The sequence below is a fragment of the Podarcis bocagei genome, assembly GCF_964188305.1.
Source record: "Podarcis bocagei genome assembly, chromosome: 7".
Lineage (NCBI taxonomy): Eukaryota > Metazoa > Chordata > Lepidosauria > Squamata > Lacertidae > Podarcis > Podarcis bocagei.
The window spans coordinates 26,803,159-26,942,794 of record NC_138132.1 but is presented as its reverse complement, the minus strand read 5'-3'; the positions used below and the strand labels follow the sequence as shown (position 1 = coordinate 26,942,794).

At 44.9% G+C, this 139,636-nt stretch overlaps 3 protein-coding genes and 1 long non-coding RNA gene across 10 annotated transcripts; 1 reads left to right on the top strand and 3 right to left on the bottom strand.

The window, feature by feature from the left end:
* Window positions 1–24,478: 24,478 nt before the first annotated feature.
* On the bottom strand, window positions 24,479–34,181 carry LOC308591821 (trophoblast glycoprotein-like). Of its 3 annotated transcripts, none has more exons than XM_081202783.1 (3): window positions 33,497–34,181; window positions 29,836–30,146; window positions 24,479–26,997 (listed from the first exon to the last, which is right to left on the bottom strand). In XM_081202783.1, the coding sequence occupies exons 2-3, from the start codon at window positions 30,111–30,113 to the stop codon at window positions 26,160–26,162; spliced, it is 1,116 nt and encodes a 371-aa protein (XP_081058909.1). In that variant the 5' UTR covers window positions 30,114–30,146; window positions 33,497–34,181; the 3' UTR covers window positions 24,479–26,159. The 3 variants fall into 3 exon arrangements, with proteins under 3 accessions (XP_081058909.1, XP_081058910.1, XP_081058911.1); XM_081202784.1 differs by having other exon boundaries at window positions 29,836–30,142; XM_081202785.1 differs by lacking the exon at window positions 33,497–34,181 and having other exon boundaries at window positions 29,836–30,167.
* Window positions 34,182–54,233: 20,052 nt separating this feature from the next.
* Window positions 54,234–64,667, bottom strand: TMEM222 (transmembrane protein 222). Its single transcript, XM_081202796.1, has 6 exons — window positions 64,411–64,667; window positions 60,924–61,008; window positions 59,951–59,982; window positions 58,995–59,091; window positions 58,479–58,609; window positions 54,234–57,611 (listed from the first exon to the last, which is right to left on the bottom strand). The coding sequence occupies exons 1-6, from the start codon at window positions 64,560–64,562 to the stop codon at window positions 57,524–57,526; spliced, it is 585 nt and encodes a 194-aa protein (XP_081058922.1). The 5' UTR covers window positions 64,563–64,667; the 3' UTR covers window positions 54,234–57,523.
* Window positions 64,668–64,682: 15 nt separating this feature from the next.
* On the top strand, window positions 64,683–80,282 carry LOC308591835. 3 transcript variants are annotated; one of them, XR_014010282.1, is made up of 7 exons: window positions 64,683–65,836; window positions 67,031–67,142; window positions 68,826–70,145; window positions 70,315–70,419; window positions 70,727–70,830; window positions 71,158–71,220; window positions 80,131–80,282. It is a non-coding gene; the product is annotated as an uncharacterized lncRNA (long non-coding RNA). The 3 variants fall into 3 exon arrangements; XR_014010283.1 differs by lacking the exon at window positions 80,131–80,282 and having other exon boundaries at window positions 68,826–68,888; window positions 69,995–70,145; window positions 71,158–71,397; XR_014010284.1 differs by lacking the exon at window positions 80,131–80,282 and having other exon boundaries at window positions 71,158–71,397.
* Window positions 73,273–137,515, bottom strand: PHACTR4 (phosphatase and actin regulator 4). Of its 3 annotated transcripts, none has more exons than XM_081202748.1 (13): window positions 137,469–137,515; window positions 98,135–98,311; window positions 97,345–97,425; window positions 91,834–91,998; window positions 89,030–89,407; window positions 84,114–84,684; window positions 81,934–82,151; window positions 80,945–81,104; window positions 80,291–80,346; window positions 78,970–79,031; window positions 77,880–78,017; window positions 76,175–76,251; window positions 73,273–75,701 (listed from the first exon to the last, which is right to left on the bottom strand). In XM_081202748.1, the coding sequence occupies exons 1-13, from the start codon at window positions 137,494–137,496 to the stop codon at window positions 75,686–75,688; spliced, it is 2,127 nt and encodes a 708-aa protein (XP_081058874.1). In that variant the 5' UTR covers window positions 137,497–137,515; the 3' UTR covers window positions 73,273–75,685. The 3 variants fall into 3 exon arrangements, with proteins under 3 accessions (XP_081058874.1, XP_081058876.1, XP_081058875.1); XM_081202750.1 differs by lacking the exon at window positions 137,469–137,515 and adding an exon at window positions 114,619–114,985; XM_081202749.1 differs by lacking the exon at window positions 97,345–97,425.
* Window positions 137,516–139,636: the final 2,121 nt, after the last annotated feature.

Genomic DNA, 139,636 nt, shown 5'->3' with positions numbered 1-139,636 from the left:
TTTTGAAAGATCTCAAACCTCTAAAGATTTGCTCTTACCACAGACCCCTCACCATTCTCTAGAACTGACCACGATTTGCTCATGGGCAGGAGCGGAATAAGACTTAACAGCCTCCTGACCAAGTGCCTGATGCATAACATGGATGGTGCTTGAAGGAACGGAATCACCATCTCACCACTAGAGATCCTTCTCTTATCCCGCACTGGGGCTTTGGAGAGGATGGGCCCCAGGTAGACAATGGCAGGCATGCTGAGGAGATCTTGACCATTCTCTTTACAGTGACCTCAGTTATCATGCTGGATTTTTGTTGTTGTTCTGCCCGCCGCTTCCCCCCCAGCTGTAGGGCATCTGAGGCCCCACTGCGCACCCTGTCCCTAGGAGCACTTCACCCTGCCCCATGTCACATCACCCAAGGGGCCCAAGAGGTTTCCTCCGCCACTGTCTCCAAGGTCTTCCACAGAGCTCTCCCAAGAGCACCTTTGGGCAAAGGATGTGCTCGGCTCGGAAGCTATGGCCTCAGGATGGGAAGCTTTACTTTAGCACAGTTAAAACAATCCTCTTTCTGGTCTGGTCTTTTTCGTTGGGCCCTTTCATTGTCTTCTTCGTTGAATTAATTTTACTGTTGAGGGAACCATTCAGATCCCCAAATCCAGAGGTATTGGAGGATCTCACTGTCTTGTGGGGAGGAGGGTAGAACAGATTCTTGGTTTGGGAAACACAGGTTTGGAAGGTTTGCGCTGAACAACCTGATTAGATTGCCCCCTCCATCCTTTCCTCTGGGAGTCACTAGATCGGATTCCAGAAGCAGAGCTATCCCTCGCAGGCTGAGCTGTTGATGCAATCCAGGCAAAAATACCAGTCAAAAACACACATAACTGGAGGCAAGAAACTAAGCTCAGCCATCGCACCACCAGAGATTCTCCTCTATCCCGCAGTGGGGTTTGGATAGGAGGCGCCCTGGGTAGACAATTGCAGACATACTGAGGAGATCTTTGCCATTCTCTTTACAGTGATCTCAGTTATCATGTCTGATTTCTGTTTTCGTTAATTCCTCTTTCTCCTGGTCTGGTTCAGATTGATATGGTCCATGTAATCAACACCAATCTGTTGGTCATAAACAATTTCACATCCTAAAGGCAGTTCATCACCAATACAGTCAGGAAATGTCAGTGGCTTTGTAATCCTGTCCCGGGGGTCGATCCACAACGTCTGCCAGGTGTTGTGGTTGATGTAGAAGATGCACCTGTCGTAGTCCCTCTCTTCCTTCCAGCCAGCGGGCAAAGGCAGCTCTGAGCTCATGCAGCCCGATGACGCCTCCCGCCGCCGGCTGCCCCATGGGTGCCCGACCCATCCCTTGCCCCCTAGCGGCCGGAGCCTGTTGCGGTGGCTGTTGCTGCTGGCGGCGATGGCACCCTCCGCTCAGCCACAGCATCTCTGGTGGTGAGAAGGCCATCCTTAGTTTCTTGCTTCCAGTTATGTGCATTTTTGACAGCTATTTTCATCTGGGTTGTGAACTGGAGAGTGGCGTGTAGAAAACGTCAAGGGAATCTGCTCTGGAAATGTCTGGATTGGAATCTGGACTGTCAGTTTTTGGAAAGACCCAAATGACGGCACCTCTTTTAGCATTGTGAAGAGCTCCATGAGCAATATCTACCTACCAAACTAATTGCAAAATCTACCTACCAAACTAATTGAACGCGTGACAAAGTCACAATTGTCTGTAAAGAAGTAGTCTGGAAAATCTTCTCACCCACAAATAGAATATAGGAATTAGAGGAGGGTTAAAGTAGCTACTGCTATTTTTAAATGACTCATTTTACAATTTGCTGTGGAAAAAATTCAAACATTTGGAGGATTTGTCTTGCTGTGAATGTTGACTCCATCTAATAATGTTATTTCTAAAAAATAAATAAATGAGATCGGTGGCTGGGCAGCTGAGGGATCTCAGCAAATCAACCTGCAGAATCCAGGGGTCCTACACAAAAGAGAGGGTCTTTTCAAAGATCTCAAACCTCTAAAGATTTGCTCTTACCACAGACCCCTCACCATTCTCTAGAACTGACCACGGTTTGCTCATGGGCAGGAGCGGAGTAACACTTAACAGCCTCATTACCAAGCGCCAGAACCTCCCCTTGGGCTGATCTGCCAAGGCCCGATGCACAACGTGGATGGTGCTTGAAGGAACGGAATCACAATCTCACTACCAGAGATCCTTCTCTATCCCGCAGTGGGGCTTTGGAGAGGAAGGGCCCCAGGTAGACAATGGCAGGCATACTGAGGAGATCTTTACCATTCAGATGCAACCATTCAGATCCCCAAATCCAGAGGTATTGGAGATCCTTACTGTCTTGGGGGGGGAGGGTAGAACAGATTCTTGGTTTGGGAAGTGCAGATTTGGAAGGTTTGCGTTGAACAACTGACTAGATTGCCCCCTCCATCCTTTCCTCTGGGAGTCACTTACTAGATCGGATTCCAGAAGCAGAGCTGTCCCTCACAGGCTGAGCTGTTGATGCAATCCAGGCAAAACTACCAGTCCAAAACACACATAACTGGAGGCAGGAAACTAAGCACAGCCATCTCACCACCAGAGATCCTTCTCTTATCCCGCAGTGGGGCTTTGGAGAGGATAGGCCCCAGGTAGACAATTGCAGGCATACTGAGGAGATCTTGACCATTCTCTTTACAGTGACCTCAGTTATCATGCCGGATTTCTGTTGTTCTGCCTGCTGCCACCCCCCCAGCTGTAGGGCGGCTGAGGCCCCACTGCGCATGTTGAATAGTGGGTAGACATGGCAGATGACACAGCGATTTCTCCACGACACAGTGATTTCTCCAAAGCAGCTCTTTATTTTGTAAGCTGGAACAGAACTGAACAGCAAACAGCTCAGCCGGCCTGCTTTTATAGGCAGCCGGCTGTCAACATTGTAGCAACAACAACCCAGGGTTTCCCGCCTAAAATAACTGACGTGGACCTGAGTGAAAACTATCTACAGTATCCCCCTGCTGGCCCAGGGTGAGAACTTCAGTACATAACAGCGCACCCTGTCCCTACGGGCGTCGTGCACCCCATCCCTAGGGGCGCTTCACCCTGCCCCTGGGCACGTCACCCAAGGGGCCCAAGAGGTTTCCTCCGCCACTGTCTCCAAGGTCTTCCACAGAGCTCTCCCAAGAGCACCGTTGGGCAAAGGATGTGCTCGGCTCGGAAGTTATGGCCTCAGGGTGGGAAGGTTGACTTTAGCACAGTTCAAAAAATCCCCTTTCTAAGTTGATGCAACAACCAGCTTGTTGCTGACTCGTCTGAGTTCTACTAATCAAGATGCCTCCGTGGTTCAAAATCCCTTGGAATCCCTCTTAAAGAATACATACACAAATCTGATTCATGTTCATCTAAAACTTTTACTCTCGGGTTCCTTCAGGTTTACAGAACTGTACCTGAAGGCAGGCTTAGGTTACATAACAAGCAAAGAAACTATACCAGAGGGAAGTTGGTCCTGAGGTGACTGCAACTGAGCAGTCGTCTTTCAAAACTACCAGCAACCGCTTAGAACATGGAGGCTGTTAGTCCTCTGCCAGAATGTTGCACTTGACTGCACCTTTACATCCCACACTCAGATGTTCCTCAACTGAGCAACAAGCTGGAGCAAGCAGTGGACTGGTGCATTCCAAATCCCTGACCCTTCCACTTGGGAAGGTTAATAAAATAATAATTAAAAAAAACACCAACAAGGTTTCTTTGCAATTTGAATCTAGATTTCCAAATGGAACCTGGTTCGACTGCGGCTCCAAGCACTATGCTAAGGGAATCTGCCTGAGTTTCATGCTCTGGACCATGGTCTGAGAAGTTGGACCCCCTCTGCTCTCTGGACAGGGACAGATGCATTTGTCAGCATTGGTTTCTCTATTTTTCAAAGTTTTCTGGTCTTTTTCGTTGGGCCCTTTCTTTGTCTTCTTTGTTGAATTAATTTTACTGTTGAGGGAACCATTCATATCCCCAAATCCAGAAATATTGGAGGATCTCACTGTCTTGCGGGGGGGGGGGGGAGGGTAGAACAGATTCTTGGTTTGGCCCTCCCTAAAAGGAGGTGTTTGAACAGGGAACAGAGGATGCAGTTATTATTTTAATAACCATTTATTGAAACGGAGGGACGCCGAAACGCCATCTTTACCGCAAGACGCTCTGCGGAAAAGCGGAAAAGCGGAAGTGAAGCGCCAGCGGCGCCATTTGTAAGACCAGAATACACAGAGCACATGTAATAACATTTTACAATCTAACAATACGGATGTATCTGTTCTATGGATATACCTGATCTTAGAACTTTGTGGATGTGCTCCTATCCGTCTACTCGACAACTGAAGACGATTGAGCGACAGCCTCCTGCTTCAGACTGCCGGACTATCCGATTTGCTGGTGCGACGTGTTTTACTTTCAGAGCCCGGCAGCAGCAGAGAGAGCCATCTAGTGGTCAGAGCGTTTATTGTGATTAGAACTTTCTATTTTGACGCCAATTGTTATATCTGTTTTCTCTGCCCTTACGGCCCCTCGCCCCCCCCCCCCGGTTCCCTTCGGCTTCTCCCTCTCCTTCGCCCTACTCCCTTCCCCCCCCCCCAAATTATCTCTCCTCTCTATGGACTCTCGCAGGTAAAAGGTATAGGGGCTTTTGACGGGAGAATTTCTTTTCTTAATCTGTTAATCTTCTTTTGCTAATTGCAAAATCGATCCCCCCGACAAAATTTTTAAGAATCTACTGTGGAGACCGGAGAACATACACATCAACTCATCTCATCTCATTGTAAATATAAGATTTCTAACTTCTTGAACTTCCTGAACGCCAGTAGACTGAACTCTCTTGTACCCTGAGGCTTTAGGACTATTACTGACAACCCCAAGGTTGCAGCTCGGCGGAAGGAAATAAGATGACTTTTTGGTAATACAAAGACTGACAAGGGACTGTTAACTGAGCTGATTCCTGTGTAACCTAAAGACTGCCAAACTGAGAGCTAGGATTAACTAAGCATACGGGCAATTGTCTTAGGAGTGCTGCAAGCATATTGTTTTTCTTTTTAAGTTTAGACTACCTTCCAAATTTAAGAATGTCAAACACTGGGAAAAGACCCGAAGGGGGAACGCCAGTGGATAGGAAGGGATCAAAGCAAGAAGGGGACTTTAGAGCAGAAATATTGAAAATGTTTGCGGAGATAAAAGAGAGTGAAAAAAATGTTGAGCGCAAACTAGAACAAGTAGAACATAGAATTGGGGAAGTGGATAAGAAGTTAGACGAAACAGTCAGTGAACTGAAAAGTCAAATGAAAGAGGTATTTAGGAGGACGCAGACAGTAGAGGAAGGTCTGAAAAAGACAAAAGCAGAATTGAAGGAAGTAAGACGCGAGGAAGAAAAAATCAAAGCCGAGATACTGGGTCTAAATAAAAGTCAAGAGGATTTAAAAGATTGGATTGCTATGAACGAACTAAGACAGAGGGAGGCTAATCTTAGGATGAGAGGCATACCTGAAGCTCAAGGGGAAAATATAAAGGAGAAAATAACAGTTGAACTAGCCCTCTGGTTGGAATTACCAACAGAAGAAGTGGACAAGGCAATACAATCAGCTTTCAGATTAAAAGCTAAACTTCCAAAGAACAAAAAATACATAGGAGATTGCTTAATTATATTCAAAGACAAGGAAATAAAAAATAAGATCCTACACAAGTGTAGAGAGAAAAGATTAAATATTGGAGGAAACAATATAATAATTTTCAAAGATATTCCGGTCAGGCTTCTAAAACGTAGAGACTCCTACAAAGAATTAGTACAGATACTTAAAAGAAACAATATCGAGTTCAAGTGGGAGTTTCCGGAAGGCGTCTCCTTCACATATAGGAGTAAAAGGCAGAAACTGACAAATTCGGGAGAAACAGACAAATTCCTAAGGAAATACAAAGAGTTGAAACCGCAAAGAGAGGTGGGGGAGGGGGGGGCGGGACCGGGGGGGATTTAGGGGGGAAGGGGGGGTTCGGGGGGGAGGGGGGGAGGGAGGAGGGTCTGAAGAGGAAGCCTAAAAAGAATCAATAGTTATTTCCTTTCTTCTGTTCTTTCTTCTTTTTTTTCTCTTTTTCTCTCCCTTAATTAAATCGCAATGGTGTTAAAGATATTTAGCTGGAATGTTAATGGGATGAATGATAAAGGGAAAAGGAATCGAATTGAACACATTTTGAAGAAGGAAGGATTGGATATTATATGTCTCCAAGAGACACATATAGCGAGGAAACACAAAAGAACCCTGATTAATCCAAGATTGGGGAACGAGTTCATATCCTCAGACCAGAGTAAAAAGAGAGGAATGGTTATCTATATAAAGAAACAAATCGAAGCGAAACTCCTTTTTAAAGACGAAGAAGGAAGGATATTAGCAGTACAAATAAACTGGCAGGGAGAAAAGATTATAATAGCTGGAATATATGCGCCTAATACAAATAAGTCAGAATTTTACGGAAGGTTGGAAGAAAAGCTATTTGATTACGCCGACCAAAAAATTATACTATTAGGTGATATGAACGGCGTGGTGTCGCTAGAATTGGATAGACTGAGGGACACAAAAGGAAAAGAAGGGAAGCTACCCAGAACTTTTTTCTCTTTGGTTCAGAATTGTAATTTGGTAGATATTTGGAGATTTAAATACCCTCTAGAAAAGCAATACACCTTCCATTCAGAACCTAATGATTCATCATCAAGACTAGATCAGATATGGGTTTCGAAAGAGTTAGTCCCAAGATCCCTACGGGTGGAGATCCAGGTTAGAACCATTTCAGACCATAATCCAATAAAAATGGAATTGAAAGAGCAGGAAAGTAGATTATTTAGATGGAAATTGAAGGACTATCTGCTAGACGACCAAGAAGTAGTAGAAAAGGCTCAAAATAGATTAAAAGAATACTTCGAAGATAATTTGGGCAACAACACAAAGCCTAAGGTGGTATGGGATGCAGGAAAGGCGGTGATGCGGGGCTTTTTTATCCAGCAGAGTGCAATTAAGAACAAAAAAAGGGAAAAAGGGAAAAAAGAAATCATACAACAACTAGCAGAGAACGAGCAAAAACTAATCAAAAATCCAAAAAACAAGAAAATAAAAGAGAATATAAAAGTTTTACAATCCCAATATACAATGCTGATAAATAGAGAGATAGAATGGAAAATTAAAAGATTGAGACAGAGGAATTTCGAACATGCCAACAAAACGGGGAAGATATTAGCTTGGCAATTGAAAAAAAGGAAGGAACAGAATACGATAAATAGGATAGTGGTAGAAGGAGAAGAGATAAACAAACCTAAAGAAATAAGAAAAGCCTTTTTGGATTTCTATGGAGAACTTTTCAGAAATACAGAAAAGAATAAGACGAGAGAAATAGAGAGATACTTAATATCAAAGAATATAAAAAAGATCCCCGCGGCAGATAAAGAGAAATTAAATGCCCCGATTGAGGTGGAGGAAATAAAAGCAATAATAGCAGACCTAAAAAATGGGAAGGCCCCGGGCCCAGATGGGTTCACTAGTAGATATTACAAAGAGATGGAATTGACTCTGTTATATCCCCTACAAGAAGTAATGAATAATATTCTGAAGGAAAGAGAAATACCGGAGACGTGGAAGGAAGCACTGATCACACTAATTCCAAAGCAAGATTCAGAATTAGATCAAATTAAAAACTATAGGCCGATTTCCTTACTAAACGTAGACTACAAGATCTTTGCGGGAGTCCTGGCAAGAAGATTTAAAGACATTCTGCTAAACAACATCCATAGAGACCAAGCCGGCTTCCTGCCGGGCAGGCAAATGAAGGACAACTTAAGGAATATTATAAATATCATAGAATATTTAACAGAAAGATGCGATAAACAAGGCATACTGCTATTCGTGGACGCTGAAAAAGCGTTTGATAACGTGAACTGGGAATTCCTACTGAAACAATTGGAGTACATGGAAGTGGGTACTGAATTCTCCAACGGTATAAAAGCAATATATACGGAACAAAAAGCAAGATTAATAATAAACAACGTAGAGACGGAAGAAATAACAGTAACTAAGGGAACAAGACAGGGGTGCCCATTGTCCCCACTGCTATTCATAACGATACTAGAGGTGTTACTAAAAACTATCAGAGATAATAAAGAAATTAAAGGCATTAGGGTTGGCAAGCATGAGCATAAAACTAAAGCTTTTGCAGATGATCTGGTCGTAACATTGGAAGATCCATTAGACTCAACAAAAAAGGTACTCAGAGAATTTGAGCAATTTGGGGAGGTGGCAGGCTTCAAACTAAATAAAAGGAAAACAAAAATAATAGCTAAAAACATGCAGGCAGCCGAAACTGAGGAATTACAAAGAGTAACAGGAATAGAGGTAACCAAGAAAGTGAAATACCTAGGGATATGGGTAACGCCAAAAAATATAGATCTCTTCAAAAACAATTACGAAACGGTATGGAAAGGAGTTAAGAAGGATATAGAAACGTGGGGTCGGTTAAGACTGTCATTTTGGGGTAGAATAGCCACAATTAAAATGTCGGTATTCCCAAGAGTTTTATTCCTCTTTCAAAACATCCCAATTATTAAGGGTACTAAGATATTTAAAGCTTGGCACAAAGATATCTTCAGATTTATTTGGCAGGGGAAGAAGCCGAGAGTAAAGTTTAAAATTTTGACGGATACGAAAGAAAGAGGAGGCTTCGCCCTCCCTGATTTGAAGATATATTACGAGGCATCTAGCCTATGCTGGATAAAGACATGGATAAAACTGGAAGACGGGGAGGTGCTAGACCTAGAGGGGCACGATAACCGTTATGGGTGGCATGCTTACCTGTGGCATGGGCGGAAGAAGGGCCACAAAGGATTTGGGAACCATATATTCAGGGGCCCTTTGTTGGAGGTTTGGGAGAGATATAAGGAGATGTTAGAACCCAGAACACCCCATTGGTTATCGCCGTTAGAGGTAATGGCCATCAAAAAGACTAATATGGGAACAAAATGGGCAACCTACGAACAACTGCTTATGAAGGAGGAAGGAAAATGGAAAATGAGGCCGTACGACCAGGTTAAATCTCAAGTATACGATTGGCTACACTACCATCAAATAAATGATATGTTCAGGAAAGATGTAAAAGATAAAGGCTATGCCGACAAAAACTCTAGATTCCAAACTGAAATCCTGGGGAGCAACATAAAAATATTATCCAAACTGTACAAGTACTTACTGGACTGGAACTTAGCTGACGAAGAGGTTAAGGTGGTAACGACTCACTGGGCTAGAGATTTTGGTCGCAATATTTATTATGAAGAGTGGGAAAAACTTTGGAAACAACATTTAAAATTCACGGCCTGTGTGTCACTTAAGGAGAACCTAATGAAAATGTTTTATCGCTGGTACCTGACTCCGGTTAAGTTAGCCAAAATGTATGGATCCTGCAATAAATGCTGGAAATGTAAAGTAAGGGAAGGTACTTTCTACCATATGTGGTGGGAATGCCCAAAGGTCACAGCGTTCTGGGAGAGTATATATGACGAAATGAAAAAAATGCTAAGATACACCTTTAGCAAAAGACCAGAGGCGTTCTTGCTAGGCTTGGTAGGTAAGGAAATTAAGAAGAAAGACTATAAATTGTTCCAGTACGCAACAACGGCAGCAAGGGTCCTAATAGCAAAAAATTGGAAGCAGGAGAGTATTCCAACAATGGAAGAATGGAGAAGCAAATTGTTGGAATATGTGGAGATGGACAGGATGACATGTAAAATTAGATATACAAAAGATCAGAGGTTTGTTGAAAATTGGGAAAGTCTTAAGAAATATCTGGAAAGCTTAATTGATGAACAAATAACACTAGTAGGTTTCCAAGAAGCTCTGTAAGAGGTAAAGGGTAAAGCCAAAAGAAAATGGATGGATGAGAGTGACTCATGGCTTTACAAATGTGGAAATGCGGATTTACTGTTTAATGTTATTTTGGACGATTCGTGGAATGACTGAAGGAAGTCAACTTCTTTTTTTTATAAGTGTACAGATATGAGTTTCGATTAAGTTTGTTATGTATTTTGATTTTTGAAAATTAATAAAAAATTATGCATGGAAAAAAAAAAGATTCTTGGTTTGGCAAGTGCAGATTTGGAAGGTTTGCATTAAATAACCTGATTAGATTGCCCCTCCATCCTTTCCTTTGGGAGTCACTTACTAGATCGGATTGTGGTTCGAGGACCCGACCCCGGTGAAGTGAAATGAAGACACAAGGACACGTGATATAAGGTTAATGGGCTAGAGAAAGGCCACAACTTTATTGGTTACAGCATTTGAAAAGGTATTGGCTTAGGCATTGGATCGAAACAAGTGGGTTCTTCACCAGTAGGTGGAGCCTGTCGATGCTAATCCGACTATAGGCTCACCCCTGCTGTCACCGAGGGTCGTGCCAAGGCCTCCCGCCAAGCAGGCATCGGACGGAATACACGACCCCTAGATTCCTTTAACGGAATACCCCTAAAAAATTGAAGGCATAGGCGATGGCCACACCTAGCACTTCCACACAGCGCAACACATTATTCCAATGCCTAACCTACCCACCAATACCACAAAAAAAAAAGTTGTGACGATTGCTACGAGGTAGGCGAAAAAACCAATTAGCCGAGTGCCAAATGGAAAAACTCCTACCAGGCCCCCCAGCCAACCAGGGCGACCAACCTAAGGTCCATAGCAAGGCCGGAAAAAAAACCTGAGCCCTAACTAAAGGGAGTGGAGGGTGGGTGACTCGCGAGGGGCGAAGGAAGGAAGAATGAGGCCGGGGGAAGGCTGGCGCTGCAGCAAAATGCTGCTGAACACGCCCCCACCGTGGCCCCCGGTTGGATGGCCACCGAGGGGGCGTGAGCGCCAGCCAGGTGAGTGGGCAGCAGGGGGCCACGCCCCCTGCTAGCCGGAGCTCGAGCCCCGACCACAACCCCTCCCCTCCCCTTCGGGGAGGAGAGTCTTTGTGGTTCGAGGACCCGACCCCGGTGAAGTGAAATGAAGACACAAGGACACGTGATATAAGGTTAATGGGCTAGAGAAAGGCCACAACTTTATTGGTTACAGCATTTGAAAAGGTATTGGCTTAGGCATTGGATCGAAACAAGTGGGTTCTTCACCAGTAGGTGGAGCCTGTCGATGCTAATCCGACTATAGGCTCACCCCTGCTGTCACCGAGGGTCGTGCCAAGGCCTCCCGCCAAGCAGGCATCGGACGGAATACACGACCCCCAGATTCCTTTAACGGAATACCCCTAAAAAATTGAAGGCATAGGCGATGGCCACACCTAGCACTTCCACACAGCGCAACACATTATTCCAATGCCTAACCGCCACCCGAGCCAAAGGCTCGCCGCCAATACCCTCAAAGCTGCAACCAATCCCAGATGTTTTTAATGACACTAGCTAACCAAAAATCATTCCCCAGATCCGATAGATGGACACCGTCATCCCGGTATAAAGCCTTGTCGCTAATCCGGATACGGTCATGATAAATCACTTGGCCATCTGTAAAGCGCACCCAACGGGCTACCGCCCGATTTACGAGTTTCCTGGTTCTTTCAATGGCCATCAAGTTTTGCGCACCGCGCCACACAGTTCTTTTCAGGAAGGAGGACCAAAATACTGTCGTTCTGGGACACAAGGCAGCGAATGCATTCAAGTCTCTTTTTATGCTTGACAACAAGTCCACACTCCTTTTGCTGACAAGGTCATTCTCCCCTAAATGAATCACCAGGACGTCGGGAGAGCCGAACTTGGCTATTTTCTCCCGCAGCAAAGGCATCAGCTCTTCCCAACGCATGCCTCTTCTCGAAAACCAGGAAACTCGAACATCTCGTGGCAGACCGAGGTTGGGTGCCAAGCCGCAGCTCACCGCTCGCACGCGGGCCCAATGGACTATACTGTGGCCGCAAATCCACACGCTTCTTCCGGGCATAGCTGGGGGTAAAGATAGAACAAAAGGAAGGGTAAGCAGACTAAGGAGTAGGCGCAAGGTTGCGAATATATGACCTATAAACATTGGATTTCCACCGGCCCAACTCTTTTATCCTTTCTGCAGGTAACCCCAGGTGCGCGGCCGTGGTGGCGGCCCCGATCCTGAACGAATGTGCAGCGTACTCATTGGGGGGTAGGCCACAAGCCTCAATAGCCTTGCGCATTACTCTAGAGAATTGGTACCTCAATAGGGGCGACCCATCCTTGTGTATCAGAAACGGTCCCGGGACGGCTGGCCTAATGCGGAGATACCGCCTCGTGTCCTTTACCGGACATGGGCCCGGCTGGGCCGACGCCGTGAGCTTGAGCAGGACACCCTTGCCAGTCTGATCGGTCTTGGACTGACGCACAAGTACTGACACAGTCGATTCGGATAGCTGTACATCCTCACACAGGAGGCCGCGAGTTAAACCCCGCGCACTAGCTTCACACACCACCTCACCAACTCTGAGCACACCAAAAAAGGCTATTGCGTAAGCCGCAGAGAAGAGCCGTGCCTCAAACTTGGACCAACAAATTGTCCTGAGTTTTACGCGTATCTGAGACAGCAATCCGTAAGAAATCGGCTTACGGCCAACGGTCCTAGGCGGTTGCAACCTGCCCCAACCCTCTATGGCTCTACGGATCAGAAAATCACTACATGGGTCTTGCGCAAACGTCGCCTTTGAAAAGAAGCTGATGGCTGCTACATGGATTTTTAAAGTTTTTGTAGCACGTCCAAGATCATCCAGATGGGACAGGTACTGCAGGACGTCGTCAGTAGTGGGGTGTGTGTTATGAGACAGCCCCGACAACCCAAACCTGAAACCCAGGAAATCACACCAGGCCTTCTTATAGGACCTGAGCGTGGAAGGTGCCACGGACGCTAATACTCCCTGTATCACTTTGCGTCTCCAACGTTCCACAGGTACTCCGGAAAGGGTTCGGGCAACAGTTGTGCTCCAGGTGCAAGCGACCGGAAGCGAGGAATCTGGAATCGAGATAAGGCGTCGGCTATATCATTATTGGCTCCGGGTACGAATTTGGCTGAAAATAAAATATTGTACTCAAGGCAATGGAGGACGAACGCCCGCAGGAGAGAGGAGACCCTCGCAGACCGAGATGACTGCCTGGCAAGAATGTTCACCACCGCCAGGTTGTCGGTCCTGAAGCACACTCGGTGATCTCGAAACTCCTCCGTCCAGATGTGCACGGCCACTACTATTGGAAAGAACTCGAGAAAGGTGAGATCCCGCGTGATGCCCTGACCCTGCCATGCTGGGGGCCAGCGTTGCGCGCACCAGCGCCCTTTGAAGTACAAACCAAAACCTAAAGACCCTGCTGCATCCGATTGAACCTGAAAGTCAGATGACAGATTCAAAACATCCTGCCAAAGAGAAACCCCGTTATATTTTCCCAAAAAGGCTGTCCAGACCTCGAGATCCGCTTTGACCGACCTGGGGAGGCGAACCCTGTGGAGGGGGTGTTTCAAACCGACTGACTCGCGAGGGGCGAAGGAAGGAAGAATGAGGCCGGGGGAAGGCTGGCGCTGCAGCAAAATGCTGCTGAACACGCCCCCACCGTGGCCCCCGGTTGGATGGCCACCGAGGGGGCGTGAGCGCCAGCCAGGTGAGTGGGCAGCAGGGGGCCACGCCCCCTGCTAGCCGGAGCTCGAGCCCCGACCACAACCCCTCCCCTCCCCTTCGGGGAGGAGAGTCTTTCCAGAAGCAGAGCTATCCCTCACAGGCTGAGCTGTTGATGCAATCCAGGCAAAATTACCAGTCAAAACCACACATAACTGGAGGCAAGAAACTAAGCACAGCCATCTCACCACCAGAGATCCTTCAAATATTAATCTCTCTTCACTTAACACCCTTCTTAGCAGAAGCATTTTCTCACTTACAGGAACAGTAGGACGGCAAATCTTCTACCAAGATAAAGTTGGCCTTGTTGTGAGCCAGGTGTCCCAAAGAGACAGTGGGAAACAATGAGGTCACACACTGAAAGGCCAATGAATTCACAGGCAGGTTGGGAGGAGAACAGGTACTCTCAGGAGTGGCTTCCAAGTGCCATGATGTGCTGGGGCAGGGCAGGGATGAATGCATAGGGGCGCTGCATGCCAGTCCAATTTCTCCAAATTCATTACCCATCCTGAGACTCAGAAAATGATTCAGGAGGTGCCTGGGCTCCTGCCTAGCCACATGACTGGATTGTAATTTCCATCATTCAAGAGGCAAGTCCATCCATCCCTACCAGGGAGGGATGTTGCTTTACTTACCCAACAAGCAGCGCTGCCACTCATGACACATACCTGCTTGTTGGCAGCAGACTGAAATAAGCTTAGGGCAGCACCCTGGACGACATCCTTCCATATAGACTGGTGGACAAATGGAGGCCTCCTTACCACCAGCACACTCGGGATTCCCTGGGCTGCCTCCAGGTGACAGGAGGAGGTATGGCAGCAGACTGGGTGCAGGCACAGTGGGGAAGGCGCAGCTGAAGGACTGCTGAATTGCTGGCGTACTTTGGAGCAGCTGGAGACCTTGAAGGAAGGCCTAGTACATCACTAGGAGAGGTACATTTTCAAAGGTCATTAAAGAATTGCTGGGGTTTGTTTTCTCCATCTTTCTCCTCTGGATGGAGGGGAAGGGGATCTTCTCGATGAAATTCCTTCCTGCACGGCTCCTCATGCATAGGGACGGGTGTGGCTTCTCTCTTCCCCACTTCTGCATCAGCACCCCTTCTAGGATCTGTTGAGCCCGCTCCCTTCTTTGCTTGGGCAGGGAGGAGGGTGCCTAGGAGGAACTGCAAGGCAGGATTGTGAGCAGGTGGCAGAGCCAGCCCATCATTAGACAAGGTGAGGCCACTGCCTCAGGCTGCAGAAGCCCCCCAGGTGACACTGCTGCAGGTGCCCCACCTGCCTCACCACCTCTGCCAGTGGCGGAGAAGCACCGGGAAAATGCCAGTTTCTGGCAAGAGCCCATCCAGCAGCAGTGTGGACATGATGACATGAGCCCAGATCCATCATGCTTTGCCTGCAGCAGCCAAACATCCCAGGCTGGGGAGACTTCCGGAGCAGCGCACCTACAGTCGGGTGGGGATCTGCACTCCTGATATCTCAAGGCAGACCCGGCGTTTGAGAGAGGCAGAAATGGGTGATGAGACGTAAGTCACCCAACCTCAGGTGGGGATCCTGAGGGCAGAGCCCATGGCGGCGCAATATGGGGTCTCCCAAAGCAAGAAAACAAAGTATATAGCCAAGACGCAGGGAGGACCTCCATGCAAAAGGGTTAATTCCCTCTCTGACACAAACACCCCAAAAACCTGGCAAGGTAGCGCTGAACTCGCCAATAAGAGAGAGACTGTTTATCTTTAACAACTCCCCACTAGCGAAGGTGGGCAGCAAGGGAGAGACGAGATAAAAAGCTTGTTTAGACACAGAGTTTGGCTGGAAATAAAGAGGGGATCGCAACACAGCACAGGCAATTCCTGTTATAATACCCCACGAAGAGTTTGTTGGGAGCAAAAACAAAACACCCCAAAGGTTTAAGGAAATTGCGATAAAAAAGAGATGGAGATATAAGACGGAAAAATAAAGGGTCATACAATAAACAAAAGATTCAGGCAGAGCCCCAAGGGGAAAGCGGGCAATTGATAAGACTACCCCAACTAAAGAGAAACAAGTTTTGTTTGGGTATTAGCTCAAAAGTTCATGAATCAAATAAGTTGTAATTAAGTAGCAAGTCAGTTGATTGTATTTGCTATTCATATGCTATTCATATGTCTGTAAAACATTGCACCTGATTTTACTATTAATCAATGGAATGCAGGAATGTGTTCCTATCTTTGTCTAGGCCGGTGGACATCATCAAAATATATTCGGTATATATTCACAAAGGTGCAAGAAAATTACTGTTATTATTCTGGAACCTGTGGTGGCTGTGAGTTTGCAGTTTAGGAAGAGATGTAAATGTTCCTTAATCAGAGAGAGAGAGAGAGACAGAGAATGAAGTTTCAAAGTAAAATGTTCTGCTGCATTGGGAGCCCTTCCTGCTCCTTCTGCTGAATGGGACCCTCGGTGGCTCTGCCACTTATTTCCTCCAAAAATTCCTGGAGCAGATCGTAGATGATCAGTGGTAGGAATATGACCTCGACCACAAGGTCCTTGGCCAGGTAACACACTGCCTGCAGGAGCTGCTCTGGAGGCAGGTAGGCGCCAAAGACCTGAAAGAATAGATGAGGCTCAGGGATGCCGTGACAGCCACAGTTTGTGGAAGAAAACCGATGGCCCCACTCAGCAGAATGAACAGGAAGGGCTCCCATTGCATGAGGGCTGGCCTTTAGAAATCCATCAAACTGCCACGGTTTCTTCCAAGGAACCTCGGGAATGGTAGTTTGATGGAGGTATTGAGAATATAAAGCCATCCAATAACATTGTTTTCTGGGTGATTTACCGTTCCCAGGGTTCCCCATTTAAAGGGGTTCTCCATTCTCCTGATGCAGATAACAGGCACCCATCCCAGTATAGATTTCATCACCAGGTCCCAATCTGAATGTGGACTTTGCACCTTCTGGTGTCATGGCTACTTTTATTCTAAGGGTTGTCTCCAGTGTTAGTCATCTTCAGAGTAGACCCACTGGAATTTTCCACTCCCATTTCTGACAGAATCCACCAGCCAAGGGGACTAGTTTTGCTAGAAAGCTGATTGTTCAAACAGATGCCTTGGGAAGAGTTGTCCTGTTAACCAAATGCCCATCACTGATGCACGTTTCGGAAACAAATTTCATCTTCATCTGAAATGGTAACACAAAGTGATGATAAAAGTGGCAGGTGAATACTCTTGGCCCTGCCCTGGTCTCCTGCGCTCCAGAATGATCACTTTGTGATCTAGAACAGGCACTTTGTGTAGTCACTTCCTATTTGCTGTTGTAGGAGAGAGTGGGGGAAAGCACCAGTTCCACCCCTTGCTGCCTTGCGGAGAGGAGAAATGGCTGTCTCGGCCTTCTTGACTTATGCTCTGTTGCTCTTATTTTTAAAGAACCTAATAGTTTCTGTTGTGCGAAATGACTCTGCCTCCTGCCATGAGGCAAAAATCAGTTGGAGATCCAGGAGGAAGAGGTTTGGAGACTCCTGACACTGAGGGTGGGGTGGAGAAGGCTTTTTCTGCTGCCTGTCCTCAGAGAGAGAAAGATACTTTCTGAGTGAGTCCTACAGATTCCTAACATATCTCTTATGGCAATAGAAGCTCAAGAGCCCCATACATGAAGGGAAACTTATCTGTCAGACCACTTGTGTCAGGACTGGTTGTTGTCCTCTTCAGATCACCACACAAATGCTTCTTGTTCTTTTATAACTTTTTATTGTGTATTAACAAACAATCTTATAAACGATTCCTCAACTATTATTCCTCATTTCAGGTACCTTCTTAGCTCTGCTTCTCCGTGACCAGCAAATCTCAAAATGGCGAACGCTTTCCCGCTCTTTTTTCTAACCTCGCTAGAGCTGGCTTGTATCTCCCCTCCTCCGAATCTGAGCTATAACTTAACACTTGTCTTTCCTGTGAACATCCTGTCCCTCCCTGTTGTTCCTGTTGCTCTCTTCTATTAGATTCACTGCTTTCCTCCCCCCTCCTCTTGTGGAAAGCTTTCTCCCTCTGGAAACTTCTAACTCTAACTGTTCCCTGACATCTTGTTCCAGGTATGTGGAAGACATACTTGGCCACTTTCTCCAGGTATTGATACGATAGAACAGAGAAAGCACAGAAAGCCTCTGTGGTGATCATACAGGGTCCCTGGACGTTTAACAGTCTATTGATCCCTGTGCCACCACTGTGCTTGCTTCCCCGCTGCCAGTGAAGGGGCCATTAGAATATTGTTCTCTATATGATCCCAAAAACTCTTTTAGGCATTTTCTCCTCTCTCAGAATGACTGGCTTAGGTGGGTAAAAGATAAGAGCAAAGTTGAATGGATGTTATAGTACCCCAGACAGGGGGCACAAGAAACAAAGCCCCATCTTATTGCTATTAGTGTAAATCACATGTTTTACATATGAACATGTGTTGAGGTCCATCAGGAGAACAAGGCTGCCATTGATGGAACAGGCTCAAATGTTTATTATTCAAGGTTGTAAAGAGATAAGCAGACTCAGGAACGCATATTGCCGTGGTGTGGAGAGGCTGGGGAGGCCATTGCAGATGTCTGGAGCTTTGGGGGCTCTTAACTTTGAAGGGAATCTGGTACATGTTTCTAAATACTACATCGAGTCTGGTCTGGACTATGGAAAAGGGACTGTTTTGTTGAAAAGGGTGGGTCAAAAATATTACCAAGCTGGAGTTCCCACGAATAAAAGGAAGATATGAAGAAGAGCTGCGGAAGGGATATGGAAGAGACTTGAGGGCCTCGGATATAAGATTGCCAGGTTAATGTGCTAGATTAATAGGATAGAAAGGACTGACAAAACCCGGGACCAGGAGGAAGGGACGCTGGATGAAGATTGGATTGCTTATTTTTTATTTTCAATTAGGACTGTTTTATAAAATTGATGAATGTTAGGAAAATGTTGAAATGAAATTATTTGGCTCTAATAAAAATGTTTAAAGAATTAGGTAAGAATGTTATGGTAGAAGAAGTTGGTAAAAATTAAGATTTAAGTTTTAAACTTTAAGGTTTTGTTTTTTTTCTTTCTTTTTGTATATATAAGATAAGATGAAAATAGATTAAGGTAATGTGATAACAGAATATTAGGAATTATGGAAAGGATTTGAAAGAGGGGAGGGATTTGCTGAAATAATAATTTGAACTGGAATACAGAGAAGGAAGGCGTGAGGAAGTCCGGGAAATAAGTAAATGAAAAATATGTGATGATTGAATTGTTTTTTAACTATTTTTATTTTGTATTTTTCTTTTGTTTTTTCTATTTTGTAATTTCTTGAAAATCTTAATAAATATCTTTTTTAAAAAATTGAACCAAATAAACAAGTTTATTTTATAAGCATTAAAAAGTTTATGGTTTCTCAGATAATATTCCTGTCAGTTTCTTAACTTTAGTTTCTTTACCGGCCTATACCTTCCTAATACCTTCTGACTGATTATATCAACGGTTTGACTGACTCCTCTTAACAGATTCTCTCACTCTCTCACATCAGACTAGCCCAACCCACAGACTTACCTTCTCTGTCTTTCTAACTCCAGACTGACTTCTCAACCACCCTAACTCTTAACTCCTCCCCTTGGGTTCCCATTGGTTAGTCATTTTACAATTACCGTATTTTTTGCTCTATAAGGCTCACTTTTTCCCTCCTAAAAAGTAAGGGGAAATGTGTGTGCGTCTTATGGAGCGAATGCAAGCTGCACAGCTATCCCAGAAGCCAGAACAGCAAGAGGGATCGCTGCTTTCACTGCGTAGCGATCCCTCTTGCTGTTCTGGCTTTTGGGATTCAGAATATTTATTTCTTGTTTTCCTCCTCCAAAAACTGGGTGCATCTTATGGTCTGGTGCGTCTTATAGAGTGAAAAATATGGTGGTTAACCCTTTCCTTATGAACCCAGTATGATGTCACACACCTAGGAGAGCAAACGCCACAGCCTCCTTTCTTCCTTCCACTGTTTATTGTATGTAAGCCACTTAAGTGAGCGAAAAGTGGCATAGAAATGCAAAATGCCTCCTGCGGCATCTCTACCTTTCAGGGAAGAGGAGGAACGTCCTCCCACCAGATGTCAAAGAGAACAACAACTACCAGACTTTTAGAAGACATCTGAAGGCAGCCCTGCTTAGGAAAGCTTTTAATGTTTGATGCCTTACTGTATTTTAATATTTTGTTGGAAGCCGCCCAGAGTGGCTGGGGAAGCCTAGCCAGATGGGCGGGGTATAAATAATAAATTACTATTACTATTACTATTATTATTATTACTTGAACAACAAATTGAAGCAGGGCTGTCTGAAGGGATTTCTAATGTTTTGGCATTTCTCTGACACGTAGGCCCTCTTGGGGACTGTTGGGACCATCCTTAACATTAGTCTCTCTCCACTCTGGACTTTTCTTAACAAACAGCATTCAAAACGAGCCAGCGTTAGGTGCATTTTGCATTTTGCAAGGACGTGGAGAAGTTTGGTAGCCAGGTTTGCAACTAACCTTCCATCTGGCTTGGTGCTGTGCTGCGCGGAGCAGCGTCGCACCCTAAGACACATGTCTCTTGCCAACCCACCTATCTGTCGCAGGGGCAGAGTATGCGCACAAGGAATAGGCACGGTTCGCGCCAGTTTGTGCCCCTCCTCCTCTCCCTGCAAGGCAGTTCGACAGGCCTGAGATGGCAGGAACAAGATGGGGGAAATGGCAACTGGCGAACTGCTGCTCCTCCCTGAGGCACCTTATCCACACCTCGTAGCAGAATGACCTCTTGGATCTCCCCTCAGCATCTTGGCGCTGCTTCCCAAGGCATGCTAGTGGGGGAAGAAGAAAACGCCAAGCGATGGATGGTATAGTAGGGCACTATAGGGCATGCCCCACAAGCTCCCATTTGCGGTGGGCGCGTCACCCCTTTCGCTCTAAAGGCTGAGGGAGCCGTGCATTGCTCCTCTCACCACTCCCTTCAGTCTGCAGAATCGCCTTCAGAAAAGTCCCTTCCCCTTTCTTCGGCATCTGCAGGGCCGAGGTTAAGGAAGCCTGCTCTAACTGGTTTGCTGTAATGTCCAAATCTGTAAACTATGATTTGGAGGCTGCTGCTGATCACAGACTGCATGATTCAGGAATATGAACAAACTGAGGCCAAAGCACAGCAAGAAATGAGTGTGAGTGATTTGAAGAGAGCGAAGCTGATGCTGCGGTATTGCTGATCTTCCAAACCATGGATTGGAGGACAGGACTGTGACATCTGAACTGGGCCATAGAGGGGATAAAATTTCTTTCCACCTGTTAAGTAGCAGGGAGGCCATGATCTGCCTCCTATCATGTAGTGAATATAGGGGTTGCTTGTGCGTAAGTTGCCGCCTGGCTATGTTGCCTTGTTAAACCTTTTCTGTCTGGACAGCCCTTCACTTCGTGGCTGCCTCAGTCGCTAGCAGAATCCGTCAATAGGCGTTTCTTAAACCTTTTCCAGCATAAAAGCTGTTTGACGCCAAGTCTCCTCCTACTCTCCCTGCGCGGAAGTCTTCTGCGCAGGGAGGGTGTGGGTAGCGGAGGACCCGTGCTCTCCCCGCTGGTGTCCGGTGAAGAGTCCTGGAGCCCTCTCGCCGATTCCCCCATCTGCCCCCCTTTATCCCTGGTGTTGCGCTGATTTCCTTCCCCCACTGAGCTACCTCTCTCCCTGCTGGGTCCCTCTCCAGCATCACTTGAGAGCCTTCCCTCCGCCTCTGGCTCCGATGTCAGTTCCCTGACATATCATTTCTATCAACACATTATAAAAAGCTTTCTTTTAACCTTTCAAAGCTTTCCACACAAAATTGAGGCCTCTAAATTCTATTGTTTCATTTATTTCCATTGTTTGTACCAAAGAACAATGTAGGGATTTTACAATGTTGGTTTTAATTTAATACTTTTTTATACATTGCTTTTTTCTTGAAAAAGAGAAATAAGTTATAAATGCATAAATGCTTCTAAAGGGGCAAATTCAAGTTCATGGTGGGATGGGAACATTATTCACTGTTTGCCCAGAGGAAAAAAATGTACAAGTGAGCATATGATTCTTTCACCACATGAAGAATTTCTGAATATGCCTTGTGCATTCTGATAGTTGGTCCACCTAACCATAAACCTAGGGGGCTTCTGCATTCAAGGCATGTAGTCTCCCTCTCAGCAATGCCTCCTCCTCTCAGCAATGCCCCCTCCCCATTTCTATGCATCCCCTCAACACATCTCACTACTGAAAAAGGAGTGTGGTGGCAGCAACAATGATGAAGGCTTGACCCCATGTTGGGAGCTGTTTCCTCCAAAACATAACAGAATGAAATGCAAGGCCCTGGTGCCTCTGATGGTCACACACAAGACACATAGCATTGTCTAAACTCCACTGTGCACAGAATCCAACTTAGTGTTTTAAGTAGAGAACAAATGTTGCTTCCTGTGAGGAGCAAGTCTCCTAGGTCTAAGTGGGCTTTTGGGGGCAACTAGGCCTTTAAAATTGATCCTCCCATGAGAAGGGAAATAAGTGAGGGGGAAAGGCAGCTGCTTTTTACATAAAGCTGTTTCCTTCTGGGGCTTTTTCACTTGTCTCGAGGTATGGGACTGAAGTCCAGTGCCTTATTTCAAAAGCAAAATGGCCTTGTTTGCATTTTGACAAAAAATAACACCAACCCACAATTTAAGATTCAGCACAGCAATGATTTTGCATTGGTAGCAGGAGCTGAGGTCCCCTCTTTGGTCATCTAGAAGTGGGGGGGGGGGAGAAGCTGATCCTCAATTTTCTTCTTATGTTGGATTTGAAAACTTTTCCTGCTCTATTTCACCCTATTTGTTTTTCTTCTGAGAAGGGAGGTTCCTTACTATTGCTATGTAGGTCTAAAGGCTGGTCAGGTTTCTGCAGGGTTCGGGGTGTTGTTTTTTTAAGGCAGGCTGGACAATATCCTTATGAACTTACCCAAATGACATTGTCTGCTGAAGTTTCATCATAAGCTATGTACACTACTTCTGTTGTCTTTTTTTTTTTTACTACATTCACTTCTTGGTCCCTTTGGAAGTCTGTTTTTGTGAGTTCTGGGGATAAGATGGTAGCATGCAGTAGCAAAGAACAGCAAGGGCAGTGAGCGGCACGGGGGACTATAGTACGGCAGGGGAACTGCAGGGCGGCACGGGGGGGGGGGGACGACACACCTTCATCAAACATGGAAGGGAAATCCACCTACATCTGCCATGATTGCAACCGAACACTTTATGCTAATCATCAGTGAGCTTGGGAAAGGAGCATCTTACGTATGATGGGTTTGGATTGGCATGGGCGAACTCAGAATTTATTGCCAGCAAAATAGCTTTTTAAATATTTGCTACTCACTTTCATGAACCAGCCACACTCACCGACCAGATTTCCACCACGAATAACTTGCATGCCGCAGCGCTAACCACAGAGGACACCCTGAGAATGCTGCGTTGTGTGAAAAAGGGGACTTGTGAGACCAGAGTTTTGGAACCCGTGTGGCAGAGCTAGCTACTTTCCTCAAGCATGTGAGAATGCCAAGGCAAAGGCCTTGGGAGTTGGAGGAGTTCCAAAACATGGACAATAAGAAATACTACAGAGAGACGCAGGAAGGTGAAAAAATATCCCGGATTCCCTTTCTAACGTGAAAGCAATGCCACTGGCAGACATGTCTGAGGAGGACCAAACTGAAGCGGCTGAAAGACGGAAGTTTTGGCAAAACAAAGCTTTGTGAACAAAATCCTTTCCTGAACAAAAGTGGTTGCGTGACATGGCTAAACGAGCCATTTGAACTCAAGCTTGCACTCAGTCAAAGGCCATTGCCAAAGGAGATGCTGATGCAGACCCTACACCCCCCCTCCCACCGTTAACATGAGAGAGAACACATGATGTGATACTGCTGTGTTGTGGATTTTTCCACCTGCGCTAGCAGCACCCAGCGAAGTGGTTTAGAAAATGGGTGTAACGTCACTGCACTGCCAAATGTATTGCTATACAAAAATGTTAAGTGGGTGGAGTTATTGCAGGTGCTGCGGGTTTTGGTGCTGTTCTCTGTTTGTGGTCCATAATCACACAGAACCAGTGTGGTGTAGTGGTTAAGAGCGGTGGACTCGTAATATGGTGAACTGGGTTCGCGTCTCCGCTCCTCCACATGCAGCTGCTGGGTGACCTTGGGCTAGTCACACTTCTTGAAGTCTCTCGGCCCCACTCACCTCACAGAGTGTTTGTTGTGGGGGAGGAAGGGAAAGGAGAATGTTAGCCGCTTTGAGACTCCTTAGGGTAGTGATAAAGCGGGATATCAAATCCAAACTCCTCCTCTTCTCTTGCTTTAATCACTGAAACAAGTCTTGCCTCGGTTTTTTATTTGTTTGTTAAATATTTGTTGCATTAGTTGAAATGCTTTATGCTTTGTGATTGTCAATATTTTGTCTCCCCTCCTGGTATCAGAAGAAGAGTAATAAAAAAGAAGAGTAATAAAATTGCACCATCGTTGTCTGTCACAACAGCAGGCACTGTGTTAAGTACTGAAAACCAGAACAAAGTAATATTTCCCTGTAAGGACAAACTTGCATTTTATTTTTTGAGTTGTGTCCTCCTACAATCATTTGTGGACATGTTGAAAATATCCTAGAGTGTTCTAATTTTGAAATTATTGCCCTTAAATGCAATACATCATGGGGGGGGGGGCAAACAGCTATATGCTTAAGACCAGCAGGAGAAAATGTATTTATTCCTCCTTAGAACTCCTGGGGAAAGGAGATCAGTGTTGCATAACTTTGGCTGCAACCCTCTCTATGTTTACTCCCTGTTAAATTCAGTGAGATTTCTGTTACTTAAGCTCAAAATGGTTCTATGATTGGGAGGAGGAAGCTGCGGCTCTTAAGATGTTGGACTTCACCTCCCATCATCTCTGGTCATTGGCCATCCAGGCTGAAGCTGATGGGAGTTGGAAAAAGGTTGCTACATCCCTACAGGTTTCCAAGTTCCCCATCCCTATCTACAAGGGCCACTGCAGGAAATAAAACACTTGGCATATATACACTTCTTAGTAGTTCTTACAATGACCCTGTAAGGTAGGTGGACCATTATCATTGCCATGGCTATTGTTCACATCACCACGTTGCTGACCAAGCTAAGAGAGGACAGTGTCTCTGAGGCCACATAGCTGATTCTTTGGCTGAGCTGGATTTGAAAACAAAAGGAATGACAGCTCAAAGCAAATGCTTTCAACCATGATCAAAGTCAGCTCTTTGCACCAGGCACTGTTTTTGTTCAGAAGACCCAAGGGTGGGACAGAGAATGTACTCTTGAATTTAGCAGCATTATTGTGGAGTTTGCCAACACTATTCCAAAACCCAGTGAAGAGCCCCTACTTGATTTCTGATGAGCACACTGCTGATACCAGCAAGGAGAAGAACAGACCCATCGGTTTCTAGTTAAGAAGGAAGAGACAAATAAGATTCCTCTGTTGTCCAGTGGAATAATGCTGTGGATTTTGCCACAGGCTGATCTCTATGCTCAGAAAAAGAATGTATAGCAGCTCTCCTATAACTGTACTATTGGAGAATGAAGGTGAAGGGTAAGACAATGGCAAGATTTAATGCTGTCACAAGTTCTTTGCACATGGAAAAATTGTATGGCAGAGAGGTGAGAAACAATGGGCAGAGAAGGCAGGGAAGCAAATTTTAGCTTGACGTCAGGAGAAAATACCCAACAGAGCTTTTTCATAGTGGAACAGACTGTGGTGGGCTGTCCTTTACCGAAGGTATTTATTTAAACAGAGCTGGATGACTATCTGCCAGGGATGCTGTAGTTGCATCCAGCACTGAGTAGGGATTGAACCAGATGACCTTCCAGGTCCTTTCCAACTATATGATTCTAAGCTAGTCTTCCCTCAAGCATGCTTATTCTTAGCATGCTGGAGGTTTGGGGCCTTTGACCAAGCATACCACCATAGCATTCCCCCATGTGTCCTCAGAAGCGGTGCAGTTGCTGAGAGAGGTCCTTTATGAAGACCAAAGTTATTTGGCCATATCTGACATAAGCACCACACCATCTCATGGACCTGTTACTCAATGAGCAAGACAGATAACTGATCCTGTTGAAACAGGACAAAAATAGACTCCCCAGAATATTTAAGACTCAACAGGATAAGATTCTAGACTCCTGGTCCTCCAGGAGGCTAAACGTTTTGGTGACAGCACATCCCATCAGAATGGTGACATCTTCTTTCCGTTCTCTGCAGAGCTGGCTCCTAGAACTGCAATATGCTCTTCCTTTTGCGTTTCAAATTAGCCAAACCACCTGCAGAATGTTAAGGATAAATATAAAAGGAGGCTCTTTGAGGCCACACCCAGAGTTTTGATCCACAGGTCCCTCTGTCCTAATTGGCTTGGGTTTTCAACGGCAGAGAAGGCATTTCTAAACAGCCCACTTCCAAAAACTATGGGTGCCATCAGTTCAGGGTGCCTGATAGACACAGCAAAGGAACATTGGAAAGCCCCCCCCCCCAAGCTATCAACAGCATTATACATCCAGTGCCGAAACCTGCGTGATGTGGCGATCGGAGTCTATTTCATAGCGATACTGATACTCCTCTATCAGACTTTGGCAGGTATCCCTCATGCTGTTCATCCATGTCTTGATACCCTTACGGTTCAAGTAAAGCACAAAGAGGAAGATGACACCAATGACTCCTAGGACTGCACCTAAAGCCGCGTAGGATGTCTGAAGAACATTTTCGCCATGCTGGCTGGTGTGGCACTCCAGATCTGCCCCAGCCAATTCCACCAGGGAGGCATTTTTCAGTTCCTGTGGGAAGGCACAAGCTAACTTCTCCACATCCACCACCAGCCGGCTCTGGTTCAGCCAGTTCACCAGGTCTTCTATGTCGCAGTTGCATACAAAGGGGTTGTCCTTCAGGAAGAGGCGGAGGTGCGATTGCCTCCTGAGGGCAGACAACGCTTCTCTCCTCAGGGTCTTGAAGGAATTCGAGGTCAAATCAAGGTACTTAAGATCAAGGCCAACAAAGGTGGAGTTCTTGATGTCCACCAAGGAATTATTCCTCAAGTCTAAATGCTCGAGCTTGGAGAGCGTGGAGAACATGCCACCTGGCAAGTAGACAATTTCATTGCTGGGGAGTTCCAGCCTGGAGAGGTTCTGGAAGCCCCCCTGGGCCAGGGCATTCGCCACAGGGCGGATGGCGGAGGAGTTGCATAGCGAGTGGCTGAGGTTCAGCTCTCGGATGGAGTTGTTCCTAGCATTGAAAGCATTGGGGTGGATGGCAGCCAAAAGATTATGACTCAGGTCCAAGTAACGCAGGCTTTGGAGAGTAGAGAAGGCCTGTGACTCTATGGTGTTAATCCTGGAGGGAGAGAGAGAGAGAGGAAAGACCAAACCTAAATCATTCTGTAATAACGTCTCAATGATAACACTCTGAGGATCAGTGTAAAACGAGCTTCTAAGCTCTCTACCTTGGGGGGGGGGGAGCAAGCAAGGTAGCCCTGTATAGGGAAGTATTTAATGTTTTCCTGTGGTCAATGTGCTTAATTTATTGGAAGCTGTCTAGAGTGGCTGGGGCAACCCAGTCAGATGGGTGGCATATAACTAATGAATTATTATCATTATTATTATTAATTGGTGCACCAGTTCTGGGATGTTCTCGCAAGATCTCACAGAACCATCTGACTTCTGATGAGATCTTGGGTGGGTATTCCTAGCTTTCCAGAGCTGGGGAGCTGGATGATTCAACTGCCAAAAATAATTTAAAACAATTCACTTTGGAAAAGTTTTGGTTGAGATATTTCGCTGTGCCTCATTTCAAAGCGAAGTGAGAATTGCGGGCTGCATCACCTTATACAGCAAAGTGAAGACCGTATCATATATTAGTGATCTGTCACATTAAAAACTCATTGCATGTAGAAAAGTGCATCAACAGGAACGCAGATTGAGCAGATGGGCCTTCCCTTTATTTCTTGGCCCAAGTCCTTGTTTTAATGGGATTGTTTTAGAGCATATTTTAATGATAGATGTTTTAACAGGATCACTTTACTGTGTGCTTTAATTGTTTTACTTCGATGATGGATGTTTCTACTTCATTGCTTGTGTTTTGGTTTTTATACTTCTATACCAGTTATAACCCTATTTTGGCATTAAGTGGCAAATAAATAACCTTGCTGTTTATTCAATAATGAAGTTTGATTGCTCTTTTTAGAGGTAGAATTAGATGTAAAAATATATATATATATTATTTAATTTCAGAAGGATATATCTGGTTGTGGGGACCAATGTGCCTAAAAGAGCACCTTCCCCAATGTCAGTCATCGCAGACCCTACAATCAGGAGGTGAGGCCTTATTGGTGGTGGCGCTGCCACTAGGAGCTGCCTGACACACGACAGGGCCTTTCCCCCAATACAGAATACCCTCCCTGGTGCAGTGCATCTGTCTCCTATGTTAATTGCCTTTCAGCAGGTTAAAAACTGGAAGGTCCAGTTTCTGGCAACCTTGAAATCACTGGTTGAGATAATGCTTTTAAACTGTTTTTAGAGTGCTTTTGAAAATGTTTTAATTAGTAATGTGTTTGCTGCCTGGGCTTCTTTGGGAGGAAGAGTAGGATATAAATTGAATAATAATAATAATGTTCCTGAGAGCTGTTGGTTCCCAGTTCCACAGGAGAGTCCTATGGAAGAGCCCGTTATCCTTTTTAAAAGGCTCATTTCCATGGCCCCTTTGCACTCAGACCTAAGCTTTTGGCAGGCACTGCAGCTATCCCAGCCAGCCTCCTGGATGGTTGCAGAGGCCTCGTGCCTCTGATACAAAGACCTCAGAAGTCAGTGAGTTTGGTTGCCCCTTATACTCCCTGCCACCAATGAAAAGGAGGCAGGGCACCAGAGCATCAGTCTAGAGCTTTAATTGCAGTCTCCGACAAGCCTGTTGCCATGGTAATGCCTGTTATCTCCACAGCAAAGGTGGCAGGACATGTAAGCACAGACCAGGGAACACTGACTCCGGGTGAATGCTACAGAAGACTGCAACAGATACTCTATTTTTCCTGTCCTGAATCTCCTGACATTCAGCTTCACTGGATGACCCCGGGTTCTAGTATTAAGAAAGAAGAAGAGAAACTTCTCACGATACTTGTCTATTCAAAATCAGCAGTGCAATCTTATATAAGTCTACTCAGAAGTAAGCCCCAGTGACTTCAATGGGGCACACCCCTGGTCAGGGGATATATGGGCATAACATTTGAATAAGAACAGAAGCAATAGTTGTAAATCAAAAGCCATGCTTTATTTTTAGGTGGGGTGTGTGTGTACATAAGGTGCTATGGTGGAAGAAGCTGTTGTGACAGAAGGGAGAATACCTTTTCTGAGACGACATCTACATATTTATATATTTGTATTAAAAGCTCTCGGTGGTCCCACCTGCTTTGTACATTATAAACATTTACAGCTCACAGAGCTAAATTTCCCAGAGTTCCTTGGGAAGAGGGATTGATTTCATAAGCCACTCTGGAAATTGCAGCTCCGTGAGGGGAGATGGGGCATTGTAACAACTCTCCACTCAGCCTTTCTCAACCTGTGGGTCCCCAGATGTTGTTGGACTACAACTCCCATCACCCCTAGCTAGCAAGGCCAGAACTCAGGGATGATGGGAGTTGTAGTCCAACAACATCTGGGGACCCACAGGTTGAGAACCGCTGCTCCACATCCTCAACAAACTACTTCCCCCAGGATTCTTTGAGGGAAGCCATGACTGCTTCAAATTACCATAAACATGGTGGAAGAGCTCAGGCTTGAGCACTAAATGCCACCCACACTAGGCAACTCTCTGTGTGGCCTTCCAAACTATCCCTAGGCCACGCTCCTCCCTAGGCCTATTTCATTTCCTTTGTTGAGTTCCTTAATTTCAAACACAGTATGAACTCCATTGCCTTCTAAAAAAACTGGGTAGGGGAAGTTCAGCAGTTGAGCATCTGCTTTGCATGCAGAAGTTCCTAGTTCTCTATGCCCGGTATCTCCTGATAGAGCTGGGAGAGAACCCTATCTGAAACCCTGGAGAGCTGCCAGTCAGTGCAGACAAGATGGGCCTATGTTCTGATTTGGTATATGGTAGCTTCTTACGTTCCTGTGTGTGTGTGTGTGTCCTCCTCTGGTTCCACTTTCTTTTGAGCACTGCTCCCCAGCTTCTAGCGAGCTTTACCTATTGCTGGCCAGAGAGAGCGTGACCAAATTTGGCAGCCCCTTGAAATCCTGGCTGCCGATGTGGGCGATCTGGTTGCCGGTTATGAAGAGGTTGCGGGTATATCCAGGAATGCCAGCTGGGATGGAAGTCAGCTCTTTCTGGACACACTTCACGGTGCGGGCCGGTTCTGAGCACTCGCAAGGGACTGGGCACAGCTGGCCGGAGAGAGGGGCAACAAGGAGGAAGAGGAGCTCCCAAGCGCCCAGGATGGCACTGGGAGAATCCCGAGGGGTCATTTCCAACACAACTCCAATTGCGAATGATCCTGGCTGGTGATGAAGGAAAGAGGTAATTATTAGAACACTGCACAGTTTGCTTAGAGAGAATAAAATCTGCCTAGTAACGTTCCTCCACAAGAGCAAAATGGGAAGAAACAGATGAGCGTTCCAGTGTGGTATAGTGTAGTGTAGTGGTCAGAGAGCAGGCAAACCAGAATTCAGGTCCTCACTCTTGCAAAGCTCACCTTCCCATTTAAAGGGCTGTATGTAGTTCAGTGGTAGAGTGTTGTGTTTTCTATGCAGAAGGTCCCAGGTTCAACCCCTGGGATCTTCAGGTAGGGCTGGGAGCACTCTCTCTGAAACCCCGAAGAGCAGCTGCCAGCCAGCAGAGACAATACTGAGCTCCATAGGCCAATAGCCTGAGCTGGCATTAAGGCAGCCTCCTATGTTCCTACCTCACAGGGTTGCCATAGAGAGAGAGAAAAGGAAGGTCAATGCAAGCCACCATGAGCTCTTTGGAGTGAGGACTATATACAGTAGATTTGGAATGCAAGGATTACAAATCAATTACCAGCCCTAGGACAGTGTTCACAATCTCTTAACATGGATTACTATATAGTTATACAAGCATTATGCAGCACTTCATGTAAGCTTGCTCTAGGTTCTTTTTTAGGATTTGGGTTGTTAAAACACTAAAGTTGCCAAAACAGTTCAAACCAGTCACTCAGCATGTCAGTTCTGAACCACAGGTTCTCCAGTAATGGCTACATAAACGCCAAACTATGCCAAACTTCTGGGTGTACAAACTGGACACATTAACAGTACCGTCTTCAGCGAATGAAGCCCACCTGAGCCATTCCATCCTCAAAACTCTCTTTAAGTGTCACCATTTCATTTCTATCGGAGCAGCTGGTTAAGGCAGAAATCCAAACATTGACTCTGTTTTGTTAATTACAGCCTTCCTTCCTTCCACAAAGATCAAGGTGGCAGAGATGACGTTCCCAACTGACGTTCCAACCCAACCAAGAACTACTTAGCACTAGAAAGGTTGCCATATTAAACTATCTCCTGGGGCTCAGCACTGAGTGTTCAAGAGTCTTCATGTATCCTTACAATAACCCTGTAAGGTAAGTCAGCATTATTATTTCCATATATGTAAATAGTTTTAACTGAGTTTAATACTGTATTCTTCAGTTGCTGCAACTCACTCTGCAACCTCGTGGTGAAAGGCAGGTAAGAAATTAATAATATTGACAAATGTGTGAATTGAGGCTAAGAGATCTAATAGGGACCACTGATCAGTAGAAAAGGATATGCTTTACATGCAGAAGGTTTAGGTTAAAAGGATCACAGGTGGCAGGAAAGACCCCTGCCCAGGGCCCTGGAGAAATGCTGCCAGATAGAGCAAGCAGTTCTGGGCCAGTTGGCCAAACAGTCTGGCCTGGCATAAGGCATATTCCTATGCCTTTTTCTTAGGCCATCTATGAGCATTGGTGAGGTGGGGAGGGTAGAAACATGAGAAGCTGCCTCATAGAGAGTCAGACCTTTGATCCATTTAGCTCAGTACGGTCTACACTGACATGCAGCAGCTCTCCAGGGTTTCAGCAAGTCTCTCCTAGTCCTGTCTGAAGATGCCAGGGATTGAACCTGCCACCTTCTGCACTGAGCTATGTCTGACCCACCCCCTCGCTGACACTCTGTTCTGCTCCTTTGAAGAGTCACACGATGGAGGAAGGTCTTCTTCCTGATCTTCTGCCAAGCCTAGGGAACATGGAGCAGGCCAATATCCATGGCACACGGCTTCTGTTTGGACTAGATCAGCAAGGCCAAGAGCCGTCTGGGAGGCCCAGGACCTCCACACCCACACTGCCCAGGCTTGCAACCCAGGGAGGTCACTTGCTAATGCAGTGATTTGATTTCACCTCCTGAAGGCACTCTATTGCCTCTCGAGACAGGCGGATGCCAACAACCATTAAAGGACATAGGGGAACATACATAGGAACAGAGAAAGCTGTCTTATACTGACTAGGTCAGATCACTGTCCATCTAGCTCAGTACTGCCCACGCTGACAGGCAGCAGCTCTCCGGGGTTTCAGATGGGGAGATTCTACAAGCCCTACCTAGAGATGCCAGGGATTGTACCTGGACATTCTGCATGTAAAGCAGATGCTCTACCACTTACTGTGTTCACGGTAGAGGTGCAGTTTGAACTGGAGGCTTTCTGATTCACAGTGCTATGTTATCCCTGCTGGGGGCACCATCCTGAGACTCCTGGTCTGCCCAGAAGCAAACTCGATAGGTTAAAAAAGCGTGGTTACGTTTTTATCATTCTGCAATAATCACCCTGACTGTCAATGTGGCAGGCTGGTGGAAGAAGCCTATGAGGACCACATGAAACATTTTTGAAGGCTCAAAACTCCAGGTCACGGCTACGCATCAAAGCACCGCTCATGGATTCCTAGTTTCTAAGGCCTTCCTTTGTGCACAAGCACAAACCTGCCCATCACCCAAATACCACATCCCCACCTTCTTCAGCCCATATCCAACCTGGTCTAAACATATCACGGAGCAAAAGGGGAACAAGATGCTCAGGTTCTAAGGTGGCAGAATGGCATGTACCACTTTGGACAAGAGGTGGGGGCAACCACTCTGGAATGCTCTGCAGGGCAGGCTTTGAAAACAAGCAGACCAATAAAATTTCCCTGCAAGTAAAAAATTAGCTCAACAGGGAAAAGGGGGAGTTAAAAATCTTTCTTCCTGCTGTGTTAACTTTTAATGAACCATTTCAATGGTTCAGTCCCTACTCTGATGAAGCTAAGCAAGTCGGGGGTCTGGTCAGTGCCTGGATGAGAGACCAATTGGAAAGCAGAGGCTCTGCATGGAAGAAAGGTAGCAACCAAGTGTAAGTAAATAAATAAATAAATTAGATGATGGATGGATGGATGATAAAAAAATAGATGATAGAAAAAGGAATCATTCCACAGTTCATGCTACACCCTCAGGATTCTAACATGCCAGTTCTACTGCAAAACTAGATCTTGACTCCTTAGGGCCAGTCCACACATCATAACATAATGACCTTTTGTTTTTATTCATTCATTCAATTAGATGTATATACCATTTAATCATCAAAACTTCCAAGCGGTTGACACAGAACAATAAGAGCATATATTAAAAATACTAAAATCAAATGCTAAAAACAATCCCTCCCAACCCTCTCTCACACAGACACACCTCTGCCCTGTTGCATTTGCCCCCCACCCCACCCCACCCCCCAGAATCCTGGCCAAACGGCAATGGGGGTGGGTGGGATGCCTACTATACGCAGACACTGCCACCCCAGGGTCCTCCCATCAACAAATGCTAAAAATTAACCACCATCTCCTCCAAAGTAGACACACCTTCTCTCCCTCCAACCTGGCTCTGATGCTTTTCTTCTTCTTGCAAAGAAAAGAAAGATGATGCAAACTTGTTGGAGAGCAGGATCCGTCCTGTTTCCCTCTACCTTCCCAAAGCCAAAGATCTCTCTGCTTCCCAGGCTGGGATCTTCAGGCTACACAATGGGATGAAATAAATTCAAAGGCAAAATCGGAGGCGGGGCTTGCTGGGGGAGGGGGACCGCCCTCCCTTTCCTAGCTCCCATCCTCTGCCTTAAAGGTATAGGAGCCCCCAAAAGGCGGCAAGCTCACCCACCTCTTCCAGTGCCTCCTTCGCCCCAGGGTCTGGGGGGAATATCAGCTCAGTCAGAAGGAGGGGATGAGCTTCCCCAAGAAGGCAAAAGCAGGGCGGGATCTTGTGGGTGTTTGGGATAAAACTAGGAGAACCATGTACACCACCTTGAGCTCCTTGAAGGAAAGGAGGGAAATAAATGTAAATATGTAAATATTTTAAAAAACAACCCTTCTAGACTGGGGATTGGGTTGGAGGAGTTCTGCAACATATTATTGGCACAATCATAGTGCATTTGTGGTGGGTTTATACTGGGGCATCCACACAGCATTCTGCTTTATTAGTTGTCCTGCAATGCTGTGTCTGTTGCCGCATTATTGCCCTCTGGAAAGGCACCCTTGGGCTGTAGCTCAGCAAAAGTGGAACCACACACAGCCCTCTCCAATGGAACGGCTGTGGTATACAAACTTAGCTGATTCCAGCAGGCAGCTTTAAGGAGTTGCACCAGTTGGAAATAAAGCAGAACGTGTGCCCTGAAACCTTTGAGGATGCTGGGAATTGTAGCTTTGTAGGCAACAGAACTACAGTTCCCAGGATTATTTGGGTGAGTGTCTTGAATGAGTGACCTGGATTCATCCTGGTTTAGGATGGGCCCACGACAAATCCCGCATCACTCTGCCATCTCAGTTGCAGCTGCCACTCCCCTTAGTGATGGATAGGTTTATGAGAACCCTCAAAGAGCTATGTCCATCCAAGCTGTCACTGGATGGCTCCCTTTGATCTCTCCTTATGAACAGAGGCGCCGGCCACGCACAGTAGGGCTCGAGGCAGTATTGCTCATCTTGGCTTTGTGACCTGCTGCCCCTGCAGAAGCCAGCCGGGATGGGGTGGGAGGCAGCAAGACGGATAGCACTTTCCCAATTGCAAAGCATTTATTTGGTTTTTAAACAGCAATATGGGGGGGGGGAGCACTTCCTAATCAGATTATTCAGTCGCCGCACAAAGGGGCATCTCTGCTGGAATCAAGGCAGCTGGTGGCCAGGATTATTCTGGGGAGGTGGGGGAAGAAGCAAGCAGCTTGGGGAGTTTAGGGGCAAATATCTTCCTGCCCAGTGTACAACATGAGCCTCAGGGTTTGTGACAGCACAAGGCAGATTTTGCTGGATAAACAACAGCAGAAGGAGAGAGAAGGGCTAATGAAGCAGGCAAGGCAAGCTGTAGAACTTGGCAGAGATGCAAAGATTCATCCTCGGCGAAGTTCTCTTTCCAGAGAGTCGGTGTCAGTATACCATGTCCCAAAAGACATTCTTACCAACTACACAACAGGTTTTCTACCAGTAAGGGCTGGTCTCTCTCCCATCTACCCATTGTGTGTGCATTGAATGGCCGTTGCAATGTAAACATAAAATACATATAAAACACAGAACACGGGGGGTCATCAATCCAACAAGACAGGAGTAAAGCTTGTGAATACATATAAACAGAATTTAAAACATTCATCTGATTGAAAACTTCCCCACAGTGAAATGATGCTGGCTGGTGAGCTTTAGGATTTGGGACAAGTCACCCGAGTTGGGTGTTGTTTATTTGTTTTGTTTCATTTGCACATTGCTGCACATCTAGAGGATACCAGAGCAGACACCTTGCTCTACCAACCAGTAGGGCCAGACTTAAGTCCAGCCTTCTGCTCAGTGCAAGAATCTTGTTGCTGCAGAGGGGCAGGGCAGTAAGCAATGTGGTTCCCTCCACATGTTGGGACCACAACTCCCATCAACCCCAACTGGTTGATGGGATTGTAGCCTGGAAGCATTTGCAGGACATTGCCAGGAGTCGGCTGTTAGAAAGAGTGTCTGGGTGGGAATCGCTTAAATGTCTGGGGAAATCCAGATGTATGGCAACCCATGTTGGAACTGTGGATTTTGGCAAATATCCTTTAAAACAGCTCAACGCAAAAGCACAACAACTTTGCCAAGAAAAGCGCAACGGCTTTTGTGTCCGGAATTTCACTGTTTGAAATATGGGAACCCTCCTATGTCATAGAATCATAGAGTTGGAAGAGACCACAAGGACCATCGAGTCCAACCCCCTGCCAAGCAGGAAACACCATCAGAGCACTCCTGACATATGGTTGTCAAGCCTCATAGAATCATAGAATCATAGAATCATAGAGTTGGAAGAGACCACAAGGGCCATCGAGTCCAACCCCCTGCCAAGCAGGAAACACCATCAGAGCACTCCTGACCATATGGTTGTCAAGCCTCTGCTTAAAGACCTCCAAAGAAGGAGACTCCACCACACTCCTTGGCAGCAAATTCCACTGTCAAACAGCTCTTACTGTCAGGAAGTTCTTCCTAATGTTTAGGTGGAATCTTCTTTCTTGTAGTTTGGCTCCATTGCTCCGTGTCCCCTTCTCTGGGGCAGCAGAAAACAACCTTTCTCCCTCCTCTATGTGACATCCTTTTATATATTTGAACATGGCTATCATATCACCCCTTAACCTCCTCTTCTCCAGGCTAAACATGCCCAGCTCCCTTAGCCGTTCCTCATAAGGCATCGTTTCCAGGCCTTTGACCATTTTGGTTGCCCTCCTCTGGACACGTTCCAGTTTGTCAGTGTCCTTCTTGAACTGTGGTGCCCAGAACTGGACACAGTACTCCAGGTGAGGTCTGACCAGAGCAGAATACAGTGGCACTATTACTTCCCTTGATCTAGATGCTATACTCCTATTGATGCAGCCCAGAATTGCATTGGCTTTTTCAGCTGCCGCGTCACACTGTTGGCTCATGTCAAGTTTGCGGTCAACCAAGACTCCTAGATCCTTTCCACATGTACTGCTCTCAAGCCAGGTGTCACCCATCTTGTATTTGTGCCTCTCATTTTTTTTGCCCAAGTGCAATACTTTACATTTCTCCCTATTAAAATTCATCTTGTTTGTTTTGGCCCAGTTCTCTAATCTGTCAAGGTCGTTTTGAAGTGTGATCCTGTCCTCTGGGGTGTTAGCCACCCCTCCCAGTTTGGTGTCATCTGCAAATTTGATCAGGATGCCCTTGAGTCCATCATCCAAGTCGTTGATAAAGATGTTGAATAAGACCGGGCCCAAGACAGAACCCTGTGGCACCCCACTAGTCACTCTTCTCCAGGATGAAGAGGAACCATTGATGAGCACCCTTTGGGTTCGGTCAGCCAGCCAGTTACAAATCCACTGAGTGGTAGCATAGTCAAGACCACATTTTACTAGCTTCTTTACAAGAATATCATGGGGCACCTTGTCAAATGCCTTGCTGAAATCAAGGTAGGCTACATCCCTATGTTGGCTTCCTTGACAGATGGCTGCCCAGTGTTCAACTTCTCCTTAAATTACTCCCACAAAACAGAGTCTGTTGCCTTCCACTTTCAAACAGCCCTTACCAGATCCACTTCCTTGCCATTGCAAAATTGGCTGACTGATCTCCTGTTAACAACTTGTTCAGGCACCAAGGCCCTCTTCCCCTCATGAAGGGCAGTCCTGCTCATTTATACCTGGCCTAGAGTGACTACACAAGCCTGGCATTTGACCCAATGACCTTGCCCTTGTGGCTTGTGTGAAGAGGGGCAGGCATCACCTCCTTTTTCCCTTAAGCAAAGGCAAGTCCTTGGTCCTTTCCCTCTAGCCCAGCCACACAGCCCCAAGATCAAAAGGTGCAAGTTTGCACCTCCTGGAACAAAAGGGTCATCAAAGGGTGTGTGTGTGTGTGTGTGTGTGTGTGTGTGTGTGTCAAAGGCATGCAAAGAGGAGAAAGCAATAATGGCAAAACCAATTTTGTCACCTCAGTGTGAAACCCCCAGGATCATTATACAAATGAGGAAGGAGGGATGGGAGGCTTTGATGAAATCTGTGCTTTCAACAAGCAGAAAGGCGCTTTTTCGCTGCAAGGAGGAGAAGCTGGCGAAGGCTAGTGTCATCCTTTTCCTTGTGGAAAGAAAACTACATGAAGGAGCCATTGCTCGTTGACTAAAGCTGCTGTGGGGATGCACTAGATTAAAATAAAATGGTAATAAAACAAACAAACAAACAGAAAGGCATTTTTCATTACCATCATCATCCAGGGCAAATTTGCCCTGCTTTTTTTTGGGGGGGGGGTCACATTGAGGCAGGGATGGAGAGCTTGTACGATAATGGAAAGCCAAGGGAGCATGGGAGTCCATTGCTGGCCAAATAGGAGGTGCTCTTATATCGGGCTGAGGGACATGCGGCCCTCCAGATATCGCTGGGCTACAGCTCCCATCTCCCCCTACCATTGGCCATGTAGGCAGGGGCTCAGGGGAGTCTGGAGGGCCGCAAATTTCCCATCCCTCTCCTACACCTCTAAGGACAGAGATGTTGGCCTGTGGCAGCTAAAGTAGCAAGGAGTTTCCTGGAACTTTTAATACTTCCATGTAATAATATTTAATCAATTGGTATTTATAGACTGCCTTTCATGGTGCCAGATCTTCTCAGGTCACTTGAGACTTGAAGACTAAGTACAGTCGTTATTTCCCTGTATTTGCATGTTGTTGGCGCACCAGAAGGAGGTTGGCCACGTCTTCACTCAACGCACATTCCCTATTTGGTTTCCCTGCACCTGCAGTATCTTGAATTCCTATTCACGAAGCAAATGTACACACTTCAGCTTAACTGATGTGAACGCATCTTAGGATTTTAAATCGGGTGGAAACTGTTTTGAAGGGAAATGTGTCAAACAACAGAATTTCTCGAGAAACCACAGATTGTGGCTAATCGTGTGTAAACAGTCGTGTGTGTGTGTGTGTGTGTAGCCAAAGTGTTATCCTGAGCTGCAGGTATTTGGTTGGGGTGGTGCTGGTGGAGGCATTGTAAACAATGAGGTTGGAAGAAAAGGAAATGCAGAAAACCACAGCCAGTGATGATTACACATTTCACGGCATTCATTCATTAACTGCTGACACAAATATCCTGCCATTTGTTGTTGTTTAGTCGTTGAGTTGTGTCCGACTCTTCGTGATCCCATGAACCAGAGCACTCCAGGCACTCTTGTCTTCCACTGCCTCTTGCAGTTTGGTCAAACTCATGCTGGTAGCTTCAAGAACACTGTCCAACCATCTCGTCCTCTCTTGTCCCCTTCTCCTTGTGCCCTCAATCTTTCCCAGCATCAGGGTCTTTTCCAGGGAGTCTTCTCTTCTCATGAGGTGGCCAGTATTGGAGCCTCAGCTTCACGATCTGTCCTTCCAGTGAGCACTCAGGGCTGATTTCCTTCAGAATGGATACGTTTGATCTTCTTGCAGTCCATGGGACTCTCAAGAGTCTCCTCCAGCACCATAATTCAAAAGCATCAATTCTTCAGCAATCAGCCTTCTTTATGGTCCAGCTGTCACTGCCATACATCACGACTGGGAAAACCATAGCTTTAACTATACGGACCTTTTTTGGCAAGGTGATGTCTCTGCTTTTTAATATGCTGTCTAGGTTTGTCATTGCTTTTCTCCCAGTAAGCAGGTGTCTTTTAATTTTGTGACTGCTGTTACCATCTCCAGTGATCATGGAGCCCAAGAAAGTCAAATCTCTCACTGCCTCCATTTCTTTCCCTTCTATTTGGCAGGAGGTGATGGGACCAGTGGCCATGATCTTGCCATTGGTTAGCCTATTAACGCAGGCTGTGTGATCAATGCCTATGCTGATTCAGTCCACAATAAATTACATTAAGCCTAGCATAACACCACAGAGGTACATTTCCCAGAATGGGTTAAAAACCAATCCCTCTTCCTACAGAACTCTTGGAATGGTAGCTCAGGAGAATAGGTGGTCACCTAACAACTTTCAGCAAACTACAGTTCCCAGGATCCTTTTGGGGAGGCTATGATACTGGTATGATGCTATTTTAAATGTATACTGCAGATGGGTCCTTAAGCTTTTAAGATGCCACCAGGTTCTTTTTTGTTTTAGGAGCAGACACACACCTTCATGAATTCAGCAGGATATTTCCCCAAAACTCAGTCGGGGAGCAGCTTTAATGGGAGTGACAAGAACATCGTAATGTGAGGCCTTGTTGGTGTTGCCACCCAGTTTGCCTGATCTGTGACAAGGCCTTTTTTGTGGTGGTTCACCTAGTGAGGTGCGCCTGTCTCTATTATTAACTTTCAGGAGGAATTTGAAAACATTCTTATTTACCCAGGTGTCTGGTGACTGAAGGATACTGTTCCTGGTAACCTCGAGATCATTGGCTACAGGAATGTTTCTAACTGTATTTGTTTTTGATGTTTTTAATTGAAATTTTTTATGTTTTAGTTTGTTTTAAAATTATTGTTTTTGCTTTGTTTCTGTTTTTAAATTCTATATCTGTTTGCTTCCCTCAGTTCCTTAAGGGAGGAAGTGCAGGATAGATAGAAGTCAATTAATTAGCTAGCTTTTGAGTTCTCCAGAACTTTTCATCGGTTTAAGCAAAGCCATGGGTGGGGGCGGTAGATAGAAAATACTGGCTTGATCAAGCAGCCACAAAGTCTGCATTTAGTCAGAGTCTTAAAAGGCGTATAGGAGGAGATTACAGACTTAATTGGATTAGACTCAACTAGGAATTATGGAAGTTTCAGATTACACCTAGAGTTGCTGGGAAAAAGAAACCCATGATGATTGTTTTAGAAAAAAAGAATCGTTTTTTTGCGGTTGGGGGGGGGATCCTTTTTTTAAAATATAAAATCCATCACTTACCTTGGCCTGCCACCACACACAGCAAAACACACAGGGCATTTGCTATTGTAAAATTGTTTTAAAATATGCTTTGGATAGAACGGTTACATTTATTGCTTCTGTTTGTTCATTCAATATGCTGGAAGCTACTTTTGGGAGCAATCTTGAAAAAACTAAAAGGAAAGGGTTGATTAATGAGGCGAAGCCTTCCACGCCACTGAACTTCATGCCAGTAACACATCCACCCTGCTAAATTTGTGTGTGCCAGGATCTGTTAAAGGCTTTGGAAAGGGGCCTGTGGTTTTTTTTAAATAAAAAAAAGTTGGAAAACCAACTCTGAATATTCTTGCTAGTTCGTGTCCCTCTTCAGCCTGAGGGCCACATTTCTTTCTGGGCAAGCTTCCAGGGGCTGCAGACTCGGTCACATCATTCCCCATCTTCTATCCAGGCAAGTAAGAGGTATTAGCACACATTTCAAGGTCATATCCCAGCCACATAAAATGACTAGAGGTGGGTGCAGAGTGGGAACTGTGAGGGGTGTGGCCTGAACACTAGGCAGAGAGAAATGGAGGGCCACATTCAGTCCCCAGTCCTGACATTCCCCATACCTTCTAACTAGGGTAAAGTGGAGAATATAGGAAGCTGCCTTGGACCATGGACCCATCTACTCTATAGAAAGAGATTTAATGCACTAATCGGGATGCTGGACTAGCAGAACTGGGTGGGCAGAAGGTAGACCAGAAGTCCGGTGGTGGATCTTTGGATGATTTCCACATAGATTGGCAAGAGTTTCACACTCCCTGCTGTTTAAGAAGGGCAAAAAAACCCCCTACCCCTCCCAAGCACTGCTCAAATGAAGGCAGCAGGAGCCAGTGAAGGAGAAAAGGGATACCTAGAGTTATTTTTTCAGTGTGTGTGTGGACTGTGATCTCAGTTCTGACCATCATGCTGCCTCCGTGCACCATCCATTTAAAGCACACAGAGCTAAGAACCCTTGGGAACTGTAGTTTATTAAGGTTGCTGTGAGCTGTAGCTGCAGTGTGAGCTACAGTTCTAAGAATTCTTGGTGGCAACAGGTAAGGTGCTTTAAATGTATTTTAAATGGATGGTGTGCAGAGTGGGAACTGTGAGGGGTGTGGCCTGAACACTAGGCAGAGAGAGGGGGATCCAGGTTGCTGTGCAAAAGCCAGCGGAAGCTGTTAGTGCATCAAGCTTCGGGCTGGGCTAGGAGGGGAGCAAGGCAGCCCCTGCTGCTGACGTTTCAGAAGTTCCGAATGCGCACAAGCTTAAGTGCAATTTGATATCATTTCACCAGGAAGGCCTTTGATGCAGCAGCGTGTTAACAGGATGAGAAAGGCAACCCCCCCTTTCCATCCAGCTGTGACATCGCCCTCCCCTCCAACCCCACTTCAAAGGATGCCTAGCAGCTGACCCCTGCTGTGGCAGGCCTGCCTTCCTCCACAACCATCCCTCACTTTCACAGGCTTTCCTGCTGGGTGGGTTGTTTCCTTTCCTTTCTCCCCCAAGAGGCAAAGAATTCTGCTTAAGAGGAGGAATGTTAATGCTGTGTTGGTAATAATGACAGGGTTTCTTTCCTTTCCTTCTCTCCCCAACCCTATTCTGGCAGCAGCAAAGGAATCTGATCTGATGCAGGAGGAGGAAGCTCCGGTCCCTGTTTCTTTATGTGGAAGTTAAAGCCCTTTGTGTCCAACCAACAGGCCTTATGCCCAAGCAAGCCTGCAAGGGATAGCAGGCAGGCAGGCCAACCTGATGCATATTTACTCAGATGTAAGGCCCACTGATTGGGATGTGGGTCGCACTGACCGGGACCCGGGTGGCGCTGTGGTCTAAACCACAGAGCCTAGGGCTTGCCGATCAGAAGGTTGGCGGTTCAAATTCCCACAACGGCGTCAGCTCCCGTTGCTCAGTCGCAGCCCCTGCCCACCTAGCAGTTCGACAGCATGTCAAAGTGCAAGTAGATAAATAGGTACCGCTCCGGCGGGAAGGTAAACAATGTTTCCGTGCGCTGCTCTTGTTTGCCAGAAGCGGCCTAGTCATGCTGGCCACATGACCCGGAAGCTGTACGCCAGCTCCCTCGGCCAATAAAGCAAGATGAGCGCTGCAACCCCAGAGTCCACGATTGGACCTAACAGTCAGGGGTCCCTTTACCTAAGGCCCACTGAGCCCAACAGGGCTTAATCCCAGGTAAGTGTGCACAGAATTCCAGCCAAGCTGATCAAGCCTAGGTATACCTACTCAGAGGTAAGGTCCATTGGAACTGGTTATGGTGGAAGGCAGGGAGGCCAACAGTAGAATTGCCAGAGGCAATTCTAATTTTGTCCTCACCTTCCTCCTGCAGGGTCCTATGAGGGTGAGATGGAGCCTAAGCAAGAGGAAGCTGGCAGTGTGGGCTGCCCCCCCCCCCCGCCGGATGCAAGTAGAAAGGCTGCCAGGTGGAGCCTGCCTAAGGGCATCTGGGATTGGTGGGCCCCATTTGTGTTCATGGACTGGCTTGCACAGATTTATGGCAAGTGACATGTTTTATGCCCTTTGCTTAAAGGTAAGCAGTGAAAGCTTGGTTATTTTAGAGGGCCTTTTGGGGAACATACCAGCTGATTGCCTTTACTCATGCTGCAACCGCAGTTGTGTTTTGTATGCTTTTATGACTTTAAAATTGTTTATATGGCATGCTTTATTGTAGCTTTATATTGGTTTTCTTATTGTTCTTACTAGTGGGAGCCTTGGGGAAAAAAATCAACATACAGGTCAAGGTGCAGGTGAGCCCTAAGAGTTTCCCCAAGCTACTGCCACCTGCTCCACACCTGAGACCGGGTGTCGAGCAGGTAGCGACAAACTCTGTCATGCAGCCGATCCCCATGGCCTGCCCTTGGGCGGTACTGAGCACACTGGGCTTTCAAAGAACTTTGTGCAGCTTCTTCCAAATGCATGGCAGCCAACTGGTTGCCGGGCACTTGGGAAGATCTGTGCAAGGGGCTTTGAGAGGCAAGATAGGACAACCCACCCATCATCTGATGTCATAATGATACCAGGTCATAATTGACAGGTGGGCTGTCACACCCATCTGTCAAGTTGTCCCACGGATATGGGGGCAGATAAGGCTCTAGTCTTCCAGACCAAAAAGGTTCTCCCATCTCTGACATAATAGATACAACATTGTAGCTAAATCATCTCTATCTAACGCAGGATTTCCCAAACTGGGGTCTCCGGCTGTTTTCGGAATACAATTCCCATCATTCCTTACCACTGATCCTGCTATCTAGGGATGATGTTTTTTTTTTTTTTAATAAATTTTTATTGGTTTTACAACATTTTTAAGAAAAACAAACAAACACAAAAAATGACAAACATACACGAATAGTTTCAAAGATATTTTCATAAACCTCTTTTCTTGGACTTCCCCATACCCCCCCTCTCTGCATCCCAATGTCCATATTTGAACTAGCAACTCCCAATTGTTACTTTCTAATCTCTGTCATCTTAGTCCTCTTTTATTGTCTAACCTTGTATCCCTGTACCCTATTACTTCTGGCAACCACAACATTTTAACATTCATTCAGTTTATAGTAGTCCTTAAGATAGCTTTTAAATTTTTTCCATTCTTCTTCCACCGTCTCTTTTCGTTGGTCACGGATTCTGCCTGTCATCTCAGCCGATGTCATATAGTCCATCACTTTCATCTGCCATTCTTCCAGAGTAGGTAAATCTTGTGTCTTCCAATACTTTGCGATGAGTATTCTTGCTGCTGTTGTGGCATACATAAAGAAATTTCTATCTTTCTTTGTCACCAATTGGCCGACAATGCCCAAGAGAAAGGCCTCTGGTTTTTTAGGAAATGTACATTTAAGTACCTTTTTCATTTCATTATAGATCATTTCCCAGAAGGCCTTTATCTTCGGGCATGTCCACCAAAGGTGATAGAAAGTACCTTCAGTCTCTTTACACTTCCAACATTTATTATCGGGCAAATGGTAGATTTTTGCCAGTTTGACTGGGGTCATGTACCACCTGTAAACCATTTTCATAATGTTTTCCTTTAAGGCATTACATGCCGTAAATTTGATACCGGTGTTCCATAACCATTCCCAGTCATCTGACATAATGTTGTGTCCAACATCCTGCGCCCACTTAATCATAGCCGATTTAACTGTTTCATCCTGTGTGTTCCATTTCAACAGCAAGTTATACATTCTAGATAAATTCTTAGTATTGGGTTCTAACAATTCGGTCTCTAGTTTTGATTTCTCCACCTGGAAACCGATTTTCCTATCCTGTTTAAAAAATTCCATTATTTGGCGATATTGAAACCAATTTTCTACTTTGTGCTTCAATTTCTCCTGACTTTGTAGTTTAAACTTGTCTCCATCCTGTTCTAAGATTTCCCAATACTTCGGCCATCCGACCTCCATATTGAGTTTCTTCACTGCTTTAGCCTCCACTGGTGACACCCATCTAGGGGTTTTATTTTCCAATAGGTCTTTATATCTTATCCAAACATTAAATAATGCTTTTCTAACAATGTGATTTTTAAAAGTACTGTTAACTTTGTCATACCAAAGATATGCATGCCAACCAAAAGCATTATTGAAACCTTCCAGATCCAAGATGTCCGTGTTCTCGAGGAGCATCCATTCTTTCAGCCAGCAAAAAGCTGCTGCCTCATAGTACAATTTTAGGTCCGGCAGGGCAAAACCCCCTCTTTCTTTAGCGTCAGTCAGTATTTTGAATTTAATTCGGGGCTTTTTGCCCTGCCAGACAAATTTCGAAATGTCTTTGTGCCACCTCTTAAAACATTCCATCTTGTCAAGAATCTGCAAGGTCTGAAACAAAAATAACATTCTAGGCAATACATTCATTTTAATTACTGCAATTCGGCCTAACATTGACAGTTTCAGATTTGACCATATTTCTAAATCCTTTTTAATTTCTGACCAACATTTTTCATAATTGTCCTTATACAAATTGACATTCTTAGGTGTTAAATAAACCCCTAGGTATTTCACCTTCTTGACCACTGTCAAACCTGTTTCCTCCTGAAATTTCTCCTTTTCCATATCTGTTAGGTTTTTCCCTAAAACTTTAGTTTTTTGCTTATTCAACTTAAATCCAGCTACCTGGCCAAATTGTTGTATTATTTCTAAGACCCTTTTCGTACTAGTGTTTGGCTCTTGCAAAGTCAATACTAGGTCATCTGCATACGCTCTTAACTTATAATGTTTAGCTCCGACCTGCACACCTTTGACCTGCTGGTCATTTCTTATCATATTCAGCAACACCTCCAGAACCGAGATGAAAAGTAATGGGGAAATTGGGCACCCCTGTCGTGTTCCTTTTTCTATCTTAAGTTCCTCAGTCACAACATTATTTACAATCAGTTTAGCTTTTTGTTCAGAATATATTGCAGCCATACCATTCTCAAAACCCTGGCCTACCCCCATCCCATGAAGATTCTTCCTCATAAAACTCCAAGAGATGTTATCAAAGGCTTTCTCCGCATCCACAAAGATCAATACTTCTTTAGTGTTTATATTCACCTCCAGCTTTTCCAAGATGTCTATTACATTCCTTACATTGTCTGCTAGATGTCTTTTAGGGAGAAAGCCTGCTTGGTCTTTATGAATCTTCTCCATCAAAACTCTTTTAAATCTTTTTGCCAAAATGTCTGCAAAAATTTTGTAATCCACATTAAGGAGTGATATTGGGCGGTAGTTCTTGAGTTGGGTCTTTTCAGTCTCTGACTTTGGTATGAGTGAAATATATGCCTCTTTCCACGATTCAGGTGCCCTTTTTCCCTCAAGAATCTCATTACAAACTTCTCTTAGTGGTTGAATCAGCCATTCCTTCAGCGATTTGTAGTATCTAGAAGTCAGTCCATCTGGTCCCGGAGATTTGCCCAGTTGCATATTCTGAATGGCAGCCTCTATCTCTTGTTCTGAGATTCTCTGGTTCAAGTCCATCTTACTTTGCTGAGAGATATTTTGTAATCCATATCTTCCAAGGAATTTGTCTATATCTTCTTCATTTTGCGGGCCTTGGGTGTAGAGTTTTTTGAAATAACTTAAAAAGCAATTTCTAATTTCATTGGGTTTAGATATGTTCTTTCCATCCACCTCTAGGCTTGTAACTGTATTTAGTTTCTGCCTTTTCTTCAATTGCCATGCCAAAAGTTTGCCACATTTATTTGCTGATTCAAAAGTCTTTTGCTTCATTTGCTTTATCTTCCATTCGATCTCTTGGTTCATCAATTCCATATATTGAGTTTGATATAGCTTGATCTCTCTTAAAATGTCCTGAGACTTTGGTTTTGTTCTTAATTTCCTCTCTCCTTCCTTTATCATTTCCAAGATCTTCTCTTTTTTCTCATTTTGTTTTTTCCTCTTTATTGAATTTTGTTGAATCAAAAATCCTCTCATAACCGCTTTACTTGCGTCCCAGATCACTCTTTTCTCCACGTCGGTCCTCAAATTTATTTCAAAATAATCTTTTAGGGTCTTTTGGGCCTTCGTGAGAATCTCCTTATCTCGAAAGAGGGTGTCATTCATTCTCCATCTAAATTGACCAGTTATTGTGGGTTTCATCTCCATCTTCACGGCGTTATGGTCGGAGCAAGTTTTTGGGCAGATTTCCACTTTCTTAATCTTTGGAGCCAGTCCACTAGTAACCCAGATTTGGTCAATTCTGGTCCAGGTCATCATTGCTTGGGAGAAAAAGGTTCCCTCTCTCTCCAGAGGGTTCCTTGTTCTCCAAATGTCTATCAAGTCCATGTTTTCTGTCATTTCGAAAAAAGTCTTAGGGAGTCTCCCTTCTTTAGTGACTGTTAGTCTTTGTGCCTTGTCCATATTAGTGGAGACCACGCCATTCATGTCTCCCATGATTATCATATTGTAATCCAGATAGTCCGTCAAAGTTTCATGAAGTCTCTTAAAGAAGTCAGATTTGCCTTCATTTGGTGCATAAATTCCAACAACTAGAAATTTTTCTCCTTGTACTTGTATCTCCACAGCCAGATATCTCCCTTGTTCATCTTTGAATATCATTTTTGGAGTCCATTTCTCCTTCACATATATTACCACTCCTCTCTTCTTAACTTTGTCTGATGAAATAAATTCTTGTCCTAGCCTTTTATTTGTGAGTAATCTCCTGTGGGCTCTGGTTATGTGAGTTTCTTGTAAACATATCAAGTCCAATTGTTCTCTGTTCAAAATATAAAATACTTGTCTTCTCTTCAAAGGCCCATTCAGTCCATTACAATTCCAACTAAGGAATTGCAAAGCCATCTTGTTATTTTCTTAAGGCTCCTCCAACAGCTCCAAGTTGTTGCTCTTCTTCTGATGGTGGTGGTTTTTGTCCAAACGAGAGATTCAGGATATCCAGTGCTCTCCTCTGTTCTGCAAGTACGTCCACAGTCCCCTTCTGTAGGTCCTCCTGGTATCTTGCCAAAAATTTGTCTTTATCTTGAATTGTCTTTATTTTCACTTTCTTTGCCTTGTAGTCGAATGACAGTCCTTGTGGGAACTCCCACCTGAAGCGGATAGAATTTTTCTTTAACAAAAGAACCAAGTCCTTGTAGAAGTTTCTTAAATCCAAAATGTATTTTGGTATGTCTTTAAAGATCTGTACAGCTGAATTTCCAATTTGCAAGGCCTTTTCAAAGTGTAGTCCTAAAATTTTATCTCTTTCCTCCTTAGATCTGAGTGTGATCAGACAATCTCTCGGTGTCTTTCTATCTTGCTTTTTACCCAGTCTAAAGGCAGTTGTGATTTTGAATTCGTCTTCCTCAAGGTCCCAGCAATCCGCAAACTCCCGTGTCAAATATTCCACAAGGTTGTCTTTTTCATTCTCCGGAATCAGTCTTAATTTTAAGTTCCTCTCTTTCCTCTGTAACTCCCACAAGGCCAAAGTTGCATCATGCTCATAGACCTTCTTGGCAAGTGGCTCTAATTTCTCCTGCGTCTCTCCAGCAGTGGCTTTGGCCTCTTCGGCAATTTGACGCGTGGTGGCGTTTTCCTCGACCAGTTTGTTTATAGATTCTGTATTCTGGTTTAATCTTGTAGATATTTCTGTTAATTTTTGTGTGTTCTCTGAAGTCTGTTTTGTCAGAGACTCCAGAGTCTGGTTTATCTTAAGCAAGGCTTCTGTCACAGCTTCCATAGAAGCGGCTGCTCCTTTGTCTTGTCCTGTTGTTCCAACTAATCCGGCTGTTGCGCCTGAGATTGAGCCTCTTTTCTTTGCTTGTTGCAGCTGCAACTGTTGTTGTTGTTGTTGTTGCTTGATCTTGGCTCTTGTAACTATCTCTTCTTGTGGTCCGCTCATGTCAAGGTCAATTCCCACGGGATTTATTCTCCCTTGGAAAATTCCACTGTCTTAGGCCGTGCCGGACTTTACTTTATCCTCTAGAGGGAGCAAATCAAAATGGCCATAGAAGGAAGTTTCCAAATACAAGAACAAAGGAGACAGTCCAAGATGTAAAAAGAAAGGAGATTAACACAGTCAAAGTCAATGTTGCTAAAGTCTTATAACTTCCAATTGCCACAGTTGCCCAGTATACTGTTTATACTGTTTCTTCTTATGATATACAAAAGTCAGGCACTGTGGAAACTTTGTATCAAAGTGTCACTTCACAGGGAAAAGTCAGATCAGTGTACTAAAAAGGCAGACCGTTTCAAGCTTTCAAATAGATGAGATAGCAGAGGTTTTTTTCCTCCAAATAAATCATGCAGTTGTTAGTCAAATTCACCTCCCCTCTGCCCTGCTTGCTAGAGGGGAGATCAAGGGTCTAAATGTCCGGTTTATATGATCAAAGAGCAGGTCTAAACGGATGCAAGTTTAGAGTTCCGTTGCTTTCACTTTCATGCAGTCGGGGGGAGGCAGACTTCCTTTGTTTAAATCTCCCCGTTTTTAGCCCAATTTCTGAAATTTAAAGGGTCCCGATTGTTTTCCAGCTCTTACTCACGGGAATTCAGTCCAAATTTTCTTTTCAGGAAGGAATCGGCGCTCTCCGCTTATGGCGACGCGGCTTCACTTCGCAGGCTGGGTAGCGACTCTCAGCACCGCGCTCTCTCCCGATGTCGATCCGTAGCCTTTAAAAAGGCTCTTTCACGGTACCGGGGGGCGCGAAGGTGCCCACCGAGTCTCCTTGTTCTCAGGCTTCAGCGCCTGGGATTTTAGGGGTCCCCCGCTCGCCGTAGCGGGTAAGACCCGAACTTGCGAAGCAGTCCTTCTCCGGAGCTCGGAGGTAGGACCGCCATTAAGCGCTGGCACCGACCGGAAGTCCCCTGCTATCTAGGGATGATGGGAGCTGTAGTCCAAAAACAGCTAGAGACCCAAGTTTGGGAAACACTGATCTAACATGAGGAATCAATCAGCAATACATTTCTTTCTTTGGTTCTTCAACAACACACTACAACTGTGGGCTAAACTGATGGGCTGTGCATCACACATATATAGGCTTGGATCTTAAATAAACTTAAGATAAATGCATTTCTTAAAATGTTCTTGTGTCTTCCTTCCCGCTGCCCCATAAGACCCCCAAAGAGCCTCTCTGCAGCATTTGGGGTTAAGAGGGCTGCTATGCATTGCCCCCAAAAGGGACTTGTTTGCATTAAGTTTCTGTGTGCTAATTTCTATGCATACATGCAATTTTAGAAATCCTTTACTATAATTTAAATTGCAATTCCCTTATCATGGTGGGAAGGACTGTGATCAGGTGACCTGTATGTCATGCTGTCTAGGTGATGCAAACTGGATGGGCAACTTGAAGGCTCCTCTCCTTTCTTAGCATTCTTAACCGGCATTGGACCTGACAGCGGTGCTTCTTTAAATGTATGCAGGTAAAGGTAAAGGACCCCTGGACAGTTAAGCCTAGTCAAAGGTGACTATGGGGTTGTGGCGCTTATCTCGCTATCAGGCCAAGGGAGCCAGCGTTTGTACACAGACAGTTTTCTGGGCCATGTGGCCAGCAGGACTAAACCGCTACTGGCGCACAGAGGACTGTGACAAGTGCCAGAGCGCACGGAAACGCTGTTTACCTTCCCACCACAGCCGTACCTATTAATCTACTTGCACTGGCATGCTTTCGAACTGCGAGGCTGGCAGGAGCTGGGGCAGAGCAACGGGAGCTCACCCCATTGTGCAGATTTGAACCACCGACCTTCTGATTGGCAAGCCCAAGAGGCTCAGCATGTATGCAGCCCGTGTCCTGTTAAGGAGGGAGAAATTGTAATTGATTTATTAGAAACCTTGAGGTTTAAATCTACTTCATGTGCCTTCAAAACTTGAAAAAAATACCTAAGCAGTCTTGTGTGCAGAATTCAGCTAACTGCAGTGGTTATTAGGGGAAGAGGCATAGTTCAGTGGTGGAGCATCTGTTGGGCATGCACAATGTCCCAGGTTCAATCCCCAGCATCTCCAAGTGAAACCTTGGAGAGATGCTGCCAGTCAGTGCAGGCAATACTGAGCTAGATGGGCCACTGTTCCAACTTAGTATAAGGCAATGTCTTACGTTCATATTACCATGTCCCAGGTTTTTAACCTTTATTTATAAAATCACTGATATTGCCACTCGCTAGCCCTTAAACAGACACCAAAGCCCCTCACAAGAAAACAGTTAAAGTACAATAAAAGCAAATCAAACACAGTAAGTTTAACCAAGTGCAGAATAAGAAAAATGTAGGCAACAGCAGAGAGGAAAACTTCAAAACAAAAGCTAAAGAAGATTTAAGAACATTTTAACATATTCTAAATATTATGCAAGGAGGGAGCTGACTAGACCTCTAGGGATGGGGATGGAGTTCTACGCAACCGTGCTCCAAAGAAATGAGAACAAATGGGTGTCCTGCAACTAAATTTTGCTCAAAGTAGACCTATTGAAAGCTATAATTCTTGGAAGGATAAACTGGTGGTTAAAGCACTCTGGGAATCGTGGCCCTCTGAGAGGAATGCAGTTGTGCCTTGGTTTTCAAATGCCTTGGTACTTGTACATTTTAGCTCCCGAACGCCGCAAACCCAGAAGCAAGTGTTTGCGAACATTTTTCAGAAGCCAAACATCCAACATGGCTTCCACTTGAGTGCAGGAAGGTCCTGCAGCCAATCGGAAGCCGCGCCTTGGTTTTTGAACGGTTTCAGGAGTCGAACAGACTCCCGGAATGGATTAAGTTCAAGAACCAAGGTACCACTGTTTGGGTCTTCTTAACAACTCTCAGCATGCTTAACAAGATGCAGCTCCCAGGATTCTTTGTGGGAAGCCAGGATTACTTAAAGTGGCATGATATTACTTTAAAAATGTATGGCGCAGATGAGGCCTGCTTTTAAAACCATTGCTTTTCTCTATGCTTTAATAAATGTTCATGATGTCTATTTGCCTTTAAACTTGATTTCCAGAGCGTTTTCTTTCAGATATTTTACATTGTTTTGTGCAAACTGCTTAAGCACATGGTTTTGTTTTTTGATCAAGTGGCTACTAAATCTTGTTTTAAAAATTGAATAAATGAAAAGAAATAACACATGAGGAGGCTGAGCTTGTGTCATGATCTGAACTCAAGCCTACTTGCTCCCATGACTTGTCCAATTTGCATCAAAAGCATGCAGTCGTGATCTAATAACCCAAATGTCAGCCGGGACACAGACTTTTTAATCAATCAAGGCTGTGACACTGGAGGTGGAAACAACAGCAAAGTGTGTGAACCGCTGGTCCAAGGAGGCAGCGGTTTAGAGGAACTTTAATAAAGGGAAGCTGCAGGGTTTCAGGGATGAAGCCAGCCAACTAAAGGCAACCTGCTTTTAATTAGGGGCAATGTCAGTGCTTAGCTTAGCCATCCTGCCAGTGTGAGGTCTGCATGGACAGGGGGGCCCTTGACATCTAAACCAATAAATGCAAGTAGAGAGCGAGCAACTGAAGATCAAGGCAGCTTTGCTGTTAGCAAGGATGGACAGTTCTTGTCAATTTCAGGCTCTCATTCCGCCCCCCCCCCCGTGTTAATTTCAGTTCTCCACATCTGCATCCTTTTGCCAATTAATACTTTTTTCTTGTCGATGGAAAACGCACCAGCATTTTAGCACACGTTTTTCCACAGCAAACATTTTTCAGTGCAATTCCGACTGTATTTTGTATATATATATTTTTGCAAGCAACTCTCCCCTGATACGTTTGTAAGCTATTTTAACTCGTGTGCTTTTTAGATTGAAACTTTTCCCCAATATATGTATATTTTTGGTGGGTTGAACTACATTGCCAAATTCAAGGAAATGCAAATGCGGAGAGGTAAATTTTGTCTCAGAAGGCGCAATGTATGTAGCTTCATACTAAAATGAGAAGTGAACAGAATTTCTGCCTCCACCCAGCCACATATGAAGGACACCTCACATTTCCTTTCCACACACACGTCTTCTGCACAGTAGGAAGCAACGGCAAGATGGGAAATTCCTGAGGGCACTTCTAGACTGTTCCTAATTTGCAGGTGGAATTCCAGCATGTGCTGGCAAGTTCTGGCTGTGCAACTAAAGTGACTGGCATTCTTGTGCAATTAATCTGTTCCCCCACCCCTGACTTAGAAAAGTTACAGGAAAACGCACTGGAACGTGTGGGGGTAACAATTGCTTGGGCTGGCTTAAACCTTGGCAAAATCCTCCAATGTTGCAGGTTCCACTTGATTCATGCATACAAAACAAGCCCCTAACAGGGTCAAGGGGTACCTTGCCCATATTTCCTGACAGCACATTCCAATAGAAATTGTAAGCCCATTGAAAATGGGGTCATCTCCTCTCAACCCGCCCCCCCGCCCCATCAATGGGCTTCTGTTCACATGCCCCACAATGAGATAATCCCCCCCTGCCCCATGTGCTGCATTTTGTGTCTTTAAGTTGCTGTACCTGAGTTGCTTCCTCACACCTGCAAGCTCCCCTCCCAAACTCCTATTCAATGAAGCTGTCATCTGAGCATGTGCAATGGCTGACTCAGGTCTAAAATGCCTCAGCTTAATAGCAAGTTCTGTTTTTGAATCCGATGGAATCTGGTTTGAGCACCAAACGGGAGCATTTCTCAAGAAATTACAGGGTACATATGGTTTGTGGCTAATTTCTTGTGTACATGGCTTTGAACAGCAGTGCACCGACACCAGAGTAAGCAGTAATACGTGCACAATCCTTAACTAAAACACATCTGTCCACCCAGGCTTTGGAGATGTGAGGTGTATATTTTTAGGACCCACCTTGGTTTCATAATTTTTAGTTGTTTTCAACTAAGACCTTGGGATGAAGGTAATAGTAATATAGTAATATGTGATAATAGTACAGTGGTACCTCAGGTTACAGACTCTGCTAATCTAGAAATAGTACCTTGGGTTAAGAACTTCGCTTCAGGATGAGAACAGAAATTGTGTGGCAGCAGTGGGAGGCCCCATTAGCTAAAGTGGTACGTCAGGTTAAGAACGGACCTCCAAAACGAATTAAGTTCTTAACCTGAGGTACCACTGTAATGTTGTAGAATACACCTGCAAAAGAACACCATTTTTGGAGGGGCTGTTAAGTAGATAAAAACAGGATGGTAACCTTACCTTCCCTTCAAAAATGTTACAGAAATATAGAATTTAAATATGCTCATCATGAGAATCCACCTTATTGGAGGGGGGGGGAGTAAACGTTAATTTCTCTATGGTGAGTTTGATCATAGCCATGCAGCCGCTGAGCTCTCATCAATTCTGAACACAAGCCCTTCTCTCCTCCCCGACAGCTGGAGGGAGGGAAAGAGGCAGCCTGAACAATGAAGCCACCACTGCTTGGAGACATACACAGAAATGCATTTATTTTTCACCATCATCGGGATTATGAAATCACAGCAGCAGAGTTCAGTATATACAAAGGAATCCAGCACCCCCTGGAGAAACGACTCACAGGACAGAGGCCCATCTGGCTAATCATCAGCAAAGGAGGGGAAAGGGGGGAGGGGAGAGAGGGGGAACCCCAAGTGGCACATCAATGAAGCTTCCAGAGAAGAAAGGAAACTCAAGAGGCTGGAATGTAACAAAACAAAAAGCAAGAACCCTAGAAAGCCTCCACGGGGTAGGTACCAAATAAACAATGACACCTTTGAGAAGAACCTTGGCACCTAACCAAATCTCTGAAGACATCTAGCCGATGGGAATGCAGAATGTGTGCAGAGACAGTGGCATACAATGACCTCTAAACCACAGGTTTCTCACTGTCCCTGCAACCAGCAAATTTCTGGAAAGAAATGGGAGGCAACAGCATACACGCACACCAAGAAACCCTCTGTGCTGCACCCTATGAGTCAGTGACACACTGGTGTCACAAATCCCTGCACGGAAGGGCTTCCCCTTAGAGGAAGGTTGTAACTCACACCCTTGCCCTAAAGAGGTGGCGTTAAGCGGGCAGCACAGCATTCAAAAATGAGTGGCAACTAAACAAGTGCTGAAAGAGGAGGGCCAATTCATTCTGCGGGGTCGTAGCTTGTGTGATATACGAGCTTGTGGTGAGGATGTCACAAATTTATTTCTTCCACTAAACCCACATTCCCACCCACTGCCATGGCCATGCCAACAGTTTCGGTTTCTTTCAGCAGTACGGTAAACAAAGGCAGGGCTGAAATTCAGGTCCACAGTGGAGTAAAGTGGTGGCTTTATCATAAGGGGCAGAGTTAGATGATCAGCAACCACTTAAAAACTCACCACAGAAGATCTGCAGTGTGTGTTGGGGACAGGCATGGGAGAGGGCAGTTGCTTCCCATCAGTTATTGATGACCATTCCCATCCCTTAGCTGCAACAAGGAAATCCTTTGGAGTGGGATTCAAAACCCAGATTCGTAACTTGTCTGTGCCTTTAGTAGGTTAGCACATTTGACTTCTGGGGTGCGTCGGAGAAGTTCCACTGTCTTCTCAATTGGCCACCTCTCTTCACCGCTAAGCAGGCTGTTCAAGAATGTAGAAATATGAGAATGCAAGGGGGGGGGAGGGAGTGAGAGAGGGGAGGAGGGAGAGGAGTGATGGGAGTTTCTGGCATCTTTGCTCCTCCTGCATCTATTGCCAACTTTATCATGTGGCAAAGCTTGTATAGTTGCATCATGTCAGCAAAGCACTTTTTAATTGACTCAAAAGACCAGTTGAGGCTACTGCTACTGTAGAAAGGAAGTTGGCTGTGAGCGCCAGGTCTGTGAGTTGCTTGGGTTTCCTGGAGCTCTGTTTTTTTTGGCAAATCACTGCAAGATTCCCCCCACTCCAACACACACACACACACACACACACACACACACACACACACGAGAGAGAGCAGGGAGGCAGGGAGGGAGGGAGGGATAGAGTCTCTATTCAGTGGATCTGGTTTATTATTTCCCTCAGAACTAGAATCCCCGCTGGGTGTGGGAGTGTAAGCGAAGGGGCAGAGGGGCAGCGGGATAGGCCACCCCACGCATTCCCTTTGATCTAAGACCTTTGATCTCCAATCAGCCTAGAGCTTATTGATCGGCTTTCTACAGCTGCCGTTGTTCATGGTTGAAATGGCAAGAGTCCGACACCCAAGAGGACCTGCTCGGACGCAGGTGTTTCAAGGGGAAGACAATGCGCTGCTCCTTTGCACAGTGCAAAGTACTTGGCATCCAGGGAGTGTGTGAAAGACTGGAAAGGGTGGAGATTAGCATGGGGAAGGGAGGATGGGAGGGGGTGGCATGCAGCAGAGCAGTGTAGCACTTTGCGTCCCCTTCAGTTAAAAAAAGGAGGAGGAAGACTGCACTTTTTCATTGCTACATGGGCCAAGGCCAAAATTAAGTGGGCGGCACACAATTTTCTAGTGCAGCCTTCGCCAACCTGGTGCCCTCCAGATATTTTGACTACAACTCCCATCAGCCCCGGGCAGTATGTGCTAGCTGTGACTGATGGGAGCTGCAATGCAAAACCTAACGTGGTCACCAGGTTGCTGAAGACTGCCCTGTTTTCAGGTTACCTGGAAAGCAGTACGAGAGAACTTGGCTCTTGAATGAATGGTTCTCTTCCCTTCAGAACAGACTTCATACTGGTAGGACTTCCAGCTTCGCTGGGTTAGATCAGGCATCTCCCTGGGGCGAGTTTTGCTTCTGGAGTCTTTCAAGGCACAGTGTTGTGCATAACTACGTTATAAGCCATAGAGTTTAACCATCAGGTGGGTAGAACACTCTGTTTCTATCACACACATGTGTGCAAAAAATCTTTGGGAACTGGTTTTATGAAGCAGACCAAGATGTCTTAATAGAACTCTCAACAGGAACAGCTCAAGGTCACCCTTGGAAACGACTGCACCAAATATCACTTAGGTTGGTGGGACCTTGTGGGGGAGGGGGGGTAGAGAAATCAGCTGCTTTCAGAACAATGGCATTTCCGAGGAGCACCAAATTAAAAGCAAACAAAAAAAAATGCACTTCTTGTGCAAAGGAGAAGAGGACATAACCTCCACGCTATGGTAAAAAGTCCTATCTGCAGAAGCGAAGACTGAAGGCAACCCCAGCTCTCCTGAGCAACGAGGCTGTCATTTCAGGCTGCCAATCGCTGCGGTACCGCCATAGAAACACTGTTACGACCAAGAATGCCACAAACCCCATTTACCAGCGCAAGCAGGTTTAAAAACCAAACCCCTCCAACTCCAACCCACAGCATCCACTGCTATCATTCCTCATAAAGTGCCATCGAGAAGCTTTCTGCGAGAGATTGGGGAAGCTTACAACCAGCCCCGGCGCCTACTGCGACGTGCCCAAAGTCCTCGCCACACCACCTACAAATCCAAGTCCAGGTCGTGCATCCCTAGGCAGGAACTTTGAACCAGAAGAGACCTTTGGCGAGAAGCAAGATGTGGTGGTTCCCCCCTTTCCCTTGATGTCTGAAGGGAAGAATTATGTGGAAGAAAAGGGGGGTGGGGAGGGAAGAAAAGAAAGTCCAACAGGATAAAGGAAGAGTTGTTATTACGCAGCACTTCTTTTCTGCAGGTTTCTGGGCCACGCAGCTTACTTCCACAGCCTTCCTGGGCTCAGAGAGCCAGAGTTTTCAAGATTTGACTTCAAAAGAGGGGAGAACGCTGGCGTTGTCCATCATCGCATGTGAAGAGTCAGGCTGACTATCAGGATAATCCCCAAAAAGAGGATGAAAGGAAGCCAGGTCTTCACAAAGCCCCCTATGCTGCAAGGGAGAGAAAGAGAGATTTAGAGAACAAGAGAGGAAGCAGGGCGAGTAAGAGGCAGGTGGGACGATGAAGGAGATGGGGCAGAAACTGGAGAGGGGTGTTGGGAAACTGGAAGCACAGGAGGGAAACAAGCTGTGCCAGTCATCTCGGCTTTACTTAAGCCTGTTAAGGAAGGTTGTGCCATATATTCAAAGCACGCAGCTTTCCCCAAAGAATCTTGGGAATCTACAGTTCCCAGGATTAGGGTGGGAGGGTAGGCTATTTCCAACCTGTGTACAAGGTGGTGAAAGTGTTTGTGTGCAATTTAAGCTCAGCCCTACTTAAATCTGCATAAATACCAGGTAACTCGGGGTTTTTTTCCAGCACAGGAAAGCTCAGTTTCCAAGCTGTACTTTAGAAAAGAATAGCTGGAGAAAATACATTAACTGGCTACAGGTAGGTAGCCGTATTGGTCTGCCATAGTCGAAACAAAATAATAATATTTTTTTTCCCCTTCCAGTAGCACCTGAGAGACCAACTAAGTTTGTTATTGGTGTGAGCTTTGGTGTGCATGCACACTTGGCTGTGCTTTCTCAACTGCGCAAGTGAAGTTCCCAGGAGGTTTTGCCCACAGCCACCAACTTCCTGTCCATAAAGTTGGCCACTCATCACAAGGGCTTGCTGTTGACCCCGGGACCAAACCTGCCGCCCAGAAGGGCTTGATGTTGCAAGCACCATCAGATTCTATGAGCCAAATGGTTTTCAAATCCCACATAAGCGGTCACCAGGCTGCTACGTACTGCAGAAGCTTGGTGGAGATCAAGGCCCTTGATCAAAGTCTGCACGCCACAGTATTCACAGCAACAGTCAAGCTTTCTACTCACCTTACATACTTTCCGTATAGAAGGGAGAGGAAGCAAAGTTTGACCATATTCCAGGAAGTGCTGTTGTCATATCGCATGAGGTTTAAGGCCAGGGCTACGTGAGAGTGGCAGTTGTCACAGCAGAGGTTGTGCTGAAATGGTAAAAAGCACACTGCTGACGATACTTTTATTATTAAATACATATTCATTACCCACCCTTCATCCTAAGGTCCCAGGGCAGGCTACAGCATTAAGAACAGTATTAGAAACAATCTAGAACAACTAGCTGGGGCTTATGGGAGTTGGAATGTGACAACATCTGAGAAGACCACAGATTGCCGGTCTGTGATGCAGGGTTTTCACAGTTAGAAGGGCTCATCTTAAACAACTCCTTGTTTCTCTTCAGTAGCTGGCAAGCAAGCTTGTGTTTCCAAAAGGTTTCTTGATCAGCAGCAAGAGCCTTACTCTGCCCTCCCAGCCCCAAACCAATTCTAGGTGCATGTGACCCTGCCGATTTGAGTACTGAAGTCACCTCACCATACGGTGCTTGTATTCCTCAGAGGCATCGTGCACCGCAGTATCCCAAGCATTAGGGCCACAGGAATACACTTTGCTGGGATCCAGCTTCCAGTATCTGGGAAAAGGGGGTGGGGATAGAGAGAGAAGAGAACTAAAGATGCCAGTTCACATGTTTGTTTTCAACAACCTGCTCCCTCCCCACACACAACATTCTCCTTTCTAATAAATTCTGTTGCTCGTAGGATTTTCAAATGACATCTCTGCAAACTTAGATCCAGAAACTCTGAAAGCAAGGCTGTGTGTATGTGTGCTTGTGCTGTGTGTGCATTCATCAGCCATTACTTGTGTTTAGGTAATGGAAGTGCAGAAATTATAACTGGATGCAGCATTTCTCATCCTGAGAAACCCTTTCCCTACCTAAACTTGTTTCCAGCCCTTACTGCTGCACACACAATATAGAAAGTGCATGGGTGGAATTTCAGAAGCTGTAAATAAGATGGTTCCCCAAAGAGGATTGCCAATGTATTGGGGATCTGCATCTTCTAGCCCTTCCTGCTCCTTATGCTTGGATCTGGGCAAAAAGGGGGGGTGTAGCTTTGAAGAGGTCTGATAGTTGTCTCCCCCATAAGGATTACAGATTTGGAATCTCCCAAAAGGATTCTGTTCATTCAGAAGTTTCAGCCGCTTTTTGTCTTAGTCTGTGGGCACCAATAAATTACATTCCATCTATTCTCAAAGCAGCAGAAATATTATTATTACACTGGAACCTCAGACGGCTGCAGGTTTTCTGTTTAAGGAGAGATTTCATGTTATGCTCCTCACTGAGAAGCACAGGTCCCAGTTCTCTGCTGCAATCTGAATTTTTAGTCTGCCTTAATAGCTAAAATACGGCATGCATTGCTCAGCTTTTCTGTGGATACAGTTTCTTTGCAAGTAAATGCATCAGGAAAGGGCGGAGAGAAAACAGCACTTACTTTACAGGCCTCCCAAAAGCCATGTTGTCTTCCTAGAGAGAGTAGGATGGAAAATAATAAGCATACTTTATTTCCTGAGTAGCATAGAATAAAGAAATTCATATTACTAAATACATAATCTTGGGTTCTGAGGAATTACAACAGGGGCTGTTAACGGCCACAGAAACCTTCCCTACAAGGGCCCCTCCCCTTGTTGAAGATTGACTTGAAAAACACACCATTCTGTTCTAGTCAATAGAATAGATGTTTGGATGTGCTTGATGCCAAAAGACTTACTCCAGTTTGAAATATTGCTGACACATAAGTCAGACAAATTAGCTACTGCGCCCCCCCCTCCCACCACCAGCCCCCCTTCATGTTTTCTTTTCCTAAATTTGCTGGGACACTTGGAACAGGATTGTCTTCTTCAATGCTTATTATCTCTCAAGAGATAGAGAGAGGCCAAGAGGTTTGTGCATCTGTCTGCTTCAGAACATTCTGAAACTAGTAACCAAACATGAATTTTCAGAGCTCTTTGGAGCTAGTACTGGAAGGAAAAGGAAACTAACCCTGGAAATCTATACACACTTAGCTGAGAATACATCCCACTGAACTCAAGAGAACTTGCTTTTGAGTAGAGAAGTATATGATTGCACTGTTATAGCCTCCAGGTTTCGTGTACAAGAGGAAGGAGCAACTGGTGGTGGAGAGCCCAGTCTTATTCTTTACATGACCACTTGGATGAATCTCAACTCAGTCTTGTTATTTAACCACTTTCCAGGTTATCACAGGCAACTAGGAATTCCCCTCCCCATGTGCCCTCAGAATCAGCTCTGGAGGGTCCTCCAACCCCCTGGATCAGATTTTGAGGGTGCGCAGGGGTGCGGCTGTTGAGAAGAGGAGAAAGCAAGAGTACTGCTGCGATAGTGGAACAGCAGCACTGGCCACGACTCAATGGTTGCCAACAAAGCCACAGGAACAAGCTTCTACTTACCGAGACATAGTATGGCCCTGCAAAGTCCCGGATGACTCCAGCTGAGGTACAAATGCCCATGTGACCAATAATGGGGAACAGCCATCTACCAAAAGAAGAAAAGAAAGTATCAGGGGGCCTAGTTTTTTGTCCTTGAAGTTAAGTTGCTAAAAAAGATGCTGCAGTGGCTGCCCAAAGCCGTGGCCTGACAGGACTGAACAGGGTGAGAGACAGCGACAATTCTGACAGTCCATCAAAGCCAACAGGACCTAACCTGGGCACAAATCAGATGGGATATTTGGTCTTTTTCCTGTTTCAAAGTTCCCTGTGCTCTGAATGGTTGTAGACTATATGTATTCCTCCTGAACAGGCTACACACAGGCTTCTAAACAACTACTTTCCATGCCACAAGTAGATAAGTAGGAATCATCTCCAGGTGATCTGGTGGAAGAAAGCCCTTGTAACCTAGGGGCAGTTGCAGACAATTCATTTATTGAACATTCATCCTGATTTGTTTTGGGGAGGTTAGACAATGTTGTGCCAAAGCAAGTGTCACCACACACTTTCTAGTGTGTTTCTCCATTAAGTTTGATCTTTTGGGGAGGTGGGTTTGTCCTGCAATGCCTCCCAGTCAACTGATCTGCCAGTATGTGATTGAATCTCACTTGAAAAATAGCAAGTCTGGAAGCATCATAGAAGAAGAAAGCTGGAGCTTTATTCCCACCAGTCTTTGGGAGACATGGATTCATTTCACAGGAGCAGCCTAATGGTGTGACCTAATATGGTGGTATGCAACTGAATCCCACCCAAAGTACAGCAACAGTTGGGCAGAGTCCATGGTCTTTAAAGCCATCAAGCATATTTGCCAGAAGATAACTAAGGCTGCAGGGACGCAGGTGGCACTGTGGGTTAAACCACAGAGCCTAGGGTTTGCTAATCAGAAGGTCAGTGGTTCGAATCCCCGCAACGGGGTGAGCTTCCGCTGCTCGGTCCCTGCTCCTGCCAACCTAGCAATTCAAAAGCACATCAAAGTGCAAGTAGATAAATAGGTACCGCTCCGGCAGGAAGGTAAACAGCGTTTCCGTGCGCTGCTCTGCTTCACCAGAAACGGCTTAGTCATGCTGACCACATGACCCAGAAGCTGTACGCCGGCTCCCTCAGCCAATAAAGCGAGATGAGCGCCACAACCCCAGAGTCGGTCACGACTGGACCTAATGGTCAGGGGTCCCTTTACTTTTTAACTAAGGCTGCAACTCTAATCCCACTTACTTGGAAGTAAGGCTGGCCCACTGAATTAAATGGGACTTACTTCTGAGTAGATATGGTTAGGACTGCATCATACCCCAGATGCCAATCTACAGAACGCTGTCAGTACCAGCTGAAGAAGTTGACACCCTCTGCAGGAGACACACAAGTTTTATGGCCAGGGAGCCCCAGAGGTTTGCCCTAAAAGATTGCATAAAACCAAGGAAGAGGTGCAAGGATCTAGAACAGGAATAGGGAACCTGTGGCTATCCAGATGTTACTGAACTACAACTCCCATCATCCCTGACCACTGACCATGCTTGTTGGGAGTTGTAGTTCAGCAGCATCTGGAGGACCATAGGTTCCCCACACCTGGTCAGAAAGTTTAGGATCTTTTTTCTGACCTGTAAGAGTCAAGGAACATTTTCTTCTTTTGTCCTTCAGGCTTTCAAAATAATTTCTGAGTTATGTAAATACCTGCAATACTGGACAAATATAATTTCTGTATTCCTAAACCATGTTTGTGTTTTTAAACCCCAGGATGCATTAGGTCTAGGCACCAAAGCCTGCCACATTAAGGCCCAAAGAGACACAACATGGGAGATCATAGAGGTGGGAGAAACCTCAAAGGTTATTGAGACCAGCTTCCATCTTAATGCAATAAATACACTCTTAGTTCCCTGTGATAAGATCCCAAAGCTTTTCTTTAAATGCTATTCAAAGCGGCTGTGTGGAGCACTGATTTTAATTAGCGCACTGGCTCCAAGGGCAGGTGTTTAACTCTTTCCCCATAGACACTTTCCCAATCTAAACCGACATCAACACCCTGCTCCTATTTGCTCCGCAGAAGGGGGAAAAACAGATAATCCTAGATTTCCCCATACAAAAGTAGCAGCAATTTTGTGGACGGGTGTGAGCATCTGACATTTAGGTCAGGAAAATGAGACCAGTGGAGAAAAAATGTTGAATATCTCTTTCTCCAGCACTACAAGTTGGGGTTCACAATGGCTTCTTTAAAGCCTCCATTTAAAGATCTGACTAGAGAACTCCTACATCAGGGTGGAGAATCTTTCTCAGTCCAAGGTCCACACTCTCTGGCAGGAAACTTTCTACACACTAGGCGAGGCTGGGGCCAGAGGCAACAAAATGGGTGGAGCAACAAATGTGACTCTTATCTTTCTACATTCAAGCTACGCAAAAGTCAGAGGTGTCTTTGCTGTGATTAACAAGAAGGGTTTTTAAAATTTCTGTTGCAAAATGTTTCAGCTTCATCAGCTATTCTGATAAAGATGAAATTATGCTGTTTTTAAGGTGGCAGTTATAGAGCTTTGAGGATGGAATGCTCAGATGGGTTAAGGAATATTCATTTTAGTGATTAGCTGAATCCTAAAAATCCAGACCTATCTATCTCTGTACACACATTTATTTTATGTCTTTCTGTTCTGAACCTACTGTTCATCTGAAGTGCACCAAGGTACTATTTTTTGTAAGCAGGAAAGGAAAAAAAGATTCTGCCCACAATGGAGAAACAAAATTACTAGAACAAAACGGGGGGGGGGGGGGAGGGAGAGAATGGACCCAAGCAACAGTACCAGCTGTGTAGACAAAAAAATAATAATCACACCACATTCTAAACTTTTTGTTTTGTTTTAAATTACTTCACAAGGGGGAACATTTCAAAAATGAACAGATCCCAATGCTCTACTTAACTACTTGATACAGCACAATTTTCTAATAAGCACAGTCTTATATATAATCCAACAACCTGACATACTTCTGAAGTTTGATTTTGCCCCTGAAGAAAAGTGTTTAGGAAAATGCAGAGAGGGACACATCTTTTGCCTCTGCTGCTGCTGCTGTTTCCCCCCTCTTCTCCCCCACCATCCCGTCCCCGTTAAAACTGGAGCTATTGCTTCAATAATTCCTGGTCCTATCTTTGTGTCTTTTACACATTTAAGCTTAAATCATTATTTCGACCTTCCGTTTTATTTTGTGAGCGGCCCAGAGAACTTTTTCGTTAATGGGCAATCCGTAAACAACAGTACTTCGAGCCCCGCTTCCTTCCAAAACCCATATCTTACCGTCACAACAGCCTTGTGAGGTAGGCGAGACCCAGAGCAAGTGTTGCAAGACTGCCTGTGTCGCCCCCCCCCAAAAAAAAACCCCATTTCACCTTCCTGACAGCCCTGCGAAGTAGGCTAGGCTGAGCGGGGCAGGGGGGGAGGTCTCCGACGCGGCGTCCCGAGAAGGGGCGGAGACTCACGTGAGCACGGGAATGGGCGTCCACACCACGCAGTAAGGGAAGCGGCAGCGCTCCGGATCCAGCCCTGCTCCCCCGGCGCCGCCGCCGACCCCCACGCTGACGCCGCCGTGGAACTGCTTCATCTTCCCCACCGCAACCTCCTCTTCCTCCATCACCAGGAGGGGGAGGTTCCGGGCCGGGGGGCGGGTGACGTCACTTCCTGGATGCGGGAGCGCCGCTTCCGGGACGGCGAGGGGGGCAGGACGAAGTCCGGCCAGCCTATCGCGTCGCAGCATGACGCCACTGAGGCCGGCCCCGTCACTCAGCCGCACGTTCTCTCCGCCTCGCAGAGATTTGGGGGGGGGGAGGGCTGGGCTCCTACATCTTTTATTAAACACTGGTGATTTTACTAAGTTTCAGTTTAGCTGGAGAAGTCCGTTCACGGCGTTGCAGCCAGTCAGCCGAGCCGCGACAGTTTTCAAGCGTAGGGGGGAGGTACGTTGCCTGCCCCCCACCCCGCGTCACAGCCTGCCCGTCATCTGTGCTGGGGATTGTTGTTTAGTCGTGTCCATCCGACTCTTCGTGACCCCATGGACCAGAGCCCGCCAGGCACTCCTGTCTTCCACTGCCTCCCTCATGCAGGTAGCTTCGAGAACACTGTCCAACCATCTCGTCCTCTGTCGTCCCCTTCTCCTTGTGCCCTCCATCTTTCCCAGCATCAGGGTCTTTTCCAGGGAGTCTTCTCTTCTCATGAGGTGGCCAAAGTATTGGAGCCTCAGCTTCACGATCTGTCCTTCCAGTGAGCGCTCAGGGCTGATTTCCTTCAGAATGGAGAGGTTTGATCTTCTTGCAGTCCATGGGACTCTCAAGAGTCTCCTCCAGCACCATAATTCAAAAGCATCAATTCTTCAGCGATCAGCCTTCTTGATGGTCCAGCTCTCACTTCCATACATCACTACTGGGAAAACCATGGCTTTAACTATACAGACCTTTGTTGGCGAGGTGATGTCTCTGCTTTTTAAGATGCTGTCTAGGTGCTGGGGATCTCCCCAGCCAATCTGCGGCCAGGGTGGGTGTGGCCTCGGGCCATTTAATTTTGGCGTGGCGCGCTCACTCTTTCTTGCCTTTTCGGAACAGCACCGAGCTTTACCTGCGGTTTTCTTTCGGTCGTTTTTTTCCTGCTCTATAAGCCTTTTGTTTTGTTTTGAACTTCGTTGCCTTCCCCAGCAGTGCTTAGCAGCCGGGCTGCAGCCACCGCTTCCAGCAGGGCCGGCTGCCTGCAATCAGCTGTGAGGCGGGCGACGTACAGCTGGGGAGCAGCGCGTTTTTTCCTTGGGCTGCTGAAGCAGCGTCCACCGCCCTTCTGCTCTGCCTTTTGACTTCCCGCTCGCTAATTGTCAGGAGGCATTGCTTCAGAGGTCTCCCTTCACCACAAGCCTCAGATTGGGTGAGATGGTTTGGATCCCCTGTCTCCAGTTGCTTCTCCTTACCTCTCCCCCCCTTAACCCTTTGCTCCACACCCCCCACACCTTGCTTCTCTGTGGATTTTGTGAGAACTCCGCCCCCCCCTCCCCGCGGCTGTGCTCGTGTTTATTTGCATTTACTGTGTGGGTGCTTTTGAGGGTGTGTGCATCTGCCTTGTGTTGCTGCTGGTCGTTTTGGCTGTGGCACCCTCTTTTCATGCTTTGCTCTGCTATGATCTTGCTATGGCAGTTGTCAGTCACCATGTTGTTGGGGCCGGGTAGGAATGTTTTCCACGTGGCAAATTGACACCAGCCATTTGGTTTTCACCTACCTAGTAGCAATCCACAGCTTTTGTGAGGTTAGGCATTGGGTAAGCCTTTGTTTAGTTGGAGGGGAGGTTGTTGCCCCACCTGCCCCACCTCAGTAAGCGTATCCTGTTAAAGGGATCCAGGGTGTGAATACTGTCCAAAGCCTGGGCGTGGGCTAGGGCCATGTCACAGCCCCTACAGGGACCTATCTGACAAAAGTTATAGGGCACCCCCTATCCGTGGATTTACTCTTCCCTGCAGACGAGCAAGAGTCAAGACATAGCCTGGCTTCACACCTGCACCTAAGCCAAACCACTGACATCTGTAACCAATAAAGTTGTGGTCTATTTGAACCCATATTCAGTGTCAGTGTGATTTATTGTTCTCCTGGGAACTTTGTGGCTCCGGTGCCTTGGCATGCAAGCACAACTTCCGAGTAAGCATGCATAGAACTGGGCTGTCCTCTGTAGTTTCTGTTAAACACACATATACTTTTTATTATATTATTATTTACCTATTATATTATTTATCAAATTTACATACCGCCCTTCATGTAAGGATCACAGAGCAGTTTGCAGTAGAAAAAACACACACCATAAGTGCACACACACCACACACACACACCACACACACCATTTAAAAGGCCATAGACTGTTCATTTCGCAAAAGGCCTGGATGAGGAATGTTTTCACCTGGCACTCAGCTACTTTTGCATATGTATTTATAGGGCTGGGCTCCATATGGCCCTTTGTGGGTCTGTAGCTAAAGTCTGCAGGAAAACAAGAGTTTGAATAAATATGCAGATCATCTCTCAGCGAAGAGAAAAGTAATCATGCTTTTAAACTTTTTCATAAACTATTGAGGAGCAGGGAGGTAGCGAAGTTTGTGGACAACGCTGATGGGCTGTTAACCAGAAGGTTGGTGGTTCGAGCCCTCCTAGGATTCCCACATTGCAGCCGGTTGGACTAGATGACCCCTGAGGTAAGGTTATCAGATTTTTTTTTCAATGAATCCGGGGACACTTTTCAACTTCAATGGATTTTGTATGGGGACTAATTTGTAAATCCGGGGACTGTCCCCAGGAAACGGGGACATCTGGTAACCTTACCCTGGAGTCCCTTCCAACTCTACTGTGATTCCATGATTTCAGATTATCAAACGTGCGGATTGTGAAGGGCTCCACAAGAATCTATCCAAACTGGGTGACGTTAAAATGGCAAATGTGTTTCAATGTAACTTAAGTGTGAAGTGAGGATGCACATGGAGCAAAATATCCTATATATATACACACACACACACACACATATATATACATGGCAGGGGGTTGGACTCGATGGCCCTTGTGGTTTCTTCCAACTCTATGATTCTATGATTCTAAATAAATATTGTTGTATAAAACCATTTAAAATAATAAATTCAACAAAAAAAATGTGAGCCCAAGGATTTTCCTACAACAACAACAACAACAACAACAAAAATCCTATTCCTCAGTCTCAGTACAGTTTGATAGGATTTCTGATGCTGCTGGCATTCTTTAAGAGGGGTTCACTGAAGAGCAGCTCAAGATCCAGCTGACTACTGTCCTCGTGGGTATGAAAAGCCAGGAGATGGCTGGATTGCGGGTGAAAGCTCTGCAGAAGTTTTCGTCCTGAAGGAGGTCAAGGAACATGTGAGTGGGCAATGAGGTATCATAACACATAACCTTTGTATAGAACATAGTTGGGGAATAGTATAACTGATCCCAGCGGGTTTTGCAGTTGGCACTGATCAGTTCATTTTTGGCAGGTATTGGCTTTGCTTGGGAGTTCACAGTTGAGGCCATGAGCTTCCTGGCTAAGCACCTTCCTACTATGCACTAATTTATGACCATGAACCTCTTTTGTTTGCTCCAACAGTTTATTAAGCACTTCGCTGACAAAATGGTGAAGGTAAGGTGCTGAAAGGATTGTAGAGAAGAGACTTGGACCATTTCTTTTCAGTGTGTGAGCTAATCTCATGCTATTGGGTCACATGACACGCAATGGAAGCACTTGCTTACTGTTCAGAGGGGCCTGACAATTTCAGGGCAAAAGTTTAACCAGGTGTCCTGAAAAATCTTGTTTTGTGAAAGGCGGAGTTCCCAACAAGAGTTCTCCTCTTGGCTATCAAATGAGGGGTACTTGCTCTGTGAGGCAGTAGAGGTCTAGTGCTCCCAAGTGTATAAACAACTACCTGACTTTTAGAAGACATCTGAAGGCAGCCCTGTTTAGGGAAGCTTTTAATGTTTGATGTTTTATCATGTTTTTCATATATTCTGTTGGGAGCTCAGTGGCGTAGCGTGGGGGGTGCAGGGGGGGCCGGCCGCACCGGGCGCAACATCTGGGGGTTAGGGTTAGGGGACGCAAATCCACGGATTAGGGGGCGCAAAGTACTTGCCTTGCCCCGGGTGCTGACAACCCACGCTACGCCACTGTGGGAGCCACCCAAAGAGGCTAGGGAAACCCAACCAGATGGGCAGGGTATAAATAATAAATTGTTAATAATAATATAATATAATATAATATAATATAATATAATATAATATAATATAATATAATATAATATAATATAATATAATATAATATAATATAATATAATATAATATAATATAATATAATATAATATATTTTTTCTTTACCGGCACAGATACCGGCAGCAGCACCCTTGGCTATGGAATCCTCATCCTCTCGAAGTACCCCCAGGTAGCAGGTGAGGTAAATTGTAAAGTCGTTCTGTTGCACACGTTTTACTATTTATACATTTACTGCATTTCTAGGCCCCCTTTATCTTCCAAGGAGCTCAAGGTTCTGCTCCTCCCCATTTCATCCTCACAACAACCCTGTGAGTCAGGGGTCAGCAACCTTTTTCAGCCGTGGGCCGGTCCACAGTCCCTCAGATCATGTGGTGGGCCAGACTATATTTTGAAGGGGGTGAAATGAACGAATTCCTATGCCCCACAAATAACCCAGAGGTGCATTTTAAATAAAATTACACACTCTACTCATGTAAAAACATGCTGATTCCCGGACTGTCTGCAGGCCAGATTGAGAAGGTGATTGCAGCCTAACTGGCCACGTGAGTACTTTTTCCTGTTCTTTTTCAATGCACGTTATGGTGTGTATGTTTTTCTGAATGCAGGCTATTTATTCCATATTTTTCATCCCACTGTTTGGCTCCTAAGAAGCCCTCAAGGAAGCTTGAAGTAAGAAAACACCAACCCTAGAATAATGTGGACAATGGATGGTCTGCAGGGGTTTGCCACACCATCCACCTCTTTGCCAACCAGATCAGGATGTGGAATGGTCTGGCTGCAACTGTTGGCACCTGAGGATGTCACCCGCAGTTGCCACTCACTTGCCCACAGGACCCATAGCTGCAGCTCAGCTGCGAGTGGGAGATACCCAAAGATAAAGCCATTCTCCCATGCTAGCATGTGGATTTGGTTCCCTCTGGTGCCCAAAGACAGGAAATGCTGGTCTTTGCCAGTCTGCTCACTTTCCCTCCCCCGTTTGACCAGTCCGTCTTGTGCTCAGAATTGCCCCCCCCCTCCATTTGTCTCCTCAGGCTTGCCTCAGTTTCCCTTTGTGGATAGTCTGGTCTGAGCCAGCATCTGACTGTGTTATTGTAGAAGTTTCTCATTTTGGTTTGGTTTTTCTTTAAGGGTTTCTTTTAAGGTTTACAGGGAAGGTTTCCTAGTTTCAGCATGGGGCTCCTCTGGACACAGGTGGACAGCGGGCATGGATTTAACGTTTTCACATTTGGAAGTGAGAAGGGACAATTTGTGGTCATGGTTCCTCTTTTTTCCCTGCTTTCAGGACGAAGCCCTGGTTCGCCAGTGGCAATTAGACACCTGGGGCTGCTGTGGGCAGGGCAGGGCAGAGGTGGCATCCCAGCTTGCCAGAGGAAACCATTGCAGAAGTGGTGAATGTCCTCGTTCACCTGGAGGACACCCAAGAGGTGCCAGAGGTGAGGGCCTGCATGGATTGTTCTCCGGAACCTCATGGACATGTCCACTTTTGAGGCCGCTAACCTCTCCAGCTTCTTCTCCTTCTCTTGACTCCCTCCCTCTCCCTATCTTTGACTTGGGGCTTCTTGCTTTCAGGAATCTCACCCCACTTCTCTTCTTGCATTGCAGGCAGCAAAGGCTGCTCTGAAGCAGCTGGTCCCCAAAGTCATCTGGTGGGCAGAACCGAATGTGTTCCACCTGCACCATGCACCACATAAGGCAGCTAAATATTTGGTAAGATCACCTTCATTCTTGGGATGCTTCTAGCTGCTTTGTGAGCTGCTGTAAGGAGAGCAGGGCAGCTTTGCGCAGGGTTATCCCATTTTATCTTTCCAACCGCCCAGTCAGGTTGATAATGTGCCAGAATCCTCTAGAGAAGCTCCTAGCCATGTGGCAAATTGGGCCCAGGTCTCCCTCATCCAGCTCCAGTGCTCTTAGTCTCTGTGTTAAACCACATGGGATGTCTTTGGGATTTAAGGTGGGTATAGGATATTCTCCTATGTGCACAAACCTGCCATTTATCCATTTTCTTTTCTGATAGATCAAGACGTACAGCAACGACGTCGTCCAGGGTGCTGCCCTGAGCTTATTGCAGCCTGCTGCCAACAAACAGGTATGTGTCCCGAGTGGCAGCACTGCTTGTTGGTAAGTAAAGCAACATCCCTCCCTGGTAGGGATGGATGGACTCGCCTCTTGAATGATGGAAATTACAATCCAGGCATGCGGCTAGGCAGGGGACCAGGCACCTCCTGAATCTTTTTCTGAGTGCCCCATGGAGTGTCTCTGGATGGGTAATGAATTTGGAGAAATTGGATTGGTATGCAGTGCCCCTATGCATTCATCCCTGCTCTGCCACAGTACATCATGGCCCTTGTAAGCCACGCCTGAGAGTACCTGTTCTCCTCCCCACCCTCCCTTTGATTGCATTGGCCTTTCAGAGTGTGACCTCACTTTTTCCCACTGTCCCTCTAGGACACCAGGCTCACAACACGGCCAGCTTCATTATGGAAGAGGATATGTCTTCCTACTGTTCCTGTAAGTGAGGAGAAAATGCTTCTGCTGAGAAGGGTGTTAAGTGAAGAGAATTTACCGTATTTTTCGCCCTATAGGACGCACTTTTTCCCCTCCAAAAATGAAGGGGAAATGTGTGTGCGTCCTATGGGGCGAATGCAGGCTTTTGCTGAAGCTTGGAGAGCGAGAGGGGAGTTCCCGCCGGGCTCCCACGGCTTGCGGAGAGCTGCCTGCATCCCGAAGCCTGGGCGCGCTGAGCAGTCGTGCCCGGGCTTCGGGTAGCTCTGCGCAAGACCAGCCTGTTCTGGGGGCTGGGGTCGGGGGAAGCTCGGGCTCCCCCCGCCCCAGCCCTGCGCCTGGGGGGAAAATATTTTTTTTCTTTATTTCCCCCCCAAAAAACTAGGTGCGTCCTATGGGCCAGTGCGCCCTATGGGGCGGAAAATACGGTAATGTTTGAAATGATCTGAAAGGGACTTCACTGCCCTCAAACATTCCCCCTATTGAATGGAATGAGTTTGCGGTGAGCTGGGGTGGATTACCAAATGTTGTACAGTTGAAGTGAAAAGGGACAAGAATTGTCCCTCCTCCAAAACGGAAACAACCACTGCTTGTGGACACTTGCAACGGATGAACCTATCCATTTCCATTTCTTGGTTTTGCAATGTTATTTATGATTTAATGCTCTTTGCTTTTAAAAACTGAATTGAATTAAAACTCACTCAATGTTTCACTGCAGAAGGAATGGCACAAATGGGAAAAAGCAAACCCAGACAACAAATGGTCAAATAGTATTTCTTAGAATGGCCAGCTGGCAGGAAAACAGTTCAGGGCTAGGAGGTGCCTGGAGGAGCTGGTGGAATGAGCCCTGCTTCCTAGCTCTCCCATTCAGGCAGCTTGATGGAATTACCAGGGAATAAGTTCCATTGAACTCAGTGCAATTAGTTCTGGGCAGACATGCAGAATACTGCGCAGTTAAGTAGCTATTCAATGTTGAAAATGCAGCTTGTGGCCTTCCCTCTGCATACTACCCAGCTCCCCAAACTCAACATTTTGAAAATTTTGCACAATTCCACTTTGTTTGAAGCTCCAGGCACCCTCAGCTGCCCTTTCCAGGGGATCCAGGATGCCCTTCAAGAGGGGGCCAAACACTCTGCCGTCTTTAGTATTGATCTAATTTCAGAAGATGCAGACCAACTGTTCCTTTGAACTTTCTAAATTATCTAACTTTTTATAGTGACAGTCCTTGCAGAAGAGTTCAAGGCTGCCCTCTAGTGGGTAGAAATTTTCTAGAGTGGACATGTTTTGGCCTGATTTTTGAAAGAACCCTGCACACCAGGGATGGGGAACCCTTTTCTGCCCAAGGGCAGCCTTCCAGGGGACAGGGGACAATGGCAGGCAGAGTGAACAGGATGCAGTTTTTTTGTGTGGCACATGACATTCATAACACAAAACCAGGGGTTTCTGCACATATAAACTCACCCAGTGCTTTTTTTCTGGGGGGGATGCAGGGGTATGCATACCCCTAAACATTTTGTGAATCTAAATTTGGCCTCCGTGATGGGCAGTATTTCAATATGAATAGGAAAATGAGAGTACCCCTAAACATTTATTTTTTAGAAAAAAAGCACTGAACTCACCTATATCTCCCTTTAAAAAATAATAATTCTACGACCGTTCAGGACAAGCAATTGCAGAGGAAATGAATGCATTACACTGAGTAGATTTGATATAATAATCTTCCATCTGTAAGACGGGGGGGGGGGTATGTAGCTGCACTTTTTAGAAGATAGTTTTTACCTCTGCAGGGAGTGTAGAGGTAGCAAACCTCTTTTTCGCTGGAAATTTAAAAACCTCTCCTTCCTTGGAGGTTTTTAAGCAGATGTTGGATGGTCGTCTGTCATGGATGCTTCAGCTGAGATTCCTGCATTGCAGGGGGTTGGACTAGATGACCCTTGAGGTCCCTTCCAACTCTATGATTCTATGATATTATGACACCCCAAATCACTCTCTGTATCTGGGAAGTGACTGCACAAGAGTGTCGACGATGCAACTGAGAGGGAGAAGAGAAGAGCAAGCTTTTTCTTTTCTAAAAAAAAATTTATTCCATAAAATCTTATTGAAAGGAAGACAGCTATACAATGCAATGATCTGCTCTACAGAAATATATTTTACACACTTTGAAAAAGCAGTTCTGGCATAGAGCGCTTCAGCACTCCCCTGATGTCTACAATAGCTTCTCTCCTTGCACTCTTCCTGAAGAAACGCTATTCAAGTAGCAGTAGGAATCCTGTGGCCTCTCCCAGATGCTGGTCTCCAACTCCCATAATCTCCAGCGTTTGGTCATGCTGACTGGGTCCCATAGGAGTCCAACAAATCTGGAAGACCACAGATTGCCCATCCTCTGCCTTAAAGGCAACAAAGCCAAACTCCACCCCTCTCACCCCTTGCAAAATATTCTCACCAAGTCAGTGCTCAAGAAAACAAAAGGGTTTGGGGGAGGGGGAGAAAGAGAGAACAAAAAAGGTCAGTAGGGGGTTAGGGGTAGAATGAAACCCTTGAGGTACAAAAGCAGAGTTTGCGATCTTTGTATCCCTGGTCTGCCCAGAAAGGTGACTAGGACATATTGGAATGGGATTATTGATGCTTCAGCACAGGGGTGGGGAACTTCCACCAGCATGGCCAACGGCCATAGATTATGGCAGTTATAGCCCAAGATTACCTGGAGGCACCCACTTACCTGTCTACTGCTGCCTTTAACAGTTGTATAGCAAAGAGTGTTCCAGGCTTTTGTCCTTTGCTCATGAAAAGGCATTCTGTTGGATTCAGATAAAGTGAGTGGTGCAGTCCCCACTGAAATCAATGGTTTTTAAAGTCTTGACAATCTTATTCCTATGGATTTCAGTGGGTTCTAAATTCATTTAATCTGGATCCAGTGCCTCCTGACACTCCTTATCTTATGTGATTGTTGCAAGATATAGCAGCCCTTCTTCTATTGCATCTTACCCACCAGAAGGTTTGGCAACTGGGTAGGCTTCAGCAGTATGTAATGGCCTCTTCTCAAGGTGAGGAAGCATAGAATGGCATGGGACACAGCCTTTAGCCATCTGTGCGCTGCCTACCCACTGGTACAGCATCATGTTCTGCAAGGGTAGCTTGTGCAACCAAAGCAGTTGTCAAACATGGAGCCACCTACATCCATCTTCCCCAAACAGAGGCTTGCCAAGTGATGTTGAACTACAACTCCCAGCGGCCTCAGCTGGCGTGGTCAATGGTTGTGGGCCAACAACATCTGGAAGGCCTGAAGCTGGGGAAAGCTGACCTACGTTAACACGCATCCAAATCCCTCCCAGCCTCTCACACGAAAGGGTGGGCCAACCCTGCAACCCAGCAGTGGCTTGCAAAATCATTCAGAAACATTCCACGAGAGATCAAGGGATGCCGTATTTGCTAACATTTATAAATATGAAAAGGCCGATTTCAAGCCCTTCTCAAGCATGTGACATTTGGAACTTCCAATACATTTTGCTACTTGACTAAGAAAAGGCAAGTTCCACTCTAATTTCAGAAAGTTTTTAAAAAGAAAAGGAAGAAGTCATGATTTTTTAAAAATATACAATATATTCCATGCCATCTGCTTCCTGAAGGCAACTTGTTTTAGGCTTTGCAGTTCCTGTTATATAGGACTAAATATGCACCAGAAAAAAGAGGTCTCAACGTTACAAGTTTTTTGTTGTCCATCTTAAAAAATTGTCTAAAAACTGTCCCCCTCTCTCAAAATGCAGCATATGCCATTTAAGAACTATACAATTTTTCTGCAGGATGATTTAAAATTGGTCAGTAGTGATTCTGCATATTAAGTACATCCAAAAGACATAAGCAAAAAAACAAAAACAAAATCTCCCATAATGTGTCAGTTTCCTGCTAGGACAGTATTTTAAAGTTTCCTTTGTACAGAACACATGCACGCACAAGCACACACACTCTCTCAATCTCTCTCACCCACATGCACAGGCACACATTCTTGCTTCCTGTTCACTACCTACAAAGGCTGCTCCAATATTATCTCTTCCTTTGAAAAAGCCTATGAAACAGATCAGAACATACTATTTACAGCAGAACAGGAAGAGGGGGGGCATTATCCATTCAAACGCTGGAGCTGTCCACGTCTAACGTGAGTCAGGGCACCCAGCTACAAGCAGGGGGTATTGCTGATTCATCTGAGGTATAGTGTTTCTCCCCCCGCCGTTGTGATTTGATGGCACTTGACAGAAACTCCTTCCAATGAAATGCAACTTTTGGACAAGGCTCTCCCCACCCCTCTTGTTTCCCTGAAGAAGGTCATTTCCTGGATATGATCTGAAGGCAAATCTTAGACAAGCCTCAAAGGTTCCTCTTCAGCTCAGGAGAGGGCAACCAGCAAATGCCTCAAGTCATCAGCAACCTTCTCTGGCACATCTATCAGTGTTGGGGAACGGGTTTTCTAAAAGATTCATGGCCGATGAAACCTGCAAGAGAATCACATTGTGCTTGTGAGAATGGCAATGGGCTTGGACGCCTCCCCCCCCCCCTTTGGGTCTTGCATGCCGCATCCAGGTCATGCCCTCAGGACATGAGAACCACAACTGTCAAGCTCTCACTGCTAGATGGTGCTGGCCAACCATCAAATACTATCAGCAAATGTCTGCCTGTGTTGATGTCTCCATTGCCCCTCACCCAGAGCATATCCACTGCCTTTTTGGCTCCAGCCTGCCACACAACGTGCACCAAACATGGGTTTAGCAGGGACATGCCCAAAGCTCACTAAAGATGGGGGCAAGTTTCTGCCCTCTCCCCACCCCAAGATATCACACACTAGAGAGGCGATGAGATGCTGGTTCAAACCTGACCATGGCAAGGAAGGCTAGTGGCAATGCTAGGAGCTACTATAGTCCTACGAAAGAAGCATGGGAAGGAAAGTGGGCATCTCCCTCTTACACACCGTGTGAACTGCTTGCTCTCTTCGTGGACTTCCATTTCAGAGCTCTTGAACTCGTTCAGCTCCTTCCGGATGGCAGCCTAAATGGGGAGAAGGAGCCCTGTCAGTTCATATCTGAGCACTTCCAGCCCTGACAGGTGCTATCCAATCAGCAGGGTGTCCCAGCTGTGTATGTCTGCCTTATGTCTATTTCATCCTATCAGAAGCAACCCAGCTTAGCCATTGTGCTGCACTTCCTCTTTGGATGTTCTGACCAGTAGCCAGGATCAAAGCACGAAAGGAAAGAATCTGTCAGGAGACCAGAAGGGCCCTGGGTGGGGAGGTAGGGAAACAGCTGGCAGGAAACACAGGGTTTCTGGCAGCTTCATTACTTATGGGGGTTTCAGTATGGTTTATTTACTTACTTATTATTTTGGTTATGTAAGAATGCTTCCCCTGCTTTTCTAATGCATAAGCATCACTTAAGGCGGCTTCCAACAAACAGAACATTTCATATCACATTCCAGTATCAAGACAAAACACCCTGCGATATAGTGTATAACACAGACAAGGAAGTGCAGATAGAATATTCACTTCCAACAGAACATTGTTGCACAGTTTTCATGCAGCCACCAAGAAGGCACTCACTCTTGCTCAGCAAACAAGCTCCCCTATCAAAGAGCCTCTTCAACAGATGGACCTATAAAATAGGTGGCACTTCTTTGTGTAGGTGTATCAGACTGTTACTTATAACAAGCTCTATCAGACTATAATCAGTGCTTTTGTGGTCATCATGGCATTTGGTTCCCCCTTTGCAATATAGCACAGGAAACCTCATTATGCAGAGGCGGGTGAACGGATGGTGCTGCAAGAGGCATGAGACACAGCTGGAAATGGAGGCAGCAAGGAGGATGTTCCTCACTGTCCAGAGGATGAGGAACAGAACAAACCCCTTGAAAGTTTGCACATAGGCAAGGCTCAACTTATAAGATAATGAAGAACGTGGTGGTGAAATATAGCACTCTCCCAAGTGTATGGCACTTTTGCAGAGCACAAGAGAACAGGAGGTTCCTTGAGAAGTTTAAAATCTAGTATCTTGTATAAGTGAGCAAATAGAGAACTGCAAACAGACACAGGCAGGGGTGGAACGTGTATTTACTTCAGATGCACATACCTGAACCTAATTCAACATCCTGCTTTCATAGTGGCCGACCAGATGCCTATGGGAAGCCCATAAGCAGGATCTGAACTCAACTGTATTCTCCCCTCTTTCGGTTTTCAGCATCTGGCATTCAGAAGCCTACTGCCTCTGATTGTGGAGCTTTGATGGGAAGTAGGGATGAGGAACCTGTGTCTCTCCAGATGTTCTTGGACTACAATTCCCATAATCCCTGATCACCAGCCACACTGTTTTGGTCTGATGGGGGCTGGAGTGCAACAACATCTGGAGGTCACTGGAACAGGAAGGCAGAGCAGAAGGCACACAGCCACAAAACACACACGGGGGTTTCATTACTGCAGGGACGAAAGACTTTGCAGAAAAGGTGGGTTTTGAAGGAAATGACAGGTGATGTCATACGAGTATTCTGAAAGGCAGCCCCAGTCCGTAAGGTGCAGATGAAGTCGTTTGAGAAGACAGGAGGCCTTGGACGTCTGAGGGTGGCAGAGATGCATTGGGACAGGAGTGTGGAGAGACAGGCTGGGCAGAGAGAGCATTTGCCTTTCTCACCTTGTCAGCAGGGGTTAATTTGGTCCATGGCTTGTCTGCTCGCCTGTCGTAGTCCTGGGCATCTGTTACCTCCACATATTCATTAAACCTCAGGATCTTCCTTGCTTGCAGTTCAGCCACAGTAGGCCTTTGACTAAGCTAAAAGGCAGAGAGAGAGAGAGAAAGAAATTGTGACTTGCAAGTGAAATCTGGTGGCCTGCTTCACAAGACTAAAGTGGATCGTGACACAAGCGCTGCACCAATCCAGTGTCACAAGTCCTAGCGTGGCAGCACTGCATATCCAGGTAGTTGCTCCAGTCCAGTGACTTGGAACAGTGTGGGTTGCCTTGGTGCATCTGTCTGGTGCAAAGCCTCCCAATAATCAGATATGGAAAGAGGAAGTGTGGTGTATGGTCAGGGTGGGTGAGTGGTTTTGTGAAGAGAAAACTCACTTAAGTCAACAAAACCAAAGATGCCTCTTGCCTTGGTGCAACCTTGCAAAATAAGGATTAACCCAAAACCCATGAGGAGCAAATGTCACCACTCAGGCATAATCCTGGTGGGCTGACTGGCTTCCACTAGTGCAGCTGGTGCAGAAGGAAATGTGAACAAAGTCATTTGTTAGGGCAACTCAGTATGGTTGGGGGTTTTCCTTATCTTTATATATATATATTGGAGACCTGGATTAATTACATCTGGGGCATGGCTCTCTCCGATCACTTTATGCAGAGAAGGAGAGCTATTGGGGAGTCTCAAAAAGGGGTGGGTTTGAGGTGGTCTGCTTTCTGCTTCAGAAATATGGGGCAGCCTACTCTAGACTCTCAGGCTCCACTGTGCAGAGGCCAAGTGGTAGTTCGTGGAAAGTGGGGTAATGCATGAGGTGCAGGATCCATGCCACAAGTTGACTCTTCACATGCAGGAGAGCAGTGTTTACAATATTACATTGGTGGATACTTTCCCCTGCTTCTGCGCTGTGCTTTGTATATGTTTGTAAATGAAATAACTTTGTGCAGTTTTCTTTGTTGTTTGTAATGTTTAATGAAACTTTTTTACTTAAAAAAATATTAATAAAGCAGTACAGAATTCCCAGCAGCCCATGATGCTCCAATACCTTTCTGGTGAGCCTGCGCTTTATTTCCCTTTTTTCAGCTTGCCGGTCAGCCTCATTTTTTTCTGTGAAAGAGAAAAATGATTGATGATGTCTGAAACTTCTCTTTCCTTCCAACATAGTTTAGCATTAACAAATAAAATGTTGCAATTATTGCTCTATGAATGGTACACACCTGTCAATCAAGTGCTTCTACAGATTTGGTCTCTTGCATGAAGGAGGTATTAGGAACTTGGTGTGCATGTGTGTATTTGATACTATATAAAGGTAATATGGGTTCTCATCCACACCCAGCAAGATTCCTTATGACCCTCCATGCAAAAGTCCGTTCCCTTGGAAACAATTCGATCCACTGATTTTACTTTATACCACTCATTCCCGGCATGAAACAGTTTATTAAATGACTCTGGATAAATCCAAGCAGAGGAAACCAACTAGATTTATGACCTGACAATCCCTCACTAGAATTGCGGAAGAAGAATAGCATTTATTGCCTTAGTCCACAGAACGTAGCAGCATGACATTACTGAAATGTTTCTTCTGCACAGGACCTGTCCCTGAAGACAGTTTAGAAACTTCAACTGGTGCAAAACATGGCGGTTTGATTTCCTGCTTGGCCCCACCCCACCCACCAGGAATCATGTTATTTCCACATCGCTAACAATCTTAAATTGGCTGCCAGTGTGTTCCTGGATCCAGTTTACGGAGAGTTTGGAGTTTGTTTTACATTTAAAGTCCTATGAGTTGGGCTCCGCCTTCTCCACATGTCCTCCTCCTTAGGTTATCTGGGGAAGACTCACTCGTGTGTGGCATCCCTCTTAGCTCAGGTTGGAAGGCAGGTAGGGCTTTTTCTATGGGGCTAGAGCCATGGCTGTGGATCTCTCAGCTCAGAACATGAATTTAAAAACAGATACAGCTAAAAAAACCCACCCACCCACCAGTTATAAATATTTTTTTAAAAGCAGGCCACCATATTAAAACAACATGGCGTTATTAAAACAGCACTCTTCCTCCTCTTCCTACAACAAAAGGCAGTTCTACCACCTGCAGTTGCCAAGCGGGAAGAGCTTGCCCTGTGCGCTATTCATTAATTGCAATCCAGATCACCTACTGCAGCATATGGTCTGCTGGAAATTCAAATGAAACTTTCCATGCAAATCACAGGTACGGTAGCAAGAATGCTGCACGGCAGGAATAGCAAGCAACGCTGCAGCAGCACAGTGTTTGGGACAGCAGCCAAGGGACAATGCCTTGGAGCCAGAGTGCTATAGAAATGATCTGAATACTCCTTAGAAAACAAGCACATGGAGAAGCTTCTACTTACGTTGAAGTATATTCCTTTGCTCCAATTCTTCTGCTGTTGGTCTCTGACTTAATCGCCTAATTTAAGAGGAAGCAGGGGCAGAAAGGCAAATCACAATTGCATCCTTTTAGGACAAAAGCACAAAAGAAGACTCTGACACCGACTACAAGAAAACCTGTGGCTTTCCCCATCTTTCTTTGCACTAAGGTAGTTTGCACGTAACCATGGTTTAGCACTATGTGGAGGAGCCGCAATGAGCCCGAGTAAAGTGTCAGGCTCACACACACTGCTCTTTTCCTGTACAGCTCTAGAACAGCAGAGATGGTTATATTTTATTCCTGTTTTACTGTCTTTTGTATTTCATTGCCTTGTATTTGCATTACTGCGGTTAGTGACTTTTGTGTACCATTCGATGGAAAAGCAGGATATAAAACGCAAGAAATAAATGAATACTTAAACAGCAACATGTCTGAATGGCTTTGATTTCAGGAAGCAGAGAAAGTGTCCTCCTGCTTCCAGTGCTGGCAGGCCAGATGTGCAAGATCTGCCTAGGACTGCAGCTGGGTGCATGGCTCTGTTTAGTGCAAATTCAGAGAGGAAAACGGCCCCTACCTGGGACATTTCCCACACAATCCCTAACTGGACCCTATTGCACACTTCCTGCTGCCTTCCTACCTGATCAGTGTCGTCCCAATCTGCTGACGGATTTCCTGCCACTCTTCCTTGCTCTTCCGAGGAAACGTGGTGGTCTCTTCTGGTAGCTCCTGCCTGGGAGCCATGTTGCCCAGTTTCATGGCTAGGGTATCTTTCCTCCTGACTTTGTTGGCTAGTGCAGCTTTGGAAAGAGAGAAAGAAAAGGAGATCTTGTCACAAAACAAGCAGAGTGGCTGACCCCCAGCCAGCTGTACCCTCACTTTCAGATCGCATTACCATTTTGCTGACAGTCACAGCATGGATAAGTCACAAAGCGGGAGGAATGTGCCACTGCAGCAAAGGAGCACCTGTCTCCTAATGCAAAGCATGTACAGATATAGGCCTTTTTGATCTTGCACCTCAGGGCCAAAGTAAATGTGACATAACATTTATGTATGTTGCTTAAACACACACACACACACACACACACACACACAAACACAAGCACACACACTGAATTAGCTGCAGGGAGGGGCCCTGATCATTAATGGGGTCACAGCAAGTGTGGGGAAGGAGAGGTGCATTGTTTATTTTAGGTCTTGAAGAGGCTTCCAAAGAAATATATACAGGACTCAAAACATGAATTAAACCTCAAAAACACTTAAACCCCCTGGATATTTAATAACACCAGATTTTTTTAAAATAGCAGAGCAGCATTTTCAGGTGTCTGAAACTCAGCAAGGGCAGTGGCCTGTCTGACTTCTAGTGGGAAGGAGTTCCACAGAGTTGGGCCCACAGCACTGAAGGCAGGGCCTTTAACCTTTTCCTCTCCTGCTGTGGATGTGAGGTTAACATCCCCTTTGATGTTAGTGTTGGCACTGGAGAAGAGGAAAAACACACAACGACATCAAAGAGGGGTTCCCTGCCCCCAAGGCAAACAGCACCTGTCCCAAAGAAGGGAAAGGGTTAAACTCTCCCCTGCATTTTAGTAGCTCTCTGGAGTTAGTTCTGTCCAAAAGTGAGAGCCTTACTGTTATGGCTGTCATCTTCTTCATCCTCTTCCTCCTCCTCCTTGTACAGAATCGGTCCCTCGGAGTCTGAGTCGCTTGGACCCTCCTCTTCATCCTGTACTGTCTGGAGGCTGAGCCTGGGAATGACCGTAACAGTGGGAGACTCTCCAATGTAAACATGGGAATTGGAATGATGCACATCCTCTTGGACACCTTCCTCCTCTTCATCATCGTCTGGACTAACAGAAAGGCACACAATTGAGATTTTTAAAACAAAACACTCCAGGTCAGCCTTCTACAAGCATGCAATTCCATGCATCATGGTTTTTTTCTTCCCTTGGCCTTGATTCAGTAGAAACTTATGGTTACACTTCAGGACTCCTTTCTGACCTCGATACCTGAAGGGCAATTAACCGCCAGTGGCTTCTCCCAAACTGGTGCCCTCCAGATGTTTGGGACTGCAATTGTCATTGGCACCAGCATGACCAAGGGTCAGGGCTGATGGAGGGAGGAGGGACAGCAAGCTGCCCACAGCTCTGGCAACCGTTTCCCCATGCAATGACTAGTCAATGTGTATTACACAGAACATGCTTTACAGATTTCATACTGCCTGCCAAGCTCTATTTTCAGGGCTCAGAGTGCTCAATATTAAAATCATGCCCCACTTGTGAACATCTTAACAAGCTGTTATAATTATACAGTGGTACCTCGGGTTACATACGCTTCAGGTTACATTCGCTTCATGTTACAGACTCCGCTAACCCAGAAATAGTCCCTCGGGTTAAGAACTTTGCTTCAGGATGAGAACAGAAATCGTGCTCCGGCGGCGCGGCAGCAGCAGGAGGCCACATTAGCTAAAGCGGTGCTTCAGGTTAAGAACAGTTTCATGTTAAGAATGGACCTCCGGAACGAATTAAGTACTTAACCCGAGGTACCACTGTAATTAATTGATTGATTGATTGATTAACTTTGTATAGCGCTCTTTATCCATAGATCCCAGGGCGGTTCACAACATAAAATTACAATATAAAAACCACAAAATGCATAATAAAAATGAGAACAGCAACCAATAACCCCCCTCCCACAACACTTTTAAAAGGGCATTGGATGTCAATCAGCCCAAGGCCTGGTTGAAGAGGCAGAAGTTATCCTTCATGCCACGTAAAACAAACATCCAGAAGCTGCTTAGGACTCAACAGCCCAAGAAAGACTATACCTAGGCAAGTTAATACAATCGTACCTTGGTTCTCAAATGCCTTGGTACTCGTACATTTTGGCTCCCGAACGCCGCAAACCTGGAAGCAAGTGTTCCGGTTTGCGAATGTTTTTTGGAAGCCGAACGTCCAACACGGCTTTCGCTTGAGTGCAGGAAGCTCCTGCAGCCAATTGGAAGCTGCGCCTTGGTTTTCAAATGGTTTCAGGAGTCGAAAGGACTCCCAGAACGGATTAAGTTTGAGAACCAAGGTACCACTGTACAGTGGTGCCCCGCAAAACGAATGCCTCGCAAGGCGAAAAACTCGCTAGACGAAAGGGTTTTCCGTTTTTGCGTTGCTTCGCTAGACGAATTTCCCTATGGGCTTGCTTTGCAAGACGAAAACGTCTTGTGCTTTTTTTAAAAAGCGCTTGAAGAGGCGCAGTTGCGACGGACCGTGCTTCACAAGATGAAAAACATGGCAAGACGAAAAGACTCACGGAACGAATTCTTTTCGTCTTGCGAGGCACCACTGTAATAAAATAATAATAATACCAAGTTGAGCATTAAGGATTTTGGTGCTCATGATCACAAAGTTCTTTGTGTGCCTCCCCATTTGTGGTATGTCCTCCCCATGGAAGCTCTGCTGGCACCTTCATTACACACCTTTTGGCACCAGGCAAAAACCTTCCTTTTCAACCAGGCCTTCAGCTGATTAATATTCTACTGTCTTTTAAACGTGCTTGGGAGAGGGGAGTGGGGTTATTGTTTTATTGTTTCTGTTTTAACTATTTATTTGTGCTTTTAACTTGCAATTTTATCTTGGGAACTGCCCTAAGATTTTTCGATGAAGGGCGGTATATAAATCCAATAAATAAAAATAAGTAAATAAGAGTTCAGAAATAGCCTAGTTCAATAAAGTGTTGGGCATGCAGCAGCTGAGAGTGGGAAACAAAAGGACAAACGGACTGCACAGAGCTCCACACCAGCAATTTCAAGTGGGACTCACACTTTCAGCATCTCAATAGTAACTGGCAGTGACTTCGTTCTGCCCAGGGTCCCGTTGTCATCATAGGAGCCTTCATTCTCAAAGAGCAGCGAGTGTGCCCTGTGTGAGCCTTCTGCTGGCGGCGTTGATGGCAGGGGGCTAGTCAGCGCTTGCTGGATGCGGATGTGGAGTGGGAGCGGGGGCAGCCGCGAAGGCATCCGAGGCTCTCCAAAGCCCTGCTCAGCCATCCTCTTTCCTGCATCTAGCATGGAGAGCCCTTCCTGCGGGGTTTCCACCCACAGTTCAGAAGGAAGGGGAGGCTCTGCCCCAGGGGTGGAGGAAGGCGAAGGGACATGGGCGGGTTCTGGAGGAATGTGCGAAGGCAGAGGTGGCGAAGGAGAAGGTGGCGGGTGAGGTGGCAGCATGTGCGCCGGTATCGAGGAAGGGTAGGACGACCTTTCATTAGGCGACTTGGGAGCAGCAGCCGATTCAAGGGATGAAGGCAAGTTTAATGGGATGCCTCTCTTGGGAGGCAAAGGCGGAGAAGGCTTAGACAAAGCTGTGCCACTACTGATCGCTTGCGTCAATTCAGCTAGAAGAGAAGAGAGGAACACTTGTTAGGTATGGTTACAGCAAGCACCCCAGATCACACAAAGGGGACCCACACCAGGCAAATTCCAGAGAAAGGCAGGACCTTTCCATGCCTTCAGTCCTTACCCCAATGGAAAACAATTTGCCAGGTACCTACAGGTCACTGGGTGGCACTGTGGTCTAAACCACTGAGCCTAGGGCTTGCCAATCAGAAGGTCGGTAGCTCCCGTTGCTTGGTCCCAGCTCCTGCCAACCTAGCAGTTCGAAAGCACGTCAAAGTGCAAGTAGATAAATAGGTACCACTCCGGTGGGAAGGTAAACAGCATTTCTGTGCGCTGCTCTGGTTTCGCTAGAAGCAGCTTAGTCATGCTGACCACATGACCCGGAAAAACTGTCTGAGAACAAGGCTCCCTCGGCCAGTAAAGCGAGATGAGCGCCACAACCCCAGAGTCGTTCGCGGCTGGACAGGGGTCCTTTACCTTTACCTTTTTACAGGTCATTGGCAGACAAATGGGGCAGAGAGCCAGCAAGGTCGAACGGATAATGAATGGAACTGTAAAGTTTTGTTTTTCCTACTCATCCTTTTATTGATGGCTTTTTCCTCTTTTCTTGCCTCATATATTTAGGTGCTGCTGTTTACACTGTTAATTTACAGGGTTTGGCTGTTAATGTTTCGCTAGCTTACTTAACCAAGCCATGATTTATTCAATGAGGGTTTCTTAAACTATGGTTTGTTTGATCAACTGAATGCTGCCCGGTGGCTTAATTATGTTTAATGCAAACAAACCACAATCTAAAGTCATGTTTTCATTGTTGACTTGCAAACCTTAAGTTTACTTTAATGATGGCTTGGCACTAGATGCAAAACCACCACCCTTCAGTAACAATGGTTTGTTTGGCCACATGTGGGGTACCTCTGGCCCTCTGGATGCTGCTGAACTATAACCCCCATCATGCCTAGTCACTGGCCATGCCTGCTAGAGCTGATGGGAGATGTAGTTCAGAAACATCCAGAGGGCCAAAGGTTTCCCACATCTGACCCAGATGCTCACTCAACTATAAAGCCACAAGGGGCAGGTGAAGCTAGAAAACAAAAGAAACTTTGGAGATACAGGCTATGGTTTCTTTGATCATCTGTGGGGAAGCTCCTGATAAACTTGTGGTTTGTTAAGGAAATCATGGCCTTCCCCAACTTGCTGCTCTCCAGCTGTTTTGGACTACAGCCCCAGCCAAAACAGCTAAGCTGCAATGTGACAGTTTTACTCTTAAAAAGTGGGGTGTAAAGGCATTTAATAAATAATAATAACCATTAGATTTAGATCTGTGATCAAACCCCTGCTATAATTTTAGGATGTCACTCTCTCAGCCTCAGTTCCTCAACTTACCCCCATCTCAAAAAAAATAACAGAAAGCAACAACCTTGTATAGAAAAATGACAGCTTTAGATCACACTCATACACTGAATACTGGATTTTTACCTATTATTCTACAGCAAGGTGATTTCCAGTCCACAGGCCAATTTTGGCCCACCACAGGTCCAATATTGGCCCACAATGCTGTTTTCCCCAAACCACATCCACCCGCCCATCAACTGAAGTGCCTTGTTACATCAGCTGATGGGCAGGATGACGGGATATACCATATTTTTCGCTCTATAACACGCACCCGACCATAACACGCACGTAGTTTTTAGAGGAGGAAAATCCGTAGGCATGCCACCCGTAGGCATTCCCTCCATAACACGCACAGACATTTCCCCTTACTTTCTAGGAGGAAAAAAGTGAGTGTTATGGTGCAAAAAATACGGTAATTCGACATTGGATGTGAGAGCAGGGAACAAGATAATGCAGTCAAGGCTGCAGGATTTAATCCCTGCTCATCATTCATTCATAAATATTATCTTAGCCCTTTGTTTTCTGCCTCTCCTGGGGCTTTCTTGATCACATCAAGCTCTATAGCAAAAGCTCAAATTGTGACATGTTCCTCCCTATGGCAGCCCAAACAGGTTCTAGGGGAAGGACAGGCTACACCCTACTACTCCTTACCCCCCCCCTTTTACATATGTATTGACTTAACCAGAAGATTTCACACACACCTGATTCCCCACATCAATATTCTAACATGGATGCCTACATACTTCATATTAACATAGGAAGCTGGGTCACCTCCTTGCTTACTGTGTTGTCTGATGGCTCTGGTTTCTGCTTTTAGTAAAGAGTGTTTTTGTTCCCTAGAGTTTCATCCACAAGTGTGCCATGTTTATTTCCATGGGATGAGGCGAGTCCCAAACTTCGTGCCTTCTAGATGTTGCTAGACTCCCACTCTTTCCGGTCCTGGTCAGCATGACCAATGGGCTGGGGTGTTAGAAGCTGGAGTCTAACAACATCTGGAGAGTCACATGCTTCAGGAAGCCTGATCAAAACTATACCTACAGACCAATCCATTTCTGTCTCTGAAGTTCTACTTCCATGCATCCCCCAACACACACACACCAATCCCAGGTGCTATCTGGCCAAGTCCCTTCTCATCGCTTTATATTTATGCTCTTCCCTTCATATGAGATTGTAAGGTAGGGCTCCGCAAGCGATACAGTATAGAATTTCCTGCTATCATTACCTTGTTTGTCAGAAACAAAAAGCACACTACACCTTACAATGTGAGTACATGTGCATTCAGAGTAGGATTGTGAAATCTACCACACACTCCCACTGCGAATTCTCAGCAGGTGAGCAGGAACAGGTGCAGTCTTGGAAGATCTGTTTACGTTTCACCCCTCCTTCTCCCCACACCCTCAAACCGCAGGTGTTGCATAGCCCTTCCCTATATACTGCCAGGCTGTGAGTGCTACAGACATTCTTTCCAAAAAGCTTATGGCAACCTGCTCTTGTTGGTTACATTCCCTTGCCTTTCTTCCTTCGTGGCATTCCATTTCTAAACAGCTCAGGTGAGTGGCTTTGTTGATATACCTTTGAACTGTGTTAAGAGACACACTGGGAAATACAGCACTGGCTTGGGCCACATATTCTCCACCTATCCTTTACAATATATGAAGCGACCACAAAAAAAAACTTTGCTTCAGACAACTAAGAGTTCTAAAACCTGACCAGCATCTAGAGGGGAGGAACAGCTAGAAATCCCATGAACAGCTGTAAACTTGCAGGGTGAACACTACACAAGTACCCACACCTACAGGCATGCAGTACTGTCTTACTACATGTTCATGCTTGGCCTGTGATGAGCTGTGCTGTGTACATGGCACATTTCCACAGGCTTATGCAATGGATCCTTGCTGTTTGGAATGGGAAAGAGTTACCAGGAGCATTGCAGAAAAGGTAGGACCGTTAAGAGTCTAAGTCACAGAATAGTCCTGCTCATGGTGGCCATGCCAAAAGAACAGCAAACTTCACAGCCAATTAAAGGCCTATCTTATTCCTGATGTTACCCTGGAGGGTAACCTATTGAATAACAGAGGCTTGAGAGTTTAGGACTGCCTGTCTCTTTCTCTGTCACACACAAACTTCTTTATGATGGTCTTATATGCTCCAAGTTTTAGTGCTGTGTCTTTGGAAAAGTTTCCTAAGATACTTACAACAGAGGTACAGTGGTACCTCGCAAGACGAATGCCTTGCAAGATGAAAAACTCGCAAGACGAAAGAGTTTTTCGTTTTTTGAGTTGCTTCGCAAGACGAATTTCCCTATGGGCTTGCTTCGCAAGACAAAAACGTCTTGCAAGTTTGTTTCCTTTTTCTTAAAATCGTTAATACCCACGATGGTGGAATGTGTGTGACAGACCTCAATGCATTCCTATGGGAAACCGTGCTTCGCAAGACGAAAAATTCGCAAGACAAAAAAACTCGCAGAACGAATTAATTTCGTCTTGCGAGGCACCATTGTATAAGGAGAAAGGAAAGTGGCATCAGGAGGCCTAGCAAAGCAAGAGAAAGGAATAAGAGGCTGTGTAGAGCGTGAATGCAAACCAGATCCATTCAGAAAAATAAAACATCCAGAGCATGTGTGCCATGATCCACTCCCAATTGGTAACAAATAGACAAGAGTGAAACAATTATTTCCTGTATCTCAGCATAACACTTCATGCATTTGATGAAGTAGCCCTTGTAGACTTATACCACAACAAATGTGCTAATCTAAGGACAAGTACAGACATTAAAAAGCAAAAGAAAAATGTGGAAAACTGAGTAATTTTATATATATATATGTTTGGTGCTTTGTCTTCAGACTTTGCCCCATCCACACTGAGCTCATATCAATTACAACTGCAGTAAGAATCAAGGAAGGGCCTGGAGATGGAACAATGCACAGTGCATACACAAAGAAGAGCCACTTACCTATTAAGGGGTTGCTATTCCTATTCATTGGCTTGGGAGGTGGAACAGGGGGTTGCTTGGCTGGTGCTGCCGTGGTAGCATTCGTAGCAGCAGTAGTGCGAGCATTTGTGAAAGCAGAGGGCACAGTCCTAGGGGCTGGGGAGGGAGCAGTGGAAAAATTGACCCCTTTTGCTGTGCTGGTGGCAGCCGCAACTGTGGAGGGAGGCATAGTCCTTGCGGTGCTGCTGGGAGGGCCAAGATCCCTCGCCTGCACATTGCTCGTTTCCTGAGAGGAGGATGACAAAGGTCGTTTCGGGGGAAGCAGAGGCTGTTTAGGAGCATGGGAATCATGATGGTGGTGGTGCTCCACTTCTGAATTGGGATGGCCGTCCAAGGTTCCTGCAATGAAACGTATTTTGCTTTTGTTTTCAGTGACATTATTACAATACCTAGAAAAGAACATCTCATCTCAGGGTAGCTCACTGTTTGATCATTATAGGGAGCATCATTAAAGGGAGCCAAACCTTTTAAAAGTACTGTTCTCTGCCCACTTGACATAAACCCATGAGCTTCCTTACATACGTGAAGGAGAGGGTTGTGGCATCTTAGAGACTAATTCATCTTTCTGCCGAGTATGAAGGTTTGGACCACAACTTACTTCCTATATAACATGGACCTTCTGCCTCTAATGTAGCTTTCTCGCCTGGGATCCTCCGGATATTTTGGATTCCAACTCTCACCAGCCCCAGCAAGCGCAGCCAAAGCATCTAGCAGCCACCAGGCTGAGGGGAAAGATTAGTGCCCACAAAAGCATTGGCTACTGTAAACCAGCTGGCCTTAAGGTGCCTCACACCACTCTCTTTGGGTGGCTACAAGCCAAGAGCATATCCAGACAGTATGTTTTGCACTCCTGATTGGACACGGCAGCTGAAGGTTCCTACCCACGACACCTCCAGCACAGGGAGCCTAAAAAACTGCATAGATACCATAGTCCGTACTGGTTTCTGCCAGCCATGCCAACCAGTAATCGTCAGTACAGTGTTTAAGACCTTGCATGCCTCTGTGTGTGATACAGATCAAAACCAACAACAGTTTCCCAGTTCCTGTATTTACAGCGAGGAAACTGTGCCTCTCCATACATTGTTGGACTCCATGATCCCTGACCATTGGCTATGTTGCCTCGGGATGATGGGAGAGGGAATCCATCAATTTCTGGAGGGCCTGAAGCTTCTCCATCCCTTACTTAGAACCTTAGCAGGGATATCCGGAAATTTAAGCATTTATGAAAATCAGTGAGTAGTATTATTAATATGCTAACCGTAGCTATGCTTTGCTCTAGTGACAGCATCACCTCATAGCACCCCGGGAGTCTCTTCAGGCACTCCTTACATGCATATATGAACACACACCCTGCCATCACCAACTGTTTTGTGGCATGTTTGTACATGGCACATTTTTTGGAATGTTTTTAGGTTTCGTGTTCAAAATTAAACTTGCTTGTAAGCTGCCATCATATGAGATGGAAAGGGCTTAAACTAATAAGTGCCTCCACTTATCGGAAAACAGGAAGCAACCTTAAGCTGATTCAGATCTTTGGTTCATCCAGTTCAGTATTGTCTACACTGGCTGGAAGTGGCTCTTCAGGGTTTCAGACAGGGGGTTTCTCCTATTTCTACCTGGAGAGGCCAGGGATTGAACTGGGGATCTTCTGCTTGCAAGGCAGATGTTCCACCACTGACCTGGGACCCTTCCCCAATGAAACAGCAATAGAATTAGGTGATTTTAAACTCTGGATTAGGGATGCGGGTGGCACTGTGGGTTAAACTACAGAGCCTAGGATTTGCTGATCATAAGGTCGGCGGTTCGAATCCCCGCGATGGGGTGAGCTCCCGTTGCTTGGTCCCTGCTCCTGCCCACCTAGCAGTTCAAAAGCACGTCAAAGTGCAAGTAGATAAATAGGTACCACTCTGGTGGGAAGGTAAGCGGCGTTTCCGTGCGCTGCTCTTGTTTCGCCAGAAGCGGCTTAGTCGTGCTGGCCACATGACCCGGAAGCTGTATGCCGGCTCCCTCGGCCAATAAAGCGAGATGAGCGCCGCAACCCCAGAGTCGGTCACGAATGGACCTAATGGTCAGGGGTCCCTTTACCTAAACTCTGGATTTAGTTGTTTTATTGAGGGAGCCCTCTTTAAATGACAATGCTCATTTCTTCAGAATCTAGTTAGCCAGACCTGCTGCATTTGGGGACCCTTCTGCTCATTCTGCTAAGTGAAGCACTGAACTTCTACCTCCTGCTCCAGCCCTGCCTTTATGGCACCACAGATTGAAGAGCATTCTAAAAGTGCTGAGTTTTTGCAAAGAGGGCCTCTTCCTAGTAGTCAGGAAAAGGATCCTATGCACTGTTCTCAATTTCCACCTAACAGTTCCAAAGAATTCTGATTAAGCATTAAACAATTGTCCCTGGAAAGGGGTGGGGAAGCTGCATTGGAAAGTCCTTGCAGTTATTTATGTGCTGTTTGTTGGAGGAAACTTAAAAGGTTTCTTCCAATTTCCAAACTAGAGTTCAACGTGAAGGCTGGCACTCACCAGCAAAGCGTGGGCAGGAGGAGACAGAACGTCTGATAATAAGAGAGATAAATTGGGTGGGGCTAACCCCCTGGAAGTGAAGGTGTGAGTCGCTTGTGTTAGAAACTTGAGAATGAGGAAATCTTCATGGGTGGGTGTGCTCCACAGGAGAGACCCAAAACTGGTATTTTCACAGTGAAAGCCTGATAGTTAATGAAAAACACTTCTCAGAGAGCCACCACTCCTGCATCCCAGTTTCTCACCTTGTGATTTCTTCAGCTCCTCTAATGGAACAGGCTTCTTAAGGCTTGTTCTTTTTCCAGTCTCTTCCTCCAAGTGTGCAAGGTTGACAATCCCAGAACCGTCAATGGGGATAGTGTGTCCATTTTTCAAGGCATCGTGGCTGAGTTTGTCTGGCTCCTCCTCATCTGTTTTGGTTGTGGGGGGAGATAGATTAAATAAATAAGAATTAAGGAAAGCACAGGCCTGAAGATCGAGTCAGGAAATTGGCCAGGAAGGAAAAGGTGCACATACCATGTAGCAACAAGCCTGCCAGAAAAACACCGAGTCTGCAGGTGGTGGCTGAGGAATAAATATTGGTGGCTGGGATTTAAAGAAAGAAGGCATCTTTGAATATGCCTTAGCTGAGACTCCTGCACTGCAAGGGGTTGGACTAGATTACCCTTGAGCTCCCTTCCAACTCTACAATTCTATGATTCTGTGATAATATCTACAAGTAAAAAGGATTGATGAGTGGCGTTGTTAAGGTAAAATAACATCTGGTCCATTTGTCATGACACAGGTGGGGGAATCCCAAGTATAGCAGCTGGGGCAGCCCTTCTCGTTTTCTAGCACATTTTTCTTCAACACAGTCAAAAGGCTGAGGGCCCTATTTATTTAGACCTGACCTGACATGGGAAGCTTACAGAGGAATGCAGTCACACTGCAACTGATGGAGCTATAGAGCCTAGGAGCTTTCATCTATTCTAATTAAACACCAGAGAAACTCAGAGACAGCAGCCAGCAACCCCAAAGAATTCATAATGTGCCTCTAGCCTTGACAAAGGTGGGAAGCTTTTCCCCACTGTCTGGGTTCAACAACTGGAGTCCAAAGCTTTCCCTGTTAGTGTTATTCTCATTAGAAAAGAGCTAAGAGTCCCCTGGATAGCTACAATAAAGATCTATGATTCAAAGAGAATTTAAGACAAAAGGTGGCATCCAATGTTAGCTATACTCAGATTAGACCCATCAAAATTAATGAACATGGCTAACTTGGGTTCATTGATTTAAATAGGCCTACTCCGATTAGAACATAGTTAAATACAAAGCTAGCAGGATGCAGCCTATTGGTTATAATATCAAAGTGGTCCAAGATACAGGCATAAAGCATTATTTATTTTTAATTGACCTATTTGTGTTAAGGTTCAAGCATTTGTGCACAAATCCACAAGAGCCTTGTCAGGTATCTAATCTTTTCATCATTAATGGGGTCTAAACAGCAAGTGGTGGATAGATCAAAAGGCAAGCATCTGCCACCTCTTACTGGTTGGTTTGATAAAACATGGAAACTTTTAAGTTACAGGCAATATTTCAATCCAAATTAAAGGGATGTGTAACCTGCTCTGTTTCTGTTTTCTATTTATTACGTACATAGACTTGGCAAAAATATATATGCATAGAAGACCTTTGCATCCAAGTTCAATATTTATTTTGCACTGTGGAAGGAAATGGGGGGGCAAAGGGAAATGCTAAAAGAAACTGCTCAAGAAATGTAAACTTTGCAGCTCTTGAACTTCAAATGTACAGGCAACAATGCTTCTCTATTTTGTAGCCACTCTTAAAAAAAACCCTGTTAAAAATAAGTCAAACCAGGGAGGGGGGGGGCAGGGAAAGAAGTGCAAGACCTTGAATGAACAGTCACATAATACTGACTAGAAAAATACTTAATCTTATTCTGGTTTGGAGGGAACAGGTTTCCTCAATTGCTTTGCCAACTCATAAATTCACATTTTTTTACATCCAATGACACAGAATTGCACAAGAGCACCTGCATACACATCTGCCAGGGCCCTGTGTTGCAGGTCCTTTTAACACGGTATTCTTAATGAAAGCACCCTGAGGGAAGTGATATAGAGAGAGACTTGAATAAATAACGTTCCACATCTTCTCATGTATTGTGCTTAATTCTTCTTGCACTGTCAGCATTTGGTGTAGCAGCCCAGGGCAAGGCCAGATCCAGAGGGTGGCAACATCGGGCCTTTGCTAGAGCAGCAGAAGGTCTGCCACTCGTATCAGTGCTACCTTTTCCGAGAAAATCACATGCAGCCCCAACAGCCTAACTACACGTTGACATTAACACTGTGTGTTTTTAGAAAGGAGCCCAATTGTCATCAAGATTGCATCGCATGGGGAAGGGAGGTTTAAGCCTTCGCTCCTTGGCTATAATATATGTGAAAGTCACCACATTCATTCTCTGCCAATATGAGGGGTTGTTGTGTTTTCCCTAGCAGCAACTTTTGCACCTGATAAGATCTCCTTCCTGCACTTAAAAAATAATAATAGCCAAAACTCACGCAGGAATTTTGCACATACCCCAAGCCAGAAAAATACATTTAAAAGAGGCAGTAAAGAGGAAGAGGAATAATAAAGTGTCAGTCATTCCCTCTAATGACAAGCGATATATTACTTTTTGAAGCACTGTTCTATTCGCCTCTCTTCCTTGGATCTACTACTGTCTAATTATGTCAGCGACCCAGCAACGGCAGAAACAAGCCCCCAGTTCTCAAGGGGCTCCTCTTCTTACTCTACCTCCGATTTACCTCTTGACTCAATTTGTTCCAAGTTTGGTTTACTTTGGGCAACTGAGAGTGAGTTGTTGTGGTTTGCTTTAAAAAAAAAAATCTACGATAAATTCAAGAAACAAACCCCCATTTAACATCGCTTGTGCCTGGAAGATTTTAAATGTTTTAAAATTGCCTGCCGTAGTTCAGCTTTATCTCTCAATGTACTTATCACATTACACCAATGTACCCTTGAACCTCGCAAACATCAGTTGCTCAATCAACAGGTATACATACCATTAATTAGCAACAATTTTTGTCATATACTGTTCCGAGTTTTTGGTTTTCTGTGGGGGTTGATTTGGGCTTTTCTGCCACGCTACCCCCCACCCTGGTACTTTTTTCTGCTTCCAATTTCTCAGGATGCTTCAGTTTAAGGAGGAAATTAAGGCAGAAGTTCAGAGAATTATCCTGGCAACATATAAAGGCAATGGCTTTTGATGAAATGCCCTACAAAGGCAAAGCAAAAAGCCTCTGACATATGATGGCTTCTAAAACTGAAAGCTGATGAGAGAGAGTGAAGAAACGAGTCGTTTTTGTGAGGGGTGGTAGATGCAATGAAATATGTTCTTTGAAGACTAAAACCTATATGAATGGGATAAAGGAGTGTAGCAGTAACTAGGAAAAGGATCTGGAAGATAAGTTCAAGGTAGGAAGGTGCACAAACACCCTCCCACCTCTGAATTTGTGTGAATGTCCACAGAACCCACATCTGGAATTAAAGTTCTCCAAGGGACAGACAGGAAGCACTAGCTCCTTCAAGCTCACTCATTACAGTCCAGCCTTCTGCAACCTGGTGCCCTCTAGTTGTTGGCACACTCTGACTTGCATTAGCCCCAATCAGGATGCCCACTGGTCAGGGACGTGTAGTAAGTCGTTTAAAAAACTGTTCTGCATTGCTTTTTAAACTTTTTAAATGTTACTGTATGCCACCCTGATGTTTTGTGAGAGGGCTATATATAAAGGTGATGGACTCTCCTTCTTTGCTGGTTTTTAAGCAGAGGTTGGATGGCCACCTGTCATGGATGCTTTAGCTGAGATTCCTGCATTGCAGGGATTGGACTAGATGACCCTCAGAGTCCCCTCCAACTATACAATTCTATGATTCTAAATACTTAAATAACTAAATGGAAGTTGTAGGCCAACATCATCTGGAGGACACCAAGTTGGAGAAAGCTGCCTAGGTTTTATTTTTGCCAGCTGGGAGGGCTTCAAAAGCATGTTGCTGTCTCTCTTTCTTTCTAAAAAATACACAGAGAGAGAGAGTTTATTCCTTCAGCAGAAAAATTAGTCCCTAAAACAAGGAGATTGAAACAAATCTGCGAAGCAGCTATACTGTTCTTAACTCTAAATTGTAGAGGTTCAAAGTTATTTTCAACCACCCATCAAGATATAAGAAGACACGTTCTAAAAATTTAGAAATTCCACTAAAATGGTTGTTCCCCTTCTACAGCTATCATCCTCCTCAAACTGGATTACCAAAGGACACTCTGTGGTGCAGGAGGATAAGAGATTATGTGGATATGAAGTATAAAGGAAACTGGTCTTCTGTGGCTCCCACTTACAATTAGCCAGCTGTTGCCTAGGCACTCAAGTGTCTCTACCGCAGGGCTGAGAGAAAACAACCAGAATCAGCAGACTCTGTTCCAACAGCAAGGCTGATGTTATCTTTTCCCCCCTCCACCCATCTCTTTTAGAGTCAGAGGGGAGGGCTAGGAAGGGAATGGGGACTAAGCTCTCATTCTATTTAGAACCTAAGAGGAAAGGGTATTTCCTTTGCTATCTTTTCCTGTGGGCAGGGCTGGATTAACTATTATGCTAAGGCCTCTACAGAGTACGGTTCAGTTTAATGGTTTGACTGCATGCAAAAAATGTGTCCAGCTTGCTCCTTGCAAAATTCCCCATAGCTCAGAACAGGGTGTCTTTCCCCACTAACACAATGCAGAGGAGTACACTTCCTAGCTGGAAGAAAACAACACACTGAGCTTAGCCAGCCTGAACTTTTTCCTGCAGAAGACTGCAAGGGTGAGGTGCAGTGGCGTTAGGGAAGCTGAGTTCATGGTGAGGTATTGGTCTGCACAAGTTTTTTTTAGTGTAAAAATCATGGCAGATGAGAGACAAAGATCTGCAAGCGTGAGTAAAAGACTCCTAGAACACGACTTTGCTTAGCCCCCCTCCTGGGACTGTCCTTCAGCCTAGCCTAGAGGGGAGGAAGTCCGAGTTATTTGTACTCCAATTTGCTTCAGACCTTCCTGCCTCTAGTAAAAAGACAACCAATTATTGCCATGCCATACCCAAGCAGCCACACTTAAGCAGGGACTTGTCTGAGCATCTGCTTTAGAATATAAGAAGCTGCCTGATATTCCTGCTTGGTGATCCATCTAGCTTAGTATTTCCTACACTGACTGGCAGGAGCTATTCCAGAGTTTCAAACTCCCCACCCCACCCACACTTCTGTTGAGGATTGATAAGCAATACATGCTCCTTTTGCCCAGACTTACCTGCAGATTTTCGGCATTGAACCTGAGACCTTCTTTATGCAAATCCACTAGGCTATGCTTCTTTCTCTTTATCATATGCACATGAAATCCAAGAGAAAACCTTTACTACAGAGCTCACTACGTGAACTTTGGCAAGACACAACCTCCCAAGCTAAACTACCTCATAGGAATGTGTTTGGGGCTAAAATGTCACATTTGGGGAAGGGAACAAAATAAAACAGCTGTTCACCTCCAAGAATGAGCAATGTCTATAGTGGGAAAAGTTTAAAAGGCAGAACAAGGAGAAAGAATCACATGTAACTGATGGGGTTGGGGTTGGGGCAGAAATGGCAGGGTGGGGGGCTGCACACAGGAATGGAATCCCAGAGGTGAGGTTTACTGGAGAGTCAGAATGGGCAGTGTAGGGTGGACAAAGGAAGACGGGTAAACTCACCCTGTTCAAGGTCTTCCAACAGAACCCCTCTTTTAATGAGCTCCTCTCTTGGCTTTCGCATTGAAATCTTTCGTTCTAAAACTGACATTACATTGGAGAAAAAAACCAGCACTCAGAATACAGGGCAAGTCGGAGATTTTGAAAAAAAAAATCCTTTAAGACACCATATGTGGCCTAAGTGACTGTTTTTTTTAGGGATGAATGTTAAACTACTAGAGAGTCCAGACTGTTTGTGCTTATCTAAAACACTAGGAGGGACACAAACTATTTTCCCCAAACCATATCTCTGCAAGAAAAGGGGCTAGCAGCATCTTATTGCTAAAAGCACATAGCCTTTACTTTTCAGAAAAGTATTTCCCAAACGTCTTTTCAAGGGAACCTCTGTCTGTGATTGTGCCTTGTTCAAGGCTTCAGTCCCTAATGTTTGACCAGTTTTGAGGGTTTCCCTAAATTTGTGAAAAGGAACATTTTCCATCCCACATCACCATGTATGACATCTTTTACAGCTCCATTCCACCACCATCACCACCAGCCTTCTCCAAACACTTAGGGGCCTCCATGACCATTATGTGATGAAGTACAACTTGAGAGAGACAGGTGCAGAAACAGCTGTTCCCTTGCATGAGTGTAGATTACTTCTTAAATTTAAGTTTAAGATTTGATACGGGCCAATTCTGGAATTTTGCGAAAGCAGCTGAGAAAGGTGGGACCCAAGAAGGACAAATCCATTCCATCGCAAAGAACCCTCATAGGCTTGGGAAGAAGGGGATACAAAAGTTTAGTGTATTACCTTCCGAAGTCTCCTTAAACTTGCCACTGCTTTTCTTTTTTCTCCACTTCCAAGGTTTAAAGATCTTGCCAAAACCTGAAAACTTGCTTTTTCTCTTGGAAGGAGGTGTCGTGTCACCAGATTCCAGAACGTCAGCCCCCATTCCAGCATCTTGTGATGGCTGATCCACCTCCTCAGCTACACAGAAAGGAAATACAGAAATATTTAATTACCTGTACAGTGAAGAAAGAAATAAAGAAAAACTGTCTCTCTTGTTCTGTGTTAGGAAGATGCCTTATACCAGGTCAGACTATTTGTCCATCCAGACCACTATGATCTGGCAGCAGCTCTCCAGGATCTGAGACAGAAAGAGGTCTTTTGCATCACTGGCTACTTGAGCTTTTTAAGTAGAGATGTCAGAGACCTACTGCATACAAAGAATGACTTGCATACGAACCCATCTTTGTAGGCAAATCCACTTAGCTCAGCTGCTTTCTCATAAAGGTTTTCTAGTGCTGCAGATCTAAAACTATTTTGCATTGCTTAATTCATAATGGTCAGCTCTTGTATTCAAACGTCTTTTAAAACAAAATATTTATTTTATTTCATTTATTTATTTATTTTATAAGGACATTTATAAACTGCCAAGGAAAGGAAAGAATCATGGTGGTGTACCGTAAAATCATAAAAACATCATAATGGTGTAAAATCATTACATACAGAACAAAACGAGCAACACTTGGGGAAAAGCAAAAACCTTTTCAGCAGGTAAGGAAACATTATAATTGTAGGTGCCTGTTTGATTTCACTAGGAAGTGTTCCCAGTTATGGCACTGTATTTTATGTAAGCTGCTTTGCCTTAAATGTTCTAAATAAATAAAACATTTGCAGATTCCATCTTTCCATCCTCAAAGCCAATCCTCCCACTGACCGACTAGCAGAAATACAGGCTACATAGACGCCATACATTTCAAATCACATTTAAAACCCACATTTAAAGAACCCTGGGAACTGTAGTTTGTTAAGGGTACTGGGAACTGTAGTTCCATGAGGGGCTAGTCTCCAAGGTTCTCCTGGTGAGGGTGTACTTTGAACATGCTTCAAATGTATGGTGTGTACACAGCCATAATGTAAGTGGAAGGGAGAAACAGAGATACAAAGCCAGACAAGATGACTCTGAGACCTTCACATAGCCAGGCATTGTCAAACAAGAGCAGCAAGGAAAACAGTAGATCCAATATGTGTGTGCAAGAGAAGAACAGTAATCCAATATGTGTGTGCAAGAGAAGGTAGAAATGTGTTCATAAATCCATTATGTGACCTATGATTCACAAACAAAAATACTTTCTGTTGTACTGCTTTGCAGGACGATCTTTACATCAAACCAGCCAAAATTATCTACAGTACTTTCTCAGTAAAGTTACACTATTTGTTTTTTCCCTTCCTATTAAAAAAAGAAAGAAGGTGCTGATATCCTGGGCCAAGAGTAACAATCTCAGGAAAGCAACACAACAATCACCTCCTACTCCACCTACTGTTCTGGCATTTTCCAAACATTTTCAAAAAGGAAAAGAGCTCAGGAGGGGAGAGTTGACTTGTGGGGAAAGAGTTCTGCAATTTGAAGCACCCAAATGAGTACAGCAAAACAAACAGGACTTGGATATGAATCCTGAGCCCAGATAGATTAGCTACTCATGCAGAATATTTATGTTTTCTGATTGCCCAACTGCAGAATGAGGCGGATGGATGGGAAGGGGGAAGCTCCTGAAAACATGGATCAACTGATGGCAAGGCTAGCTGCATAAATGCCTCCAGGGGCAAGCAGGTGCCCGTTTCATAGACCTCAGGTTCACCAATAGCTGCTCCTGCCTCTGTGTCCCTTTTTTATTATTATTACATTTCAAGCACACTTTGATCCTACTTTTTTCCAGTTGTAAAAACTTCCAAAACAGCTACCAATGGTTAAAATATAATCAGTTAAAAGGTTAACAGGGGCAGCTAACCTTTTGTGGCCATAAGGCCGCACTCACTCTGGGCCAATCCTGTAGGGGGCTTCTTGCTAGTGGTGGGTGTGTTTACCCCACACTCTTGCTCTCTCACACACAGGTATACAGCCCCACCCATGCAAACCAGCTGAGGCGGGGGTTGTTCTCACCTCTTCTCCACTCATCAGATGATCAATCAATTGAATGAAGAGGGGCACTTTACATACCCATCAAGACACTGGGCTGGCTAACTGGTTTAAACCTCTCCACCCACCCGAGCATCATGTATACTCTACAGCAGGGGTAGTCAACCTTTTTATACCTACCGCCCACTAATGCATCTTTCTTGATGGTAAAATTTCCTTACCGCCCACCAGTGCTCGATGGAAGGATGCCTTAGAACCCCCTACCACCCACCTAGAATCCCGAAACACCCACTAGTGGGTGGTAGGCACCAGGTTCAAAACCCCTGCTCTATATTGTATGTTATTTTTGCAGCCACAAATTTTGGTGAGGTCTTTGGTGTGGGGTATAAATACTGGCTTCATGTCCAGATGAGTCCCCCACCCCAAGAACGCGTTTGCCACTCCTAACACAGAATGAAAACCAAAAAGAAACAATTAAAAGAGAGGGGGGAAGGAAGGGGCCAACCAAACAATAATCAGCAGACATCATCAAAGAGCAAGTCTAGCCTTTGAAATATTATCCACCGAAAACAGGAGGAGGGGCACTCTTTCCTATTGTACTCTTTCAGCCACTACATTTTTGGGGTGATTTAGCTTTAATGTTGTGAAGTTTCATTTCATTTAAAAGTGAAAAAGGTATCCATTCCCAATAAATAAATCAGGATACTATAGTGTCCAAATGTCACGAGTCCTAGTTTAGGAGCTCAGAGCAAACATTATACCCTATGGGTGCAAAACCCTAGAAAGATAATAGCAGCACTATTTCATCATATTGTCACACTTTGCATACTATAAAATATTCAGACAATCAAGAGGTGTTGGACACCATAAAGTGCTGTTACACAAATCCTTCCAGCTTGTTCAAGTTACTATACAGTGGTTTGTGATGAGCAGTGAAAGTAGAATGCAGTGGATAGGGTTTGAACATTATAAAATCAAGCTTCCAATCCCCATTTAAACCTCACTTAAATTCCTTGACTAAATCCTCCTCTCTCAGTGTTACTCAAAAGCATTTTTACAAGAACAGCAGTATGGTAAGGCACTCAGCACACTGAAAACCATAAAAACCTTAAGGAAAACCACTTTTAAAATAAATACATTTGCTTCTCTCTCTCTCTCTCTCTCTCTCTCTCTCTCTCTCTCTCACACACACACACACACACACACACACACACACACCCCACACACACCCTGTATAGGATGTCTAACATCTTTGTGGCAAATACTAGGGAAGCTCAAACCAACAGGATACTAGATAAAGGACAATAAGACATTCCAGAAAAAGACTGAGCAAGGAAAGCATGATTTCCACATCACATTTTACTCAGAGAACAACAATTCATCAGATTCCTTTGTCTAACTAAATGAATGCCATTAACTTCATTAAAATGTGCAGGAATAGCAAGGAGGTGATCAGGGAAACAGAAGCACTTCCAAGATGCACTGTCTCCCCTCCTTCTGCTATGACCTATAACATTAATCTATAACGCAGATGCTGACAACCTGGATCCAAACATGGATCAACTAAGTGCTCTGTGCAAAGCCTGCTTCTTTCCACACACAAGGGAAGAAGGAAGGGTACTACCAGGAGAAAGGAAGGAAAGAAAAATTCATTCTGAATCAGGGAGATGCCTGCCAGCAGTCAGAAACATTCAATTGCCAAGAAGTGTATTCACAATGCTCATTGGAGCATTCTGAACTTTTGTCTGGCAAGAAATGGTGAGCAAACATTTCCAAGCCTATTTATTCATGGCCAGTAATGGTGCCATGCAAAACAGCAAACACCTATGTTGTGACAGAAGACCAGCTAAGTTGACCTCAAAATATATTTGGGATGCACTTCAAGTACTTTTTGAAACCTAGGATTTGATAGGACATTCTGGAGCAAAACTAGCTATGTTCCCTCCTTAAAATAAGTTTTCTGATCCTCTAATTAATGGGTGGCATGCAAAGTTGACCTGCCTGTCACTTCTTCACTTTTATATAAAAAGTTAGGAGGGTTCCTTTTTTCCCCTTCTGCAAAACCCTCTGGATGTCAAGATAGAGCACTAAACAAAATGATCAATTAGGCAGTTTATGTGTCACAATTAAGCCTGCTTTTGTGTTTATCACAGCTGAAATTCAATACAATGCCTGCATTGCCTAGAATGCACAATCAGTTTAACAATTCTGCTTTTTACTCTTGGGCTTGTAACATTCAGAGACATTGACAAATAACATGTAAGAAGCGAAAAACAACAACAGCATGGCAACAATTTAAAATAAAAAGATAAATGCATGGCCAAACCACCACTTAACCTAAGGCATACAATAGTTTGCCCTTTATTCTGGCTAGTTTATAATTAAGAACAGTTTTCCATCATCCTAAACAAGACTGACACAGAATTATGCTAAAATGCCCAATGAAGTCTAATAAAAACTTCTAGATGCTATTCTTATAGCTCAGAGTGAAAACAGATGTGACTTGGGAGATCTGGGGTTTTGATTTCCCACCCCCTCCAAGTTATCACCCAGCTGGAGAAAAATAACACAGATATGATACAGGTAACTGTCTTTTCCATCAGTAGGATTAATAACAGCAGGACTGGGGGAGGGGGAGAATGTAGGTAAAAGATTACTGCCTGTTCTAATCCATCACCACCATTGCAGCACACAGCTGCTTAAGTAAAGAAGAAGAAGTCAAAACAGTTCATGGACCTCCCACCCACACCACGTCTCTTTTGGCCTTTAAGAGTTTATTAACATTCACTTCCACTTATTCATTTATTTAGAGCATGTCTACAGTCACAAATGCTCCCAGAGTGGTTTACGTACAACCATTTGTAGCAAGACAGTCCCTGCCCACAGGCATATAATCTAACAGCATGGCACAAGAGGAAAGGGGGACAAGGAGGGAAGAGGAAGAAAAGGAAACAGTTCAGGGGCATGAGGTGCTTTCAGAAGAGCTGCTGGGATGAGTGGGATCCCACTGACACAAACAGAAGCGCCACTAAAAGATCCACCTTATGAAGCAACAGTGTCTTCTGTTTGTTCTGTATGATTAATTAGTGGGTGAATCAGCTGCTCCCAGTATGCTTTAGGAGTGAGGCATTTCAGGTAACTGCATTACTAAGACATGGCTTATGCACTGAGGTGATGAGGCGTGTGTTCCCTTGGATTCCCCCTGGAACAAATCTGCATCTCGGCAAGGGCAGAGATGAGGCACGCGGCAACCCAAGGAAACAACTGCACACTGGCATTTCATGTCCAGATTTGTTCTTAAAAAAATAAAATAAAAAATAGAAGGGCTTGCATAAAAGCCCCTCTCGGTGCCGATCAATCTTTGTTGCGTAAGAAAGAGCTTCAGAGAGCACACACCAACTTCACGTCTGAGTCATGAAGTTGGGAAAATAGACACATCAGTGCCTTCCAGAAGACACAACAGGTGGAACTGAGAAATGGGAAGGGCTGCAGCTCAGCTTTCCCTGCCGATGGGCCCAGATTCAGCTCTTTGCACTTCCATCTCTAAAGGATCTCAGGTAGCAAGTGGTGGGAAAGACCTTTGTCTGAAATTCAAGAGAGTTGCTGTGTAGACATCACCAAACTAGGTAGGCCAGCTGTCTCACTCAGTAGAATGCAGCCTCTCAATGTATGAATTTATTCTCGTGTTGAGTAAAATAAAAACCACAAATGCAAACACTAATCAAAGTGGTTCACAAATCAAAACATATTCCAGGAAAACAGTATAAAACATTTAAAACTCTTGGAATACACATATCTACAGCATTACAAGTATAACACATGTACTACAACAGATGAGCACTACAATACCAGATCAATCACCTGAGGAAAATTTCCACCTTTTAAGAAATTCTTATATTTATATACTGCCTTTCCTTCAAGGAGCTCAAGTACATTGCCCTCCTCCATTTGATCTTCACAACTGCACCTTGTGAGGTAGGTCAGGCTAAGAGTATGTGACTAGCCCAAGATACAGTGAGATTCAATGTTGGATGGGGATTTATACCTTAACTCTAGTGTCCAAAGTATATGAAAATATCCAGTTCAATCGCCCTAGCAATTACGGTAATTCTGATGCCAATTCAGCTATTTGACTTTTTTGCCACAAAAATTCTTTGTGCAAGGTAGGAAGGAAACCCAAATAAAACAGATGTTTAAAAGTCAAGCAGAAAAGATAACTGCGACCTAGGACCCACTTACCTACGGGACCGCTTCTCCTGGTATGCCCCACGGAGGACCTTAAGGTCCACAAATGACAACATTTTGGAGGTCCCAGGTTGCAAGGTGGTTAGATTCATCTAAACTAGGGCCAGGGCCTTTTCAGTACTGGCCCCGACTTGGTGGAACACTCTGTCACAAGAGACTAGGGCCCTGTGGGACTTGACATCTTTCCGCAGGGCCTGCAAGACAGAGCTGTTCCGCCTGGCCTTTGGTTTGGACTCAGTCTGACCCTTTTGTTTCCCTCCACTTATGCATTTTAACCTGCATTTTAAATTGTTTTTTCTTTTACTATTATGTTTTTACTGTAATTTTACTGGTGTTAGCTGCTCTGGCCGGGGAGGGCGGGGTATAAATACAATTTATCATCATCATCATCATCATCATCATCATCATCATCATCATCATCATTATGCATAATCTTGCTATAAATTTGGTCCCAAGGAATAAAGATACAGAGCAGGTAAGATCAGTTCTTATATCAGACCAATGTCTCCTTCCACTGGAATATTCAAGCTTTTGCACTGCACAGATTCTGAGAAAGGTGAGTAGAATATCACAATCTGGATTATAGCATACTTCTTTTTTTCTCTTCTTTTTTTACAGTTCTACTGTGTCTGTGATTCCCAGTATGTGTGAACTTTTAAGTACATTTGGCAACAAGGTTACCAGAGCAGACAATCTAAGTAAGTGTACATTTATAAATCCATGACCATCTTTTAATCCCAAACAATTTCATACAGCAAATCAAACATTTTACTATGTTGGTACATATTCTGAACACAGATTTATTTATTTGTTGTATTTATAATCCACTTTCATAAAAGTATAACAGGGTGGTATACAACATACAAGATTATAATCAAACAAGTAAAAGCACTAGTAAAAACATCAATAAAAACACCAAGAAAACATCAGTAAGTATTGGTTGGTTTAAAGGAAGGAGGAAGCATATTGCAACAACCTGCCTAAATAAAACAGTTTTCAGGAGATTTGTAAAAGAAGGTAGGAACAATTCCTGCCAAACCTCCACTGGCAAGGAGTTCCACAGGGCCGAGACTGCCATACTAAAGGGCCTAGTAAAGGCGAAACAAATCTCAGGACAATGGGGAACCACTGGGGAAGTGCCCCATCAGAAGATCTGTGATTGAGAGTGGAGCACTTCAGCAGAGGTACAATGAAGCATCATAATTCTATAAGGATTTATTCACGTATGTCATCAGTGAGAGACACACAAGACAAATGCGCCAACAATCACAATTACTGAGAGGCTGACACTTGGGTGGCACGGCATTTCTGTTGAAGATTAATGCTCTTGCATATACCAATAAATATGAATTATGAACACTGTGAAGTGGGTCGCTGGGACCTCAGCCACAGACCCCGAAGGCAATCTAAACCAAGGGCTGATTTTCATAAGCATGCCTCACTGGATAGCAATTGCTGGATTTGGGAGACAAAGTTTCACCTACAGCGAAAGACATTTGACACAACACTGTTTCAGCATTATATGTGTAAAGAAGAACCTAGCAGGACCTGCAACAAAATGTTGCAGTATATCCTCATTTTCCACATAGGTGTACTCCAGTGCAAGGTGCCAGGTAGCCTTAGTGTCACCCAGACACCACCATAAGCATAGTTTCCTGTTCTCTTTTCCAACTGACCCTCAGCATTCCATGGCTGCTGAGTATGCTCGGTGCCAAAGATGATGTTTTGGTGGAAGGGTTGCCCGCTTGGCTTTGATTTTTAAAAGAAGTTGTGGGTTTTTTGGGGTACTTCCACAGACCTTACTTAATGCTCCCTCAGTGGTCCTGTTTTTGGCTCCACTCCTGACACCACCCACTACCTGAATTTTCTATTAGAGGGAGCAGCAGCAACACGTTTGATAGCTGACAGGAAGATAAATTTAGAGTACTGCAAATACCCACACACCAAAATATTTTTTATCGAAGGACGGTGTATCACCATTTGTAGAAGCCATATCAGTTGATCAAGATGAATTATTTTTAGAGTTCTATATAATATAAGGCACTACCATGGTATATTCGGTCTTAATACGAGAGAGAGATTTATTTTAATTGTTTCTAAGCTGCACAGTCAGATAACACATGGTACACCCATCTTGCTGAATCGAAACAAGTCTGAGTCTGATCAGTGCTCAGGTGGCAAGCTGCCTGAGAACCCCTTGACCTCAATGATGGAAGATATCATAAACATAATAAAACAATGTGCCTTAAACACCTTCATATATTTTATTAAACAAGAAGCTGAAACTTATGTGAACACCCACGGCTTTCACACCAAGGCACATTTTTCTATTGACAAGTTGCTTAAAATTACAATATTCAAGTATAGTACTAGGCAAAAAGGCAATGGGAACATTGATATTCCACTGAATAGTGGTTCTAAAGGGGCAATTCATTGGAAACACACAATGGGATGGCACAGGTGTGTAGCGACGGCATTCAACCGCAAGTAGAGGGGAATGGAACAACAACAGTTAAATGCAGTAACCCTGATGAATCAAAGCACCACATATGGTCAAAGAAACTGGCTCACTCTTATTTTTAAGGATGTTATGAATGGCTGGATGACAGGGACTGATGCAGTTGAGATGCTCGTATCCCTTCACCATTCAAAGACTTTGTGAGCATGGGCTGTCTGGTTCTATCACTATTTTACCTTCTTCCTCTTCTTTTTAAAGCTTTCTTGTGTTATACATTCCAGAAGGGTAGCAAGGTTAGTTACAACAAACACAGGAAGGAGTCCCATGGCACCTTAGAAACTACCAGTTTTTATGAGGCACAAGCTTTTGTGGGCAAGTGTTCACTTCATCCAATACATTAACATCAGCAAGTAAATTAAACATACAAATATAGATATGCAAACAGATGTGTGTATGCACTCATAATTCAGGTAAAGGCAGCACTTCTTGCATCTGATGAAGTAAGCTCTAGCCCTTTTAAATCATATAGTATTTATTAAGCCACAGGGCTCTACTTTATATGACAAGTCGTATGTCCCCAAGTGATGAAAAAAGAAAAAGATTACAAGTGCAAAGCTATATACTTTGGTAAAAGTATGAAGCACACTTGCTCCACAGCAATTGTATTTCTTTCAGGCCCAATACCAAGACCACAAAATTAGGTGTAAAATTAGCATATTGCAATGCACCAGCAGCAGGTGCCAACTTTGGACATAACACCAACACAGTCATCATGCGGCTGATGTCACCAAGCCAAGAAAACCCCATGATGACAGACACATCAGTGAAAACCTGTTATGCAGCACAGTAAGCCAGTAGGCCTTGGAATAGGAACAAATACAATTCAACGACACTTCACCTTTGCATTTGCTCTCACCTGAAGCCAGCAACAGTTCTTCTGAGGTCAGTACAAAATAGCACACACTTTGCACCCTAAAATACAGCAAAAGAGGTCTTACTCATACCAACCAACAGTGCAATAAAATCTAGGAACATTGGAAGCTTATACTGAGTCAGAACACTGGTGCATCTAAAAAAAAAAAAAAGGGGGGGGGGGAGAACACTGGTCCATCTAGGTCAGCATTCTCCGCACTGACAGGCAGTAGCTCTCCAGAGTTTCAGGCAGGGGGTATTCCCAGCCCTACCTAGAGACGCTAGGGACTGAATTTGGGACCTTCTGCATGCAAAGCAGATGCTCCACCACTGAGCTATGGCCTTCCCCATGCAAGCCTTTTGTGCTGTACTGATGTAGTAATATAAAGGCCGTGGTATTTCCATTTTTGCTCTTTCATTAAGGAAGCCTTTTCACATGCCCTCGACATGGCATACCTTCTGCCAAAAGTCATATTTCTCATTCAGAAACTGCAACTCCCATATGATTAAGAGTAGCAGTCAGTTTTGAGACACCTACTTCATTCAGGCATCTGAATGATTCACAGGGAACACTGCTCCCATTTTAGACATGTCTTGCCATCTACATGTACCATCTGAATACTTCCCTGTTTCTTGACAGCAAAATAATATTTTAAAGAATTTGTCATAATTATTTGCCTATACCAGAGGTTGGGAACCTGCAGACACTGTTAGGCTATGGTTTCCGTCATCCCTGACTAGTGAGGTGGGTCTTCTGGAAAAATTCGAATTGGAAACCTATGCAAATTACTGGGTAATTTCCATAGGTTTGGGAATATGTCTAATGCCCTAAAGAGTGGTCTAATTTAGCATGTTTATTTTACTTGTACTTAGCAAACAAGTTAAAACAGTTTGAAACTGCCAAGATTGCCTAATAATGAATTTGCAATTGGCATTCATTCATTGTTACTAAAGAACTTATGAAAGAAAAAAATCCCCACGGAAAAACAAAGCAGTGGAAAACATTCCACCGCCCATTACCGTCCCTGACAGTTGCCATCCCAGATGGAGTTGGAAGTCCAGCAACTTCTGCAGGGCAACAGCTTCTCCACCCCTGGGCAATACCCAACTTTTCCAACACTACTCACACCATTTCACAAACGATCAACTTTAAGTCAGATAAGATGTAATTATATGTCCTTTAAATGGCTATACAGAAGTTATACCAAAATTCTGGCAGACAAATACATCACGGGCAGTTAACATTCTTATTTCATAATGCTTTGTGAGCGCTGCAGCCTAGTAGGAAAAGGAAATCACTTGTTTCCACAGCTGCTTAATTATACTCTGAAGTTCAAGCTCAAACATGAGAATCAGTTTGGGTGGCACTTCTTTTCACAGGGAACCTAAGAACAAGTCAAGGATGAGTCTCTTACCTGAAAACTGGACTGCCTCACATTATGTTTGCTCAAATGTTTATACAGCTATCATGATCTGAGTGTGGGGAAGTTCATCCCCACTCCCATCAAAGGGAAAGGACCTATTATGTTGCTTCCATGGCTAAAAATGAAAATAATAAAAGTGTATGTATCTGGCAGATCTTTGCAAATTAAATAGCACTTTTCCAAGGTATTAACAACTGATTTAAAAATGGTTGTTTCCATCATTATAGACTCAGTCAATACTATCCACAAAGGCCACATACACAGGCTACATTAGGGACAAAAAGGTTTTCTAATTACTTGTGAAAGCAGAAGCAGATATAACTATTTGTGTGCCACAGTAGACATGTTAGAATTCCTTCAGGTCACATATTTATCAAGCATTTGTTCTGATTTATTTTTATTTACAAACATTATGTGGGGGGTTAGATTACATTTGGCCTTTACGGAGTATTCAATCTGATTTGTTTATGAACACTTTTCAATGTATTTCCCTGCCACCTTCTAGATTGCACAAAGCCCAATTCTTTTTTTAAAGTGGTGTGCTAGAGCAGTGTTTCCCAACCTTTTTTGGGCAAAGGCACACTTGTTTCATGAAAAAAATCTCGAGGCACACCACCATTACAGCCCCGTGACGTCAGAGCGCAGCGTCACGCAGGGAGGGACGCACGAAAGTGTAAGTTTCAATTTTTTCCCCTCCCCCTTGCCTTCCTTCTGTGCCAACCGCGAAAAAGCCAAGAATCGCGGGACCGCCGGCGGAGGGGGGGAGGGCGAGCGGAGGCAGCGGCGAGCCCCGTTCCTCCCCATTCCATGCAAGGAGCGCAAACAGGTGTGAGAAGGGGGTCAAACCTGCGGGTCGGCGCCGGGGAACCTCCAAGCTTTGGGGGTGGGGGGGAGGAGGCAGCAAAGCGAGGCAGGAAGGAGAGCGCGGCTTGGCGAAGTACTCGGCGGCGAAGGCCAGCAGGTCCGGCGGCCGGTGCCGCAGCACCTCCACCGTGTAGCCCTGCAGCAGCTCAGTCAGACCCGGCGGGATCTCGATGCTCATCTTGTAGCCGAGGCGCGTGGGAGACTCAACGGACGGGCCCGGGAGAGAGAGAGAGAGAGAGACACGACGGAGAGAGAGCGGGAGTCCCTGCTCGCCGCCGCTACAACTACTGTGGCGGTTGGTCGTGGCCGCCGCCGCCGCCCACCTCTATCTATCTCTCCCCCTCAGCTTTCTACACGGGCCTGGAGCCGGAGGTGGCCGCCGCCGCTTTCTTTTTTTTTTTATATAAAATTTTTATTGGGTTTTCCGCTTTTATAAAGACAATACAGACACGAAAATAACACAGGACACAAACATGTATAAATTCAGCAGATCCTCGTTTCATAACCTTGTTCCCAGACTTCCCCCCACCCCCCCTCGTGCATCCCAATTCCCAAGATTATATCAGCAAGTTGGTATTTCTCCTCTTAACCATCTTATTCATTTTATTACCTCTTTTCTAATAAAAAAATTGATTTTCCTAAGTTGGACTTAAGTTCTCTTCCATCGATTTTTCATTTTATCTTAATTAAAAGTCATATTAACCAAACCTAAAAGTCTTAAGAGTTTTTAAGAATCTCCTCTTCCCTCCCTCCCATCCCCGGTTTTTGTCCCTTCCCAATAAAAATCCAAAGTCAAGATTCTCAGCCTGGGTTCCTCACGTCCGAGGCTTTCAAGTCCCTTTCAGTCCCTCTCCGCCGGTCTTGTTGGTAGTCCTTTATGTCAGTCGTCGAGTCTGGAAAAAGATCTTTCACCATCAAAGCATATTCTCTTCCCACAAGGAGATTTGAAAGCAACTGCTGGAGAATTTCCACAAAGCCTGTATCTTCAAAATCAAAGTCCAAACGGAGGCCCCAATCATATTTCTTTATTTTAATTTCCTGTATTCCATATTGTCCCAGAACCTCCTCCTTCTTCTTCTGCGTCTTTCGCAGACTTGTGGTAGATATATTCCCAGAGTCTCCTTGCTTGTGTTCCACAGATGTCAGCTTTTGGTTGTTGCTTCCCAAGGTTACTTTCTCTTTTTCTTGTTTAGTCTCTTCCACCTCTGTAGACATTGTTTCCCATTCAGCTGTGGATTCTTTCTCATTCAGGTCCTCAATACAAACAGCAGAGTTGCCTGTTCCCAAGGTCATAGTGATAAGTTGTTTATTCATGGCTAAGCTCTGCTCTTGTAAGATTCCCACCAATTGAAACATCCTTTCAATTTCCACTAGTAACTTTCCATCCACAGCCATTGTATCCATTGTAGTTTCACAGAATTCCCCCTAGGGGGAATCTGGTTACTTATTAGTCTTTTCTCCAACAGTCCTTTAGCTTATTATTATTACTTTGTTTCCAACAATTTTAGCTCAATTATAACTCGTCTTAATCCAGAGGGATCTTAGATAGTGATTTTTCCACTTTAAACTGCCCGTTTGGCAGCTTTGACAGCTGTCAAACTCCGCAGTTCTTACACAGGCACAAAGGCAGGACGTTCCCGAGCCCGGGAGGGGGGGTTGTTTAAAACATAAAGAAGGTCTCCAAAACTCCACTCTCCAGCACAAAATTTCCTTTAGCTAAATCTTGAAAGTTAGTGTCCTTTTTAACTCACCCCACCAAGGGTAGGCTCTCCAGCTTAGCTCTTATGTCGTTGCTTAGATCGTCTGCAAGGGGGGGGTGCGGACTTCCTTTTAGCACACCCCCCGGTCGTCTCCAATTCAAGGTAAAATTTTTAAAATCCCAATCCGTCTTACTCACGGGTAATTCTTTCAGTCCAGATTTTCAAGGAAGAAAGTCAGCGCTCTCTGGTCATGGCTCGCGGCTTCGCTCCACCGAGGTAGCGGTCGACTCTCAGTGCCACGCCACCCCCGTATCCTCTCCGCAGCCTTTAAAAAGGCTCTTCGTGGATCAGGGGGGGCGCTTAAGGCACCCGCCGAGTCTTCAGTCCGCAGGCTTCCGCGCCTGCGGTTTTTAAGGGTCCCCGCGTCGCCGGCGCGGCAAAGACCCGTCCTCAGTAGAGCCGATTCCCTCCGCAGCTCGGAGGGAATCCGCCATTTCCAGATCGCGTCAACCCGGAAGTCGGCCGCTGCCGCTTTCTCCGCCTCCACGTCCTGCCTCCTCCTCCTCGAGCCCTCCGTCAGCCCTGAGGGAACTGCCGCGCTCGCGCCGCCGCTCTCTGACACGCGAGAAAGAGAAAGGAACGGAGCGGCAGGGTAGTCGGGGGAAGGAGGGGCCGGAACGGAAGCGCGAGGCGAGCTGCGCATGCCCAGCAGGAAGCGGCGGAGAGCGCCACAGAGAGAGAGAGAGAAGCAAGGGAGGGCGGGGAGTGGGCGGGAACACGCTTCATGCGTCACAATAACGGACAAGGGGCGCTCGAGGGATAGATTAGGACCTAATTTGACTTTTACAAAAAAAAAAAATCTTTTTAATTTTTCCCACGGCACACCAGGCAACATCTCGCGGCACACTAGTGTGCCGCGGAACAGTGGTTGGGAAACACTGTGCTAGAGCAAAGCAGTCATAGAATGGTAGAGCTGGAAGGGACCCTGAGGATCAGCTAGTTCAACCCCCTGCAATGCAGGAATATGCAGCTATCCCATATAAGAATCAAACCTGAAAGCTTGGCATTATCAGCATCACACTCCAGTGGAGCTAGCCACACAGTTAAGTCCTTTATCCACTAACTATGCAAACCTAAAGTTCTTGTATATGCTTGAATACCTCCCAAAATATATTGGTAGCAGTCTGGAGGTACCCTTATCTATAGCAAAAGCATGGCACACACACAAATATTGTGGCACAACCAGTTTTATTGCACCTTAAGCTTTCAGGAACTAGAGTCCACTTTATCAGCTGCCTCTGAGGAAGTGGGCTTCAGTCCACAAAAGGCAAAATACACCTACTAGCCTTTTAAAAGCCAAAAAACTCCTCTTTAACTACCAGTGTACCCCCCCCCATCAGCCAATGAAAATACAAAGAAGGTGCTTACAAATAAATAGGTTAATACTAAATACAGCATGCTAGGGGCTATGGCACAGACAGCCAATATGGTGCTTCCCAGATGTTGCTATAACTCTCATCACCCCTAACAACTGGCCGGAGTCCAATAACATCAGGAACACACCATGGTGGCTCCTCCTGATGCAGTACGTCCTTCCGCCTGCCCCCACAAAAAAGCATCTTAAAAATCAGATGAATCACACAGAAAGCTAGCCTACAACAGAAGCCATGTAACTCATACAAGTCAATCTAGAAAATATATTTAAAGTCCACAAACCATCTGAATCAGTCGTCACCTCAACTAAAACCATCTGTAAAATATTTGCAGGGTCAGTTTAAGGAAAAACCAGTAATTTGGCTTGGGTTACTATGTAAATGTTTGTGGTAGATATACAGAAAGCCTCAACTGCCAAGCTCCCTTTATCCAGCCCTTATAGCAGGGAATGCCAGGTGACAGGGTGAGGCCCACCACGCCATCTGGGGAGCATTACAAATGGGATCTGAAGTTGCCAGCTCTAAGTAGGAGTGGGAAAAGACGACAACTGATGCTGCCCCACTGGAAGAATAGTGATAAGCCACATGGGAGATCTTGAAACAAAAAAAATATCCCCAAATCAAAAACTCACTCTGCTTCCACTGGACATTACTGGCTGGAAGTTTTTCATTCAAATGCATTCTCCTCCTCAGCCCCTTTGGCAAAGTTAGGTAATCTTAGACTCTGGACTTTAAATGGTCTTACCAGCAGGGGGAGGGTGGGCTTCTCTAAATGGTAATGTGTTTTACTTCGCCGCAGCCCTCCCCCAAATAAACTCTTGTACTTCCAGAACATCAGATCACAGATGCAATTTAGAGCCAACACAGATTAAAATATCCAACTAAAGATCAGTCATATCAGAGAGGTAAAAAGATAACTCAACACCTGATCCTTAGTATGAAATGCTTAATTCCAGCCCAACGCACAACATGTTGCTATGCTTGCTGCTGAACTCTTTAAAGCCAGCTTTTCCCATCATCTGACCATTTTGGCAGGAAAAAGCGAGATCAAAAGGACTGGTTCTTAACAATGTGGCACAGAAACTACAACCCCCCCCCCCGCCGCCGCCGCCCACAGAGCAGCAAGTTAAACAGTAAAGTGTATTCCAACCCAAAGGCCTTTAATAAATAATCTTATTTTTCTGGATTAAGAAAACAATCCCTTTTTGTCACTTGTTGAGAACTGGAAGCCCCTCTGAGCTGAGTGCAGGTTACACAATCCTCACATTCTTTTTTGAACATGCTTCACCTGCAACTCTCGCCCTGCCTACAGCCGCAGCTAGACCCTCCATTACTCACCTGAGGGAGCTGGATTTACCGGTCTTGAGTAGCGTGTCTGCCCCATTATGAGAGTCTTCGAGGTAGCTCAGAGAAGGAAGAGAAAGAAAAGAGAGTCTATTCTGGAAGCAGACATTAGCCTTCGGAAGATGACAAGCCAACTCCACAGGGTGAGAGCGACGGAATTGTCTGGAGTCCGGGGAGCAGAACAACAACAGCCAGAACTCAGGAAACGGCCGGGGTGTAGGTCGAAGCACAAACCCCTCCTGTATTTCCTGTACCCCTGGGCCGGACACTTCACGATTCTCATAAATAAGCTCCCATGCCAGCTCCTTTCAAGGAGGAATGCCTGTCATTCCACAGTGCGAACTCTGTTTAGGGCTGGATCTCAGGAAGGGGGGCGGAGTCTTCCAACCCCAGAAGCCAAATAAATCAACACCCCTTGCTCTTTAAAAAGCAGGAGTTTAAATGCTGTAAGGGAGTGGAGGAAGGATCAAGAGAGCTCAAAAGAGACTTCAAAGGCAGGCAAGCTTTTACAAAAACAGCCCCACTACCTAATTGCCACTGTTTTGCTCTTCGGAGAAGAAACCTGAGCTTCCCCAGCCCCGTTGAGGACAGAGTAGAAGACCAGTAGACACAGATCCAAAATAAGGCTCTTATAAGGTGCTCTGTGTTGGTTTGATTCTGCAGAACAATAAATAAAGGCTTAATTAAACAAGAAAGCTGGGGTTCTATTGGGTGTAGGTGTGCTTAATTTCTTCTGTACCAGCATGGACGTGGGCACTGTGCTCCGCATGAAAAGGAAATGTGAGCTGAGGGTGACAGTGACTTTGCTAATACAGTATATCAATTGTGTGTGCCACCTATGGGACTCATAAAGCTTGCAAAATGTGCAAACAATTAATTGGGCTAACCAAAGGGATAGTTTCATTCTTATTCAGTATGTGTTGTCTTATTTAACGTAACATATGGTTTGTGTAAGACACATAGTATGTGAGAAACAGAATTCCCTCTAGTATCTGATTTAAAGCACTGTATGTGTCCATGATCTGCCAATAATTTAATTCCCACCATTATGAAACACTGATATAAGCCCTGTGCATGCATCTGCCAGAGTACAAACTTTCAATTAAAGTGGTCCTTCCTAAGGAGATGGCGTTTGCTTTCATGGATTGCAGCAAGTTAGGCATAAGACAGAAAGTTAGTGTGGAAGAGAAATATCGGGGTGGGGGAGCAGGGGGGAATCCAACTCCTTTGGCTTCAACGCTTACTGCAGTTGTTGAGCTTGCTTTTCCTTCCAGTTGAGATTTCCAACCTAACAGATGGATAAAACCCCAACTATTCCAGATCCCAAGACAGATTCAGCTGCATTGCACTTCACAAGACTTGGAATCTATATTATGGTCAATTACCGTATTTTTCGCCCCATAAGACGCACCTTTTCCCCTCCAAAAATGAAGGGGAAATCGGGGTGCGTCTTATGGGGCGAATGCCTGCAAGCCTCACGCGCCCGGCAGGAGGTCCCACCGGGTGCGCGAGGCTTGGGGCGGCAGCGGACTGCTTGCGCGCACCTAGAAGCTTGGGGCGCACTGAGCTCAGCACGCCCCAAGCTCCTGGTGTAGCGCAGCGATCCGCTAGCCCTGGGAGAGCCCCGCGGCTCTCCCAAGGCTAGCGGACTGCTTGCGCGCACGCAGAAGCTTGGGGCGCGCTGAGCTCAGCACGCCCCAAGCTCCTGGTGTAGCGCAGCGATCCGCTAACCCTGGGAGAGCCCCGCGGCTCTCCCAGGGCTAGCGGACTGCTTGCCGGCACGCAGAAGCTTGGGGCGCGCTGACCTCAGCACGCCCCAAGCTTCTGGATTAGCGCAGGGGTCCGCTAGCCCTGGGAGAGGCGCCCGGCTCTCCCACGCTAGCGGAGACCTTGCCGGCACTCAGAAGCTTGGGGCGCGCTGAGCTCCGCACGCCCCAAGCTCCTGGTGTAGCGCCGCGCACCTGGGGGGGAAATAAAAAAATTTTCCTTTATTTCCCCCCAAAAAATCTAGGTGCGTCTTATGGGCCGGTGCGTCTTATGGGGCGAAAAATACGGTAAAGAACTCAGCTTCATCAAGACACTTAATTTAAAGCTCAAGTTGTTTGCTTTGAAACATACAGTGGTACCTCGGGTTAAGTACTTAATTCGTTCCAGAGGTCTGTTCTTAACCTGAAACTGTTCTTAACCTGAAGCACCACTTTAGCTAATGGGGCCTTCTGCTGCCGCCGCACCACCGGAGCACAATTTCTGTTTTCATCCTGAAGCAAAGTTCTTAACCCGAGGTACTATTTCTGAGTTAGTGGAGTCTGTAACCTGAAGCGTATGTAACCCGAGGTACCACTGTACAAGAAATCACCCAGACACTAAGTACAAAGGTGCAAAGGTGGCAACATTGAGTCAGCAAAGAAAGAAGAGTTTGGGAGAATGGATTTCCTCAGCCAAAAGGGATGATAGATGAAATAGATTGATGATAGATCAGTAGACAGTTGTCTGGTGGCCCATTCTCAGAGAACATTGAGGTCTATTTAAAGCACTAGGTTTTCACTGTTAAGATACAGGTTAAATCCAACAGATGAATTCCAAAATGACCAATTCCATTAGTCATTTAATTTTTTTAAGGGAAAAAAATATTTTTCAATTTTTGTGATAGTGAGCTTCTTCTACATGCAATGTTTAATACTGAATTATCCTAGACTCAGTTGGAAGTATACTGCAAGTGGGATGAACTTCCAAGTGAATGTGCCTAGGATCGGGGGACAATTTGTATCTAGAAATATTTGGCTTGCCATAGGTCCTGTAAAATGGCTCACAACTTCCTGTGTTACCTGGCAAAAGGCTGGTTTGCACACAAAAGCAATGATGAATCCCACATTTCTACAGTAGCTAACTTTACTATATTTTGGTTAATGTCTGAAGGGCATTCATGTGTCTCAAAACACTTAGTAAACATGCCCTAGGAGCCTGTGCTAATTGCTGCTCTTTGGGACACATTTACCACACCTTTTCAGTCATGTTAATACCTTTTGAGCATTCACAATGAAAATGAAGACTCTGCATTTTGCTGATATCTGAAGCAACCTTGATTGAAGTCAGATATTACACTTCTCTTTTTTTTTATAAAATATTTTATTCAGTTTTCAGATACAAAGATTATAAACATGGACCGAAGCCAGAAACAAAGAAACAAGAAACAGAAGAAAGAAATAAAAAAAGAAAAACCAACCGTCCAACACATTTTTCAAATAACCAACTGGACTTCCTCACATCTCCCCTACCCTGCATTCTTTATAATAAAATTATCAGCAAATTATTACCTTGTTTCGTGTCTTATTTTGTACTTTTCAAATACTATACCTCAAATTTTTCATACTTTCCATCAATTACTTATATCCTAAATTAAACATAGTATTACCTTAAAATTTAACCTTTTCTTACTTAAAATATAATTTCCTAGTTCCTAATTTTAGTTGCTGAAGCTAAAGTTTCCGAATCGTGAAAATTTTTAACATTCATATAACTTCTATTGTTTTTGTAAATAGTCCTTAAATTTTTTCCAGTCCTCTTCCATTGTTTCTTCTCCCAGGTCTCGGATTCTGCCAGTCATTTCAGCCAGTTCCATGCAGTCCATCAATTGCGTCTGCCATTCTTCCAGTGTGGGCAAATCTTGTGTCTTCCAATATTTTGCAATGAGTATTCTTGCTGCTGTGGTCGCATACATAAAAAAGGTTCTGTCCTTCTTTAACACTCTCTGGCCGACTATGCCCAAGATATTACACTTCTCCTGGCCCAATGTTTCAATAGGCCAAAGAGAAGCTGACCCTGTCAGATGTCAAAGCCTCCTTAGGGAGTTATGGGGTGTTAGGGGAGGGATAGTACCTCTATAGTGGGGGGACGACGACACCATGCTCCTTCTGGGGTAGTTTGCCCACCTTTGGTCCCCACCCTGCAGTTAGCTCTCACCTGTGGCTCCTAGAAGCTGTCAGCATGTGACAGCGGCCACACCCCGGAAACAGCTTTGACTAGCCGGCTAAACCAGGTGAGGTAGCCAATGGGTCTCAAGCCCTCAGTGAGTTAGTATGTGAAATTAGCATGAAAAACATGCTCTGGCAGATTGAGCAGACAAGATCAATAGTGGGTCCAACGGTCAAGAAGGCAGCTTCTGCATGTGCTGTAGAGGGAAGAGAGGCAGCTGGTGCGTGTCAACCTGGGAAAGTAGCCCATCTAGGAGAAAGAAAACTCTGATCCTAACCCTCCACTACCTTGCAGGGTATCTATGGGGGAAGAAAGGGCTAAGAAGCAAATCCTACACAAATCTGGAGTAGAGTCCCTAAGATGGTTGGATGGCAGCTTATATGCCTCCTTCCAGCAACTCCTGCAGCCAAGTTGGTGCCAAACATATTGCTCTGCTTTCCTTTGGACCACATCAGCGTGGCTGAGATGGGGGTCTTGTTGTCTGGACAGCCCAGGACCTCCATATACACTGCCTGGGCTTGCACCTTGGGGAGGTCACTTTGGTGCTGCTAATGCAGCAGTTTGATTTCACCCCCAGAGTCACACTCCATTGTCTCTTGAGACAAGACAGGGGCCAACAATTAGGAAAGACAGTCTCATACATTAGGAATCATTGAAATATTGAGTGGTCTCCCACAACTGCAGAACTGAAGGATAGAATTTCCATTACCACCTCAAAAATTGTATCTTAAAATAATGAGGTTGAACTTCAGACTTCAAAGATAAGCAAATTTATTTCACGAAGAGCAGCAAGGTTAAATGTGGTCAATACAAGTAAATAGAGCAACAGCAGCTTTCTCTGCAGTGATAGTCAATCTTCAAAGCCCTTCAGCAAATTTTATTAAAACCAGTTTCAGCGGGAAAACCTGTGTTCAAATCTGTACTGTGGCATAGATTTACTGAGGGGCTTTCCATGATCTCTGCATAGTTTTCTAATAAATGAGGAACTAAGATCTCCCTTTTAAAAAAGGTGTTATGAGGTTAAGAAAAATGTTGCTACTTGTCAAAAGCTGGAGGGAAAGGATGGGTTTCATCTTTAAGTCATCATCAAGATAAATTACTTCATTAAAAAAAGAACCTTATTTTCTTGAGCATATTGGGAATACTTCATTACTGTGTCACTGGGCTGCCCTCGAACACTATCCAGAGGCTATACTGAACACAGTTGCGCTTCCATCTCTTAGGAGACAAACTCCTTCCCTATATGTGATTAATACACTTAATCTACATTTCTGCCCAATAGCATAGTTCTCTAGATGGCTCACAAAGATATAAAAATATAACAAACAATATTAAAAATATAATAAAAATAATTGCTGCAGAAACATTTGCAGCACAGGGACATCTAATTCCAAACTGACAATCAGTGGGATAGCAATCAGATTTTTTAAATAAGCTTTGTGGGGGGGGGGAGTCTTCATCTGACACTGAAATTACCTTAAAAAAGGTGTCAGGAGAGTCTCTCTCGAGGCTGGTGCACTCTCTCTCTCTCTCTCTCTCACCCCCACACCCCCATGGTGTAGGGCAGGGGTAGGCAACCTAAGGCCCAGGGGCCGGATGAGGCCCAATCACCTTCTCAATCTGGACCGCGGACGGTCTGGAAATCAGCGTGTTTTTACATGAGTAGAATGTGTCCTTTTACCATATTTTTTGCTCCATAAGATGCACCTGATCATAAGATGCACCTAGTTTTTAGAGGAGGAAAACACAAAAAAAAAATATATTCTGAATCAAATGTTGTATAAACTATTTAAAGCAGCAAAGCGGGCAGCTCCTGTCCACTTTGCTGCTTTAAAGCGAGCCTCAGAGGAGGGAAGGAAGGAAAAAAGTGTGTCTTATGAAGCAAAAAATATGGTATTTAAAATGCATCTCCGGGTTATTTGTGGGACCTGCCTGGTGTTTTTACATGAGAAGAATGTGTGCTTTCATTTAAAATGCATCTCTGGGTTATTTGTGGGGCATAGGAATTCATCTTTTTCTTTTTTCTTTCAAAATTTAGTCCAGCCCACCACATGGTCTGAGGGACGGTAGACCGGCCCATAGCTGAAAAAGGTTGCTGACCCCTGCTGTAGGCGCAGTTTACAGATCCATATTCCAGCAGCCCTTTGTGGATCCTCACTTCTGCCTCTAGGCCTGAAATCCCACTTGGAAGTGGGTTAAAAATACCTCCTTTACTCAGTAACAGTGTTCTTGATCATTGCCTTCAGCAGAGGTATACATATTTCAGGAAATGTTAAGTCATTCATACAGTCAGTACCAAAGAAATGCCACAATAGCTAATCTGCAACTATTCTGAACCACCCATCAATAAGACAAGCTATTTATAGTCATTGGTCTCACTAGGCGGGAATCTGTATACAAAGCAACTTTCCTAGAAGCAAGCATCTTAAGGTTTAAGGAAGTTTGTATTAAGCATTAATTACTTCTAAGGGTCTGCGGGTCTAACTGAGATAGCCATCTTTACAGCACACATTCAATGGCCAAAGTCCAGTGGCAGCACTAACTCAGGGACCTCCATATATCAAGGTGACTAGCTCTCATACCCCAGTTCACAATGTGCATATCAAGATATACCTATAGAATAAACAAGACCAGATTACTCACACATACCAAGCCATGAACGATAAGCGAAGGCAAACACCACCAAGCTGCCACCACTTATGGAAATTAGAGCCTTGAAGAACACAAAAAACATGTGCCTTCCAACAGTTCACAGGAAAAACAGGGAGACTTTAAAAAACAGTTTTTACTGTCTGAACCCACCATTGCTGAAGGCTCTTATTTCCCTGTTGTATCTCAAAACTCTTATGTGACTAGCCAGTGTTAGGAACTCAAGATATATAAGCTAGGCCAGTGTTTCCCAACCGGTGTTCCCCGGCACACTAGTGTGCCGTGAGACGTTGGCTGGTGTGCCGTGGGAGGGAGGCGGGCGAGGCGGGCGGTGAGAGGCGGCGGCGGCGAGGATCCGCGTCGAGCCGGGGGCGGCTCCGCGGTGGTGGTGCCGAGCGGCGGGGCAGCGCGTGCAAAAGGGAGGAGCGCGAGACAGCGGAGGAGGAGGAGGCCGGCATGTCCGGGCAGCAGCAGCAACAGCAGCAGCAGCAACTCCCGGCGGCGGCTCCTCAAGCCCCGCCGCCGCCGCCCCCTCCTCCGCCCGCTATCGCTGCCACCACCACAACAGCCGCCGCCGCCTCAGTTGCCGCCGTCCCTCAGTCCCTCGCTCTGCTGCCTCCTCCCACCCCCAAAGCTTGGAGGTTGGAGGGAAAAAACTTTCACTTTCGTGCGTCCCTCCCGGCGTGACGCTGCGCGCTGACGTCACAGGGCTGTAATGGTGGTGTGCCGCGAGATATTTTTCATTAAACAGGTGTGCCGTTGCCCAAAAAAGGTTGGGAAACACTGAGCTAGAGCTAGGCTCCAAATGGCTCCTTAAGCCAAGGTTGCATTCGCCACAACAGAATGTATAGTTGACATTTCTGGGCAAGATGGCTCTAAATCTTATTTTTCAAATGATGGACTGACTGTGATTGATTTCCAGTTAAGCATCTGGCTAGTTCAGATGACAACCTTGGGCTAGGTTAAGAACTTTGAGAACTGAAGAAGGAAAGTCACTTGATCCAGGGACAGTCCACATATATATTGGCCTATTCTGACTTATTTTTCTTAATGGTGACTGCTCTTGCTCAGGCTGCACAGAAAAAGTGATTTGGTTCCAGAAATTCATTCTGATTGTGCAGATATTATATAACTGATAGATATACCCTACATATGGGGTATTAGTTTGTGAAAGCAGTCCAGATCCAACGATCCCAAGGTGGTGATGGCAGGTGCCATCCTGGTGCCCAGGCATCTTCATTTGTTGTTGCTGTTATTGTTATATCCCACCTTTTCCCCTGACAGGGACTCAAGGCAGCTTAGAGCTACAATTCCATTTATCTGTTGAAGATGCTGTACACAATCCCTTTCCTCACACACTTTTTCTTTACAACAGCACTGCAATATAGTAAGGCTGAGAGGTTGAAACTGGCTCAACGTGACCGATGTTGATGTGTATATGACATCTATGTGTGCAGGAGATCAAACATGGGAGAAGCTTCCTGATGTAGAATATGTTGTCCCTATTTTCAACTGAGAAATGTTGAGGGGTATGCGCTCATATTTAACATGAGACCTAGGAGAAAGCTAAATACTGAAGAACTCAAGTGGACAGATATCAACTCTGGCAATATTTTTAAAGGGCATCTTCAAATTCTTTCCAAAAAGAAAAAATGGTGCTATAAAATAAAAGAGATTGAGATACTAGAAAAATTGGGGCTGTCCCTATAAATAGGAAAAGTTATAACATTTACATATTGAAGAAAAAATAATGTTAGTACCTCATACCTTCTAAGAAAAAGAAACTGCAACCAACCCTTTCAACAGAGTTCAAGAAAAATTAGAGAGCCTTAATTGCAAAAGTAGTACCTACAGAAAGTTGCAAAAAGTTCTCTGATTCGTAATTTTGTAAATTAAAAAATAGCTTTTTATTGGTTCTGGGGTATTGGTTCTTCTAGGTATTTTGGCTAATACCTGGGACCCACAGGATCAAACTCTTACACATATCCATAGCCTGCTGAGGTTGTACATCTTCCTCTCACATCCTCAGTGAGCCCCAAGTGGTTGCTCACACTCGGCACCCAACACTTGCTTCTCTAGCAAGCTACCTAGTTGTGCTTAAAGACAGGATCCATTGGCCCTGACTGGCAAAGTTTAACCCGCATTTGAAAAAAGAGAAAATGCGAACCAGTACCAATCCCTCCATTCTCTTCAAAATCCTCCCATTAATGTCACAAAAAGGAATTCAACACTTAATTGCACTTGAAGCTAGAAGTTGCTTTGAGACCCCCTGGAGCCATCTGGAGGCCCACAGGATACAACAATAAGGAATGACTAACATTCTTTGCCTTCACTATTGCAACACAAACATTTTCAGTGACTCAAGACACATCAGATGTTAACATGGGAGGATCCTTTTGCCAGTCCTGAACTGTCAGTTCAGGATCAACAACGATGGAGCAATTGCTTTACAACTATCTCGGCAACAGGGACCCCACAGATTAGATAGGAGATCCAAATTGAGGAAAGATTTTTTAAAAAGATTCTTACTGTCCGATGAATGCATCACTACTGGATTTATAAACATTCCTGGAGGGAGCTCAAGGCGGGGAGAGGTGGAAACAAATAGCATTCTGAACATTCTTAAATAGTTTTACTCTGTTTCATCAGGTTCTCCCCTCTCACTCTCCCCCTTTCCAAGTGCCCACTTTGAAGGGCTTTTAACCTGCTTGTTGGATTTTCCTCTTGGCTTTCATATTTTGCTAGACCAAGCATGTGACACCTGTGGACCTTCGGATGTTGCAGAACTACAGCTTCTATTATCCCTGACTATTGGTCATGCTGGTTGGGGTAGATGACAGTTGGAGTCCAAGAACATCTGGATGACCACAGGTTCTCCATCCCTGACAATTGAAGGCCTGCTTTCTCATGTTCAAGATTTGGATGCCCACACCTTAAATCTCAAAAGAAGGGCCAGCCAATGTGGCATCTCCAAATACTGTTGGGCTCCAACTCCCACCAGCCCCTGCCTGCAGCATGGCCAACAGGTGAGGGATGATGGACGCTGTAGTCCAACAGCATTTGGTCACCCCAACTTCTTAAATAGTATGTGAAATGGAAAATGAGAATATAGCACTTGCGCTCATTTTCCCACATAATATACTACATCTGAACAAATTTCCACTTAACGGTATTTGCATTCCCCTAACTCTTGAGGAAATAAGGCTGCCACCGTGTGTGTGTGCGTGTGCGCACACTTTTTATGCAATTGGTAACAATTAATACAACCACATTGCAAAAGCTCAAGAAGAACATTTTTCATTTTGTTTTTTGACAAATCCCAAAGGAAAATAAAATGACAACTTCTTAATTTAGCAAAAGGGAGCTTTTAGGTACCCCCCCAAAGGCAGTATTTAATATTTCCCCATCGAACTTGGCAAAGAAAACATTCCAAATTACAGTAATGCAATAAAGAAAAAAATGACTTCTAAAAAACAAACAAGCTCAAGACCTATTTGCATTATGAAAGAAGATGCTGATTTGGAGACACAGACTTCATTGGTATCACACCCCTTAAAATATTAAAGACTGCAATGTTAGAACCAAGACCACTAACTACCACAAGCTTACCGAATGAATTCAAAACTCCAGTCTCTACCAACAGCTTCCATTGTCCAATAAATCCAAAATTCCATCAGAATGGCTCAACTGCAACCAGAAATTCAATATGAAAGGGAGCCAAATTCACTTTGGGTTCACTCAGACACACTGTTCATATTATTCCAATTACTAGAGAGCTCTGAAGGACACACAGGTGTCTAAATTTCACAGTCCTTAAACAAGCTTGACAGCTTTCATCTTTCAATGCCAGGAAGTGACAGTCAAACACAGACAGAATAAGGTTGTGCCAATAAGTATTCAGATTGGTTGGCTGAATTCATGCACTCTGCTTCATTAAGAAAAAAAATAGAATAAACCCAACAGAACTGCTAGGTCTGAACATGAACTATGGTCAGTCACAGTTTGCAAGATACACTAATGATTAAAATCAAATCAGTCAATTTTAATGTCCCAACTATTTCAACTTGATTTGAAATCTTATTTGACAATTTCACGGCTGGCTTCTAAATCCAACTCTGTTTATGATTTTCTTCCCCTCCCCCTGCCACCCCCAAATCAAGGGTGTTACTTCTCCCTGCCCCCACCTTCTTATTTCACTTTTAGGCACTTTTTCAACAGTACCTTCCTCCAGATACCTGGTTTTTAAAAGAATAATATCCCTCAAAACCAGATATCTGGAGGAAGGTACTGTTGAAGAAGTGCCAAAATTCGTTTGGCAGCTGTGAGCCCATAACTAAACAGGAAATAGAAAGACTTCCCCAAATCTGCTGGAGGGGTAATATATGCCAAACAAAATCATACCCACAAGACTTTAATGAAAGTAGAGAATACAAAGTTTTAGTTTTAGTTTCTGGGAACACATCTGGGAGGCAGAATGCACAGCTCAGACCAACTTTCCCTAACTTGGTTTGCTCCAGATGTTTTGCACTGCAACTCCCATCAGCCCAAGATGGGAGTCATAGATCAACATCAGAGGGTGGGCATCAAGTTGGGGAAAGGCTTGTATAGGCAGATGTAGCTAACTTCACTAGGCCAAGGAATAAAATGGTGGATGGCAAGCAATGTGCAAAAAATAATAATAATTAAACAAGCCAAAGTCTTCAAAACAGGGAACTAATCCAACCTTAAACAAGTAAGTTCAGGCTTATGTGGAACTTTCTAAAGATCTAAAAATTGAGCCAAAAACCACAGAAACATAGTAGACGGGAAAGGGCAGTGATGCAGAAGCCAGGTGACAGAGCTATCTAGGAGCATCTAGAAGCAAAAGGCAACCGGACAAAACAGCATGTTTTTGGAGGGAAGCATATTAACCATAGTTTGCATCAGTCTGCACACAACTGAAATAATTCCTAATGTAAGGAACGCAATGAAAAGATGAGAAAGGAGCGATCATGCATTCACAAGACTGTCCCTCTTTGCAAACCATAGTTTCCTAGCAGTCTCCAATATACCTGGCACCAGGTTTTTCCTCTATTACTTATGCAGGCAGTGATCATTTTGCACATGTCCGTATTGACGTACCCACACCGGCAGGGGCAGGGCAGGCTGACGTATGACCGCTGACGTGCGAATGACCTAGAACACAACCTCCGCGCAAATGGGGAGCTTCCTGTACCAATATGACTCCAATTCAATGTTTTCACGATTGGGTCCAAGAAGCTTTCGAATATGAGAATAATAAACAAAGAGCATAGCTTAGAGGAAGGGCATTTGCTGTGCATGCAGAAGGTTCCAGTTTCAATCCCTAGCTAGAGCTGGGAATGTCCTCTGTCGGAAACCCTGGAGAGCTGCTGCCAGTCAGTATAGACAACACTGAGCTGAGATGGACCAAGGGTCTGACTCAGTCTGAGGCAGCTTTCCATATTCCTGCTACTAGCAGTGTTTGCTCTTTTGGCTTAGCTATATAACGCCAAATAAAAGCTCTTTGATTTAGCTTTTGGGAAGCAACCAATATTTACAGGCACCTGCCCTATTTTACTTTCTAACTGGACTAGAAGCTTATTAAAATGCGAAGCAAGTTCAGCATATGCAAGCTCAGCAGCTGATCACTTTGGGAAGTAATTGAAAGGAACTTTCAAACAAGAGACTGGTTAAACTCTTTCATTTTGAAGAGATAAGTTCAGGAGCAAAAATGCTCCTTCACATTTCATTCTGCAATCACTAAAACTTTCTCGACTTCCACAGTAGTTCACTTATTTGTCACAGATACACACAAGCTGCTTTTTGCTAGGCTTTCCTAATTACATGAATCTAACCATAATTACAGGTTTAGCCTCCTTGTATATTGCACCAATATACCTTTTGAAATGATTTATGAATAAATAGTTCCCCAAAGACAGGATCAGAGCAGAAGAAACCCTTCCAGTTTAACAGCCTTGTGATTCAGGTTACTACAAGCCCAACAACACATCTGCCCAAGAAATATGAACATCACTAAGCAGTGCCATCTCAGAGATGATCTGGTTGCTTGCTTAGCATCCCAAGCTACTTCCCCATGCCAATTGCCAAGCTCCACTAGAACTTTATTCTCCATGAATTCGTCTAATCCCCTTTTAAAGCACTCCAAACCAGCGGCCATATCTACATCTTGTGGTAACAAATTCCAGTTTAACTACACACTGTGTGAAGCACATAGTTCTGTTTGTTTTGAATTTTCCTACTATTGTGCTTCAATGGATGTATGAAAGAGAGAGAGAAGCATTTCCCTTTCCACTTTCTCCAGACCATGCATAATTTTATCCACATGTATCATGTGTCTCCCCCCCTCGACTTGATTTTTCCCTAAGCTAAAAAGACCTGAACTTTGTAGCTGCTTTTCATAAGACAGAATGCCAATAAACAGGGCAGCAAAACTACTCCATCAGAGAGAGAGAGAGAGAGAGAGAGAGAGAGAGAGAGCGTACCAGGTGACAAATCAGTCCAATCCAAAGGCCAGATGAAATAAGATAGCCTTAGTGGTCCAGTCACAGGCAAACAGCATAGGGGCCACACAAACATTCCTTGGGACAGGGGCACAATCTCAGCCCCAATGTCAAAGTGGCTGTGTCCTGTGCAGTCACATTTACAAATTCTTCCTCTGTACTTTAAAAACAAAAAAAAATTCTACGCAACTTGAAAGAGATCTCCTGGTCACCCCGGTAAAACAAGACAAAAGTGTTTTGCTTACTTAAATTAACCCCAGAGCCAAATACAGAAATCTGATGCCTAACCCAATTTAATGAGGATCAGTCAAGCATGCTGGCAATGCGGGGGAGGACAACAAAGATCCTGCATAATGCGGGTCCAGCCCTACTGACACAATGAAATAACAGCTGCTTACAATGGAAAGGCCATTCTGCAGGGCGGGATGGGAGGAGGGGTGGAAACTGGCAAGTGGTGATAACAGGGACTGAAAAACAGATAGGTGCAGCACTCCAGCATTATGAAAGAAACAGCTGCAAAAATGTTATCCTTCTCCAGATATGATCTTTTACACTTCCTGAGATACGTGGCTTTTCTCTAGACACCCCCCCCCCGCACCTTCCATCTCACACTTTCAGTTCTACAAGAACAAGATGCACACATTTGGTTTCAAGAGGTTAGCAAACGGGGGGGGGGGGGGTCCCGCTTTGTGTGGGCTTTCTAGACTTTGCTCCAGCTTGCAGGTATAGGCAGCCTGTGGTTGAAGTGAATAAGCAGTTAACTTCTGAATCCTGTAGTGATCAGACTATTATTTATGCACACAAACACACATTGAATGTATGAAGCTGGTATTTGGGAAGGGTCTTCATTTTTATCTTCACAAGCTCTCCTACCAAAATCATAAATGTAAGAACTAGAAATCATAGACAAACACATAGCAGGTATGGAGTCCCACAAAAAGTTGCTAGAATGAGAGACCCAATTGAGTTTGGAAGCAAGAGCAATTGGGGGCATTTCAAGCTGTCAGGCATCAGTATGGACTGGCAGCCCAGAGTGCCTGGCTGAGCAGACAAGCAAGTTGCGCAGAAGGCTAAAAATTGAAGCTTGATCTCACCTCCTCAGTCATGAACTCCCAAGGCAGTCTTGTGCAAGCTACTATCTTTCAGCACCCTAGTTCACCCCCATCTGTGGCACGGCACAAAGAACACAGGAAGTTGCCTTATACCGTGGCTTACATACAATGGATGGATTGACTAACACCCAGGTTTTGGAATGTTTTGTCCCAGGAGATTCTGTTAGCATTCTCTTTGATGAATTCCTGGCATTTAAAAAAAGTCATATTTGTGGCAAGAAGCATTTTAAAGATCTATGTGGCCGATTTGTCATATCTGTCGTTGTTCTTACCTATACCTATTTCCAGCACAGCCTTTGGAAATGTCACACTTGGATCAACCGAGATATGCCTGGTGGGTGTCAAACCTTCTGGGCAGCACTACAAAGAGCAGCAAGAATTATTTGCTTCTCACCTTTTCCTTAATATGGAACTGTAACACTGGAAAGCCAAAGGAAACAAAAGGAAAGCTTGATTTCATCACAGGCACAATAGAAGACATGTTGATTTTTCTATGGTAATATTTTTCAAGTCAGAATTGCACCCTGTGCATGCAAAGCAGCAGAAAACAGGCACGGCCGCAATTTCTGGCATCTGCGCAAACACGATTTCCGGTGTTGGCATCAGAGCATGCACAGATGCAATTTCCAGCACCGTGGAAGCGAGCCCCTGTGCCGCACCACACTGGTTTAGCGCAGCACGCAGGGACTCGCCGAGCAGGCGGCTCGGTTCGGGGGTAGCTTGGGGGTTGGTTAAACGACCCCCGTGGGCCGCTTGTGGCCCATGGGTCTTAGGTTGCCTACCCCTGAGTCAGGCTAACATGGGACTAATATGCCTTAAGGCTCCTAAAAGAAGAGCCCCGGGAAGTCAAAAGACTGTGGGTTTCAAAACAAGCCAGGATGAGGATGCAAGCCTCATAAGAGCAGCAATAATGAATCAAGCCAAATGCCCCTTTAGTCCAGCATTCTGTGGCCACCAGAAAGTAACGAGGCCCCCAACAGCCCATCATGAAGGCAACAACAATCCTCTCTCAGCAACTAGTATTCAGGTAGCTTTTGAAGGCAGAAAAAAACCAGGGCTGCAGCAATCCAGAGAAATGCTCACCTCACCCAGCTGTTGCCTGCATCTCCTCAAAAGGCCAGTCTTGGGCTGGATTCACACATGAAATCAGCAACATGGGAGTCAGGGTGCATGGATACAGGTGTGTTTGCAGAGCACAGGGACTCTGCACCATGGAAAAAGGCTGCCTGCAACCTTGGAGGCCCAATGCCCAAAACTGAATTAAGAATCTGCAGATAACATTGAGCACCAAATGTCATGTATCTGTAGAACTGAAGGAGACAGTCGGCCTTAAGTATGATCATCCTTATTTTTATTTTTTTTTAATGTAGATGTTCTGATGTAGCATCCAATAGCAAGCATTGGAGCAAATTCCTAGGCTTCAAACAGTGAATGGGGCATCAAGTGTCAGAGGGGAAGGCTTCACTTACATCAAAGGTGCAGGCCATTTTAAAGGTTTGTTTAAGACTTTCAGCAGATGTATTTAAAAAGGGGAAAAAAACCTCCCAAAAATTATTCTCCGAAGATAGAGGTGAACACTCTATTCCAAGATTCACAGAATTGTAGAGTTGGGACACCCTGACAATCATCTAGCCCAACACCCTTGCAATGCAGGAATATGCAGTTGTCCAATACAGGGATTAAACCTGCATGGCAAAAAGAGTAGGAAGGGGGGAGCGAATGGCTGCCCTCCGTTGCCACCTCCACTGGAGCCATATAGCCAGGGGCCGAGGAAGCCTCTCCAGCACCCACTGGCGGAGGAAGAGGAGTGTGTGGGGAGCGCACTGCACCCGGCAGCGTGATCCTGGTGGGGTGCCATCGAGGCTGCCCCCCACCCGCGCTGGGTGCCACGCCCCCAAGATGCATGTCACGCCCCTGTGGGCGGTGTGCCACACGCCCGGGACGCGTGCCAGCCCCATCCCCGCCTGCTCTCCGCCCCCCGGTGCTGGAGCATGAAGCTCCGCCACTCTCAGCACCCAGGGCGGGGCACGTACGAACGCCACACACACACATACCCCCCCAGGGTGACACCTGGGGTGAGCCTCCCTCTCACCCCCTCTTTGTATGCCCCTGCATACAGCACCCATTGTAAACAGCAGATGGAGAAATCTGATCATCTCAGATTTATAACTTAGAGGATTCTTCTATGTACAGTGGTACCTCGGGTTAAGAACTTAATTCATTTTGGAGGTCCGTTCTCTGAAGTATCACTTTAGCTAATGGGGCCTCCCGCTGCCACCGCTGTGCAATTTCTGTTCTCATTCTGAAGCAAAGTTCTTAACCCGAGGTACTATTTCTGGGTTAGCGGAGTCTGTAACCTGAAGCGTCTGTAACCTGAGGTACCACTGTATTCTTATTTTGAACTACTTTGTTAAATTGTTTTATACAAGTTTAAGTTTTGCTTGTCACCTAGAACATATAAATTTAAAATAAATGAATAATGCCAGGTTACCAAGGTGCAGACATGTGCTCAGCCCACTAGAAGCGCCTTTCTGTAAGCCCCTTACTGTGCCTCTGCTGCAACAACAGTCCCAGAAGACAAATAGCTGAAGAATGAGACCAAAGGAAGGGCCACTGTGAGTTTAGTCCTTATATGAGAACCACCACCGCCCACATAAAATAGGGTGTTGATATTGCTACACACACGAGAACAGTAAACGAACATGAAATAAATTTGGAGCTAACGGAAATAGCTTCCCACACAGCACCATTCGAAACTGCTGAAATGCACAGTTGACTCCCACCAGCCTGATGCCCTTTTGAGAGAGATGTTGCACCTCACAGTGTTTCAGCAATTTGCTAAGAGTAAGTGTTTTTTATGCCAATTACAAGGATAGATTTTGCATTAAGGAAGAAAAATTACTTAGGTCCCCCCACCTAGCTCACTAAAACATTAAATTTGAAGCTCCATCCCTGCAACACGCAGAGAGACACTTAAGTTTGAGACAACACCAAACCACCTTGTCAAGTGTCAAATTTCTATTGTTTCATAAAGAATGGAACACAGAGCAATTTCACATGTAATTTCAGTAAAAGGTCCATGGAAGCCCTTTACACCAGGGATAGGGAACCAGTGGCCTTTCAGGTGTTGTTAGACTTCAGTTCCCATCATCCTGGACCACTGGCTATGCTGGCTGGGGCTCATGAGTGTTTGGGGTCCAGCAACACTTGGAAGGGCCATATAGGTTCCTCAGCCCTGCTTTGCCTCATGGGTAGAGAAGCTGCAGCCCTTTAGATGCTGTTGGGCTATGACTCCTATAATGTATTTATTATTTTACTCACTATATTTATATTCCACCCATCAACCCAACTTTTATAACAAGATTTATCCTGTATCAGCTTGTCCATACACTGAAGATCCTTCTGAGAGGCCCTGCACTTTGTGACCCCACCAACACCCATATCGTAGATTATCATGCTGGTCAGAGTCTTTTCAACACTGGCATAAAAACTGGAGCTTCCTTCCAAAGGAGGTCCATCTCATTCCATCTTCATTAGTCTACCGCTATTACATGGAGGGGTTTCCCTGCCTTTTGGAGTTAATTGCTGAATGACTGACGTTGCTATAATTCTATTGTCTATCTTGTTGTTGCTGTTGCTGAGATGTGCCTTGTATTTTAGCCATGATGCTTTAAAACAATGTACTAAAACAATCAGTATTTTCATAGTTGCTTCATGGAACCACAAATTGAAAGGATGTGGAAAAAACATTTTAACAAACAACTGTAAACAAAAAAGTTCTCATGAATGAATGCTGACGTTATACCTTTGCACTGAGATAGCCAATATAGTGCCTTCTAGATGATGTCTGACTCCCATTTCCATCAACCCCTGTCAGCATTGCCAATGGTAAAATATGAAGAGAGTTGGAATCCAACAACACTAGGAGGGCACTACAATGACTATTCCTAGCTTAACACTTGGAAGCTGTGCATAAGGTAAAATCTTCCATTAGAATTCTAAAAACAACTCATTACAAACAAGAAGCAGGTAGAAAGCTCAAAGTGAAGCCTGCCATCTAGTGTCTTGAGAGCGGAAGAGCCTGACTACACAACACATAACATGAGGCACTTATATAATTGGAGCAACCAGAAAAATTGGGCATGAATGCCAAGTTGAGGCTTGTCAGACAGGCAAGTGCAACAGGAACAACAACATTCTGGCCAACATGCCTGCAAATCTTGAACTGAAATAATAAGGGTGAATTATAGCCAGCAGTAAATTTTGTTTACAACTGCCACAGATAAGGCATTTGCCAAATATGAAGACTCTGTGCAAAAGTCAGCAAATCTATTTTAATCCATTTTATTCCATTTTTAAAATGTGTATGCCATGTCCTTGCCATCATCATTACTATTCAGAGAGGCTTAACAAGATCTCATTAAACTCTGCCCTGCCTTTTATATTTATGGGACTGGTCTTAAGAATAAGAAGTGAATATTGGGAGACATTCCTTTCACTTTCAGCTCACCTCCCTATTGACCTCCCAACTCCCACCATCCCAATGTTATTTTTCTCACAGGTGAGCTTGCTTATAGGATCAGAGCTCAGTTGGGAGGAAAAGTGAAGCTGGTGCTGCATAGAAACAGACAAGCTGGGCTCAACCCACCTTGAGGGTGTGTTTCAGGAAGAGAGAAGCAGGGCAAACACTGAAGCAAACACTGACACAAGCACAGTCCATGTCCCCAAGAAGCCTGCCATCTAAAATCCTGGAGGCTTTATCAACAAAATAGAAATTAGTGTTGCCAGCACATCAGTGCAATACAATTACAATGCTGCATAGTAACATTAAATGCATTTCAAAGGCCTTGTTCACATGTAACGTGAAGTCAAAGTGTGGCTTAGCAAGCCTGTAATATCCAAGGGGGAAATTGCAGTCTCTTCACCTCTTCCCTGGTCCTGCTGCTGCTCCAGCACCACCCAGAGGTAAGCAATGGTTAGGGTTTAGAATTACATCTGAAACCAGGTCCATGGTCGCTTAAAGAGAACCACATCATGAGCCTGACTTTGGACAACACAAGTCAAGGCTTGCCGCTCCTGGCACAACTAAAAGTAGAGGAGGAATGAACCAGGGATTGTTGTGCATCAAAACTCTGCTCATTTGCATTAAGTCATAGCTAACCATTAACTAAGACTTAATGTGATATTTGAACACAGCTGCAAAAGATTTACAAATATACCATTTCCTCTAGTGCTGTGTCCTCCAAATCAAATCCATTCTGTAAAATTTGCCCCGTTTTCAGTTATGCAAGGAAGGGAAAATAAAAACATACGACTTCAGAATGCTGCTGTAAGAGTAAAAAGTTTTCTAGGAAAGCAAGAATGACACAGGAAGCTTTTAATAGAGACCTGCACCCATAGGCGCCGACTCCATGGGGCCTGAGGGGGCCCGAGCCCCCTCAAAAATTCGTTTGGGGGGGCTCCGCCCCCCCAATAATCTCGGGCGCCCCTCCAGCAGAGCGCCACCGCCCCCCTCCCCCAGCCCAAAATGCACAGGGTTGGGCTGCATGCCTCCTGCCCTCCCTCCCGAGCAAAAGCTCTACCCAATTTCCTTCGGAGCTGATTAATAGGTGCAGCACGCTCTCCCCTATTCGCTCACGAGGAGGCGGCGCCACTTTATCTGCATATTCATGAGCTTATTTATTATTCATGAGCTTTCCCGGCCCCCCCCCCCAATATTTTTTATAAGTCCGCGCCCCTGCCTGCACCAAAAAGGCATTGCTATGCTGATTCACATTAATCCTCACTGCATCATAAAACCCAGACAACTATTATGTATCCTCCTCTGGAGGGTTTAATATCCACAAGCTTAAAAAAATTAATTAATCTTTTCATGAGAACACAAGGCAAAAGAAAAGCTCAATCTAATAGATTTTATCTTATTATCAGCCATATTACTCCATAAGGCAGCAGATTAGCTGCAGCAACCAAGCAGAAACTGCTTCTTCCTCAGTTTCTTCAAAAAGCAGCCAGGGAAAAACTTTCCTTGGGATCCCCTCGTGGCCAACAAGGTGCACAACAATGCTACTCAGAAGACTCACAAGGTCTTATAATCTAAATAGCTAAGCACCTATTGTGCAAGCAGTAAACAAACAAATGGCAAAGGGCAGAAATCAGTCCAGCCACCTGGTTGGGAAATACATGTAAGTAAATAAAAGATGGGGGAGAAAGTGCTGAAGTCAACAGAGCTGGTCTCAAAAGACCTGGACTGCAAAGCTCTGCTTCATGGCCACTCTGGCCTCTGCCCAGAGCCCTATTTGCAGTAGGTAACTGATACTTGGTGGGAGGGAAGTAGCCCCATCGTCCCCCAAGCTACATGCATTAAATTTAATGTACACATAGAGTCTACAAAGATGCAACTATCTGCATGCAAAATTCTCTTCCAGGATTCCTAATTACACAGGGAGAACCCTAGGCTGGAACAGCTGCAAGTACACAGACTCCATGCAGGCACACAAGACTCCCCATGTTCACTCTATGTTGTGAGTACAAGGCTATAGAGATCTTAAATAGTTACTTGGGAAGATAAAACAGCAACATGCTGCATCAATTGCTCCTAGCAACTGAAATCTAGCATTGCCAAGCTGGGCTGTTTCTGGGGAGGGGGGCAGTGTTAAACCCTCTGATTCAAAAGTCGCAGGAATTTTGGCTTTAGCTGCATTAACTCAGCCATGAAAAGTTTGCAGATTTGATCACTGCACCATGAAGGCATAGATTACTATGGGGGGAATATTAAATACATCTGAGCAGCGCCTTTTTTCTCAAAAAATGTTTAGAGGTTCTCTCATTTTCCTACGCATCTTGAAATACTGCCCCTCAATGAGGCCAAACTTAGATTCACAAAATGTTTAGGGGTATGCGTACCCCTGCATCCCCCCAGGGGGAAAAAGCACTGCATCTAAAAATAGAACCTTTACAACAATTATCACTTAGATTATCCGAAGAGCATTCTGCAGTACAGCATAGCTTGCATCAAATCTCAAGAGAAAAGAAATGGGGCAGTAACACTAGTGAAACATCCAATTAAAGGAACAATTACAGCACATAATAGTAGCTCTGCTGTCATCAGGAGCACCAACACGAAGACATTTCAGTCACGGACTCCAGCATAGACAGGAAGCTGCAGTCATGCCAACCAAGTCATTAGGGCCTTGGAGACCGATTTCTGCTGTGTCCCAAGCTGGCCTTTCCATAACTAATCCCTGTCATTACGGGCACTGGGACAATGCATGACAGAACAGTGCCTCCTGGTTCCCAAGTCTTGGACTACAAAAAATAAAAATATAAATCAATGGCCACTGTGCAGATTTGGGGTCACAAACTTTTTAAAAGGCTGTAACAATAAAACTAAGTCAGAAAATCTCTTTGCCATATCACTTAGGGGGGAGGAGTCTTTTTAAAAGGACAGAATGTATAGTCTATACCATCCTCAAAACAAATAGTTTCTTACAATTATCTCTAATAGATCAGGCAACACCAGAAATGTCAAAAGGCAGGTGGATCACTTGCAAAAGTAATTGCCTTTGCTGCACATTATGTATTATTAAGAATTTTGGCCAAAAAAAAAAAGATGGAAAGGAGTTTACCGCATCTTACTGGCAGCTTTGCACAAATTTTGAAACTTGCCAAATCCTTTTTATGCCATCAATTAAAGTCACTTACATAGGTTAATTTGACCTGGAAAAGTCATATAGCACAGACAACTGTTTTTAATTCCGTGTTTAATCCTTTCTTTCACACACAACAAATGGCATAATGCCATGCACAAATAAATTAGAGAAGTGCTTCTGAACCCAAATAAATCATTTTCCTTCTCCATTGGTACACCACAACCATTGGTCCATTTAGCTCAGTACTATCTACTCAGAATGAAAGTAGCTCCCCAGGTTTTCAAACAGCAGCTTTTCCTAGCCTTACATGGAGATGTTGGGGACACAACTTGGGACCTTCTGCCTGGAAAGCATTTTTGAATTCTACCACTGACCTATAACCTCTCAACCGCAGAACTGTCATTGTGACCCAGAAGCTGTTTTGAGAAGAGCTTCTGGCATCATAACTGCTTTTCACAGAAATTTTTGAAAAAGCTGAGTGTACATAAGATCACATACTTGCAAATTTTTCAAACCAAGGGAGAAAATGTCTTCCAGGTCTAAAACTCATTCAGGTCAAAATCTTAAACTAACAGCAAACTCAGAGCTCTTTATGTACTTGTATGTAGGGTCAGGCATTTGCCTGGTGAAGGACTGATCAAATTCTGTCAAATAATCAGATATACTTCAGGAATTAACTTTATAAATTTAACTTTAGAATTCTAAGCACAGTGACTGCAATCTTATGCATAAACCAGCTCAATATTTGACTGTGGTCAAATAAGATACAGTCAGTGCATAATATCAGACTAGTCAACTGACCACTGTACCAATGCCATTTGTGCCAGTGTTCCAATGCCACAATTAAGACTAAAAGTGAACTTTAAAAAATGAAAATTTAGAACAATTGGGGACAGAAGGGATTGCAAACATTGATTTTGGATAACCAGAAGAGCACTTACCAATGCTGTCTTCCATTTCCTGTGACATGCCTGGTTTTTTAGCAAATCTTGCAAAAGAAAAGAGAAATTAGAAATTATATTAAATCATGGATCTGTTGAACACCAGAAGCTTTGACATCCAAGCAAAAGAAAAACATCTCCAGTCAAAAACACAAACTCATATACAATATGGTCAAAGAGTGTTCCTAGGAACTTTAGGATTTCCTTCTTACATGCAAAGTTCCAACTTAACGAGAAGGTTGGTGGTTCAAGCACACCCAGGAACAGCTGTGGGAAGGATTCCTGCATTGCAGAGGGTTGGACTACATGACCAACCCACTACAAAACTCCATTGAACATAATGGGACTTACTTCCAAATAAAAATTGTGTTGAAGAACAAGATCAGGGTTCTGGTGACAACACATTATGTCGCTACCAATGCCAGACAAAATGTGTGGACCCCAAATTACATTTAAACTTTAAAATCATATTATTTTCACTCTGTAGGACAAATCTTTAACCCAGATCAGAACAGAACTTCTGCACATCAGTAATAACCCTAATAACACATCAGTCCATTTCTCTCTGGGGTCATTCCACGTCAGTTCAACGCGGTCATGCCACCCACTGTCTTGAATTTTGATGAAACTTGGTGTACACCCTTCCCTTATGGTTGAAAGAAACCCCCTTTCTTGGAGGAAAAAAAATAAAATGTACACAAGGCTGAGGATCTCAAGAGGGACAGAAACGCAGATTTCATGAAACTTTGGAGTGCTATAAAATCAAAACCGTTTGTGATAGAGGGGAAAATTTTTTAAGGGGGTTTCTTTCAAACCAAAGGCAATTCAGTCACATGAGCACCAAACTGCAGTCTGAAGTGGTACTTCCTAAAAGAGAGGTTAACATTTAATTACCCAAATTTTTAAAGTCCCAAGTTTGGGAAACCCTGTCTTATTGCAACATTTGATTTTCTAGATAGGTTATGATTTCATTTGTACCCTTAAGAACAGGGGTCGGCAACCTGTGGCCCATGGGGGTCATTTAACTGGCCCATGGACCCCTGCCGCCCGCTCAGGGACCCCGCCGCCCACTTAGTCAGTTTCCGTGTACCGTGCTAAACCGGTGTGGAGCAGACAGGGGACCGCCTTCTGCGATGCTGGCCAGCTTCCCATTGGCTGCAGGAAGCTCCAGCAGCCAATGGGAGGTTGTGCACACCTCCTCTGTGTCAGAAGGAGTATTGAAAATAGCATTTGCACATGCGTGCGTCCGCCCACTCCGGCGTCTGTGGGACCATGAACTGGCCCAAGCCACAAAAACCTTGCCGACCCCTGCTTAAGAACCATTCACAAATGAAGTTGCATATTAAGATATTTTTAACCTGGTCTTGTCTGCAGCATCATTTTCTATGCTTCCAGTTTAGCTCTACATTACTGACAAACCAAGTGGGTGGAAGTTTTAAGTAGAAATGTATCCTTTGGGCGAAACAAGAGAGGCTACCCATCTAGCTCTTCCTTGACCTGAAGGAAAGGCAGCAGAAAGGAAAGGAGGCTTGTAGAAATCACACTGGGCTATAGGTTTATTGCTAGTCTCAAGGTGTGTGGGTGAGATGACAAAGAAGTAGCAATCCTCTGAAAACCAAAGGTTTGGTCTCCAGCAGCATTAACACACAAACTGTAATGCAATTAGACAGTGAAAAGTTTTCATCTCCTAAGAAATAGCTCTCATGTTGGGAAGTGATACTAGGTAGGGCATTCTCTCTTATTTATATCCAGTCCTTCCACAAAGGAGTTCGGGAAAGCATGCCTAGTTTGTTTCCCACATTTAATCCTCACAACAACCTTGTGGGGTAGATTAGCCAGAGAGCGACTGGCTTCACAGATGAGAAGGAATTTGGCATGCACACATAAATTTGCATACATGGGGGGGGGAGCTCTTTCAGTCTATTCAAGATTGAGGACTACCCAATTTTAAGAAATTAAGATGATCTGGAAGTGACCTTCTGTAGAAAACTACTGCCAAATCCCCTACAGGTTGCCACTTGTTCAGAATAAATGTGCCATGAATCAGCCACATTCTTTCAAGTTTATGCTTCAAAAAATTGATCGATAGTAGACCTAATTTATATGGACACCACGTTGGATTTTAGTTTCTTTCACAATAAGCTTCACCAGAAAGGTCAGTTTGCACA

Bases quoted from the DNA above. Each gene is read 5' to 3' on its own strand.
- LOC308591821 (XM_081202783.1), bottom strand. From the start codon at position 30,113: ATGACCCCTCGGGATTCTCCCAGTGCCATCCTGGGCGCTTGGGAGCTC. The intron at 26,998-29,835 runs GTAAAGCTCGCT...CTCTCCCTCCAG, and splicing joins CTCTCTCTGGCCAGCAATAG to GATTAACACCATAGAGTCAC.
- TMEM222 (XM_081202796.1), bottom strand. From the start codon at position 64,562: ATGGAGGAAGAGGAGGTTGCGGTGGGGAAGATGAAGCAGTTCCACGGC. The intron at 59,092-59,950 runs GTAAGTGCTGTT...CCCTTTTCCCAG, and splicing joins GCTTTTGGGAGGCCTGTAAA to ATACTGGAAGCTGGATCCCA. The intron at 57,612-58,478 runs GTGAGTAGAAAG...TCTCCCTTGCAG, and splicing joins CTATACGGAAAGTATGTAAG to CATAGGGGGCTTTGTGAAGA.
- PHACTR4 (XM_081202750.1), bottom strand. From the start codon at position 114,664: ATGGGGCAGACACGCTACTCAAGACCGGTAAATCCAGCTCCCTCAG. The intron at 91,999-97,344 runs GTGAGTTTACCC...CAACCAAAACAG, and splicing joins GTTGGAAGACCTTGAACAGG to ATGAGGAGGAGCCAGACAAA. The intron at 78,018-78,969 runs GTATTGGAGCAT...TCTGCCTTTTAG, and splicing joins AGCGCAGGCTCACCAGAAAG to CTTAGTCAAAGGCCTACTGT.